Source organism: Amphibalanus amphitrite, unplaced genomic scaffold, assembly GCF_019059575.1.
Source record: "Amphibalanus amphitrite isolate SeventyFive unplaced genomic scaffold, NRLGWU_Aamphi_draft 000969F_arrow, whole genome shotgun sequence".
In the NCBI taxonomy this organism is placed as follows: Eukaryota; Metazoa; Arthropoda; class Thecostraca; order Balanomorpha; family Balanidae; genus Amphibalanus; species Amphibalanus amphitrite.
In genome coordinates this window covers 1-115,609 of record NW_024882463.1, presented here as the reverse complement: position 1 = coordinate 115,609, position 115,609 = coordinate 1, and the positions used below count along the sequence as shown (strand labels likewise).

Below are 115,609 nucleotides of genomic sequence, written 5' to 3'. Positions count from 1 at the left end.
TTACGGCAGAGACGATCGTTTTCAGTTTCCCAATCGGGCACTAGGTGGCAGTAAACACTGGACAGTTCGGAACTCATCGGACAAATCGTACAGTCAAGTAGCATCCTCCAAATAATATTACATACATTGGTTTCACTGCGAAAGGTCTCGGGTAGCTGAAGTGCAGTCCATTAAAAGCTATTTCAAGCTATTTCATTTCATATTCACAATCATCGATCCCGTTCGTCGTCTTGGGTCACTGATGCATCGTAGCAGAGCGTATTCCGAGTGGAAAGAACCCAGCCCCAACAGAGCGGGGATGGGGACCCGGCCGGGAGAAGTGAGAACCAGCGCTGCCCTGACCGGTCGCCGCCCGGTGCCCTGCAGGCCGCCACCTCTCCGAGCGCAGCATCGACCAGCTGGTGGAGCTGACCCGCGGATGGAGCGTCCAGGAGCTCGGACAGCTGAGCGTGCGGGTCTCGCAGATCCGCGCCGAGACCAAACACACGCCGTCCGTGGCCAGCCTGATCAAGGTGCGCCGTCTCCCCGCCCCGGCCCGCTCCTCAACACAAACTGTCAGATCTGCGACAATCATATCCTTAATATACCCAATGCAAACTGTGACTGGGCTATGGTCCCTCTCCCATTCACGGATGTGCCGCTGCCAATGTGAGTGCGCCGTTCGGGGACTTCTCTGCAGTTCACTGTGACATTTCACCCGACAGGAGCTGACCATAGAGCGACAGCTGAACAGCCGGAGAGCCTGAGGCCCGGAAAGTCCCGACTCCACCGAAAAGACAGGCCTATGGACCAGACGAGAGAGATGCGCACCCTTTCGGTGTGCGGAGAATCTACGACAAATGCTATATTTCAGCGTTCAGCAGCATGTCCCTGACCCTGTTCTAATTTTGGAACCATTTTTGTATTGTTTGTCTTCATTTACCAGTCATTTGTTTCCAGAGTCCGTTGTGGCAGCAAATAAACACGTGATGTTGTGTTAGTTTTGCTATATTTGTACAGATTGTAAAACAAAGCTAAAAAAGCACCTGCTGTCCTGCTACATTAAGTTACGATCACACTTAATTAATATACATTACACAGTAGCAAATGCTCCACGAAGTGTTTAACAACTGTTTACACGGAGAAGGCGTGAATGACAATATCAAAAAAGCACCCATCGCCCCATTGACGAATGACGTCGCAGCTTCCTTTGACATTGGGCAGGTTATCGTATTTTGAGTTGACGTCGCCGCTCCTGGCAGCACGTCATATGCCCTCTCTCCCGGGACACTGTGGGCCATTGTGAACGGTGAATATATTAAAATGCATGAGGCGTTTTAGCGACACATGAGTCGGCGCAGACGTCGCTGTTCTTTCGCCTGCCATCGATGAAAAACGCCAACACAAAGCCGACTGAATTCAAATAATAACTACCATAGAACACATCAGGCGACAATTTAATGCCTTTCTCTACACAATAAATCCTAATTTATTGGCGCGTGCACAGTGTTCTCAGACACGTGCCAAAGCCTTTGTTCTATTGTCTTTTTTCCGCGGATTCGGAAAAACCTGGCAAGGGTATTTAACGAGGAGTTAAATCAATTATGTGTGGTCCACTTCACTGATTAAATAAAGCTCCGGGCACAAAATATAAAATGCAGCCATTCATTGCTGTTCAAAGCAAACTGAACGCCGTGACTGCCTTACATTTCAGCTCACAATTCTATCCCTTTTCAACAAATGAAAGTCATTTGAATTAATTATGTTTAATATGATCCATGAATGCCAATCTTTTAGCAAAATAGAAATGAAGAAACGTCAAGCCGCTTCAGTTTACTTGCACGTGCTCCGTAAGGCACCGTTTATTTCTGGGGAACATATTAAATAGAACCCAAACGGCGATCATAGGAAAAGAGTGAGCCTTTACCTACGGTTAAGAATTGTGATATCATTATAGTAAAAAGCCAGCAGGGTATGCCATTAACGTGGAAGGATTGTAAGAGCATTGCTGACGTACTCGGGCCCTTTGGGTCGCGTTCGTATATCAGCAGACACATATACCTAAAAGCACTGATGTCCCCACCGAAGTGTCAAAGTCTGCCTGTGTGATAAGCATCCACTAGTGAATACAAACCTTGGGAAACACGTCCCATCAGGCATGCGGATTTCGGGTCTAACTTCAAAATTTCGCTAGAATCCGCCCATTGCTTTGGGATCATAGCCATTGTTCTGATAACCGATGACAAAATCAAAGCTCCAGCAGGTTAAACACGTCAATGAACATCGGATGGACTACTTTGTTACCGTGTTAAATGATATTACTTTAAATTCAATTATTACGTGCTTATGTTCAATGGCAAGGTACATATTGCAAACATATGACTCGGCGGCTAATCAAGTCGAAAAATAACACCATTTTAAAGCTTTATCTAGTATCTACACTCTGTGGCAAGTAATTAACAAAGACGTCATTTCTCATTTGGTCACCCACCGTTGACATCAGTTGACCCAGCCCACCCATACGTCCTACTTGCACCAACAAATAGAAAAAAATATTACAATCTTAAATCTATTTCAACAACTTAATTTTGACATTAAATCTGCGTTCATAAGATAAGTTTCTTAAGTTTAAGTTAAAAAACAGGATTGATTGCAGATTTCGTAAACCTATTGTTTGAACCAGCTTGATGTAGGTATGCTTTAGTTGGCGCGGCAGTTGCGCAGCCGGCGTTCAGAGAAATCCGGTGCACGGACTGCGAAGCTGCGCCGTCGTCCAGCGGCGGCCTGCAGCGCCACTGGCCGCCATGTCTCGGAGCTGTCAACTGCGTCACGCGCCGCTCGGCCGGTTCACTCTCGGGCTGCGCCTCGGGCCGGGCCGCGGCGCCGCTCCGGGCGCTCAATAGCGGCGTTGTTTTTGTAAAGGGTTCGTCGGCCGGGCGTCGGCCGTCCCGCGCCGTCGGGCCGCCCGAGAAATCGACATTTCCAATAGCCGTCGGGTCGGGCCGGCGCCGGCGCATGCGCACTGCTCAATAATTCACCGTCGGCGCCGCTGTAAAATTGAATTTTTATCCGTGTTTGCAGCGGCCGGCGCGGCCGGACCAATCAATAGGCCGGTTGGGAGGCCGCCGGCCGGCTCCGAGGGTGGGGCGAGCGGCGGCCGCGCGCGCCCGCGAGTGTCGGGCCGCCGACCGGACGACGGGGGCGGGGCTTCAGGCGGCGGCGGCGGCGGCGGCGGCGCTCCACACTGGACGGCAGCGTTTTTTGCCGCCGGCCGGGCCGATTTTGTTCGACTGAGGGAGCGAGTGCGCCATGACGGCAGGCGGCGCCGCCGACCCGAGCTGCTGATCGACAGGGGTGAGTTTGTCACAGGGGCCGCCCCCAAACGGGGCTTCACGGCTGCTCATAAATGTGTAACCGGGGATACTTAACTCTTCTTGACATGAAAACAAGGATGTATGCATTGTACATTGTACACTCTGTTTGAGTTATCAATCAAAGTGAATGTTTAGATGAATTATGCTTATGCAATAAAAACAAATTGTTAACAGTCGTTTTCATGACAATTACCAGGTACACATTTGGTGCATATTTGGTGCAGAATTGGTTAAATTAGGTTCATTGAGCCTCTAAGTAGCTATCAGTTAGGGTTGCACTAATTGCTTATGACTGTTTTTTTCAAATTATCAGACATTATGTTCGATTAAAACACTTAAATAAATATAAACTTAAACGTCCCTGTAGCTCCGTTTAAAGATTGAAACGATGAACAAATAGTACGAGCTAATTGACTATATGCATATGTATTGCATAATAAAGTAATTCCAGCCACTCTTCGTGCCAGTTGAAATGCTCTTTGATAAACATTGCAAAACAATCTGTAAAAAATAATGATTTGACAAATGTTGATAAAGATTTGATAATCAAAATACCCGATGTACCGAAAGATAGACACAAATCATCAGTACCTAAACCATCGGTACGACTAGGTACAGTATATCAAACGAATATTATTGGTAATAGAAAAAGTAAATTTCTCATCTGTTTTCGAAAACAAAAACACAGCCCAGTAAAAAATTTGAGATGTGTGTCTTTGCCGCAACCAGCAAAGAACGTTATCAAAACCACCAATAGCATTTTAGCAAGATTTCCAGAAACCTTGATAGAGGGCTTGTACCCGTATGTAGGTATATCTGTTACGTTCGACCAGTCAAACAGCAAATCACCACGGCAATATGCACTCTATCAAAATAGGAAGAAGGAAGGAGGTGGTGAAGCATTATGATTACCCAGTAAACGACACGGGCAAAAAATGCCCCACCGGGAGCGGAGTGAAAAAAATAGTGTAATTTTCCAGCCGACAATACAGGAGATACGCCTCCTAATCAGTCCGTTACACTATTCCAGTATCCAGTATCCGATACCGACACAATTACTGGTATACGTAGCCGTAATAATGAGCTCACTTGGTTGAAGAGCACATGCTGTCACCACTGGGCACCAGCGAGGCGCGTCTTCCGCCACCATTGAAACTCGAAAGTGTTCAACAGGTCCATTTCAGTTGCCTATTTCCAGTTCCAGAGTGTGCAATTGCACATTCGGTTCACGTTGGAATAGAAGATTAACCCTCGCCCGTATAGGGGGGGGGGGGTTGAACGGACCCCCCCATGGTTTTTCGCGAATAACTCGCGTAAAAAGCGGCCGATCGCGACGAAACTTTCAGTACCCTCGCGTTAATCAATTATACACCTACCCTGAAAATTTCATGACCCTCACCCAAATGACCTTTGACCTATGACCTACTTTTCGAGACCATCGCGATTCGGTCGGAATCGCGATTCGGCGTATGTCGGCTCGCATTAGCCGCGGCCCGCGCGTTTACAGTCTTTTCGTGGCTTCAAGCGTCCAAACATGTGATATGATGTTGCCCCCATGCATTAGGGTGGGTGTCAAAGTCACCTGAAGCCGGTCAGGTCATTGACCTTTGATGACCTCGGTTCACTTTTTCGAGTTTTACATGTTTCTAGGCCAGTTTTTGGAGCTGAATTCGAATTTAGCAACCATATGAACATTTACGAAGCAGTTTTGGTCCCTTCGTAACATATTGATGTTACGAAGCTGTCGGAGGCGGTTGACACCTACTAGGAATACCCGGCAGGACCCGTACTGGTTGACCTGACCTGACCTGACCTGACCTGGACTAAATGCATGAAGACATCATCTGTGATCAAAATTAACATGATATTCGTGATCAGCACCCCGAAAAACCCCATGGCAGCCACGCTGTACGACGTTCTAACAGGTCCCGATTTTCCCGACTTTTGGGTCATTGACCTGACCTGCAAGGTCAACCAATGACCTACGACCTTAAACTTGGATATCATCGGCTTCCTCTCGTCAACACGCTCGTTTTTCCGCGAAGCTCTAGCTCGATCAGGGGCGAAATGGCAAGGCCCCCCCCCCCCTTATACGTTAGCGGCTGGAAAAACACCAATACGGGCGAGGGTTAAAGTAGCACTCATTACATAATATTCTGTTCAATTGTGCATACAATAGCGCAATGCGACGTCAAGCCGAATTGTAGTTTCTTGCCGATGATAACATTTGTTGCACTTAATACCACATGAAAAAGTTTACAACGCATTACGCAGTTAGCAAAAGCTGGCGGCCCAAAATCAACTGCCAAACAAAATCACAGTAAATGCATTCTTTACTTCCAAGTACTACGCCCAATATCAGAGTTCTACTTCAACTACTGTCGGATATTTGATTGAACGGTCAGATATTTGATAAAGTAGCGAAATGAGACACTGAGGGAATTATGTAATATGATGTATAACAATAACCTCACTAAACACAAAGCAGTGGTATTCGCGGCCGGCAGTTTTCGGATATTCTTCTCGAAGCCTCAGAATATCGTTCCCTTCTTCATCTGTTCCGGTGAGGGATTATCAGTGAAGTAAGAAGCCAATCTGATGACTGATGTGCATTAACAAGAACTTCGTTCAGTGCTAAAAATATTGATTTCATTCGTTCGAGGTGGGCTTTGAAATGACAGAAGCAAAGTAGGCCTCCTGGAAGGCCGGCAGACGCCAGCGCGGCGCGGCTGGAACGGCTGCGACGCAGTAGTAGTCCCAATTGCGCCGGCGGCCTGTACCCAGTATTGGCTCCATTTGCTGATGGCTGCCACGGATACGGCCAGCCGGGAAAAACGCGCCGGCCGCTTCAACTTTAATGACATCTGCGAGAGGAGGCGTGCCGTCCGCGGCGGCGGCAGTGGTCAGGTCGGGGTGCGTCCGGACAGACGGCCAGCCGCCGCCGGCCGCCACGGCACAGGTCAGAACACACGCGCCCTCCTCATGAGGTCAGGGCATACACGGACTCAGATAAGTACCTAAATTACATTGAAATTATCCCGATACTTCAATTTTCATTGAAAGTTTACCAAAACTTATTGTGAGGAGGGACTTATTTTCATCCACAAATTAACGAAAAAGAATTTCTTTTCATTAATCTGATTTGCCGAATGCATAGGCGGCGGAACGGGGAGGGCACCGGGGCACCGTGCCCCCCTTTGATTTTGGCATTTTAACATTAGCCCTATGGGCGTTGCATGGAAAGAATGAGACCAAAGGTCGGCAGTGCCCCCCCCCCCTTAGTTGAAGGTGTTCCGCCGCTACTGGCAGAATGCAAAATTAACTGTTACCTCAGATTTGAAACAAAACATTTAACCGAGTAAAAATTAATGAAAAATATGTTTTAACAACAGTCATATGAAGAGCATTGGATGTAACTAGTAAATGCTAACATGAAACATGTTATATAGATATTTGCGAGAAACTGTCACTATATAGTAGCCGAACAAATGTAGTGCGTATATACAGCCAAAGACATCCTTTCATTTCAAATGAACTTATACGAGGGGCGTTCAAAAAGTTCTCGGCCCGACCATGAAGGAGCAGAGATACGACGTCAACTTATTAGACCAAAAATGTTCATTTAGTCAAATAACCAGCGTTAAGACAAAAATATTTCGCGCAGCGCTTCGCGAGAGGCCCCTGGGTCTCCGTAGCCAAGTGGGTTTTGGACGCATCTGGCACGTCCAAGACGGCTGCTTTTGTCTCCTTGCTGTCAGCGAAGCTGCCACTGCTAAGCAATTTCCTTATGTTGGGGAAGAGGTGGCAACCTGAGGTTGCAAGGTACGAAGAAAAAAGTGGCTGTGACAACAACTCAAAGCCACAGCTCACTGCTTCGCTGATCGTCACCCTGCTCATGTGTGCTGGTGCGTGGTCCTGGATCAGGCGCACACTTTTAGTCAGCTTCCCTAGTCTCTCCTTGATATCTGCTGCTCGCTACTGTTATCGAAGGGAGGTGTAGCATTCATCATTAATTGTGCGCCCCTGTTTTAGAAAGTTGACGTGCAGAGCCCCGCCATCATCCAAAAATGCAACCACTGTCACCTTGCCGTCTGACTTTAACACGTCGCACACATTTGGTGGCCTTTACTCAGTGTGCTTCCACTTGTGCAACTCGGTCACGCCCTGAGGGTCAATGTGTGACACCCACAATCCCTCCACGGTAACAAGTAGTTCAATGAACTCTTGGATCTTCGATATAGGGGCCAAAATTTTCGCGTTACGCCTCCTTTCGAGTTTGCCTTTCCTCTGGAGTCAGCAAACGGGGGATGCATCTTGCAGAGATCTTAAACATATGAATACGCTGTCGAAGAATGGCTTTGAGGAACCTGATAGACAACTCCGCTTCTGCTGCGTTGTTTCAGACCAGAATATTTGTCATTTTTTTACAAAGAAGTGCTTATTTTTCATATTTTCTTGAGTCAATGCTGTTGATGGCTGGTCACTGCGGGGGTGACCATTAATGATCTGTTGACCAAAATTGAACAGAGATGCCCACTTTTTGACGCTATTGTAAGAAAGACAAGCCTCAACATGTGTTGGCACTAGCTTTTCGTGAATAACGTTTGGTGCATTTTTCTGCAATACATGAACCAAACAACTGTTTTATTCTGGGCGTCACCCATTCTGACCGGGAATAGCAAACTATGTTACGATTAATTAGTAGCCTGAACCAATCACAGGGCAGATTGGTTAATGGCTATGTAACTGGACATCCCAATAACACATCATTGAACACACCGCGTTGCAGGCCGAAATTCCAACTCCTTCATGGTTGGGCCGAGAACTTTTTGAACGCCCCTCGTAAGGGTGACTACAGCTACAAGAGTGACTTTTGTCATCTGCTTTGGTTTTAAAGCTCACCTGTTTGAACACATTTTCGGGCTACATACGAGGACGTTAATGACAAACGTCACAATAAGCTTCACAACGAAACACCTGACCTTGACCTTGAACATTGCATGACATCTTATGTACAGAACCTTGTCTTGGGGGCCTACGAGCTCGTTCTGCGTGATCATCCTCGACCAAATCCGCCCTCCTCGTGAGCCCAATGACTAAAGGTAGGACCACTTAAAAAAAAAAATCAACCAAATCTTCGCTAACTGGGGTCCAAAGCCAACGATGTACCTAAACACTTGTAAAATTCGCCCTTGACATGACCTGTGATCAACTTAAGCAGCAAAGCTGTGCTCCAAAGTGTGACTTTTGATAAGGTAAAATACAGGTGTCACAGGTGCTATTCCCGACCATTGATCTTAATGCTCCGAAATTATTTTCAGTATAGGTACAGAATATGCGGAGTTGCACTTTCTCCCAAGTACTTCAATGGAATAGAGAGGTCGCAAAAATGACCTGACATGTTTTAACACAAGCTAAGACATGTGACAAAGTGCACCTTGTCATATGTATTCAATGGCGCATGTGCCAAGGCAGCGATGTTTAGGCGAAAATGCGGTAGCATAAAACTCGAGAAAATGTTTAGGCATGATTCTGAGATGGACCATTTGTACTCTTTGGGTACAATTGTTTGAAATTTAAACACCCTCATATGCACAAAATAACTTGCGAGGAGTTGAACCTTAAAAATTATACCTGCAACACTGAAATAGGCCAAAGTTGACATCCGTGTGCTTCGACTAGAATATCCATTAAAGGGACCCTCCCACCTTCAAAAAAGTTAATGAATTGGCACGAAATTGATGTCGCTCGGTTCAGAAAGAGCGAAAACGAATATCTACCAAATTTCATCGAAAAATATTCACCGGTTTTCAAGATATTAGACTTTTACTTTTGTTTACTTTTTGGGATCTCCGCTGTTCCTAGCGACTTCATTTGAAAGTGCGGCATTTGTTGCGCGCAAAGCAGCATATACCACAGCGTGCTACCAAACGTTTTAGTAAAAGATTTAAAAATCGTTAGATCTCCGCTGACGTCACAAATTCTAAGGGGGCATACCAATGCACTAGCCCCTTAGAATCCGAAAACTGCAAGTTTGAAATTCCATATCTCCGAATTAAAGCATTTGTCGATGTTGTGAGTGCCCAAACCGGTATTTGCAGGCCATGGCCACCAATTTGGCTATCTCAACTCAAAACTAATGTTAAGGTGGGAGTGTCCCTTTAAACAGACGGTTCTAAAATGAACCGTTTTCCATCCGTCATACGCATTGAGTTCATTCGAAGGGTATGCACATTGCACATCATGAGCGCACTGGATAGTGGATGTTGCCTGAGGCCCAGGCGATGCACTCTGCTCATAAAACAGTGCGGTGTGCACTGTGCGTACGCGCGAGGGTCCGCGAGCGGGCGCTGCTCGGGCGCGGCCAGCTGCGCGCTGTCACCAGGAGCGCGGCGGCCCGGCGCTGTTTGTCGTGCCATCTGCGCCACCCTCGTCTCCGCGCCACTCTGTTTACCGGCGCCATTCAAGTCGTACATCCCTTAAAGCGGCGCTGCGGCCGCGGTGAGACAAACAGCGACCGTTTATATTTAACTGGCGCGCCGCGCGGGGAGCGGGTAGCCTCCCGCCGGCTCCACGGCAGAAACAGAGTGAATCCGGGTTGGAGGCGGTCCGGCGCCGTCTGCTGAGCGGCGGTCCGCGCACATCCCGTCAGCCTCTGCTGCAGGGTCAGAGATATCCACGTCACCGGAGATCATACGTAGTCAATACTCTGTCCTGAAGGTGATGATGTGACGACAAGGCGGTAAAGTCGTATCTAAAAACGATAGGTGCCCGTAAGTATGTGCCAATATAAAAATATTGACAGCGGGTCTCCTCGAGCCAGATTTTAGGTTATTGTTGCGAACTAATCATAATCTAAGAAATTTCAAAAATTCCGTTAACCCGCGCCCTGGTGGGGTCTGTTTATAACGCGACCTGGTGGGGGGGGGGGCTATTTTTTGCCCCCCCCCCCCCCTCGTATCTCCGCAACTACTGGACGGATCCACAAAATTCAAACGTCGTTCGATAGCCCTGTCAAATTTGTCGAATGAAACCAAATTTTATTAACCTCGGGGTCACTGATGACGTCACAGGTCAGGTCAAAGATAAAATGTTTCACCGTTCACGGGGCTTCTAGGGAAAGCGCTATAACACCGAGTAAAACGCATTTTGTCGAAAATCAGCGATAAGACGTCAGTTGTCTAGTACATATGATGCTATTAGAGGTCACTGGTCATACCAGGTCAGGTCACAGGTCAGGTCACCAAAGGTCACCAAGGGTCACCACATGAACCCAACTTTACTAAGGTTGTGCGATGCATGTTTTATGGCCAGTTTTTCATTTCCAACCCAATGGTGTTGGTTATAAGACCATCAGGTACGGTTTAGGTCACTTTCTGGTGGAGGTCAGGTCAAGGTCAGGTCAAAAAAGGTCAAATTTCAAAGTTGATATTTTTGCATAAAATGGGTATCGATTCGATGCAGCTCGTCAGGGGGAGTCTAATGGTGGTCTTTGTTTTGCACTACGAGGCCTAGAATTGCTAAAAATTGAGTTTGAAAATTTGACGTCATCAATTTTGAACAGTTTTTTCGCTATAACTTCGCCAAAAAAAGAGGTATCAATCTAAAATTTGGTATGTGGATGGAAGGCGGTAAGGACTATCACATATATTCCGGTTTTTGCGAAATTCAAAAAACTTTTTGGATTTTTTGACTATTATATCCCAAAAATCTATTTTTTTATTTTTGGGGGTCAAAATAAAAAAAATCAAAAATCCGAGACAGCAGTTTTGTAGCCCTGTCAATTCTACAGCTTTTATGTCCTAAACATTTTTCTGTATTTGCAAAGCTATAGGCCTGACAGCTCTTCCCCCGAAACCCTTTTTTGGGTCGAAAACGGCAGAACATGACGTCACTCTGACGTCATTTCCGGCCAACTTATCCTAGCTTTTGGAAAAAAATTTGGTCACAATGTGTAAAATTGATGTCCGGGAGGGTACTGAAAGTTTGGTGACGATCGGCGCAGCGGTTCTGGAGATATATCGAAAAGTCTGGAGGGGGGGGGGCAAAAAATAGCCCCCCCCCACCAGGTCGCGGGTTAAAGTTTTTTTAGATATTGAGATTTACGTGACCTCATAATTCCTCACTTTCGACCAAAGAAGTATATTTGAAAAATCATATCAAATCTCAGAAAACACGCCTACAAAAATATGCGGAACAATCCATTAAGCTATCAAACAGCTACCTTCGATTTCTTCTATTCCTTATTATCGCTCTATATTTCCCAAAATTTTAGCCAAATCTTGGCCATTTATTAGAATGCCTTCACCGCCTAAGGTACTAAAAAAGTTTAACCCGCGCCCCAGTGGCGGTCTCAGCCAGCTTCGCCCTAGTGGGGGAGGCATATGTTACCACCCACCTCTAACTAAAAAAACTAAGAGAGCTAGAAAGACGTGGTAAAAAGCAGTCGATAGCTCTCAATGCGTACGTTTAGAATTATTCCAGTCATTTTTCATCTTAGAGCAATATTGGGGTCATCAGAGGTCACCAAAGGTCTAAATTTGCCAATTGTCATTATATTTTTCAGAAAAACATGCCGTTATCTCAGGAACTATGTAAGCTAGAAAAAACGCATGGAAAAGCAATCGATAGCTTTTGAACTCTTCTTTTGATAAGGTCATCAAAATTGACCTCAGGTCAATGGTTTAGCCTCCAGAGGGCAAAAACTCCAAAAATAGCTTTTTTCGGAAAGCGTTTTTCGACAGTAACTTTCGACTAAAAAAAGCCACGACATTTCTATTGCCAGAATCGTGTTCCTCTCGCCGAGACACGTCGAATGAACTATAATTTGACCTTGAAAGGTCAACTTGAAAATTTGACCTCAGGTCAAGGTCATGACCTGACCGGAAAAGGTCATGTTGTATACCTAATGCATATCAGTCGATGCGTCTCAACAAGACAAACACAATGAGGCCATCCTCAGCGTTCTATCTTTTCCAATCGAGAGTTATTGGCAAAAATCTGTTTGTAGCCTCAAATGACCTCGGATGACCTTTCTAGAGGCTATCAGCAAAAACGACACCTTGGTCGTCACGGGTGGTCCAAATAATTGTGATTCAGAATTATTTGGACTGTTCTTATGCGTACAAACGGATCTAGAGGCGTTTTCATTTTCTCCATTGACTTATTATGGAAAGGTCACGCCACTGGCCTGACCTTAGGTCACGAATATAAAAATCCGAGATATACAAATTATAGGCGCCCATAGCATCATGCAATCCACCAAGTTTACAACCTCTCTGACAAACACTGCAGGCTGGACTCACACGCAAAAAAAAACGCGACAGGGTGGTAACATATGCCCCCCCCCCCCACTGGGACGAAGGTTAACATCTTTGCACCTGCTTGGATCGTTAAAAAGATGTAACCATCAGATCTAAAAACCCATTCCGGTGGTCTGACTTAACCTTATAGCCCGGCCCGTGAACTCACACAGCTTTTAACCTGAGCTTTTAGATACTCATCAGGAGCGTGAGGAGCTTTCGTTTGCAGCCTCGCCAATCTACCTTCTGCTATTGGTTCTGAGGTTATCGACTGGGGCGTTTGACACCTTTTAATCCGGCCGGGCCGGGGGGGGGGGATCCCGGCCACCGCAGCCCGGCGGCGTTTTTGCCCCTCCTATATCCTATATCCTATCTCCTACCTAACTCCGTAAATAGGGAGGTACGGGAGCAAAAACGGTAGCAAACGAAAGGTCTTTACGAGTAGATTCTTAAGTACGACATCAGGTTGATTTTCAAGGTGAGAGGTCAAGGTCAAAGGTAAAAACCGGCGCATGTGTAGTGATCTCAAAGTAAACCTTTTAGAGGACGGCAGGATGCATTAACCCTCGCCGGACCTATTGGTTTTCTACATATGCGCCGGCCGAGGGGGGGGGCGGGTGGGTACGACCCCCCTCGCCGTTTCGCCCCTGGTGGAGCTAGCGCGTCGCGGAAAAAACGAGCGTGTGCGCCGTTACGAGACGCAGAGATTGGTACCTGATTTTAAGGTCCTAGGTCAACCGGTGACCTCTGAGGTCAGGTCAAGTGCCCAAAGGTACGGTTCAGTTTTTGGTAAATAACTTCGCAAAAAACGGCCGCAGAGCCGCGATTTTGGCAGCATCGTGTTCGTCTCGCTCAGGCGCGTCGAATGATAAACTTTTTTTTGGGTCAGGTCAACTTAGGGTGTTGACCTCCGGTCACGGTCAAGTCAACGTCCCCAGGCCACTAAGTTGGTCAAAAGAGGTCATGTCGCATATCATTCGATTCGGCAGGTCTTCCTGAGTCCATTGGTGGATTTCCCGACTCGCTAGCTCAATTTGATCGGGAGTTATTGACGAAAAACTAATATGACCTTGATGACGTAATAAATGACGTCACGCAAGGTCAACATGACAAAAGTGACGCATCTAACCTTGCAAGGAGTGCATCAAATCACGATTCTGTGTGCTTGAAATAGTTGGAGATCGTTCCCGGCGCCAGAATAGCAGTTTTTATTTTTCCCCATTGACTTACTAATGGTGCGGTCACGAGAATGACCTGACCTCATAGGGAAAATCCGAGATATACAAGTTGTGAGAATCGTAATGGATACTAGATCCTGCAAGTTTCAATTTCCTGTGAAAGCTCCTCTGGCAGTGAGGGCGTTGCGAAGTTGCGACATCTGAAGACCGTGCAGAGGCTCACTTATGACGTCATAGGTCAGCGGCCTGACTTGACCCGAAAATGCGGTTGGTGTCAAAAGATCTGGCTTGGATCAAAGGTCAGGTATGCAAAGTTTCAGCTCTCTATCGCCAGCGTGTTCGGAGCTATCGCGAAAAAAACTATGGGGGGCGGCACCCGCCCCCCCCCCTCGGCCGGCGAGGGTTAAACCGGCAAAAATGGGTATGGAGCGAAAGAAGAGAACCTGGGGATTCCGATGAAGTGCTCAAAATTCAAGGTCAATATCAAGGTCATGCTCAAAATTGACCTCAAACTTTGCATGTTTTCGTATATCTTGTAGGTATACTAAATTCCAAGATATTTTGTTTTTTTTTTCTTCATTTTTTAAAAACGTTGAGGCTTATCGGGCCCCTATTTGTGGTTAATCTTGCGATACAAGACCGCTCCAATATCAAGGTCACGGAAAAGTATCCTCGCTAGGGGCTATTTCACCGATTCAAGTCAATCATAATAATTAAGACAATTTTGCCATCCTGGGGCTCTAAGTGAATACTTTGAGCAAAATGGAGGTCAGATTCGTGATCAGCGGATACGACTCCATCATATACGACCTTTCATGTGTCAAGGTCAACCAAAGGTCATTCGAAGTCACATAAGGTCAACATAAAACTTGAAGAAAATATGTGTCATTCTACACCGGTCCCGTAGCTCAGTCGGCAGAGCGTTGGACTCCGCGTGGTGAGAGCACGCGTTCCCGGTTTAACAGTCCGGGTTCGAAGCGCGACCGGCGCTTGACGTTTATGGGCCTCCTGACAGGTATGGTTGCGGTAGGTAGCAGGCCGTAGACAGGCGAAGTCAGTGAGGGGACGCTGAGCCGCGCACGGCAGATGGCCGTGCGCGGCTAAGTGCGCACGTTAAACTTCGGACTCCAAATTCTGTAACAGTCCATAGAACCGGAATCGCGCGAACGGAGAGTAGAGGGCAGGGTCAATGCAACAAGCTCCGCTTAGCGGGACTCTGTCCTTGTGAATCCTTCCATTCAAAAGGTTCGGACTAAATTCATTAAAAATTCGACGCGGATTGACAAGACGAATGCGTTGGTACCACTTCCGTAGCTCTAGAACCATTTTTGTTGTAGTTATTTACGAAAACTGAAGCCCCAGCTGAGGGTCGTTGACCTGACCTTTGACCTCAGGTCACCCAAACTGAAGTTGTATTTTTGCTAGATCGAACGCTACACAACCGTGCTCGTAATTTGTCTTTATCTCTAAAACTATTGTTGGCAGCTATTTGGAGTTCACGTTTATTGACGCCGATGTTTGCCGTGCATGGGTCTAGAAAAAAATCGACCCTGTGACGTCAACAAGGGGGCTAGGTCCAATTTTTTTGCAGAAGATGTCAAATTGATGGGGGAACAGGTACTGAAAGTTTCGCTTTCTTATCCCTAAGCGTTCGGGAGCTATCGCCAATATTCGCGAGAGGGGAAGCGCCCCCCCCCCCCCGGGCCCGCGAGGGTTAATTGAGCCCTCCCCCGCAAGTGATGCGTAGCGAAATACCTCAGCAACAGCCGGGTTAGGGTATGGCAGAAGACCAGAAGTAGTACGTGTTTAAAACTATTCAGCTTCCTCCCCCCCCCAAAAAAAGACATATAGTTATTTCAATGTTATACAGTACGGTGGTTGGAATAGCAAAAAGCAGCATTACCCCTCCCTAGGCACCACAAAAACACGGCATGCTCCTGCTGTGTAGAGACGCTGGCGACAAGCGCTCCAGCTGTCAGCTCTGCGGCGTCTGCAGTCGACGCGATAAAATCGGCAGACAACAGCCCCGGTTTGACATGTCTCCCCTTCTAGCACACTTGTTGCGGGGTTGAAAGTCATTCAAGTTTGATGAGCGCCCCATGCACACGTGTTTGAGTTGAAGAAATTCCTTTCACGAGTTATCCACAAGTGTTGAATGGAGCGAGGTTGACGCGAGCCAGCTCCTCACCACAGTTGGCCCGCCTGAAAATCACTTTCCACTTTATTTGAAGTTCTGGTGGCGTCTGAGCCGGTTCTAACTCAAGCTGCAGTTGCTGAAATCTCCCCTCTATGGCTGCAGCTTTCTGAGACGTAAGTAGCTGAAAAGCCGGAGCTGGACTTTATGCCAGGTGAAGCTGAGATGGGACGCTGCCTGACGCTCTTTAGTTTCATACATTTTCACTGAATGTCTTACTTAAACCTTCTCTCGAATATTACCCACAAGTCGTCCAGAGTATCTACACATATCTATCATCTGAGCTTGGTGACACTTATATCAATCTCGATTATTTTGCGCTGTAACCACAGAACATAAGATTCGCGTTCATAGAGTGATAACTGCCAAGTTTATTCGCAACAACGCAGAACGACTAAAATGTAAACTAGCATAATAGCTCGCATATCTAGCCGGCATTTTAGCCAAAAATTCACAAATAAATCGTTTGTATGATTACTGATCTTAAGCATCCAATAACTTAGACATTTACAATGCCTTATCAATTGATCAATATGCCATGAATGACAAGGCTGTGACTGACAGCTGTTCTTATAAGAACAGCGTACTTTGGATCAGCCTTCCAAAAGTGCTGGAATAGAGAAGTGGTAATGCCATTGGTGAAAGGATATCTATCGATTCTGCAAACGTTTCGTTTATAGATGTACTGCCATTTGTAGGCTTTCAAAACGTAAGAGCAGCTGAACGAGGCTGTCATCTTTGATGATTTCCTTAAGACAAGGACTAAACGAGATGATGAACTACAAGTTTTTCCCTCGGTTTGAAAAAGTTGGAGTTCAATTTGGAAAAAAATGCACTTCAATCTGAAAAAGACAAAATTCAATTTGACATTAGTGAATTTCAATATAAAAATTGGAATTCAATTTGAAAGAAATGAAATTCAAACTAAAATGCTTGACGTCGTTTTGAAACTTGTCAGGGAAGGATAATAGTAGATACGATTGCAATTTATTTGTGCCCATAAGCACTGTTGCATCCATGCTCATACTTATTGCTCACTGTTGCTCATTGCTCGTATTCATGAGACATTAGAGGAAAATTAAGACGCATAGAGCAGAAGGAACCGATGACTTTAACCTCGCCGGTCGCATCATCGTTATTTGACATGTAAGTGCATGAGCTTAATGGAAATATGAGATCACCTAACAACAATTTGCTTCAAATTTCAATCAATTTAAAGCATCTTGAAAAAATGAGCGTATTCGCTGAAACGAGACGTCTTACGTGTGGCGTCATAGGCCATTCACCTTACCTGACCTAAAAAAAACGGGCAGTGCAAAAGATCCCACTTTGAATCAAAGGACATATGTTATATGTGGCCAATCTCTATCCAGGGTTATATGGATCTATGTTCTATGCAGGGGCCCGGGAACGATTTTCAAGTTGGGGGGGCGAGCCTAAAATACCTGATATGATGCATATGAAACAGTGGCGTAGCTAGGGGTCTAAGGGGACACGTCCCCCCTCCCCCATCGGGTTCAAAGGGACCTTCGGGTCCGAGGGGCCGTGCGGCGCCATTTGACCGCTGAAGGTCAAACCGCTGACCGCCCCATGGGGCTCGTTAGAGCACCTCATGGGCCCTAAATAGCCACACTAAGATCTCCATAAGGGCCCCACGCCGGCTTCTGAGCGCCTCTTGCGCCTTTTTAGGGCACCTCGGTGGTCTCCAAAGGCCCGTTACTGGCCTCTGAGAGTCCTTACCGGCCTATGAGGGGCCAGTTCTAGGGGCATTTGCCGCCTGTGATGGTCCCACACTTATTTTTCTGAGGGCCCCATAACGGCAACTTTGGGGCCCTCATCGGCGCCTATGAGGGCCCACACCGGTGTCTCTGAGGGTTTCACACCCCGAACTCTGAGTGCCTACACCAGTGCCTATTAAAATTAAGCCCTGTATCGGCGGCTCTGAGGACCCAACCAACACCTGTGCATCTGAAGGCCACACACTGGTGACTTTTGAGGGTCCCACACCGGTGAGTCTGAGGGCCCCACCGGCGTCTGACAGTACCATGCCGATCTCTAAGGACCCCACAGGACTTCTTCTGCCGGCCTAAGGACCCCTTGCCGGTCACTGAGACCCCCTGCCGGCTTGTAGAGAGTTCGCGTCAGCAGATCTAAAACCCCCACACCCGTCTGTAACGGCTCCACACCATGGCGTCTATGAGGGCCCACAGCAACGCCTGTAAGGACCCTCATCGGCACCTCTGAGAGAATCACACTAGCACCTCTGAGCGCCCACACCGGCACCTGCATGACGGCCCCACACCGGTGCCTCTAAAGGCCCCTTACCGGCGGCTCTGAGCGCCCTACGCCGGTGATTCTGAGGGTGCTGCCGATAACCGAAGGCACCACATAAGCCCTTAGTGTCGCTGAGCTTTAATCCCATACCGGCCCTCTAATGTATCCCATGCATCCCATCCCATACCGAGGGCGCCACGTCAGTGCACTCATTGCCCCACACCCCTCCCTCACACCCGGAGCGGGTAAACTGTGTTATTCCTATAGCAACGATTTTACCACCGTTGTACGTTATGCATTTCTCAAAGTTGACTCAAAATTGTCCAGTATAAAACTGGCCTGCCAAGCTTATGGCCAAGGTCAGGCCCAAATCAAAGCGGGATGACAATAGCAGATGTTGTCAAATCGATGCTGTATCAGCAGAAACCATTCAGATGGCAACGAAAATGCCGTGTGTCGTTGTTTAGATGTATAAAGGAAACAAGAAAGAAAGAAGTCCGGAAAAGGGAGGAAAGATCTTTTTCTCGCTGCCTCAATGTTGAGGGGGCGCCGCCCCCTCGGCTCCCAAGTTGGGGGGGCAAGCGCCCCCGCTGCCCCCCCTGTTCCCGGGTCTATGGTTCTATGTATAATTGCGTAAGTTCGAAATTTCAGCTAGGTATCTCTAACAAATTCTGCGCGATCCAAAACAATAAAGGATGGGCGATGGCACCAATATGATTCATTAAGGCCGTGAACATAATGAGACGGTGAAAATATCTAAAGTGCTTTATTTTTCAAATTGAGTTTTATCTTCCTCAAATCGAATCTCTTCTTTTTCAAATTAAAATTCACTTATTTCAAATATAACTATCTTTTTCAAATTGAAGTGAATCTTTTGCATCTTTTTCAAACTGAACTCCAACTTTTTCCAAATTGAAGGAAAAAGGTGTAGTTCATGGTCATTCGACAGCTGATAGCTGGCTCCCGGAAGATGATGAAACGGTCTTCCCTCGACAATGCTATGTACCCTGGCACTCGCTGGTCAGTTGTAAAAACAATGGAGTATCCTCACGGGCCGATGAAGCGATGTTTTCTATTCACCGTCACCTGTCACCGAGGCCCGGGCCGGCGCGGATAACATATGTACAGATATGTTTTGTAGTCCCTGCCGTTCGATCTCGCCGCCTTACCAGCCCGTCCCGGACGGCGGTGTGTTTCAGACCGCAGCTGCGATGGCCTCGCTGGCGCTGCTGGGCGGCCTGGGCTCGGGACGCGCCGAGCTGACGCCGCCGCCGGCCGACGACGAGGAGCGGCTCGGCGAGCGCGAGCCGGCCAGCCCCGGCTACCCGGACAGCTCGGCCAGCCGCTCCGAGGACGGCAGCGGCTCCGAACGGCGACACACCGGCGAGTCCGGCTACGGATCCGCCAAAAAGCGCCGCAAACAGTCGTGTCCCGTGAAGCTGGGCTCAGGTGAGAGCGAGGACGGCGGCGGCGACGAGCCGGCCGCCGGCGGTCCGCTGCCGCTGCGCTGCCCCTACTGCCCGCTCGCCTTCCCCGGCGAGGCGCAGTTCAAATACCACATCGAGGTGGAGCATGTCAGAAGGATGGGGGTCGCCGACGCGGGCGCCGGGGAGAGCGCGATCTTCGGTCGCGAGCTGCCTCTGAACCTCTCCTCGGGTCAGAGACCGGACGGCAGTGCCGAGCAGGAGGGGCGGTATCCGGAGGTGGGCACCCCGAAATCAGAGGCCGGCATGCCGACGGCCATGCCGCTGCCGCCGTCCTTCCAAGACAAGTTCCCCGTGCCCAATTTTCTGCAGTTCGGACCTCCGCCGTTCCTGCTGTCGTTCCTCCAGCAGCAGACGGGCGTCGCGCCGGCCGCGCAGCCGCCGCCCGGCGGGGACGCGCCGCTGAAGATCTTCAACCCGGAGGCCTACTGCGAGCTGTGCAACAAGGAGTTCTGCAACAAGTACTTCCTGAAGACACACAAGGCCAATAAGCATGGCGTTTACAGCGACGCTCCGCCCAGCGCTGGCGGCGTGGGCAATGGAGTCGGTCACGTCGGCGGCGCCGGCGGAGGTCCGCGTCTGTCGCCCAGCGGCGACTCCCGCGACTCCGGCCGGCCCTCCAGTGAGGCGGACGCGCTGCGTCCTCCGGGCAGCGCTCACCCGGACACGTTCTGCGAGCCGTGTCAGAAGGAGTTCAGCGAGCCCTGCTACCTGCAGCGCCACCGGCAGCTGGTGCACGGCGCCGAGGCGGCGGCGCCCGGCGGCTCGCCGGCGCGGCCACCGGCCGACCCGTACGACAGCCGCCAGCTGCTGGAGGCGGCCCCGTCACCGTCCCTGCTGCAGCAGCTGGACGCCGCCCAGGTCGCCGACCACCAGACCGCCGTGCACCTCTTCATGGACAAGCTGGCGATGAACGGAGAAGCACCGCCGAAGAACTTATCCAAAGAGCAGCTACAGCAAATCGGGGTGAGAAACGTCGACGCGTTCTGCAACATCTGCTGGAAGGAGTTCTGCAACAAACATTTCCTGAAAATGCACAGGTACAAGATGCACGCCATGAGCTCACCGCCATCTCTTCCTCCACCCGTCGAGCGGGATCCGCAACCCGAGGGGGAACCAGATCAGGAGAGGGTCAACGGCACCGACCCGCAGCCCTGTCCTCCGCTGGAGCCACCAACGGAGTCCCAGCTCAACAACACAGACGGCATTGAATGTGAGCTCTGCACCAAGACGTTCCAAAGCGCCTATCTGCTGCAGATGCACCGGTATTACTTCCACGGCTCAGGTCAGCAGAACAGCCACACCACTTCGCCGCCGCAGCCGCTAGCGCCAGCGAACAGAGAGAAGCCGCGGTCCCCCGCAACGCCGAACAAGAAAGAACACTTCAGCGAAGATCTGAAGAAGCTTCAGGGTATGATCAAGGGTCTAAATGAAAAGAAGGGCAGTTCTGGTGTGACGTGCCACATATGTGCGAAAAGGATGGACAGCAAAAACGCGTTACATGCACATCTTATCCAGGAGCACGGTATGTTCAATAAAAAGGAAGAGCTGATCATTCCAAAACCACCTACTGCCCTCAATTCATCTAAACATCCGCTGATGAAAGACAACGATCAAGCCCCGGAATCACCGGGTCATAAAGGAGAGACGATTTGCAGTGTTTGCAATAAGGACTTCTATGCGAAGTTTTTCTTGCAACAGCATATGCAAACTGCCCATGGCATTCAAGCCCAAGCGCAGCCGATGAATGAAACCGCGTTCCTAGCAAGAATTCGCCTTGAAGTCGAGGGTCAAAAGAAGCTGGAAAGGCCCAAACCAGCGAGCACCAGCCGAAGCTACTGCGAAATTTGCAACAAAGAGCTCTGCAACAAGTACTTCATGAAAACTCACATGATCAAGATGCACGGCATAAACATGGACAACCATCAGAATCAGGCCGGCGTGAAGTGCGATGTTTGCGAAAAGGAGCTCTGCAGCAAATACTTCCTGAAGGTCCACAAGCAGAACACGCACGGCATCTACGTTCCCGACGACGACAAGTCGTCTCCGGACAACGACCCCGTTATCAAAGAGGAGGAGGGACTCGAGGTGTGCACGGTCTGCAGCGGGAAGTTCAAGACGGCCAAGCTGTTGGAGACACATATGGCCAGTGAGCATGGCGCGCCGAAAGAGAAGAAGAGCAAGAGCAGCTCGTCGCACAAGTCGGCTGCCCCACCCAGTATGGGCGCTCCGTGCAGCCTGTGCGGCCACTGTCTGCCGGACCTGCTCTCGCTGCGGCTGCACGTCATGCAGGTTCACCCGTTCCACGACCAGAAGCGCAGCGACAAGCCGGCGCTGAGCGGCGACGCCGCCGCCCTGGAGCAGTCCCAGCTCGGCGACAAGCTGCTGCGCCACCCGTTCGGCCCGCTGGCCGGCGCCTTCCCCCCGTTCCTGCCAGCCGAGCGGCTGATGGGCCTGCTGCCTCCCCTCGGCGCGCCGGCCGCGGCCCTCCTCGACTCTGCCGCAGACCCTCCGAGCGGGCAGCAGCCGCTGCTGCAGCTGCAGCCACAGCGACCGGCGCCGGGGCCCGCGCGCCGGCCGCCGGCCCACCGGCCGTACCGCTGCAAGCCGTGCGGCCTGCGGTTTCCGCAGCGGCACCACTACCTCAGCCACTGGCACCAGAAGCACGGCCACACGCGGCTGCCGTACGCCGCCAGCCTGCTGCGGGGCTACCTCAACCGAAACTACCGCTGCACGCGCTGCGGATTCAGCTCGCGACTGCGCGCGCTGGTGCGGCGTCACGTCCGGCGCCACCACCGGCGCGGCACCGACGGCCAGGCGGTGCCGCACCTGTACGCGCTGCCGCTGCCGCCGCCGGCCGGCGCCGCCGACGACTACACCATGCAGGCGTTCCTGGTGCAGCAGCCGGCCGCCGAGGCGCAGCAGTCACCGCTGCTGGCGCCCGCCTACGCCGTGCTGCCCGTCTTCAGGCGGCTGTGTGAGAAGACGGAGCTGAGGCTGACGCTGCTGCCCGCCTGAGCCGGCGGCCTCCGCTGGTAGGACAGCCACAGGCCAGAGGCGGCCTCCGCTGGTAGGACAGCCGCCGCCGCACAGGCCAGAGGCGGCCTCCGCTGGTAGGACAGCCGCCGCCGCGCAGGCCAGAGGCGGCCGACAGCCGCAAGTAAGGTGCGAGAGTTGGTGATTTGGCGGGTTTAAAGTCTGTTCAACGATCTCAGGGTGACTTCAGCTATTCCAGTATGCGTGTATTTGCAATGTGCCGGTGTGTTAGGTAGCTTGGGTGCTGTTACGCGGGTACTCGTGTAGTGTAGCTCCAGAGACGCATCCTGCGTCCCTGACACGTACAACCATCTACCTCCAATCTATCAGATACGATATTGAATACTGACCAATCGATATACGTACAGAACTAAGCCTAGACGCGATAGTCAATCAAACACCTACCCTACGTACATATAGTCGACCGTTTTTATAGTGAAGCTTGTTTTATATCTAGGTGCAACTGAAGTCGAAGACGAAATGCCTAAGTTTTGTCTGGAAGAACTCACATACATGAGTTTATAGGAAGTATTCGTAGATCAAGCTAGTTATCACTTGTTCAAATTTAACCATTTGCAGGGACAACCTGTGATGCTTCAAATTGTACCATACTTTACTTCTTACAGTGGCATATTTAGCAATAGCGAAAAAGACATTTATTCTTACACCTGACACCTCATCGGTTCACACTGCAAGTGAATGGACACGAAAGGAAAAGAAGTCCGGGTCGCCGTCTTACACAAACAAAATTGGAACATATCAAACAGCTATAACATGGTTATAACATGGTAGATAAACTTCCTAAAACAATTCACAGCTTTATGAAAGAGGAGGAATCGAAGAAATTCAACTTCGAACCACACAAGTTTAACTTAACAAAACTGTGCTACTGGCATCATCTGTATATTTGGATAGTCAGTTAGGCACCTGCACCATCCCGCTATAGCCGGCGGCCGCGCATCTACTGGAGGTGCGAGTTGAGTCAGCGTGTGTCCCGCGTCATGGACTGATCGATGAGCGGGAGCGGGGGCGGGGGCGGGGGCGGCCGATCCACTCGGTCCGGGCGGCACCAGGCGCCGAGCCGCCCGCTGCCGCTCGCGCCTTTTCAGGCCTCTTGAAGCCAATAACCAAAGCCGGTCGGATCGATGGCCAAAACATGTTGTGCGAACACGGGGCGGTGCGGCGGCCGGTGCGCCGGCGCAGCGCGCGTCCGGCCGCGCCGCCGCCACCCCGCCCGCCGCCCGCCGCCACGATTGCGCTGTGAACTGCCGCCAGCGAGGAAGATGGCGAATTTGAGCGCGTATTGATCGGGTCGAGCGAGCTGCGGCGGCGCCGGCGCGGCGGCCTCGGGGCGGCGGCGCCAGCGGCCGGGCCGCCCGAATTCGGAGCAGCCGTCCAGGCGGCCGGCGGCGCGCCTATTGATCGCCGGCCGGCCCGTCGGGTGGGGTGAGAAGTGGCCGTCGGTTTAACTGGCCGCCCGCCGGGTGGGGCCGGCCGGCCCGACCGCAGCGGCCCACGGGTCACCCGGCAATGCGCAGTGAGCTGGCTCACGGACCGACTGCGGGTTTGGAAACCATGGATTTCGAGCGTCAAGGAAGAGTGATATAAATGGAATGTAGCATAATAATAATTATAAGCAGCATAATGAAAGTATAATTGAAGCGTTTAAGCGCAATAATTTTCAATAGAGATCTTAAAGAAATTGCGGCACAAACATTGCAATGGGCGCATTTTGCCCCAAACCTCTATTTCTATTTTTAAAAAAAAGGACTCAATTGCCGGAGCCGAACAGTACTGTCCATAATCGGAGGAGCAAACACTGCGCAAAAAAGCTGAGCAGCGGACGGTGGACGTATCGGTCAAAAAAGACATCATTATTTTTAGCGCCATGTTACTAAGCGGCGCAAAGCCCGTGTAATGACGTGACGGGCAGGTGGGGTGCCGTCCTCCACAGCGGGCCAGTTCAATCGGCCACGGTCGGCTGCCGTGGGGCGGCGGGGCACCGGGCCGGGCCGGGGGCGGACACGGCAGGCGTCGCACACGGTCGGCTGTGTGAATAATGAGCCTCCGCGCGGCGGCCGTCAGCGCTCGTCCCCAGCGGACGCCGCCAGGTGTTCCAACTCGGCACGTGGCCCCGCCGCCGCCGCCGGGGCGGCACTTTAACCGACCGACCCGCACCCGTCACAGATTCATACTGACTGCCAAAAGTCAGACCACATAGCCAGCATCATATTTTACTAGTGTGATGTTTAATTTTTGTTTATATATACTTATTTATATTTAGGATACTTCGGCATGTTTTTACCCTAAAAAACCTACACGCTGCATAAATATAAAAATCAATAGGTACACCTTTGGCAAATTAGAACGGACACCAAAGACGGCACTTATCCTGTCAATAATGAAGACTGAGACGTTATTCGCCAACCAGCTCATGGCGAAATAGTCCGTAGGAGCTCACACAGCTGACAGTGTGGAAGCAGTACCGCCATCGCTCCTGGCCACATCAGTCGTGCCATTTCTCCCGTCCTCACGCTCGCCGGTATCCCGCACGGTTCGTCGGAAGGTCATCTCAGGCTCAAAAGAAACGATATGTACCATTCGAAAGCTGACGGTGAGCTGAATCCAAAAATGTAACTTTTATCAAAATCGATCGATGGCCTTTTTTGAAAATTGCGTTTTTGTAAAAACTTAATAATTTTTTATTCAACGGGCTGTCCTGGACATTCTTGAAAACATAAACATGTATTTTTGAGTTCCAGTGAAAGCTGAATGCCAAAAGAACAATATTTAGCGAAGCAACATTTCCAAATATTAATATGCGTCTCCCACAGCCAAAAATAAGGCGCAATCACACAGCTCAGTGTCACGATGGACCAAAGTCAGCCACACAGAAGCGTGAAATGACCCTTATCGACTCGCAGACCCGGCGCTCTAGGCCCGCCTGACCGGCCACGGAAAGAACGTTCGGCTCTCGTTCTACTAAACAAATGTCATATTTGTCAGTTTAACTGTCCACATCGCTATTAAAGTTATTCAGGATACCTGTGAAGAAAATTCATTGTTCTGTCATCTTCACATCATGCATTAATTTGCATTTGTTCATGTCTACTTTGATCAATTGAGCTTGGTATCATGCCCATATAAGGAAAATTGGCCGCGCTGAAATGTCAGAGGCTGCACCGGCCTCAGCTCGGGTGGAGTGGGGGTAGCGCCCGGCGGGGCAGGGTAACCTTTGACCGGTCGCACGGCCGAGCAGCTGTCACCAGTACAGCCTCTGACAGTGAAACCCCGCTCACTTCCCCTGCGCGGGCACTGATCGCAGCTGGATGGAACAAAACATGTATAAGAAAAATGTAAATTAAAGCATGTTGTAAATCGAGCAGAACAATGAATTTTCTTCACAGGTATCCTGAATAACTTTAATAGCGATGTGGACAGTTAAAGTGACAAATATGACATTTGTTTAGTAGAACGAGAGCCGAACGTTCTTTCCGTGACCGGTCAGGCGGGCCGAGAGCGCCGGGTCTGCGAGTCGATAAGGGTCATTTCAAGCTTCTGTTTGGTTGACTTTGGTCCATCGTGACACTGAGCTGTGTGATTGTGCCTTATTTTCGGCTGTGGGAGACGCATATTAATGTTTGGAAATATTGCTTCGCTAAATATTGTTCTTTTGGGGTTCAGCTTTCACTGGAACTCAAAAATACATGTTTATGTTTTCAAGAATGTCCGGGACAGCCCGTTGAATAAAAGATTATTAAGTTTTTACAAAAACGCAATTTTCAAAAAAGGCCATCGATCGATTTTGATAAAAAATACATTTTTGGATTCAGCTCACCGTCAGCTTTCGAATGGTATATAGGGGCATTCCACGTCAAATCGAACAAAAATCGGCTGTTTTGCACCTTACCATCAGCGATTTCATTATAAATTTGTGAGCGAGTTCCTGTGTCGCCCCAAACATTACATTGATGTTTTTTGCACATTTTGACCACAGGTCTTCTAAATATAGGGCATCGAATTTTTACAAAATGTTGCATCTTTATATTTTTGAACGACCATAACTTTGGTTGTACTTGGTTGATTTGAATGAAATAAACCTTACTGTTTAGGTAATTTCTTAAGCATTTGTTTAGAATTGTATCTACTTAAATATATGACCTTGAAGTTTGCTTAACTCTGTTCTTAAGCACAAAAATTGAAATAGCAAAAAACACGTCACCTTCGATCTGGCTAATTTTCATATATTTTATTGCCTACCATATTCTTAACAACCTGTGAAAAAATTAGAGTGGGCCATTCATAAGTTTTGAAGAAAATGGCACATATGCAAACGTATGTTAGCACGCGCAGTGGAGGGGGAAGAGTGAATTTCGCCCCACCCCTCCTGTTTTTCGCCAATATCTCATAGTATTAATGCGAAATTAATTATAGCTACCTGTCCAAAATTGAAGTGCACATCTCATCGTGCAAGCAAGAAGAAAATCGGTTCACAACTGTTCTAGTAATAGCGGTGTAAAGTGAAACATCCTGTCGCCGCGGCGACGCGGCGACTCGGCAGCCGGCGCCGACCGCTAGCCGCCGCCTGAATTGTAGACTGTGCCGGGACGGAACGGAACGGTTCCGTCTTTACATCGCGCTCCTTACCGCTGATTACGTTCAATTCGCGTCAAATTTTGTGAGAAGACTAAGAAATGTACAGGCAATCTTATGGTGTAAGAATTTTGAAAATCGGTTGGTAAACAATTGAAATATGAACGTGTAAACACAAAATTGTGATTGCTGCGTTTCCCGCGTCGGCCGATCCCGCCTCAGCCGGCGACATGTTACTCTTAGCAGGTCTCTAACTGGCATATTTATTATTGGATTAACTAGAAATTCCCCATACATACTCAAAAATGTATATTCTTTCGTATAGTGAAGATAAAAAGACGTGAAGATATCGTTGCGTGATAATGTTTTCGTTGAATTTTTGGCTTCATGTTGCAATTCCACACGGCTCAAAATTCACCGCAAAATACCGTTTGCCTAAGACACTTTTACTATGGAACTTGAATGCTTGACTACGATGACTATGTGTTTCCATTCTCGAAGAGTTTGGGATATCACTAATCAGCAATCATTCATTTCAGAAAGTGTACACAAGCAAGCATGTCTTGACTCTGTCTTTCAAGGTCACGCGCGGTTGCGTGATGTTGATGCATGAAAACGGCGTTTGCCGCGAGAGTTATGAATGGCCCACTCCAATTTTTGTCACAGATGGTTAGGAACATTGTGACGGACATAATATGTAAAAATTACCCGAATCGAAGTTGACGTGTTTTTTGCTGTTTAAATTTTTCTGTTTTAATTCAAGGTCAAATGCATTTCAAGGTCACTTCAATTTAATTTTATAATTAAGAATCAAAGCCTTATCAATTGCCTACAAGACCCTGTTAATATCATTTTGATACCAGAAAAGGATCCAGAGTTATAGACATTTAAAAAATTGATGTGTGGCATTTTTGGCTATATTCGATGACCTATATCTCAGCGATACTTTATCAAATTTCGAAAATATTATACGTAACTCAGTTTTGAACCATGCCCAGTCTGCCTACAAATTTTCAGAAAAATCGAAGGGGATGACGGATTTCGGTGTTTGATTTGACGTGGAATGCCCCTATACCGTTTCTTTTGAGCCTGAGATGACCTTCCGACGAACCGTGCCCGCACTCATAAGGCATCACTACTGCGCAGCTGACACCGAATTCAGAGACACAGGTGTTCAACGTTGCGTTAACGGAGTGCTTGGAACTAAATCGACACAAGACATCCCAGCTGAAAGGTACAACCATCTGCCTCCAAATCTATCGGATACCATACTGAAGATTGACCAATTGAAAATAAAATTGAAGCCATCAACAATGTTAGGACCATATCGGTTCGCCAGCATAGTTCAGTCACATTCGTTGCATTAAATTCGTGTCACGTAAAACTGCATTTCAATAGTAGACATTCATCATACCTAACCTAGCTAAAACATGTTAAAAAACCAACGCCCCGCAATAAGAAACAATGTGGTTTGTATTCAAACTGAAATATTGCATTATATGTACGTTAAGACCAATTACAGTCGCAACTGTCGGTTCCAGTTGTTCCCTCGCGCCGGGGACCGTTTTCGCGTACCGTGACGGCCCTGCCAGGCGCCGCCCGAGGCCGGGGGATAAATGTATTTCCGCCGATAATCAGCGACCGGGTTTCCCTGTTTTGCGCTCTCCCTCTCGCTGTCCCTCGATTTCCCCTAGAATATAACTCTCTTTGTCATTTCCGCCCTAGCATTGCGCCGCGACTCGGGGCCATGTGTTTGTGAAGTTTTAGCCGGGCGCAGCTGCGCAAACCGGAGCGAACGCAGCGGCACAATTAGAGTAATTTGCATATGCGCGACAGCTGATTTATTTTGTCGCCACCTTTGTGTTCCCCTTCAAAATTCCACATTTCCCCTAAAAATGCACGAGCGGTTTCGTATGGAAATGAGCGCGGGCGCGCTCGAGACGCGTCTGGCGCGTCTGTCGGCCGGGTGCAGGGCGCGTGTGACCGGGGGCTGTCTGACGAGCGCTGCCGAGCGCGACGGCGACACACAGCCGCCGCACGTGCGGCGCGCGCGCCGCTTTTCAGACCCGCCAAAGCTGTCACACGGTAGCGCCAGGTCCCAGGCGCCAACAGAGTTCCGCTGACATTGTCCGTCTCAGATGAGACTTATATAGCCTTGGATGAGACGTAGGATCCGATTCCTTAACAAAAGACGGATTAAGTCTTACCACTTTGACTTTTGGAAACGGCAATGCTTTTAATACTTACGACATACAAAATGCCTTTTGACTTGTTCGGCTCTTCAGTCGACATACCTTTTAGTTTTTACTGAATATTCCCCCACACCCATCCCAAAGAAGTCAAGACGATCGAGTCTTTTTTAACTCTTTAGTTTTTGAAACATTTCACAAAAGACTGCTGCTGTATCTTGAAACACCGATAGATTCACAAAAGAGAAATTAGCAATTGGTGGGACTAAACGGATGTATAACTCAGAACAACCAATATTGCTCAAAATCATAGGCAGAAATGCTTGAAATGAGCAACACTTTCAATTTGAAATTTGCCTCCTCGCTTATTGTAACAAACTATCCAAAACGGATTGCGAACAAAGCTATTCTAATGCAAATCGCAACTAAGGCAGTAAAAATTTGAAAACTTTAATTCAATTATGACATCTAATCTAACGGTACATATAACAGCGTCGACGTTCATTAACACTTTTTATGGAACATAGGTATGCATTGTCATTCAAATCAAACGCCAACTCCCGAGATTTAAAAAGAAAGAAGGATAATTAACTATTTCACGACTCAATCCCTGGGAATCATTATTATTTGAAAGCTACCACGTTTAGGGCCTTGGCTACCGCGTGTCCGTCATACATCTCCCATCCTTTACAATGCCCCCAGCACCTGCAAATAAGTCCGAAACAGAATTGATCGCTGCTGCCAATCTCCGAGGAGCGGCGGCGGCGGCACGGCTGAGCGCTGTTTTCGGCCCCACCCCGGCCGGGGCCGGCGCGGTCCGTCCGGGCCCCGCTCGGCGCGCCGGCCCGGGTCGTCGGCCTCTCCCCCGCAGCTGATTAGCGCTCCGTCGTTTGCGACACGACTCAGTTTACCCTAAATTTTGAATAATAACCGTTGCCATGGATACGCCGGCCGACTTCAATCAATCCGCTGTGCGTGCGCGGATTCAGGCCAAACTGTCGGCGCGCTGTGCGTGTGCGCTGCCGCGGCCGGCGCGGCCAATCGATGGCGCCGCCAGCGACGATGTGGGTTTGCGGTGAATGCCGACCACTCCCCCGCGAACACCCGCGAGTTTACGGCGGCCGACGCGGCGAAATACGACGGCGGCGCCCGAGGGGTGGGGCGGGCGAGTCCCCACCGACGGGACGGGCCGACGGCCGGGAGTGGGGCGGCGGCGCCGGCTCACTTCGCCTTCACGTCCATTCACTTCGCAGTCTCTGAACACGTCACACGAACTTCACACTATCTACCTCATAGGATGTCTTAGAAAGGGTTAGCCCTAAAATGTTATTGGACTCACAAAGCTTATAAAATATTTGTAAATATATAGACGAGGTAATACCTGTGTAAGTACCCAGTTTCCCAAAGGGGGACAGTGAATATCATGCACCGTTTATACAAATATTAACCGCAGCCTGTGGCATATGCTTGGTTTATGACTGTCCTCCTAACCTGAACGAATGCACCAATGGAGGACGATCGTCTGTGAAAGTGATGTATATAACTAGCACTTTTGCTCTGAAAGGAGCTGTCTAACGAGCGTGCAAACCGTTTAAGTCATTGATTATGTCTGAAAGTAGAGCAAACACGAATTATACCTACACGACCAACGTATACCGAGGTGCTCGCGTTCAGCTATATAGATCGGTGTAAGCTTATAAATAAGTTGTCTTGGGATCAGGGCATTGATCTCACTTGGCCTCATGTTACGATAGCTTCATCGAAGTTTCAGCAGAGCATATCCACAGTAGTTCAATCCACTAAGGCCCTGAGGCTTTCCGCAGTCCAACTTAGACTCGATAGAGTAGGATTAGCAAGTGTTCTGAGGCGTGAGGATTGCGCTTGTTGACACCGCACCGCAGTGTACCTATCTGTATCGACAAAGGTTTATATGTTATTTCCGCGCACGAGACGCACCTTGTTCGAAAGGTGCGCTGTGAGTCCACACGCCCCGCGGATGCAGAGGCGGCTGATCATTGTACATAAAATGTGACATACTGCACGCTAAGATCGGGTGTAAATGACGTTTCTAGTCCACCTAATCACGCCGCGCGTCCTGATTTCCCATGCGCTGTAGGAACTAGAGATGAGTGTGCTGGCGGGTCGCTGGGGTGGGCTGGGTACAGCGGTCAGTCGCAGGTCTGTGAGTGGTCTGTGGGTGTGTTCGCCAGGCTGGCTGCAGCCCGCTCTAATATCCCGGTAGACATAACCTGCTTCCAGTGCTGCGCCCCCGACCCCTCCCCGTGATTCGCTGAAGACGCCGACTGACAGCATGGTGCGCGTTTGTGTTGCATGTCAGTCAGGGTGGCGAGCGGTGTCTGGTCTAGTCTGGTGGTGCGACTACCCTCAATATCTCTATATGTTGCTGCGCAGTGTTAGTCGCGCTAGAGGCCCGCCCGGCGACGGCTGGCACCGCCTGTTCGTCACTATTGTTCGTTGTCGGAGCTACGCCATTTTACCGTGAGTAGTGTGCCGTCTACTAATAAAGTCGCCCAACGCTACACCACCGTGTTTGTTCTCACAAAGAGTGGCGGCAGTGTGGTGTTACGCGACAAAGGACATAATGTCACCTAGAACCCAACATCGCCATTCGCCATTGCAGATTGAGGTGCAACTGGAACTAATCAGTACGGAACAGGGTACACTATCGTGGATTATGAACGGGGTGGCGGCAAATTAGCGATCGTTGGTGTTAGGGTGTTCAGGACAGTAAATACGATCAGATAGTCTCTGTAAAAGAAGGACTCCAGTTAAAGAAAGAATACTGGAGATAAAATTTTCGTTCTATATTTACCATAAGAATGAAAATTAGACAATTTAAATCATTAATGATGGTTCAAGGCTCAAGGCATACAGTGATCAAAAACATTTCAAAACAAGTAGGTAGACATATGCGTACATTAATGAAATATGGAATTCGGAAGTAAACAATTAAGGCCAGTGTTGACCCAAAACCAAATTCCTTTGGTTAGATTGAATAGCTGGCGAATGTGAGACGGATAGCTTTCGAATCATTTGACGTGGAGAAGTGCGACCTTGCACTGTAGCTCCACGTCGCAGCTGGGATTGGGAGTGCGTGGGCCGTGGGAGACGAGTCCCCGAGACGAGTGTGTGGGAGACGAGGCTATAAATGACGCCATCCATAACCAATTTATCATCTAGTGTAATTAAAAAGGGTGCGCCATTAAAAAATCTGAAGTCACCATACAGTCCCAAAGGAACGATGCCACCAATCACCATCAAGGAATTGCGCGCGTCAGGCAGAGTCGATACCAGACATGGGTGGAGAACCTGCCCCGGCCACCCCGGCCGTGGCCGGGGTAACTTTCAGCCTACCCCGGCGCGGCCGGGGTAACTTTTCCACTCTTGTACATCCTAGAAGCTGTCTCCAAACCAGAAAAGAAAACTCGTTCTTCAAATGTTCACTGCCATGGCCGTAATATAGTAAATCAGGTAACTATTTACTAACATACCATAAGCTCCAACCCCAGGAGGCGCGACCCGCGTGTGGTCGCCAATGCCAAGACTGCTCTCAAATCGGGTTCAGTTTCGAAAATTTGGCGCGCCTTCGGCGCACTTTTTTCCGAACCAATGCTTGACCTCACTGCCTTCGACTGGCCTGCCAGTGCCACCAACCGCAACCATACCCGTTAACGTTCATAAGTGTAGCCGTCAGGATGCTCATTAACACCGAGCGTCCATCATGCTTCGAACTCGGATTGTCGTAACCGGGACGCGTGCTCTCGCCACGCGGAGTTCAACGCTCTTATAGCGACTGACGAGACTGGGACCGGTCGATATCCCTGGATCGACCCCCTGTTTGTCTTATAGGAGTTTGAGCTGCCCAACATTGAAGAAAGCTGCGTAACTGGATGTCAGTGACCCATTTTAGTGCTTTGGTTCGAACGTTCCATTTTCTCTGTAAAACTCAACATTATACGATGTCGGGTCGGATCCAATGTCGGATATGATACGCTCATCCTTTAAGAAACACAACATCCAATATTCTATTTCCATGGGTCAGAATAGGGGTTTGCTTATGATGACCGTTAACAACAATGTGAGCATATCGTCTTTCCGACTATTGGTCGCCGGCCGGGGTAACTTTCTAAAACATTCTCCACCCATGATACCAGATAAGATAAGATAAATAAATATCAGGAGTCTGATAACTGTCCAAGAATTACAAACATCGCAGATGTCAACCCAACAACGCAGAACTTCAGCGTGGAGCGGAAGCGCCACTCCCAGTAGGCGCGACAAATGAACGACTGCCCGCCTGCCCGGACCCTCGGCTCGCGGCCTCGCTACTCAGCTGGACTCGGCTTTATTACATGCCAGCTCTTCCGTGGCCGACCTTTACTCACATCGGGAGACGAGCTGAAGGCAGCAAAACCCAACCACAAAGAACAAACGGTTGCCCAAACTCGACAGACATGTCAGCCCATTTACTTCTTACCTCTCTTTAGCTTAGTTTCTGGGCCATGCAGCGATAAGCGACAAGTGCTGTTTAAAAGCTGAACAGAATGATGGTGGACAAAAGTAGTTCAAATTATTTGTGTCAGTTTAAGATGAGTATCCTTCAAGAAGCAGTTCATTTACCTACTCCCCTTGCACATTTAAGCTTCGAGAACACTATGGCATACACGTCCAAGTGGGTAGCCACTACAAGTAAAGTAATCTTGGGTAGCCAGTTCCGACTAGACCGGAGAGGCTCTTCATAGTGTGCCGCCGGGCACCACAGGCCCTCCCAGCAAAGTGCCAATGCCAACAACAGGCGGCGGCGTGGCTCCTGGAACACTCATTGCGTGCACGCACTGCACCAGACGACCAGGCGATCTACGGAGCCACTGAGGCAGGCGAATGTCATTTCTTTCTAGGGCGCTTAAAGGGACCATCCCACCTTCAAAAATGTTAATGAATTGTCATGAAAGTGATATTGCTCGGTTCAGAAAGAGCAAAAACGAATAGCTACCAAATTTCACCGAAAAAAATATTCACCGGTTTTCAAGATATCAGACTTATACTTTTGTTTACATTTTGGGATCTCCGCTGTTCCTAGCGACTTTATTTGGAAGCAATAGCTTGGCAGCTGAAAGTGCGGCACTTGTTGCGCGCAAAGCAGCATATAACACCGCATGCTACCAAACGGTTTAGTAAAAGATTTAAAATCGTTAGATCTGCGCTGACGTCACACATTCAGAGGGGGCATTCAAATGCATTAGCCCCTCTGAATCCAAAGTGCTGAAACATTGAAATTAAATATTTTCGATTTGAGGCATTTATCGATGTTGTGAGTGTTCAAACCGGTAAGTGCAAGTCAGGGACCCCATTTTGGCTATCTCAACTCAAAACTAATGTTAAAGTGGGATGCTCACCTAAACCCTCGCCCGTATTGGCGTTTTTCCAGCCACGAACGTATAAGGGGGGGGGGGGGTCCGTTGGACCCCCCTTGCCGTTTGGCCCCTGATCGAGAAAGGGCTTCGCGGAAAAAACGAGCGTGCTGCCCGTGACGAGAGGAAGCCGATGATACCCAATTTTAACGTCCTAGGTCATTGGTTGACCTTCCAGGTCAGGTCAATGATCTAAAAGTCGGGAAAATTGGGACCTGTTAGAACGTCGTAAAGTGTGGCTGCTATGGGGCTTTTCGAGGTGCTGATCACGAATATCATGCTAGTTTTGATCACAAAAGATGTCTTCATTCATTTAGACCACGTCGGGTCAGGTCAGGTCAGGTCAACCAGTAGGGGTCCTGCCGGGTATTCGTAGTAGGTGTCAACCGCCTCTGACAGCTTCGTAGCATGTTACGAAGGCACCAAAACTATTCCGTAAGCGTTCATATGGTTGCTAAATTCGAATTCATCTCGAAAACTGGCCTAGAAACATGTAAAACTTAAAAAACTGAACCGAGGTCACCAAAGGTCAAGGACCTGACCTGACCTTCAGATGGCCTTGACACCCACCCTAATGCATGGGGGCAACATCATATCACATGATAAAACGCTTGAAACCACGAAAAGACTGCAAAAGCGTTGCTAATGCGAGCCGACATACGCCGAATCGCGATTCCGGCCAAACATGGTCTTGAAAAGTAGGCCACAGGTCGAAGGTCATTTGGGTTAGGGTCATGAAATTTTCAGGGTAGATGTAAAATTGATTAACGCGAGGGAACTGAAAGTTTCGTCGCGATCGGCCGTTTTTTACGCGAGTTATTCGCGAAAAGCCGATAAAGGGGGTCCGTTCGACCCCCATACGAACGATGGTTAATGTTTGTACTATAAGCATAATTAATAATTATCATTCAGCGATAATTATCTCTACCTATATAAGAGACAAAAGCGCCACGATGTTCTAGAGCTAGCACTGAATGTTCATTACAAGCAAGGCCTTCGTCAGCCAGGTATTACCTATCTGTATATCTGCAAGAATCTTGGTATTACCTAGTTTCCAAATAAAAATCCAGGACTGAGTTTAAAGTGAAAGTTAAGGGGACATCAAAACCAGAGGGCTGTATTCAGACGATTCTTCATGAGACAATATAGGTTTCGGTAAGAACAAATGGAACAAATGGGGTTTAGGTAAGAGCAAAATATCGTCGTTTCAAAAAGACCCAGCTTACGGACGTATAGGCATAACGACCAGTAACCACCAATTCTGTGCAGTACTTTAGGCTGAGGCCCCTTGAGCTTTCCCAAAGAAAGAAAGACCTTTGGCATTGTTCGAAAGCAACTATTGTTCTGTTTTGCCAGTGCCTCATCATTTCTACTGAATTACAACTTCATCTTTTGTTACATCATTCGCTAATGAACTCATAAAAGGTTACCTGATTAAAATTAGTCACACATACACTTAATCAATACCAGTTGCTCTCGGAAGCGATGCGACTCTGTGAATGCAATTAATATTTGATACATGATTTGCTATCTATTTGAATGAGATGGCAGGGGGCCCTAATGAAATTAAGCCTGGTCAGCTCCCTAATGGTCTGCAAATCGTCAGGATTAGGAGTACCTAGATATAAAAATTACTTGATCTCGGGTCCAGAACAGGGCGGGATTTAGTTACAACTGCGTTCGTTTGCTCTTATTCGAGCCTCAGAAACAAAATGTGACTTATGTAGGTATGTGCTACAGAACAACGGTAACGTTAACAAAAGAAAAGTACGAATGCGACCATTATCGTACGATCTAGTACGACGCCTTCACAAGAAAAAATGTAAATCATAGTTAACATGATACCAAATACAGAATTGTTTTGAGTCGCAACTAGCTGTAGATGGAATTTGTTCACATGGAACCCACAAAAAAAAAAAACATTCAAACACCAATTTTTGGAGCCGCTGGAGCCTAGTTCTTTTCTTCCAACGAAAAACCTGGCACAATGACCATCGTTTGGTTGTGAGAGCGTCATGTTACGCGGCACTTCTTCCAGTGGCAGAACGATTATGCGGTCATCAGTTCACACCAAAGACCGATTCTTCGGATGGCGTCTGTCACCGAAATCCGAACAAAGCTGGCAAGGATATCCTATTGAAAATGTCCATCAAACTAGCATGTCATGGCGCAGCTAATTCTTTTCATTGCGATACGAAATCGGTGACAATGTCTCGCAATAAAAGCTGTAAATTAGTAAATACTGAACCTGCATCTACTGAACCTGTAAATACTGAACATGTAGCCAGGTATCATTTATGGAAGCATGACCCTTTTAGCTAAAGCCACTGAAAACGCGCCAAGTAAAGGGAGCTCGGTAATGGTATGTTGGCACACACCACTAGGGGCCCGCACCCAGCAGCGTGTCCAATGACAACAGGTGCCGTTATTTCACAGAGCAGCATCCCTTTTGGCAGAATGTAGCGTGCGAGCGCAGTTGACCTCTCTACAAACCTGGCATCATCATCGCCCAAGCTGCGGCACGGCAACCATGACGACGAACGAATACAACACCACTAAAGCCCGAAAATATTGCAAACAATATTGTGTTTGCGACTTATGTCGAAAGACAGAAACTTTCCGCTAACCCCCATCGGAGAGCCCGTTACCCATGCGCTGCTGAGAGCAGTCAGAGAGGTATAAGGACGATGGAGGAAGGCCGCCCACGGACCGAGCGCGACCGATTGAACAGGCGTGACGCCGCGGCCGGCGACGGTGGAGGGCGCCTATCTGACCGACGGGGGACGGGGGGGGGGGGGCGGGCGACAGGGCAGCCCCGTCGGTCGACAGGGCAGCCGCGCCGGCCGACAGCCGTTTTTGCCAACGTGCCCGATAAGACGGACCGCCGGCCGGCCGGGCGGTATGTTTCGTGCTTCTGGCGGCCGATCGATGCGGATATCAGCCAAGAGAACCATGCGTCCATTTGCCCTCCTGTCCTCCCCTCAAACGCGCAACAGCGAGCAATATGAGTATTCTAGTTTTAATAGGCATATTGTGGTCATGAACGGTGAGTATCAATTGGCAGAGACCGACAAACATATAGGCGTTGCTCCTCCTCTCGATGTGGTGCAGTTACCATAGGCAGTCTTCAAAGTTCAACAACATATAGCTTGGATAAGAAATAATGGAAATCAATTATGAATCATTAACATGCATCGATTCCACCCTCTGGGATTCACTATGTATGAGCCTGGAGCTCGAATAAATAGTCAGCAGCTGTCATGTGTCAGCCGCAAGCCCATGTGATCTGATAAAAAGTCTAGATTTAAAACGGTCTCCGTAAATTCAATCGCTGGTCTGTGACGAGGCCGTCATCTACTTGGTAGACGACCATCAGATCATGTTACTGCCGACTACCGATTAGCCATAAAAACGCAACGACCGCCTCCCTCCCCTGGGCCTGTAAAGGCGCCATGGACGCGAACCGGCTGCTGTAATACACGACAATGTATTGCCTTTGTGTCGCCGGGCATTATCGCCGCACCATGGCTGGGTCAACAGCCAGTTACAATCGGCGACCCACAGGCCTCGCATCCCTATGGGTGCCTACAGCCGGCCATCCCCGGCCTCGCTTGGTTGGCTCACAGCGCCACCTACGGCTGGGGTGCCCCAGCGGCGCCGCCCTACATCATCTCCTGCCGCCGCGCCGCTCCGAGCGCTCGGAGGAGATGGTGGGCCGACCGAGCGGTGTCCGGCCTAATGACGGAATCCACAGTCCATTTTCACCGTCCTGCTGCATACATTTGCCTACCAAGGTCAAGCAGAACTCGAATATAAGCTGTCAAATGCGTCTTCATGAGACAGTCTCGGACGGTAAAAGCATCATTTCTCAGTTGAAATGCGGGTCAATATCATATACGACTCGTAAGTCGTTCTAGTCTATGTTAGCAAAATTGGAAGTCATTGAAAGAACAGTATAAGCATAATCGAAATCGATAACAGCACATACAAACATACGAATGTAGAATGATTGCTTCACCTTGCAGTCAACATTGCCCAGATCCACGGCCAGCACAGCTCACTGCATGCACTCTGACTCGCAGTCTTCGGGCACAAAGAAGTTGTTGGCCGTGCCGCCGAATCCCGAGTATTTCATGGGTCGGCAGGTCTGCGTGCGGTTGTCGTAGTGGTAGCGGGTGCGGTACTGGAAGCTGGTGCCCGGGTCGGCCGGCAGCTGGCAGATGTCCGGCCCGTCCTCCGGTCCGCCGCACACCCGCTGACAGTCGCCGTAGCTGAGGAAGTTGTTCCAGTTGCCGTAGCAGCCGGTGTACATGAACCAGCGGCACTGCCTCTCCCGCGTGTCGTAGTACCAGCGCGGCTGGCCGTTGTAGCAGATCTCGAAGCCGCGCACCTTGGGCAGCTGGCAGGTGACGGGCGGCACCTTCTCCAGCACCGTGTCCAGCTGGCGGCAGTAGAACGTGCAATCGTCCAGCGAGACGAACGTGTTGGAGGCCGCGCAGCCGTGCACCTGCAGCGCCGCGCATCGGCTCAGCGCCTCGTCGTAGTAGAAGCGCACGTCGGGCCACAGGCCGGGCCGGCAGCGCTCGTGGTCGACGAACGGCGCGCCGCACCGCCAGTCGGTCATGCTGCGCATCTCGAGCTCGAGGAAGGTGCTGGTGCGGCACACCTGGCGGCACACGGCCAGCGACGGGAAGTTGTTGCCGTTGGCGTCGCACTCGGAGCCGCTCTGGAAGGGCAGGCAGGCGCGCGACTCGGCGCTGAAGTACCAGCGCTGCACCGACAGACAGTCGTTGTTGAGCAGCGGCGGGTAGGAGCAGATCTTGGGCACGCTGAGCGGCACCATGGGCACTTGGTAGCCGGGCGGCGGCCGGCGGCCGTGCACCAGCTCGCCGCTGACGCTGATCCGCTCCAGGGACAGGGCGCGGCCGGCGTCCGACACCACGGCCACCTGCCGGCCGCCGCCGGACCGGCCCGGCGCGGAGAGCGGCACAGAGCCCAGGTCGATCAGCGCCACCGCCGGCGTGGGCGTCACCGTGCTGCTGCCGGCCGCGGTGGTGGATACGCCAGAGTCCGCCTCCGGCCCGCAGCTGCACCGCTCCAGGACAGACGCCAGGATCACCCACAGAAGCATAGCTTTATGGAGCTCCACTCGCATAGTCGCAATAAATTCCGTCACGTGAAACAGACCAGACGAGTACCTACTTCTTATTACTCGCTCAGCAAAGTACTAAGAACTTTTCAGCTTCATCACATATCCCGCTTTACTACGAATCCCGAATATCAGGCGGTCGTCTGCATCTTCCATGTGCTTCATCCACAGCTTATTGAAGACTTAAAATGTAGGTATGCGAAGTACCAGGATCATATAGGGGTACAAGGGTAATATAATGTGATTTATAAAGTGGTTTCGTATAGGTTCCCCGCAAAACTGCGGCTTATAAAATCGTATGTAAATAAACGACAAGTACGTGCCCTAATTTTGTGAATGCAATGGTGATTGCTTACAGGGATACTAAGAAACAGCGACACTTGCACTGGGGGCGCCGACAATGCCCGGACCCCTATATTGCTCGCAAGACCATATAAATTGCTCAGACCGGAGGTTATCGAACGCCGACAAAACGGGACCACTTGAAAACTGAGCTACGTTGCTTGCAAACTCTCGTGAAGAATGCTCGAAACGCCCACTCGCCAGGAGCGTCACAAGACTCTTTATCCTTAACCTCCCGAACTGACAAGGAAACGTCGATCACAAATGCTTACACACTGGTTTGACGCTATGAGTATGGCTCATATAAGCAGGACACAAAATGATAACAATAGGCGTACTACACTACGAAGCTTCTAGCAAAAAGCAGAGAGCTACATAAAAGGTTGCCGGGAGAGATACTTGCTAAGCAGTGAGAAGCGTAGAGGGCATGCCTTTCGAGCGTACTCGTATATTGTGTTGCCAATTACACTCGAAATATACGAAATAAGTGCCATTTAGTACGAAAACTTAAAAAAGGCAAAATTTCAACGCTCATTTTCTCGACGTCTTTCAACCCAACAATATTAATGATTGTAAATAAATAAGAGCTTTATCCTAAAGTAAAAATACCTGATAAGAAAAGTATGTATTCCTTTGACAGTGGTTCAATTACAATGCTACAACAAATTATTAAACACATCCAAATGGCTCGGATGTGTTCAGCCGCACAGCCATCTGCACATATTGTGTCAATACAGAATGTTTACTGCTTGGAAAAACATTAAAAGGAAAGTCACAAAGGCTAAAAGCGACATCTTCCCAGCTGAAGTGGAAAAGGAAACATCTTATTGTCGACTCCCAGAAGGAAGCGCTGACTGAAAGTCTGCAGGAATACTGCGGGCAGCAGCTCCGAGCTAGGCTGGCAGTGAGGCGGCGTCGCGCTGGGACAGGACCTGAGACCGGCGGCACGGTTCGGCGGCGGGCGGCCGGGGCACACAGGCTAGCCGAGCGGCTCCGTCTCGCGCAGCAGCCAGGCGTAGGCGGCCGCCCGGCCCTGCTCCTTCAGCAGCGGGCCCACCGTCTCCCGCACCTCGGCGTGGTAGTCGTTCAGCCAGCTCACCTGGGAACGGCGGCCGTGCAGGCGTTGGTCAGTTGAAAGACCTACTAACAAGCCGTACACCCAGTTACCTCAGCTGCGGCGCTGGTAGCTGTTGTGAGTTATCTGCTCCTTTGGTGTCACTGCATTCACTGGCCACCACAGGTCGACAATCTCAGGACAACCCGGACCAGTCCGACCCACCCCACCGCTCACCTCTTCTTTGGAGAGCAGGCCGGGCACCAGCATCTTGGTCTGCACGGGCACCAGCGTGACGTGCGCGAACGTCAGGTAGCCGCGGCCGCGGAAGTTGTGCTTGGTGTCGGCCGGCACCACCCGTATGATGTTCTCCAGTCGAATACCGAACTGGCCGTCCTCGTAGTAGCCCGGCTCTGCGGATCGAGCATGGGCGGGGAGCGGTTAGAGGGCAGGGCATGGATATAATGTCAAATCAGCTCAGAGGCTGCATCAAACCTCAGATCGCAAAAGCAACGCTGCTGCACTACGGTTGCCCATTGTCGTTTTGTTTGTTTGTTTGTTCGTTTGTTTTTCCTTTTGTTTTATTTCATAATATCATACCAAATCTTTTCACCGCAATAATCGTAAAAAAAATATTTTATCAGAATTCGTCTTTTAAAAAATGTACAGGGATCCCGATCAGCAGCACAACGCTCCCTGGATGCGATCCAGTCAGGTCAGATCCGTTCCACGTTCTAGCCGGCGCCGGCCGCTTACCATCCGACACGAACATGCCCTGCTCGAGGCCGGGCTCGCTGGCCGGCTGTGGCCGACTGTGGATCGTCTGAGGACCCTCGTGCACGTTCAGGAACGAGCCGATCCCGTGTCCCGTGCCGTGGGGGTAGTCCAGTCCGGCCTGCCAGAGCGCCAGCCGGGCCAGAGGGTCCAGCAGGGTGCCCTGCACCAGACAGGCACACAGTCACATCCCGTCACAACGTCAGCACAGTCGGAGGGCTCAGTAGGGTCCCCTGTCCCACACAGATACACAGTATTATACTGAGATAATCTCAGCGCCACAGGATCCAGCAGAGTGCCCTGACCTTAAAGGAAGACAGTCGTACCATCCATCTACCGTAAAACACCGTACGTCAGTACCAGTCGATCTGCTATAAAATACAGCGATATAATATATCTGAAAACGTGGCAACTTTGTACTGGATTGGGTTACGGTTTAAGAGCATCGTCGAGCGAGCCCAGCAGTCTGATCACTCACCCGCGTCTTGTTGGGGAAGACGGCCGTGGCCAGGGCGATCTGTCCCTTCAGCACGCGCGTGAAGCACTCCTTCTGGTGGTCGGTGGGCTGGCCAAAGTGCACCGTGCGCGTGACATCCGTGGTCCCGTCCCTGCCCAGGGGGAACGCAGAGATGTCATGGTGGTGTCGATACGCGATAGCGATGTTTAGTCAATTACGAGTTCAACGCCCCCTAGTCTTTATCGTCCTGATGTTCTGACATCTCGGCGTTGCGTGGCGGCTCAATATGACCAGTGCATGTCCAACAGAGCCGTGCTACTACAGGGTGGGGCAGAAAGATTTACCTGTTTGTTTTCAGTCCATAACTTAAGAAGTTCTGAACGGATTTTGATAAAATTTTGCATTTTACATTTTGTAATACTTGTTGGTGAGCTATGGCGAAGATGACTAAGTGAGCCCAAATTGCGGCGCTGAAGTAGGCTGACCACAGCTCCCGAAGCGTTGCCAAACAGCTCGGTGTTGCCGTAAAAACTGTTTGCAGTGTAATTAAATGACTTAAAAAGACAGTGTTAGTGTCGACGAAATCATACCAGGCAAAACAAGGGATTTCCGCTTCAAAAAGCTGGTTAACATCGTGCACAAGAAGGTGTTTCAAGTCCTTGGTGAAGCATGCGCAAACTGCCAAGGGACCTCGGTGTTTCGCCCAGGACCGCCAGGAGAATCATAAACGATGGCTTAGGCTTCATGTCACACAGGATGCAACGTCAACACCTAATTTCGGCGGCATCCAGGGAAAAGCGGCTACACAGGACCCAAAACACATTGGAGATCAGGAGCGCCGCGGGTAACAAGGCATTCTGCTGGTCCAATGACAACATTTTCATGCCTGAGCCCCAGAGACACTCCCAAAGCGTCAGAATCTTGGCAGATGGTCCATCCAGCATTAATCCTGCTATTCGCACCATTTTTTCTTTTTTTTGTCGCCAGAAGAATGCTGGTGTCATGATTTGGGCTGCCGTCGCATGCGACGGCTCAAAAGGAACCTTGGTCTTCATCAAGGAGGCTTGAAAGTGAATTCACGGGCTCAAGTCCATGTGCTGGAGGAACATGTTTTGCCTTGGGTCACTCAGTCGTTCTGAGACGGATACGTCTTATACGGCAAACGCCCAACATCGCTAAACCGTGGTGGAAGACCCACATGCATGGGTTCTGGGACAGAGACATTCGGCCATCATATGATCATCAAGTCCAGACCTGAAACCGATGAACTCCGCAATCTGGACCATCTTAGAGAGGAGGGTGTGTGTAGCGCCACACAGCAGAATCGCCGCCCTGAAGCTGGCCTTCGGGACGGCACCGTCGAAGCTTGGCGGGGACACCGTGCGGCGCTCGTGCCCCTCCGCAGAGGAAGGTTTCGAGGCAGTGGTGAAGGACAAAGGTGACCATTTTGAGTCATAATGCCGTCGCTGAGATGTGTACATGTTACTGCATATATGCGCCAGAAATCAATTTGATATCTTTGTTCGGGGCCGAAATATTTAAGAAAATAAAGAGGTAAATCTTTCTGCCCCACCCTGTAAGTATACAGCTCAATAGCGACTCGGACTCACCTGTACTGTACTGCCTGCCCGAGTCGACCAGGCAGTAGGAATAGTGACTCGCCGGTCCGCCCGAGTCAACTAACCGTGACTTAACCGTTAACCGGTAACCGTTAGATACCGTGACTCACCTTTATAGCCCGCTAAAGTCAACCAGTGACTCACTTGTACATACAGGGTGTCCCATAAGTTCGTTCTCACATTTTATTTGCATGTGAAACAGAGTACTTTGCGTTTTGATATATTTATGACCCCTCAATGTGCTCCCCATTTAATAGGCAAACACATGAACACATGCTGCGGCATGCCAACCGGCATGTTTGGCTGCATAGCAGGCTTAAAGTTAACCCAGACTGACTTGACATGCGCCGTGAGCTCCTCGAGGCTGGAACAGCGCTACGCTTCGACGAGCCTAAATTTCAGCATACCCAACAATTTTTTTATGAAATTTTGATCCGATGAGGTGCCTGGCATGTGGTCTTGCCACAAACGCCTGTCACAGTCTCCTTGCACCGCTTTTAAGCTATGCTTGACCTGTGCACTGATGCACTGTCTTGCCTGAAGATGGGCCTACGACCTCTCGGATGCCATTTTCTCCTCTATAAATGTGTTCATACTCGCGGTTCGAGTTCAGCTTGAGGGCTGAAACTCCTCCTAGATTTTCTTGGAAAAGCATTATGCTTCCCAAAGCTGTTTCTGGGACACCAATCGCAACCTGGTCAGCGTCTGGACGCCTATAACCCCACAATACCGTGACCTTGGCCTTTCGCATAGGAACATAACGGGACGAAACGGAGGCCTCCTCCTTCGCCCTTATGGGGTTGTTTTCGGGTTTGGACGGGTGTTTCATCTCGAACGTGGACTAGTTAGTCCAGATGACCTGGTTGATGTCCTCAGCCCTTTAGTTTTTTAGCCTCAGGCATAACGAAACTCATGTTTGGCCATTTTAAGACGTTTTTGACTGTTTTGAGCCCTCCGGTAAGCAAAGCTTAAGTCACCTTGAGTTATGTACCCCGTAAGAACAATTTTAGACAGCTGGTAATCCATCCTGAAAAGTCTGCTTACCAACTTTCTAACCCTTTGACCTTTTTGATGGCCACTTTGGCGCCACACAGTTTTGGCCACATGGCTCACTCCTGAGAGCTGACAAAAAAGAGAATAAACTTGCAATGATTGACTCCCGACAAATCATCGGTGTCACTTGCTGACTGTGCGTCCAGTTAGCGATGGACATTGTCTACAGACTGGTAGGCCTCAATCACCCTCAATCGTCGCGAATGGTCACGTGCTGACTAAATACCGAGACGTACCCGTATTGGAGACCTCTATGTTGCGGCGTTAGCCGTCTGTGTAGGAAACGGGCTCTCTAGCAAAAACTATTTTGTCTACAGAAATTAGTTACTGTGGAGCATATTTCTACCAGCCATGGCAACCACGTAAGCTCAGTAACGAACCAATTTCAGCGTGCCTTTAAGCAAGAGAGCCTAAAAACGTAAAATTTAGGTGAGAACGAACTTATGGGACACCCTGTATGTACTGTCCGCCCGAGTCGACCAGACACAGTGACTAACCTGTACTGTAGACCAGTACAGACTCTGACTCACCATTACTGTCCGCCCGAGTCGCCAGGTGCAGACTCTGACTCACCGGTACTGTCCGCCGGAGTCGACCAGGTACAGTGACTAACCTGTACTGTAGACCAGTACAGACTCTGACTCACCGGTACTGTCCGCCGGAGTCGCCAGGTGCAGACTCTGACTCACCTGTACTGCCCACCTGAGTCGACCAGGTAGAGCTCGTCCTTGGTGATGGGTCTGTCGGTGGCCTCGGAGGGATCATAGTGAATTACCGCGCCGTTCGGACCCGATGACGAGATGGTGTTGAAGCTCAGGCTGACAAACAGGTCCTGCTCGGCCCTGGCGGTCAGGACGGAACGGACGGCCGTCAGGTGGCCGGCGGGACAACTGAGCGGCAGTAGTCGGGAACACCAGCTCACTAAATGACTGATATGAAACAGATAAACACCCCTGAGCTCCATTAATTATCAGCACTTTTCCCATCCTATCCAATCATCCCTAAAATCCATCAATTATCTAGCTCAAAGTCACAGCCCCCAACTTTCTGTGCCACGCCTACCCCACCGCAGCGCCGCGTATTACCTGAGCGCGTCCAGTTTGGCCGCCCCGGAGACCTCTGTGACGCTGTGCCCGGCGGCCACCTGCTCCTCCAGCCAGCTCAGGTAGGTGCATAGCGCCGCCGCGTCCCGTACGTGGGCGCTATGCATCCCTGACACACGGAACGGGGCACCGGTCAGCCAGCGCGTCCCCGAAATACCGAACAGCTACACTGTTTAATGGTCCGAACTAAAGTACCAATAATGCACTACTGATGGGGTTCGACTCACCCTGGATTTCGGTCTCGTTTTTGACGGCCTTCATGGTGCAGGGCGGGGTGCGGTCCACTTCTCTCTGACCCCGCTCGAACAGAGCTGACAGCGCGTGACTCGACAGCGGGCACAGCCACGCCTTGCCCTCCAGAGCGGCAGCCTGGAACGTGACCCCGACATATACGACTGAGTGTGAGGCGCATGCGATGCACATTTAAAAATAAGAGACAAAAAATAGAGAAAACAGCGATGCCACTGAGCAGCTAGCCCGAGATCCATCCATTCAAAGTCATGAGCTTCACCAGACCATTAAAAAAAAAAATTAACTACAAAACGAGGAAGAAAAAGAAAGATGTTAGATGTAACATGAATATAAAATTGAGCAAAACAAAAATGGCATTTCACTTCAAAATAATTCTGCTAATTAATTAATTTCGGGTGTCTCGCACCCACCACCCTCCGAGAACGCACCTTGTCCTTTAGGAAGGACCAGACCTCGCCGTAGCCGTGAATCTCCAGATCGGGGGCGCCCTCGTCGGCAAAGTGCTGCGTCACGGCCGGACTCAGCTGAGCCGGGTCGACGAACAGGTGTACCGAGTCGGTCAGCACCACACAGTACGAGAAGAAGACGGGGTTGTAGACGATGTCACTGCCGCGCAGGTTCAGCAGGTCTGCCGGCAGCGGCGGGGCGCTGGTCAGGGGGAGCAATGGAGAGTGGTCGAAAGCAGTGCGGTCAAGAAGCAGTCAGGTGCGCCTACAGCAAGATCAAAACGACGTCAGAAAGACATACGCGACGATAATCCAATGCCGATGCGGTAAAGCTCCGGGACACGGCAGAAAATGATACGACGGACACATCTCCAGACGATGTGGTACGATCTCCGCGACTTACAGGCGATCTCGTCCAGGGCAGCCACCACCAGCAGGGTGCAGTTTTTCTTCTTCATATGAGCGCGCACTTCCTCCAGCTTGCTCTTGACATTCATACCTGCCGAACATCCACACGCGCAGCATCGTGAACAACATGAGACGTCTTGCTAATGTCCACATAAACATCGCGCAAATGAGAGGAGTTGTACTTTTGAACTGTATCTTCACCAAGAAGCTCGGTAATACAGCCATTACACGGTCACCCCATCACCAACGTAACCTGAGCGCAGGGTTGGCAGAGGGTGGCAAAAACTGGTTTTTGCCAGTGGTTTTAACCGGTTTAAACCGGCTGGCAGAAACCATGGTGGCAAAAACTGGCAGAAACTGGCAAAAACTCAAGTGGCCAAAACTGCGTTGTTTGCCTAAAAAGCAATCGGTTGAAATGTACAAAGTCATGTTTGTCATTGGGACCCAGTAAACATTGTCTCGCTAGTTTACCGCTGCTTAAAATGTCTGTCGGTAGTCAATAGATGTCCACCAGGAAGTGCACTTTCATGCATCGCTGTTGGTGTGCTTCTGCACATGAGCATATGCAGGAGTCGTTTCCGACCAGACCTCGAGAATGGCTGGGTCGATTGCGCTCAAATTGGGACACCGTTAGGGACTGATTAGTAGGGTGTCGTGCATAGTCGGTTGGGGTCCATTTTGCATGTGCGCACGTGCGGGGTGACGCTTCCAGATTGGGAGAACGGCTACGTCGACTAAGCACAAATTTGGCACTGACACTGTTAGGAACCGGTTCGTAGGGTCCGGTGCACAAGTCAGTGGCAGATGCCCTTTCCCACTTCTTCAATACTCGCCGCCCGCCGGCGCACTTTCTCATTTGTCTCACCAAAAAGGCGCCTTATTGGTTAATTATAGAGGACTCACGGAACTATTTAACACTAAAATGGTCAAGATACCACTTCTATTTGGACTGAATCCTACTTAACCCGCGCACCGACGGGGGGGCGGATATCCGCCCCCCCCCCTGAGGTTTTTCGCGAATAGCGGGAAAACCGCGGCGCGTAGCGCCGCGAAATTTGGTATGACTATTCCCTTATCAATTTTACACATGGTGTGCAAGTTTGAACCTCCTACCTTTCAAGGTCAGGTCACCAGGTCACTTTGAATGACCCAACCTCAAGTCACTTTTTTGCAACTTTGTCACCGTGCCAGAGCTACAGTAGATGTCGGAGGCCTTTGAAAGTCGCAGGATGTTATTAGGTCATTAGTAGCTACAATTTGTATATCTCGGAATTTTGATATCGGTGACCTAAGGTCAGGTCAATTTCGCGACCTCCCCATTATAAGTCAATGGGGGAAAAATCAACTCCCTGTTTTTACCACTAAAACGGGTCGGAATGGCCCCATATACCATACATGACTTCATATACGATCAACCTTCACTACCTTGAGGTCTGTTTTGCTGTTGGGCAGCTGTGAGGTCATGTGACGTCATCAAAGGTCACCAAAGGTTTTTGGCCAATAACTCCGTACAGGAACAAGATACAGACGCGTGGATGGTCTCATTGTGTTCAGCTCGTCAAGACGCATCGAATGATATACATGATGACCTCGAGGTCACGTGACCTGAGGTCAACCTTTGACCTTGACCTTTCGAGGTCAACATATATATCATTCGATGCGGATTGACGAGAGGATCACGATGATGCCCTTAGTTTGTTCCTATCTTGACTAATTCGAAAGTTATTCGAGAAAAACTCTCTCCATATTTAGCGCCGCCATTTTGACTTTTTCGACCCCTGTGACGTCATCTTTGACCTGACCTGAAAATGACCTTAGTAAAAATTGTAGATCTTGACCGTGCGTATCCGATGCCGTTTACCGCTTGTCGCTATCTTGCTTCGTTCTCGAGATCTCAGGGGGGGGCGGTCATCCGCCCCCCCCCCCCCGTCGGTACTAAGTTGGCGCAGACCCCCGTCGGTGCGCGGGTTAAAACGTGTCCTGCTCAAACGCATGTACAGGCATAGCGTTTTGACTGTTTTAGTTTTTGCCAGTTTTTGCCACTTTATGCCGGTTAAAACCGGTTTAAACCGGCAAATGGCAAAAACTAGTTTTTGCCGGCAAAAATGCCAACCCTGCCTGAGCGGGACCACTGCGCCAGTGTAGGGGGCCCCGTACCTGTGTAGCGCAGCGGGTGCGGCTGGACGGCGGGACCACTGCGCCGGCGTAGGGGACCGTACCTGTGTAGCGCAGCGGGTGCGGCTGGACGGCGTTGGCGGTGCGCGCCGGCCGGTCCGTCCACACCAGGTCCACCAGGTTAGTGTGCACCGGTCGTAGCCGGTGACCGCCGGCAGCCAGCTCCGCCGAGAGCGTGTCCCACAGCCGCGAGGAGAGCAGGCGCGGGTCCACGCCCACCGAGCCGCCCGCCGATGGCAGCACCTCGGACAGCCACTCGCCCTGCGACGGTGTACCCGGCAGACCTGCAAAGGCACACTCAATGAGACGGCAGTCTCACTGCAATCGACGGCACCACAGCATAGCGGCACAAAACGTCATTGGGCACCATAACGAAACGTGCCCAAACAGAGCACCAAGAAACGCATCCCCTGTGGCGGGACGGGCGCCGCCGGCGACTGACCGTCCTTCATCAGCGTCCAGTTGTGGTCCATTTCGCTGGCGGCCTGCAGGTGGTAGCGGCCGTCCGTCCACAGGCAGGCGTGCGTCTGGGTGACCACGGCCGTGCCCGCCGAGCCCGTGAAGCCCGTCAGGAAGGCGCGCCGCTCGTCACAAGCCGCCAGGTACTCACTCTGCGGGCCAGGGGAGCGCACAGGGGGAGCATTACATTCAGAGGAAATGGGGCTGTAGGCACTAGTCTGTCATGTTCATGCAGGACTGTAGGCACTATGTAATCTGTCATGTTCATGTGGGTCTGTAGGCACTAGTCTGTCATGTTCATGCACACCCAAAACACAAAACAATGACAATACTGTGGGAATCTACAGTTCATCTTCAACTCATTATTTGTACTAACAGTTTACATCCACATTTCTTACCCCATGAGCATCTGATGATGGCACAATGTATGCATGAAGCTCCTCACTAACATATTTGGTATTCTTCATGAAAGCCCTCAGCTGCTTGAGCAGGTGAGTGGTATTCTTTGCGCCAGCCATGGCGGACATCACACTGAAAACAGCAGCACACCATTCATCAGCCCAGCAGCTTCCTGGCTGAAATTGTTTAGAAAGCAAATTTCCTGATGAACAGTTTCATGTAGTAGGAGCTTGATGCCTAAGGAAAGCATGTATGTCAAAAGAAAAGCACCTATCTACAAAGTCATCTGCACTGTCCATTGTGAACAACACCTATGTGGTGTAAAGCTAAGTATGAGTCACTGTTCTCAAACCATTAATGATGTAATTTTTCCATCAACATCACCACATATTCTCCTAGGCTTTTGAATTATTATCAATTATGGTAGGGCTTAGGTATTGCTTGGAATGCACCATTCCACATTTAGAAGCCTTCATATCAAAATTCCAAACAGTTACAATCACCACAGTCAAACAGCAAACATACCTACCTATTTCACTTTTTATCTTATAAAGCAATTTTTCAGGCAAAATATGATGCTTCAATGAACATATGTAGAATCATAATATGAGCAGAAGTCAGAACTGTCTGAGGCTGAGTCAGAGTCTCCAATCCGAGATTTGTACCTAACACCTATTCTTTTTTGCTTATCAGCCTTTCGAGCACATAAATATTATTTAAGTTCTTTTATGAAAAATGGATGTGGACTTTTCCCGTAATTCAACTTTCGTTAAAGCACGCCTTGACGGCAGTAACCTGCCTGTCCTGCAACATACTACATAGGCATATAGCTTCCCTGAGATATGGCCTGCGTCAGAAAACTAAGCTCACCACATACATCGTATCGGTGTATGTACAGCATTAATTCTAAAGATTTTAAAGAAAATAAACACATTTACTTACAACACTGCGATGTCTAATAAAAATGGTGTATGAGCTGAAATGTAAAATTGCTCAGGCTCTATTCTAACGCAAGGCCCTATATACCAGGTAGGGTCGTCCGGCGATTCTACCTTTTCGTGACGTCAGCTCGTGACGTCATTTGGAGTCAAGTCTCGAAGCCCCGTTCAATCCCCATGTAAATGAGCGATTTTTGAAGCACTGTTGAATGAAGTCTACACAAGATATATCAAACCTAAGTATCTTATCTGAAAGAGCAGACAATTTTCTGCAAGTTATCTATTACGTGTTTTTCGCTAAATCTTTTGCTTTTTTCACAAAAGCGTAAAATGTCCCCCCATGTCTCCGCAGCCTCCCTGCCGCCGGCCGCCGCGCGGTCGCGGTAGTGTAGTGGTTAGCGTGCCCGCGCAGTATTCCAAAGGTCCCGAGTTCGAATCTATGCGGTGCGAAACTTTAATTGCAATTCCAAGCTGAATATACGCACATCCATAATAAATTATTATTCGTATAGCTAAACTGTCACCAAGCTATCCATATAAATTGACTTCACCCAAAATATCGGCAAGATTCTATTAAAATATGAATTCAAATATGGCGGCTTGCACTGCCGCGTGCGTTAGGCTCCGCCCATAGCTCCGCCCACATGCGTGACGTCATTCGTGTTAGTGGACACGCAGAGAGATAGGGGACGACATGGGCCTGATTCTAACGATTCAATAGTCGCCGGCGGGGTCGCCGGTAAAAATTAAAATGTGTTCAAGAAATCGGCAGTCGTAATCATGAAACAGCGTAAGCAGGACGATCGCGTGTTAAGCCAATTACTTTTCCAGATTTGGTTTGCACGAGCAGGAGTTTGTCAACAGTTGAAAATAGTGAACGTCGTTGATGCGCTGTTTTTGGTATTTTATATATTGATGCCATATGAAGTAATATCTTCACTTTTTCTCACTACTGCTAAATTAGCGTTTGGCGCTTGAGTTGAGAATCACTGAGATTTGAGAATGAGAGCGGTCTTGTCGTACGGCCTATGAGCGATCAACGGGCAACAGGCTTTGCTATGAGCTGTCAGCTGGGTCACTTAGGTAGTTATCTCGAAGCACTTCCAATCCAAGACTTCTTATAAACAGAGTGCACTTGTACTAGGTACTACATTATATACACTGTGGTACTACATAGGTAGTAGGTACTAGGTAGGAGTAGTAAAGGAATCTTGGTAGGTAGTAGGTACCCACTCATTAGTCGCGTAATTCTTTTTTCCACCCAAAGGAAGGCGCTATACGGAGAATATCCCATTGCGTCACCAGGCGCGGATCCAGGGGGGGGGGGGGGCGACGGGGGCGGCCGCCCCCCCCCCCCCCCGACATCCGAAAAAGGCGCCCATAGCCCGCGGCAGAGAGGGCGCCCCGAGCAAAACAGAGGCGACACAGCAAAGGTTGAGCAGAAATAGGGCACCTCCTGCAGAAGTTGGGCTCACCAAGCAGGAGAGCGACGCCCAATTGCCCATTCTCAGCAGATCAGAGTCGCCCCAGAAGCTGATGGGCGCCCCCAGCAGAAGAGGGGCGTCTTATTACAAGAATAAAAACATGCCTTCTGTTCAAGAGGGGCATTCCTGGCAGGAGAGGTGTCCCCCTGAAGAGGAGCGCCGCCCCAGCAAAAGCAGAGAGGCGCCCCCATTCCAAGAAGAATAGGGGCGCCCTAACAGCAGATAGGCGCCCCAACAAAAAAAAGAGAAGCCCCATAATAAAAAATGGGTGCCACTGGCAGAAAAGGGGCGCCCCCGGCAGCGGAGGGGGCCCAGCAGGAGAAAAGAGCCTCCAGCGGGAGACGGGCGCCCCAGCGAAGGGGGCGCCCCAGCAGAAGAGAGGAGCCCCCTGCAGGAGAGGGGCGCCCCAGCAGAAGAGGGGCGCCCCAGCAGAAGAGAGGCGCCACAGCAAAAGTTGATCAGAGATGGGGAGCCTTCAGCAGAGGTTGGGCTCGCGAAGCAGGATAGGAGCGCCCCATTGACAATATCCGGCAGACGAGAGACGCCCCAGCAGCAGATGGGCGCCCCAGCAGACAGCAGCCGTTGGGCGCCCCCGGTAGAAGAGGGGCGCCTCATTACAAGAAGAAAAGGAGTATATTCTGCACAAGAGGGGCGCCCCTGAGGCAGCGGAAGGGCAACCCCAGCAGAGGGGCTGTGCCCCAGTAAAAGGAGAGTGGTGCCCCGCTCCGAGGCAGAAGAGGGGCGCCCAAGCAAAAAGAGGAGCCCCATAAGAAGAAAAGGGGTGCCTCTGGCAGGAGAGAGACGTCCCCCGCAGTGGAAGGGCGCCCCCAGAAGAGGCGTCTCTAGCAAAAGATAAGTGCCCCTCCCCCTGCAGGAGAGGGGCACCCCAGCAAAAGTTGGGCAGAAATGGGGCGCTCCCAACAGAATTTGGGGTCGCCGAACAGGAAAGGGCCGCCCCATTCACAGTAGAAAAAGGTACTCCCCAGCAGCAAAGGCGTGCCCTAACAGAAAAGGTGCACTCCCAGTAGAAGCGGGACGCATCAAGAAGAAGAGGGGCACTTCTAGCAAAAAATGGGCGTCCCAGATAAGTGGGCCGCCTACAGCAAATTGGTCGTTCTTAAAAGAAATGAGGCGACTTCAGCAAAGTGAGCCTCCCCATGACGGATTGGGCGATCCAAGCAGAGGTTGGGCGCCCCCGGGAGAAGTGAGGCATACCAGCATAGGTGAGACGCTTCCAGAAAAGAGGGACATCACCGGGAGAAGAAGCACGCACCAGCAAATGGAGGCCACCTTTTTGCTTATCTCTTTTGCTAACGAAGCGGCGCCAATCTACGACATTTAACCCGCGCCGTGCTAGTGGTCTAAGTTTTCCGTGCCGTGCTGGGGGGGGGGGGGGGTCACGCCCCCTCGTCTAACTCGGCTCTTGGGCCGCGTAGCGACACGCGGTAAGCGGCATTCGAATTTCGAAAGATCGTCCAAAAACAGGACGAAAACAACTCTGTCATTTTTTAGGTCAGGTGAAAGATCAGGTCACCATAGGTCATCAAAAGTAAAATGTTGCCTATTTCAACATTTTTTTTTCGAAACACCGGCACATACCTAACTCGGATACCAATACAGCTATAGTGCAGCGGAAAAGCGCATTCGATAGCCCTTTCAAAGGTGTTTCCGTAACCTGTCCTCAGATATGACGCAAGGTTAACGGTTTAGTCTTCGGAGGGCAAAAACTCTAAAAATAGCCGTTTTACGAATTAACAATGTCTTCCTGTAATAACTTTTGACTCAAGAGAGTCTCGCCGTTACCTTTGCCAGCATCACGTTTCTGTTCGAGACGCGTCGAATGAACAATATGATGACTTTTAAAGGCAATTTTGAGAATTTGACCTCATGTCAAAGTCATGACCTGACCGGGAAAGATCATATTGCATATCAGTCGATCCGTATCGTCGAGCTGAACACAACTGAGTTTTTATCGCTCTAGCATGTATCTATCAAAAGTTATTTACAAAAAAACAGCTGTGAACCTTTCATGACCTGGGATAACCTCTGGAACATAACTAATGAGTGGTCACAGGTGCAATGTTCTTATTAAGTGTGTGAATTTTGTCTGTATCCCAATGCTTGAGATTGTCTAGAATGGCGCTCGTCCAAAAGAGATGCCTTTCAATTTTCTCCCATAGACTTACCTATACATAATAGAGAGGTCGCAAAGCTGACCTGACCTTAGGTCACATATCAAAATTCCGAGATATACCTACATTTCATGAATATTGTTGCTTTCATCAACTGCTGAAAGTTTCAAAGCGATCGTTCAGTCGGTATAGCAATGGTGAGCATTTGAACTTTTTCTAAGGTTAGGTCACGTGGAATAACCTGGTGACCTGACCTTGCATCACCCGGGTCTCACATCTTTACAACATGTGCAGAAAAGATATATGATAACTGATAATGTATACTGAAAACGGCGGCGCTGCGCGCAGCCGTTTTAAACATAAACATATTTATTTACATTTATCAATATATTTATTTACTGAAACATATTTATTTGCGAAAAACCTAGGGGGGACGTGACGTGACAACGCCCCCCCCTCACGGCGTGGGTTTTAAACTCTCGATTTTGACGACGGTTTGGCGCCCTCGGATTGCCAGGTCGCCCCTATTTCAACTTGCCGCCCCCCCTCCCGAAAATTCCTGGATCCGCCACTGTGCGTCACTGAAAAGTGACTTACACCTCTCACCGGCCAGCTGGCTGCATGGTGTAGTGGTGAGCACACTCGCCTCATGATCTAATAACTAGGGTTCGATCCCCGCCGCCGGTCGAACTTTTTGGCGCGTTGTAGGTTAGGTTGTAGGTTTGTAGGTTGTAGGTCTGTAGGTTAGGTTGTAGGTTAGGTTGTAGGTTGTAGGTTTGTAGGTTGTAGGTTAGGTCAGGTGAGGTTAGGTTATGTTTGTTTTTGTTTGGTTTGTTTACCAAGAAGCATCTTCGGGTATAGCGCCTTCCTTTGGTTGGAAAAAAGAAACACGCTCATTAGTCACTGCAGGGCGCAGGCCGTGGTACCGAATGGGAATGTGGGCCGGGTGACGGTGACTCTCTGTTGTGAGTTGTCTCTCACTCTGACTCTGTGCCTGGAATAATCCTTAACCCGCGCCCCGTAGGGGGGGGGGCGAAATGGCCCCCCTGTCCTTTTCGTCGATATCTCCTAAACGGCTAGAGATATCGCCACCAAACTTTCAGGACCCCTCTGAGCATCAATTTTACACATTGTGACCATTTTTTTTTTCCATAGGCTATGATAGATCAGGGTGATAGATTGGCCACAAATGACGTCAGAATGACGTCATGTTCTGCCATTTTCGACCGAAAAAAGACCTTCGCGAGAAGAGCTGTCAGCTGTCAGGCCTACAGCTTTGAAGATACAGAAAAAGGATCAACGGACATAAAAGGTGTAGAATTGACAAGGCTACAAAACTGCTATCTCGGATTTTTGAAACTTTTGAGTTTTGACCCCCAAAAATCAAAAGGGCAATTTTTGGATATATTTGCCAAAAAATCCAAAAAGTTTTTTGGGTTTCGAAAAACCGGAATATATGTGATAGTACCCATAGCACCTACCATCTTCTATCTACATACAAAATTTCAGATCAATATCTTGTTTTTTGGCCAAGTTATAGCGAAAAAACTATTCAAAAATGATGACGTCAAATTTTCAAACTCAATTTTTGGCAATTTTAGACACGTAGAGCAAAACAAAGACCACCATTAGACTCCCCGTGACGAGCTGCATCGAATCAATACCGATTTTATGCAAAAATATCAACTTTGAAATTTGACCTAATTTGACCTGACCTTGACCTGAACTTCACCAAAACGTGACCTAAGCTGGCCCCAAAGGCTGCCTGACCCACATAATCGCATTTGTCATGTAAAATGGACCATAAAAGTTAAAACATGTATCACACGACACTTTCATATTGCGACCCCCAGATGACCCCCAGTGACCTGACCTCTGTGACCTGACCTGGTATCATTGACCTCAGATAGCGAAGTATGTGTTTGACGAACAATGTACCATCGATGGTTTTCAATAACTTACCAATTTACTCGATTTTACAACACATTTCTTGAAATGTCTGTGAACGGTGAAAATCCGACCTTTGACCTGACCTGTGACGTCATCGGTTTGACCTAGGTCAATGAAATTTGGTGACAAGGTAGTTCCCCGGTGGGGCTATCGAACGCCGTTTGAATTTTGAAAATCGGCCGGTAAATTTCCGAGATCTTAGGGGGGGCCGAAACGCCCCCCCCCCCTACGGGTTGTAGGGTCCGCCGATAGCCCTACGGGGCGCGGGTTAAAGGGACCATCCCACCTTAACATTAGTTTTGAGTTGAGATAGCCAAGTTTGCGGCCAGGCTCAGAAACCACCATTTATCCTGGTCGCAACCCCCGCAGCTTTATGGCGTTCAAGAAATTTCTTCCCTTTACTTGCAGGGTGGGACCAGCTTAGTCCCTATCTCTTAACCATTAGCGGTTTTTTGATGACGTCAGCAGTCATTTCAACGCCCGCCATTCCTTGAACCCGAGTTTTGCTGACCTTGAGCTCCCTTTTTTATCAACGTGAAATCCGTCGTCGGCGCTGAGAAAGCCTATTGCTTTTCATTTTAATTTGAATATTAGAAGATACCCACCACTGGAACTTGGACTGATATTATACCAAGGCCGAAGATGATCAAGCTGCCTGCTATATCTGGAGCTTGGTGTTCAACTTCAACATGGAATAAAAAACAAAATATCAAAGCAAACTGGATATGGTACTGCAAGTTAAAGTCCAAAGAAATTTGAAGAGCTGACAATTGACATTCATTCTTTTCCTGCAAGGTTTCCATATGGAGATCACAGTCATACCATGAAGAAATATTTTTGATGTTAACAGTTGAAAGGGGATTTATCTTCCAGTTTTGACGAAAGACGCTGCTGACTGTCTTTGGAAAAGGATGTCGGCAGGAGGTGCAATTGTGCTTGTGAAGTGGTTATAACTGGTCTTTTCACAGTATTAAATTAAATGTGCCATTGCAGCCAAGTGTGTTATCATGTAAGGTAAAATCAAAACTACAATGTTGGTTTTACGAGCATTGAGAACTTGAGAAGGCTGGTAGGTAACACCTGCCTGTGCTCGTAAATCATGCTGCCAGAGTATTCTAAATTAATTTTATCATACACTTTTGTTGTCCAGAATGGTTGCACTATTGTTTGGTATCATATTATTCCATGTAAATATGGTAGTGTAAAGTCTGACCAACATGTTACCAGATTTGAAGCTGTTACGTTACCTAAGTACCTGTTTTTTACTGGCGTGGTGAATGTCACCTGGATTTTGTTTTGAGGTGCAGACCTAGTAACTCTGACTACATGGGTTTGAAGCTATTATCTATTCTGTTTTTACTGGCCTGGTGAATGGCGACTGATGTTGTCCGTGGATGGCACTGAAACAAATTTTGAGTGTTTTGTACAGTGTTTTAATACAATGCTGAGGGCTGAAAGTTGTCTTGTTTAGAGTGGTGAAAGTTCAGGATATGCCAGCCACCATGGTGGGTCAGAGTTAAATGTGTTGCAGTCAGTTCGGCTTCGGCAAGCACACGGATGGGCATACGCATCAAGACCTGCTCTGCCATACTTTCAGCCAATTTTACCTAGGTAAGTCTTTTCTTTTTTCTGCCAAAAGCTATGACATTGTGAATTTCAGCACTGTGGCCTGTGTGTAGCTTTCAGGAAAGCAATTCTAAATAAAGCTCTGATAAAGTGCAAAATCAGCAATGCAGCCCTCTATTACATTTTCTACAACATCTTACTTGTTCCTTGCATGGAGAGAAAAATGCAATGTTATGAATTCGTTTATTCACATAATTTGACAAGCATGCAGTTACCTGCTACTATCACTGCACAAAACAGAGCAGAAAACATCAGTTGATCAAACACAAGACATAACAGAAGTTTACAACATAGGGCTGCCGAACCTGCTTCCTCCACCACAGTTGATGCCATTTCCTAGCCTGGCTTGATGTGAGCACTGAATAGCTGCTTTGTCTAATTACAGCTCACTACCATTCAACTTAAACTACTCTCTTTAAAGTAAGAGTGAGAGCGTTCAGTGTTCATAGCAGCTCGACAGACGACAGACAACAAACATCTTGACAAACCAACCAGTATTTGATTTGGCTAATGATTTATGTGCTTGTTGTATCATGGCCAAACTACTTTAACAGCAATAATCCCTGTTTCATCTTGATCTTGCTTTTATTTCCATTTGAACTCAGATCTTGAAACAATCATCTGAAGTGATATCAGATACTGGCTTCTGTTTCTCTTGAAAGCAAGTTAAAACAACAATGATAAACTAAGGCAGGAGATGTGAGTTGTGGTAGTAGATTTTTGATTCAACATATGTCAACCTTATATTGCTTGAGACCTCTGTGACAGACAAACAAATATTTATAGTATTTTGATAGTTTGGATTCTTGGCTTGATTTAGCAGATCAGCTGTGAACCTTGACTTTGAAATCACATAAATGTCATGGTACCCGAACGAATCCTCGCATGACATTTCTTCGTAGCACAATTTTTCGTCCGCATTTCTTCGTCTACAAATCTTCGTCGGTGCATTTATTTGTCCCTCAATGCTTACTCTTGCATATATTTGCGTTGAAGAAGAAATGCGAACCGATTTTCATATACCCTGGTGCGAGACAAAGTAATGCGATAGGTACGAATAAATGCCCTGACGAAGATTTGCAGACGAAGAATTGCGATACGAAGAAATGCCATAAGAATTGTCCTGGAATCCTTTATTGGCCATCATATATTGACCTTGATAAGATAAACGCATCATTCGCGCAATATTTGTCGCACTTTGATACCAAACTATTGCTTCCAAATGCCGACGTAAAGAAAACCTTTATGTGACGTCATAGAAACAGCGGATTTCCCAAAAAGTAAACAAAAATAAAAGTCTTATATCTCGAAAACGGGTGAATATTTTCCGGTAAAATTTGGTAGATGTTCATTTTCGCTCTTTGTGATTCACGCTACATCACTTTTATGCCAATTCATTAACTTTTTTGAAGGTGGGAGGGTCCCTTTAACCCGCGCCCCGTTGGGTTCTGCCGAGCAACGCGCCCTGTTGGGGAGGGGGCAATTTGCCCCCCCCCCCCCGACCTCGAGAACCACGTAACATAGCGACAAGCAGCAAACGGTGTTGGATAGCCCAAACAAGGCCCCAACTACCTTGTGACCCAATTTCATTGACCTAGGTCAAATCGATGACGTCACAGGTCAGGTCAAATGTCGAATTTTCACCGTTTACAGGCATTTCAAGAAATGCGTTGTAAAATCGAGTAAAAGCATTTCATTGGAAATTGTCGATTGGGAATTGTTCGTCGAACACATCTTTTGCTATTTGAGGTCACTGATACCAGGTCAGGTCACAGAGGTCAGGTCACTGAGGGTCACAATATGAAAATATCATGTGATGCATGTTTTATGGCCCATTTTATATGCCAAATGCGATTATGTGGGTCAGGCAGCCTTTGGGGCCAGTTTAGATTATGTTCTGGTGAAGGTCAGGTCAAGGTCCCCTCCCAAATTAGATCCCCTCGGAAATTTAGTGGTCCCCTCCGTGGCCGAGTCGATTAAAGCGCTGGAATTCGACGCTTAGCCGGTAGTGAGAGCCCGGTTCAAGCCCCGGTGCGGGCGGCCACATTTAGCTCCTACGTGTAATGGCGTGCGTGTCTGTGGCAGGGGCCGCACAGAAGCCAGGTAACGTGAGTGAGCGGAGAAAACCGTGTCCAGTCGTAAGGGCACGTTAAACGTTCGGACAAAATTCTGCCATACAACAGGAATTGCGCGATCGGGTGGTGGGGTCAGGGTCAGCACAACAAGTTATGCTTAGTGCGGGCTCTGATTCCTCAAATCCACCCATTCAACCATTCGGACTAAATTTAGGTATAAAAAATTGGTCAGGTCAAATTTGGTCAAATTTCAACGTTGGTATTTTTGCATAAAATGTCTATTGATTCGATGCAGCTCGTCACGGGGAGTTAAATGGTGGTCTTTGTTTTGCGCTACGTGGTCTAGAATTGCTAAGAATTGAGTTTGAAAATTTACGTCATCAATTTTGAACAGGTTTTTCGCTATAACTTGGCCAAAGAAGGAGGCATCGATCTAAAATTTGGTATGTGGATAGAAGAGCGCAGGCCCTATCACATACATATAATCCGTTTATTCGAAATTCGGAAATTTTTGTTTTTTTTTGCGTTTTTCTTTTAAAAAAATATTCTTATTTTTGGGGGTCAAAATCCCAAAATTTTGAAAATCCGAGACGGCAATTTTGTAGCGCCGTCTTTTTTTCTGCATGACGATGTAAAGAACTTTGAAATTGCTTGGTAACTGTAGGCTGTAGCTTTTGTAAGTGTTTCAAGATTTCATGTTTTTAGCTCATCTTTGCACGAACATGACCGCAGTTTGACCTCAATAACTCCTGACCTAAAGTGACCTGAAACTTGAAATTCTGTGTGAACGTGTAAAATTGATGCCCAGGAAGGTACTGAAACTTGCTATTCAGGAAAAATCACCGGGGGTGGGGGGCAAATTGCCCCTCCCGAACGGGGCCAGGGTTAAGTCTTAACACAAGGCATTATATGGTTTCACCTCTTCCTTGTGGCTTCACCAGAGTCGAGTCATTTCTGAACTCTAAAGAATTCTTTAGGAGTTAGGTATTATTTAACTCCTATCATTCTGAACTCAACGAATACCTACTAATTACTTATCGATTCACTTCGAGAAGAGGATTTAGGTATACCTAAGTATTGTCAGGCTTCGAATCTCGATCCAATCACTCCAATGGGTGCAGGTCACAGCCTCATGCTTTAGCGACCGTTCACTTCATTTACGGCAGAGAAACGGGACGCATGTTGCAGTGTCGTCATTATCCACATTCTACACCCGTTCGTCCTCCGACATTGCTGGCATCGCGTGGCACGAGCCGCATGGGCCAGCTCGCTATTTTTGGCTGCTTCGTGACGCCCGCGCCGGTGGCAGGAAGGACCAACGGCACGCTGGCTGCCGCTCAAATCTCGCCCTTGTCGCCGCGGGCCGGCGGTGCAGGCCGGTCTCTGCGCCTGCGTCGGCCCCGACGCGGCGCGTGGCCGGGCGACGGCTCTCTCGAAAGGACGGGAAGCGATTCGTGTGCTACATACGGTCAGCTCAGAGGGTTATAACTCCACAGAGCGACTATCAGGCTCGGCGCTCGGAGCCAGTGGCGTGCCGGCGGCTTGTGTGTAGCGTGTGAGTTTAGGTCGGCGCGGTGACTATGTCCGATCGGCGGTGCGCTGTGTGTGCCTCGCCGGCTGCCTCCGGGTGCAGCGGCTGCCACGCCGTCTTCTACTGCGGCAAACCGCACCAGAAGGCCCACTGGAAACAGCACAAGCCGGCCTGTGTGCCGTACAAAATCGCCGAGAGCCCGGAGCTGGGCCGCCACCTGCTGGCCACCCGCAACATCCGGCCGGGCGAGCTGGTGCTCCGAAACGCGCCGCTAGTGGTCGGCCCCAAGCAGTTCTCGGACGCGCTGTGCCTGGGCTGTCTGCGGCCGCTGGGGCCCAGCGTGCACCTGTGCCAGTGCGGCTACCCGATGTGCTCGCCGCAGTGCGCCGCCGCCGCCGTGCATCAGCCCGAGTGCGAGGCGACGCGCCGCTCGGGCCGCCGGCTGGAGGTGGACGTCACCGTCAGCCCGAACCCGCACTACCAGGCCGTGACGGTGCTGCGCTGCCTGGCGCTGCGCGGCACCGACGCCTGGCGCCAGCTGCAGCAGCTGCAGGCCCACGAGCAGGAGCGCCAGCTGAGCGGCCGGCACGCCGAGCTCGACGACCACGCGCTCCAGTTCCTGCACTACCTGGGCGTCGACGTCTCGCCGCAGGAGGTGTACCAGATCTGCGGCGTGCTCGACGTGAACGGGTTCGAGGGGCCGCTGCACCGCGCCGTGGGACTCTACCCGCGCGCCGCGCTGCTCGAGCACAACTGCTCGCCCAACACGACGCGCACGTTCGAGGAGGACCTGACGCTGGTGTTGCGCGCCAGCGTGCTCATCCCCAAGGGCAGCCACATCACCACCAGCTACGCGGACCCGCTGTGGGGCACCGACAACCGGCGCTACTTCCTGCGGCAGACCAAGTACTTTGACTGCACGTGCCGGCGGTGCGCCGACCCGACCGAGTGCGGCTCGGAGCTGAGCTCGCTGCGCTGCCCCGACTGCAGCGACGGCCTGGTGCGCTGCACGGCGCCGCTGGAGCCGGCGGTACCCTGGCGCTGCTCCCAGTGTCCGCGCGAGCTCTCGGCCACCGAGGTGGTGCAGATCATGCAGCACATCGGCGAGCAGCTGGTCAACGTGGAGAAGGGCAGCGTGACCGCGGCGGAGACGTTCATCCGCGACTTCACCACCGTCCTGCCGCCGACACACTTCTACATGTGCGACATCAAGGTCCGTCTGGCCGGGTCTGGATAGTACCATTATAGTGTATTAAGTAATAAATAAGTGTAATAAGTTATTTTTTACACCATGATAGTACCTTCCTACGATGTGTGACATAGTTATTGCCCAGTCTCTGTAAGCAGTTATTCACATTTAAAACCAAGTAAAAAAAAAAAAAGATAAATGACAACAGTTTCGAGAGCTGGGTCGGAGGCTCTTCCTTTGTCAATTCAGTTTAAGTGTTTGCGTCCCGCTCCCATACCCGCATACCTACTGCTAATTGTATGCATGTACCCATAACCCACGTAAGTACATAGCCACTCTCCTCCCATCCCTCTAACATAAGCAATAAACAAGAATAAATACGTCTCGAATCACGCGATCTCTCTGCGCTGGATACAAAGGCTACCAGATTTGAGATTGAGGATTGCATGCATCCTATTCCTTACCCAGATCGTGCTATGCGCATGGGACCTTCTATAGAAGCACGCAATGCTAATCCCTGTATCAGATGAACTGTATAAAATGTTCATGTCTGTTGACGTGCCTAACTATGTAACTACACGTTCTTTGTGGTATTATTTTGCTATTATAATTTTGTCATCCACTCTGAGCCTTATTATAAAGTCATCGTCCTCTGTTCAATTGTGTATGTAGGTATGTACTACCACGAAGACCGCAAACCACTGGTTATATGAAATGACGCTTATCATGAATGAACGACAGTTCTATGGAAAAGAGATGGGCACCGACAGCATCATTAGCTTATCCTGTAGGAATGCAGTGTGAATGGATTGGGAAACATGTGATTATAATATGCATTAAACCGCGAGTAGGTAGTCGAGCCGATAGGCGAGACGTTAAAAAAATCTTTCTACGAGCGGTTTAACAATTTTATCCCGTACCGCCGATATTTTTCGGGCGCTTAACCCGGCAGGCGGTGGGCCTCCCGGGCCCCGGCCACCTTCCGCGCGGTGAGGGGCTTTTTGCCCCCCCCCCCCCTCGTATCTCCAAAACTATTAGATTAATCCGTAAAATACGAACGGCATTCGATAGCCCTGTCAAATTTGTGAGAGGAACTCCGACTTCGGGGTCACCGATGACGTCACAGGTCACGTCAAAGATTAAATGTTTTACCGTTCACGGGTCTTCTAGGGAATGCGCTATAGCATTGAGTAAAATGCATTTTATCGAAGAGCAGCGATAGGGCGCAAGCTGCCTAGTACATATGTTGCTATTGGAGGTCACTGATAATACCAGGTCAGGCCACAGGTCAGATCACCAAGGGTCAGCGCATGAACCAACTTCACTAGGGCTGTGCGATGCATTCAAAATTCAAATGCCATTTGAATTTTGAATGTGATTTGACTGAGATCCGTGATCGAAAATTCATCACTTCTGTATTTGACTTTTTGTAGAAAAATATATATCTTACCCAACATACATTTTCAAGGAGAGGTCATTCAGAAAGTATCTCAATGGTGTTGGCTATAAAACCATCTGGTACGGTTTAGGTCACTTTCTGGTGGAGGTCAGGTCAATGTCAGGCCAAAAAAGGTCAAATTTCAAAGATGATAGTTTTGCATAAAATGGGTATTTATTCGATGCAGCTCGTCACGGCGAGTCTAATAGTGCTCTTTGTGTTGCGCTACGCATGGTCTAGAATTGCAAAGAAAATTGAATTTGAAAATTTCTCATCAATTTTAAACAATTCTTTTTTTTTGCTATAACTTGGCTAAGAAGAGGTATCGATCTAAAATTTGGTATGTGAATAGAAGTCGATAAAGGCTATTACATGCATTTCGTTTTTTTCGGAAATTGATTTTTTGGAGTTTTTGGCTATTATATATTTTACGTTTGGGGGTCTAATTCCTTTTTTATCACACTGTGTAAAAGTTATGCTTGGGAGGGTACTGAAAGTTTGGTGACGATCGGCGCAGCTGCTCTGGAAATATACCGAAAAAAAAACTAAAAAGGGGAGTCGGCAAAAATGCCCCCTACACCGCCTGCTAGGATCATTGTAAAAATACATCTTATATAAAAATATGACATATTTCAGCAGAGCCAGAGCAGAGACAAAGAGAAGCAGGGACACCGGACAGATAAAGCCTTGAAAACGGTCCAGAAAATGTATGTAATGTCTGAAATCAACAGGCTCATTGAAGATCAAGTCCCAAAAACAACTAAAATAAAGGGAAGTGATGTTTCATTGCGTTTCACTGCGCATACTGGTGAAAACAACAAGGCGGTCAAATGGCGGAAGTGTCTACTAGACGTTTAACAGTTTGTTATCTCGCACCGTAGACAGTGTTTCCAATTGCTTCACGTGCAAAGAGAGAAAATTATCAGATGTCTAACGCGTGTAGCTGATTTGTTAAACGTCTAGACGGTTAACAACCTGTCAAACGTCTAGTAGACATTTCGTCTACTCTGAAATGTGTCGCATTTTTATATAAAATGCATTCTTTTACCTTTAAGCGCCCGGAAGATATCGGCGGTACGGGATAACATTATCAAACCGTTCGTAGGAACAAAAATCTTTTAAACGTCTCGCCTAGCGGCTCGACGTCTAAAAGATCTGTTCTACCTACTCGCGGTTTAATATATATTAATCGTCACTATATAGACCAAGGCCGTATATTAGGCTATAGACGTTTAACCCTCGCCCTGGCAGGGGGGGGGGGGGTCGATGCGACCCCCCCTAAGGTTTTTCGAAGATAGCCCAAATTTGGCACAGCCTATGGGGCAACCTTTTCACATATGACCTGAAAATTTCAGGTCCGGGTGACCTTGGGTCAGGTCACCAGGTCAGAAAAACCGGTACAAGGTCATGGTCAAATTTCAATTTTCTTTTTGCACCTGTCCAACTCACAGTTTTCGACTGATTTCCTTCAAACTTTCAGGATGTGCTAAGTTCACCGAGTTGTATAACATATAGTCCGGCTTTTTTGAGGTCACTGACCTGAGGTCAGTTAGAGGTCATTACGTCGTAATGTTAAGCCTATGGGAAAATACTAAATTCGGAAAATACTGGAGATATCCGCTTCGTTCTATCACTTTTGTGCTTTGAAACCACGGTACTTAACAGCAGGTCACTTGGTGCTTCTTTGTTTGGTGTACTTATCCATGGGTCAGGTCAAATGAGGTCAACTGAGGTCAAATGACGTTTTTGCTAATAACTTGGCACATAATGACGCTAGAGCTTAAAACATGGTATCATTGTGTTCCTGGTGATCAGCCGAATCGAATGATATGCGATATGATGCAATTTGGTTAACTTGAACTTAATTTATTAATTTAAGTTTACTTAAAATTTAAGAAAAACTTTAAGTACATTTAAGCAAGATGAAAAGTATATCATTCGACGCGCCTTGACGTGCTGAGTTCACTGGTGCTTTTCTTTTTGCTCTATCTTAATTAGATCAAAAGTTATAAGGGAAAAACTTTTGACCTGTTTTTAGCGAAATTTTCGCATTTAAACCCCCTAAAACCCCCCTAAATATTGACCTAGAGCAACCAAATATGCACAGAGGCGAGAACTCCAGGGGGCCCACCTACCTACCAAATTTGGTGTTTCTAGGTGCCATAGGAGCCAATCGCGAGGGGGTCGCATCGACCCCCCCCCCCCCCTGCCAGGCCATGTTATGAAAAATGCCCTGCCAGGGCGAGGGTTAACAAATCAGTTACACGGCGTCTGATAATTTTCTCTCTGTGCATGTGAAGCAGTTGTAAACACTGTCCACGGTGGGGAATAATAGCCGTTTTCACGACGGCCATCTGGTACACATTTGGTGCACATCTGGTACAGATTAGGTGCAGATCTGATTCTGGTCAAATCAGGTTCAGTGTGTCTCTTAGCAGCTATCAGCTAGGGTTGCTTTAATTGCTTATATGCCTCTGCTTTGTCATATTATCAGAGAGCATCATCGATTAAAACACTGAAATAAATTCATAAAATGAAGATATTTGCTGTAAAAGAAATTAGGTGCAGATTTGGTCAAATCAGGTGCATTCGCCGGATAGCCCGTCGTGAAAACGGCTAATATATGTATATTAAACCGCGAGTAGGTAGACCAATCTTTTAAACGTCAAGCTGATAGACGAGACGTTTAAAAGATTTTTCTACCAACGAGCGGTTTAATGATTTTGTCCCGTACCGCCGATATGTTTCGGGCGCTTAATGGTAAAAAAATACATTTTATATAAAGAAATACGACATAATTCAGACTAGACGAAATGTCTACAGACGTTTAACAGTTTGTTAATCGATTAAACGACATCTGATAATTTTCCCTCTTTGGACGTGAAGCAATGGTAAACACTGTTTACGGTGCGGGATAAGTTTACTTATCCCGCACCGAAGACAGTGTTTACAATTGCTTCACGTGCAAAGAGAGAAAATTAATGTCGATTAAATAATTAATAATAAATTAATAAATAATAATATTAATAAATAATAAATTAAATAAAATTATGTTCTAGTAATCTTGGATTAACTGATTTGTTAAACGTTAGTGACGATTAACAATCTGTCTCTGCTTCTCTTTGTCTCTGGCTCTGCTGAAATATGTCGTATTTCTGATAAAAGATGTATTTTTTATGCCTTTAAAGGGACCCTCCCACCTTAACATTAGTTTTGAGTTGAGATAGCCAAGTTTGCGGCCAGACTCAGAAACCACCATTTATCCTGGTCGCAACCCCCGCAGCTTCATGGTGTTCAAGAAATTTCTTCCCTTTACTTGCAGGGTGGGACCAGCGTGGTCCCTATCTCTTAACCATTACGGGAATCTGATGCCGTCATCAGGCTTTCGAACGTCCGTTAAATGTTTGACTAAAACGTTTTGTAGCGCGCGGTGGTATATGCTGCTTTGCGCGCAACAAATGCCGCACTTTCAAATAAAGTCGCTAGGAACAGCGGAGATCCCAAAAAGTAAACAAAAGTAAAAGTCTAATACCTATCTTGAAAACCGGTGAATATTTTTCGATGAAATTTGGTAGATATTCGTTTTTGCTCTTTCTGAACCGAGCGACATCACTTTCATGCCAATTCATTAACTTTTTTGAAGGTGGGAGGGTCCCTTTAAGCGCCCGAAAGATATCGGTGATACGGGATAAAATTATTAAACCGCTCGTAGGTAGAAAAATCATTTAAACGTCTTGCCTTTCTACCTACTCGCGGTTTAATATATATTAACGGATATCTGCACTGGCTACATCGGATGCGTGATGTCTTAACAACTGGTGTACGCACTTTATTTATTCACTTATTTACATATCAATTTATTTGTTTATTCATTCTTTTGTTCAGTCATAAATTCACTCGCTTATTCTTTTATATTTCTTTGCCTACATTTAAACCTATTACTGGTAAGGGGGGGGGGGAGAATCGGCCCCCTCGTTTTTTTTTTTTTTTTTTGCTTTCGACGGAAAACGACTAAACCTTCGCCCCAGTGGGGGGGGGGGCATATGTTACCACCCTGTCGCGTTTTTTGCGTGTGAATAAAAAACCGCGGCGCGTAGCGCCGTGCCGCTTGGAATAGCTTTTTGCGCATCAATTTTGGACAATGTGTGAAATTTTTGACCCCAGGTCATGTCAGGTCAGGTCACCAGGTCAAGTTAACTGACCAAGCCTAAAAAAGTTTGCAATCATGTCCAGCCTGCAGTGTTTGTCAGAGAGGTTTTAAACTTGGTGGATTGCATGATGTTATGGGTGCCTACAATTTGTTTATCTCGAATTTTGTATATGCATGACCTAAGGTCAGGTCAGTAGCGTGACCTTTCCATTATAAGTCAATGGAGAAAAACGAAAATGCCTCTAGATCCGTGTGTACGCATAGGAACAGTCCAAATGTTTCAGAATCACAATGATTTGGACCACCCGTGACGACCAAGGTGTCTTTTTTTTTTGCTGATAACCTCTAGAAAGGTCATCCGAGGTCATTTGAGGCTACAAGCAGCTTTTTGCCAATAACTCTCGATTGGAAAGAGATAGAACACTGGGGTTACCCTAATTGTGTTTGTCTTGCCGAAACGCATCGACTGATATGCAACATGACCTTTTCCGGTCAGGTCATGACCTTGACCTGAGGTCAAATTTTGAAGTTGACCTTTCAAGGTCAAATTATAGTTCATTCGACGCGTCTCGGCGAGAGGAACACGATTCTGGCAATAGAAAAGTCCTAGATTTTTTAATCAAAAGTTATTGTCGAAAAACGCTTTTCGTAAAAACAGCTATTTTTGGAGTTTTTGCCCTCTGGAGGCTAAACCGTTGACCTAAGGTCATTTTTGATAATGACCTTATCAAAAGAAGAGTTCAAAAGCTATGGATTGCTTTTCCCAGTGTTCTTCTAGCTATCATAGTTCCTGAGATAATGGCATGTTTTCTGAAAAATATAATGACAATTCGCAAATTATGACCTTTAATGACCTCTAGTGACCCCAATATTGCTCTAAGAGGAAAAATGACTGAAATACTTTCAAACGCACGCATCAACAGCTATCGACTGCTTTTACCGCGTCTTTCTAGCCCTCTTAGTTTTTGAGTTAGAGGTGGGTCGTAACATGTGCCCCCCCCCCCCCGCCCACTAGGGCGAAGTTGGCTGAGACCGCCACTGGGGCGCGGGTTAAGCTAGGGACTCGGAATTCGGTGACTTTTCCTTGCTATTCATTAGGCACATTGTGTCAATATTTCTAGCTTGCGCTAGGCGCCTCTAGGACGAGTTTCTCAGGGGTAGTTTTGGCCCAGCTTTGACTGTTTCGACATTTGCCGCTAAGCAGCGACTTACTTAGGTTTGTACTGGTGATCAGTGGCACCATCCGTCATATGTATGCACCTTAAGACTATGTGACGTCATTTTACAACGAAAATATTTGAATAGGCAAATCCAGGTACCTGAGAAAGGGGGTAACATCAATGTACTTTCCCCCGTCCTAGCGTGCCTGAATCCGCCTATGCTCGAAAACGTGTATTTTGTGCTCATGTTGCGTATTTTACATGATATATGACACATTATGTCATAAGACACATGATATACCATGACAAAAACTCAAAACATCATCCCAAGTTAGCTTACCTGAATGACGAATCCGCCTATGATTTTTTAAATATCCAAAATACCGGGATATATATGAGGGCCCAGTCCATGAAGAAGGGACCCCTGAAGTTTCAACAAAATCGGTCAAAAAATAAAGAAGTTATAGCATTTTTAGTGATGAGGTGTAAAACGCGATTTTTTTAAAAATGTTTCTTCCAGGACCCCTAATTTTGAACTTTTTTTTACTTTTTATAGTTAATCTAAAAGTTGACGATGAAAGCAATCGAATGGCGTTTGTCTCATTAAGATCGGACATTTAGTTTTCGAGATATCAAGGGGGGGGGGCGAATCGATCCCCCTCCACCAGTTAACGTAGTCCAGAAAGTCCACCAATAATATTAAAGGGTTTCTTGGACAAGAAGTGAGTTTATATTGCAATGCCTTTACGGGCAATGTAAACTGAAAGCAAATATCGCCCGTGGACATTCACATGAACATATGCCATTAAACATATTTTAACGAAGCTGGCGATAATAGCCGTTTTCACGACGGCCATCTGGTCCACATTTGGTGCACATCTGGTACAGATTAGGTGCAGATTTGGTCAAATCAGGTTCAGTGTGTCTCTTAGCAGCTATCAGCTAGGGTTGCACTAATTGCTTATATGCCTGCTTTGTTATATTATCAGAGAGCATCATCGATTAAAACACTGAAATAAATTCATAAAATGAAGATATTTACTGTAAAAGAACTTAGGTGCAGATTTTGTCAAATCAGGTGCATTCGCCGGATAGCCCGTCGTGAAAACGGCTATTATAAATACGAATATGTATTATCTAAAGTCGTTATTTTTCCTCCTTTCGACGTAGAAAGCATTTGGGTCAACACACGACAGAATCGCTATACTAGCCGTTTTCGCGACGGGCATTGACAAATGCAACTAACTTGATCAATCTGCACAAACCTTTTAAACAAATATGTTCAGATCATGAATTTAATTTCAGTGTTTTACTCGATGATAATGTCTAAAGAATAAAAATGAGGAACACAAGCATCTTTGCAACCCAAACTGATAACTTTTAAGAAAACAAAATGAACACAATTTGACCAAATCTGCACCAAATCTGCACCTAATGTATAACACCAAATGTGTACCAGATGGCCGTCATGAAAACGGCTATTGTTTCGTGTCGTAAGTATGTACAGTCTGTCTTAAAAGTACCGCGCAAAGTGGCGGTGGATCCATCAAGCCTGACCGAGAAAGAGCCTGCTTTGATTTGAAAGTCACCGACCAATTGACCTAGGGAATGGACGAGGATGTCAATTGCTTCGGTGACCCAAATTTAGCAGGCCATTCCTCAGTCAGGCTCGATGGATCCACCGTCACTTTGCGCGGTACTTTTAAGACAGACTGTACGTTTGTTTACTTATTTGACCATTATTCGGATGTGCCGCCGTTCCTTTTTTTTCCAGACTGCGTTGTGTATGCTGTACGGGAAGGAGAAGGAGGAGGAGGACGCCGTGCTGACAGAGGCAGAGGCCAAGAGGAAGGAGGAGCTGGCCCGCGAGCTGCTGGACGTGCTACAGAAGGTGTACCCAGGTCAGCTGCAACGCACAGAGGGGCCATCTCTCAGTGACCTCGATCGCTCATCTCAGAGACAGTCCAAACCGGATCGCGATAAGATCTGTTGATGCATCTACCGTCCACACTCGTACGGCACTGATCGAAGGCAAACGTGCATGCTCTTTGATGATAAAGCTCCATTCTGCGATATGCCCGGGTTGCAGAGCAAAAACGGCCGCTGTGTACAGTCTGTCTTAAAAGTACCGCGCAAAGTGACGGTGGATCCATCAAGCCTGACCGAGAAAGGGCATGCTTTAGTTTGAAAGTCACCGACCAATTGACCTAGGGAATGGACGAGGATGTCAATTGCTTCGGTGACCCAAATTTAGCAGGCCCTTCCTCAGTCAGGCTCGATGGATCCACCGTCACTTTGCGCGGTACTTTTAAGACAGACTGTACATATAGCACGGCCGCTCGGGCGGTCCGCCGCGGCTGCCGGCCGGGTTGGAGCCTTGACGTGTATCGGAGTGATCTGAGGCTCCGGCGGGCGGGCTGCCGTTACACTCGGTGGTGCTGTGAGGAGACCGGGGTAGGGATTGGTGCCGAGGTCACTACCGGTTGTCCTGTCTCCAGCGAATGGCAGCGGTCCAGTCAGTACAGCTTACGTATCTGGTTATAGATGTCATATTCGTCCGATCTCCTGCAAATGTCCTACGGGACCCACGCTATTGTGTATTGCAGCCATGGACGGCAGCACATTGACCACAGTAAACCGGGCCCCAGCCAGTTCCGACTTCTGAGTCTGTTTCAAAGAAACAGCACCACTAAATTTGTCAAAATGTCTAGCCATCTCGTTTGCGCTACTTCGAGCGAAAAGCCGCGGCGCTGGCCTCCCGCGATGGATTTGTGCCGCATCCGGCCGCTCCTGCAGGTATTTTGTCGCGTCTCAAGGACAGGCCGTAAACTCTCGGCTTAGCCACGGTCCTTCCATGTCACGATCGCTCTCAGCTGTTAGTAATGCTTATAGAGTGGGCTGGCTTCGCAGAGTTGCAGTGCACTTGTCACTTGCGGAACTTCCATGGTCATTGAATATGAAGTCATTTTGAGACGTTTTATTGTGTGCAGTTTATAAACATAATTGCACTGAACAGATTTTCAAGGCTGGTCAGTGCCATTACCGGCTGCCGCGCTGTATCTACAAGGACTCAGTATAAACCAGCTGGTGACCCGAGGACGTATTTGTTCCCCCAGGCCAGAGTCGCCTGCGCGGCGTGCTGCTCTACGAGCTGCAGACGGCCATCCTCCGCAAGGCGCAGATCGACGTCGAGGGTGGCCGCCTGAAGGCGCCAGAGTGGAGGACGCTGGCTCAGGTGAGCGTCGATACCAACCAGATTACCTACCATCGCAGTGCCACTTGGAAAGCATGTCCTGCACTTAAAACTAGCGTAGGTAATATGCGTCTACTCGTATAAAGATCGAGGTTAGCATAAATAGTCCTACCTTAACCGTCTCATCGTTCGAGCCGCCGAATGAGTATTAAAGAAGCCGAGTCAATATTCGGGAGTGCTGTTGAAAGCATTAGGACGATAGAAAATGTAAAGGGCAGAAGCCGTATGTGTGATTGCGGAATTGCGTAGTTTTGCTGTGTGTCATGTCGTATCTGACATGATCTCGATTGTTCGTCTACTGAATTCCATCCCCCTGGGAGTGCCCTCGGACGCCGCTGCCCGTATCATATTTCACCGGATTATGAGACGTGTCATGTAAGTTGTAACATGAGCGGGTGCAGGGCGCCACGTCGTACATCCGCCAGTACATGGTTTATCTGCTCACTAATCTCAGGCTCCGACCGACCGACAGATTTGTTGCCTCTTCGTTGGAACTTGCAGTAAAGCTGTTTGACATTGTTTCAGTGTTCAGTTTGGCAGTACGTTCCTGATTCGGCGCCGGTAGCCGACAGGTGAAATGTGGTACGGAAGTTTAAAAGTTTAAATTTAGATTCGATACCATGATCCGTTATCACCTGGTCGGTGTATCTAGACGAAGGACATGGCACACGACTGCGGATTGTTGTATATTAGGTTGCATCGGTGGACAGGGCCAGTTGTGAGATGTCGGTTGGTAGATCGGTTGCGGTGGCGCCCGCTCATCTCCAGGACTAGGACCGGCTGGCTGACCTAGAAGCCGCCTCGGCTGCTCAGGACCTGTCGGACCGTTCCGCGGGTGCTCCGTTTGACGGTCACGCAGGTGTGAGGCTCGCTCAGAGGGATCATTTGTCAGGTGACACGGTGATTTGTCATTGAAGCCGTCCACCGTTCGTCACTGTAGACCACGGTCACCGCTCTCACGGCCACACGGTAGAACGTGTGTCCTGTCCTCCGCCATCATGACAGGCCAAAATGAGGGCATTGGTGACAAGACCCTACATTTGGTGATTTCTCTGATCATAGAACATGCCTGAGTAGTGAGTATTTCACTCCAATTCATAATGGACAACATTTACCACTATTGGAAAGTATTTGAATTTCGTTGAGCAGCTTACGAATACCGCGAAATAATAATTTCGTCCAACGGTATTTTGTTCAAACGTTCACTTTTATCTTGACTTTTATTTGGTTTGATTTCAAATAAAGCACATACCTAGGTAGAAGGGATTCGGAGCTACGCAGGTACTTCTTGAGACGACTTTCGCATATTTTTGTCTCCTATGTGTGAAGGCAGGACTAATGCTTTTCTCATGTTTTCGATAAGAAGCTTTCAGCTCTGGGATAAATAGTGTGCAGTGCAACGGCGCTGTATTATGACAAGGCAGCAAAACCACGGATTTAGCTATTTGCTGCCCTTTATATTCTCTCATAGAATGAATCATGCTGTGATGGTAGCACATATTTTCACACCGGTCGCGGTGAATTAAACGGCCATCTTCCCACTGCTCTCCCACCTTGAGTACGTATTACGCACGGTGTACAGTTGACCTCAGAATGATGTTCCACTTCTAAGAAGCCTTCAGTTCACTGGAACGCTAGGTTGTGCCGTTTATCACGCAGTTAAGCGTGTCAATTTCGAGCTTTGGGTCGTAACATTTACCCGTGAGCTCAGCCCGTGCGATGCGGTACAGCCTACCACTCCAGGCAACTGATTGTGAAAAGTGGAACATCGTTCTCTAGTCAACTGCACTACGTAGTACGTACCGACCCCTCCGACCTCCGTTTGACTTCAGATCCATGCACCCGTCATTCTGACCTCTCTATCTATCCCTCTGATCTCAGAACCCGCCCATTTGACCAATGCATGGGTCCCTCAGATTTCAGATTTCTGTACCGGGTCCCTATGACTCCTGACTGACTTCTGTGTCGGCTTCTCCATCTGACCTCTGGCCCCTGCACCGCCCCCTCTGACCTCTGACCCCCGCCCCCAGACGTGTATGGGCTACCTGGAGGAGTGTGTGGCCATCCTGGAGCGCGAGCCGACGGTGACCACGGAGCGCCACCTGGCGGCACAGGCGGCAGGAGAGCTGGAGGCGCTCACCAAGGTGCTGGCCGTGGCCGGCTACAAGGCCGTCATGGCCGGCGACGTCTGAGCGCGTCCGTTCACGGCTCAGTGCCGTCTGATCGCGTCCGTCCGTTCAGCGTACCTACCGGCACTGATCGGGAGTCGGGCGCTGAGCTGGCCAGGGGCCCTGAGATGAGGGCAGCAGAGACGGGATAGGTTTTGCTAAAAATCGGCCAGAGATTATCAGTCGGAGCTTTGTGATTTGTTTTTACATTTTGAAATACGATTTTTGGAAAGTTGTGAACTTTGAATAAATGATGATGTGTTGCATATGAATGTGGATTGTTTGAGTTTTTCGTACTGGTACGTTTGACTACTACATAAGTCCTAAGCGCCGTCTTCTGACTTCCGTCTTCGCTATTTGCTTTAGGTACCCATATTTGAGTTTGTCATGAATACCGACCCCATGGGAGAATGCTGTAACTAAATATGACAACATTCACTTACGTACGAGTATGTATGCACATCGTGCAATTGGGCTGATTCTGATTCTGCTGAATTTTGCATGCTGATTCTGGTGAAATAAGTGCTGATGCTAACTGATCACTGCTAACTGATGAGTCTATTCTATCTACCGACGCCTTCGGCTTAAATAAGCTTATCTCTTTAGTATAGGCAGCGATAGTTGTTAGGGCGGCCTTTACCTAATTTTAATGGAAGCCGTGCTTCTTCACATTTTTCCTGTATGAATGCATAGTACGCCTTCAGCTGTTAATCCTGTTAGCGGCCTTACCACACCTACCTACATATGTATGAACGTACTCTTACGTGCCTCCACTGATATACGCTATACCCACTGAATGTTCCGACTCACCGGCGCGGGGGCCGCTCGGACCGGTACCGATGCGGAGCCGATGGACAAAAAGTCCCAGACAGATGCGGGCAGAATGTCGAGCCACCACGGCATCGGTCGGGTGCCGGGCGGCGCCGCTGCTCTAGCCGGTGGCCACAGGCTTAGAGACCCGAATCGAACCTCGCCTCTTCGCGTTCCGAGACCGTTCAGAGCCCGTGCCATCCTCCTGTCTTATCAGGCGCATTGGGTAGAAATGTGACGCCGCGCGGGGCTCCGTGTATGACGCCGCGCGGGGCTCCGGGTATGACGCCGCGCGGGGCTCCGGGTATGACGCCGCGTGGGGCTCCGGGTATGACGCCGCCCAATGCACAGCGGGCGGGGCGTTTTTACGCGCGTTGCGGAACACTGCGGACGCCGGACACGCGTTGACTCTCAAGGACGCTTGGATGGTCGTCGACTGTGGTTATGATGGATGAGGAGATTCCGTGATGCTCAATGCACTACTGGATGAAATGGCTGTATGCTGCGCCAGAACCGTCCTGCCCAAGTGACGGCCCGAACCGTCCTGCATACTGATCACGGCCTAAGGTGACACTACAAAAGGAGAAAGAATAACGCTGATTACTCTTTGTTAAAATCTGCATTTAGCAGCTAAATTTTAGTCTCAGTAATGAATCTTTGCATGTCGTTTCTTGCATTTCAACGATTAGCTCACGTTTCAGTAGGTACTAGGATTGTGCTGTACGTGCTGATGCACGTTACACAACAGTGCCCTGTGACGTTCATCCATCAGCCAAATGCCAATGTAGCTAATGTGGCGCGTTGATCTGCCTGCACGGGAAGCATAAACCCCGAGTCTCGTCCGTGCAACGCAGCCAAGCAAACTGACAGATGATCAGGCATGTTATTCACCATTTATTACATATTAGTCAGGCTGCTTGCACCTCCGTTCAATGCTTCAACTTCTAACGTTCAAAGTAGTTGGTCTTAAAATTTGACCAGCGTCGTAATAAACAAATGAATTGCCATATAAATGAACGGAAATGTTATGAACTGAGCTGCAATATCTTTGAGCTTTACCGTTTAATGACCATTTGCCGGGTTAACAACCTAAATGTTAGGAAGAACCGGGGTTTCAAAAAAAAAAAAAAATCAGCCACTAGAGGAATTGCTACCGCTGCCCCAGAAGAGCGAATACGAACTACAATGCGAAATGGCTGAGTTGACCCAGGTAACTGGATTAACAAAGCCATGCTCTCCAACAAACGTCGATCTCAAAAGCACCTGCTAATGCAGCACACGCGCACACACGCACGACCACACCACTCCAATGTGAGCAACCACACACACACACAGCTCCAGTTTGGCACCTTTCACTCGCCCCGCGCCCCGTCCCGCCTCAGCGGATCACCACACACGGGTGGCACTTCTCCAGGTCCACCAGGAAGGTGGGCATGCAGGGGGCGCAGGCCCCCTCCGGCGGGTGCCTCAGGCTCAGCTGGAAGCCCTTCTGGTCGGGTTTCAGTCGGACGGCGGGCCCGTTCGGGGTGGCCAGAGCGGCGATCGCCAGCAGCACGGACGGGCTGCCGACGGTGCGCCGCGACCCCTGCGCGGTGCGGCGCGGCTCCAGCGAGGCGATCCGCATCAGCAGCGAGGTCAGCGGGTCAGCCGCCTCCGGAACGGACTCGCTCTTCGGCGCCGAGGGGGTCCTCCGCCTCGGCGTGGTGCGCGGCGAGACGGTGGTGGGCCGGACGGTGAAGCGGAACGGGCGCCGGGTCGTCCGGGTGTTCTGCGCGCCCCTGGCAGAGAACAGCGCCCGACGCTTCGTCGTCGGCGTGGGCCGTTTAGTGGTTACCGCTGGCCGTTTGGTGGTCACCGCTGGCCGTTGGGTAGTCGTCCGCCTTTTGGTAGGTCGTCTGGTGGTTACTATTGGCCGTTTGGTAGTTACCGTTGGCCGTTGGGTTGTCGTTCGTCTCTTGGCAGGACGTTTGGTCGTGGTCCGTGTTGTTCTCGGTCGCTGCGTGGTTGTCAGCGTTGCTGGCCGTGTCGTTGTCAGGCGCCTTATGGCTGGTCGTTTGGTGAACAGTCTCCGTGTTGTTGGCCGTTTTGTCGTCGTTCGTCGGGTTGTGGTTGGTCTCGATGTGGTTGTGGTCGGCGTGGACGTGGTTGTTGGACGTTTCGTAGTTGAAGTTCGCTGTGGCCACTTTGGCAGTGGCCGTTTTGTGGTGGTTGACTGCCTGCTGATTGGAGAAGCTCGGCTCCACTTGAAGACCGTCCTTTTAGTTGGCTCGGTCTTTGGCTTCGCGGAAGTGGAGGGAGGCTTCCACTTTGGAAAGGTTCGCCTCGTAGTTGGGACGGTCGTAGTCGTCGTCGGACGTTCCGTTGTGGATGTTCGTCGTTTCCAGAACGGCACCGGTCGCTCCGTTGTCGTGGTTTGTTGTTTGCCAAACGGCGATGGCCGTGCTGTTGTTGAAGTCGTCCGTTTCCAAAACGGAAGTGGTCGTTTTGTTGTGGTTGTTGTAGTTTGCTGTTTCGCGAACGGCGACGGCCGTGGCGTTGTCGAGGTTCGCTGTTTCCAGAACGGAGGTGGCCGTTTTGTTGTCGTAGTGGTTGTCTTTGCCGAGGCGACCTCTCGCTTCTTGGCATCATTCGTTGCACTGACGGCAGTCCCGAAGGAAAAGCCGAATCTCTTGGGCGCTTTTTCAGCACTTCTTCGTGCACGGATGCCCTTGTGTTCTATAAGATGTCGACCCAGATGTTCGTACACATTTAGTGCCGCGTTTTCGATCTCGTTTGCAATGACCCTAGCATCTTCAAGCACCGTGGTCTTTACGCCATCTGCAAGAAATGTTGTGAAAGCAAATGTTACAAACCATCTTAATATGTTTTAGATATTTGCTTGCCCTTACATATACATAATATATTTGAAAATCGATTTTCTTATTAAAGCCATTATACTTTATATCCTATAAAAAGAATTGAGAGAAAGAGGAGAGAGAGAGAGAGAGAGAGAGAGAGAGAGAGAGAGAGAGAGAGAGAGAGAGAGAGAGAGAGAGAGAGAGAGAGAGAGAGAGAAAGAGAGAGAGAGAGAGAGAGAGAGAGAGAGAGAGAGAGAGAGAGAGAGAGAGAGAGAGAGAGAGAGAGAGAGAGAGAGAGAGAGAGAGAGAGAGAGAGAGAGAGAGAGAGAGAGAGAGAGAGAGAGAGAGAGAGAGAGAGAGAGAGAGAGAGAGAGAGAGAGAGAGACAGTCAGACAGACAGACAGACAGACAGACAGACAGACAGACAGACAGACAGACAGACAGACAGACAGACAGACAGACAGACAGACAGACAGACAGACAGACAGACAGACAGACAGACAGACAGACAGAGACAGAGACAGAGACAAAGACAGACAAACAGAAACAGACAGACAGACAGAAAGAATAGTGATAAAGGATGACGCACGACCCGGTAAACCACAAGCTGGTTATCCCCGCGGCACATGTTCGAATCGCACGTACCTTGCGAAGGGGACAGACGACTCCTCGCTGTCAGAATGCCCTCGGCTCTCTGCGAAAACGTTGTGTATTTTCATCAATGAGTACCTAAAATTATTATCAAACTCAGTGAACGTAACCTTGAGCTGTCATACCACTGATAATTGAGAGATGTTTTGTGACATTCAATAACGAATGACCACCGTAGGTAACACGACATTCACAAACATCTGCGCTAGGAAAAATGTTATTTAATCAGCATGCCACACCAGGTAGCACTATTAGGCAGCTGCCCTTTTCTTTATGGTTCGGTTAACTGGTGAATATTGCATGCAGTTATATCAGGGTCGGCGAAGCAGCCACTGATATTATATCAACGGTGCAATAAAAATATCTAACTCAATATAATAAATAATACAATTTACACTACTATTAAATGGTGGTAAATAAATGGTCATGAAAACGTGTTTCTATAAAGGGTGAAGCCTGTCTAGCTACATTCGATTTAAAGCTGGCTGCATGTCGAACGGTTAAGACCTACAAAATTGCTGTAATTGCTGTAAATTGCTTCTTATTAGTCCCTATGTTTCACCACGATAAGCATAAAACGCACCGAATGTGCTTACGTTATGTGCGTATATGATATCTGGGTATCTCACTGATCAACGCTTTGCTGACATACACCTAGATAATGTTATGAAACAGTGGAGTGCAGGGATCATAAAGACTCTTATCCTGGTGTAAGCTAAAGAGGAAGATCTGCCAAGCATTTGACAGGACGGCGATGGCAACATATGCCTAGTCTGGGTGGGAGGGTGGCGTCAGAAACCAGCTTTGGGGCCAGGGAAAATGGAGGGAGAACGGAGAGTGGTCACATTTAGGGCCTTGGTGGTCACTACACCTGATTGGGGAGCTGTTGAATAATGTGGCGTCCCATAGTGAGGTGCAGTGAATCAGTGACGCAGTGATGCATCTCCTCTCACGATTAGGACCCGTCACTAGTCACTACTGGTGTGAGCCCTAGACTCGGGACAGGTCCTGGCCGGGCAGCCCGCCGCTGATACAGACGGTGGTCCGGGCAGGGAGACCGGACCGCCGCAGCGGACCGGCCTCGAGCAACCGAGTGTGAACTGTGAAATAGGATCTGTCGCTCGCGGCGACCGGTTCGGAATCCAGTTACCAGCGCAAGTCAACGACTGGGGAGCTGGCCAGGCCAGTCGGCAAGCGACGCGGTGCCTATCCGTAGCTAATGGTATAGGTTCGGCAAATTAGGTACGCGCTATAGTGTTCCTATACTCACGACCGGAACCATTGTTCCATCGAATTATAGGAATTTGTATCCAATGCATATTCTGACCATAGAGATCTTATATACATAGAGATGACACGCCTATGTTAAAGCACTGGATTTCGTGGCGATTCAGTGGGTCTTTTTAAGCAAGGTTTTCTGGGGTGCCATGGCCCGTGACTTGCATTTTGTAAGGATTCGGTCAAGGAGATTGTGTTCACACCCGCTTATTTTTAAGTGCAGCTTTTCTTTTTTGTCTAGCTGTGACGCTTTCGAGCGTTATTATTGAAATAAAATTAGGCATGTTTTAACCTTATGCTCGTATCAGGTACTACATGTATCATTAACCCTCGCCGGCCGACGGGGGGGGGGCGGGTGCCGCCCCCCCCCCCTAGGGGTTTTCACGATAGCTCCGAACACGCCGGCGATAGAGAGCTGAAACTTGGCATACCTGACCTTTAATCCAAGCCGCATCTTCTGACACCAACCGCATTTTCAGGTCAGGTCAGGTCACTGATCTGTGACGTCATAAGTGAACCTCTGCACAGTCCTCAGATGTCGCAACTTCGCAACGCCGTCAGTGCCAGAGGAACTTTCACAGGGAGATGAAACTTACAGGATGTAGTATCCTCCAGAGGTCTCACAACTTGTATATCTCGGATTTTCCCTAAAAATCACATGAGGTCAGGTCGGCCATGTGACCTCACCATTAGGTATAAGTCAATGGGGAAAAATGAAAACTGCTATTTTAGCGCCGAGAACTATCTCAAACTGTCTCAAGCACATGGAATCGTGATTTATTGCACGCCTTGCAAGAAATCACTTTGCAAGTTTGCTTCACTTTTGCATTGTTGACATTGTGTGACGTCATTTATGGTCACTTGGGTCATTAGAGTTTTTCATCAATAACTCCCCATCCAATTGAGTTAGCGAGTCGGGAAAGCCACCAATAAACTCAGGAAGACCTGCCGATTCGAGTAATATGTAACATGACCTCTTTTAACCAGCTTCGTGATCTGGGGGCGCTGACCTGCCCTTGACCCGAGGTCAACACCTCAAGTTGACCTCACCCGAACAAAAAGTATACCATTCGACGCGCCTGAGCGAGGCGAACACTATGATGCCAAAATCGCGGCTCTCCGACCGTTTTTTGCGAAGTTATGAAAACTGAACCCTTGCTCTTGGTCACTTGCCCTGACCTCAGAAGGCACCGGTTGACCTGAAACCTTAAAATCGGGTACCAGTCGCTGCGTCTCGTAACGGCGCACACGCTTGCTTTTTCCGCGACGCTCTAGCTTCATCAGGGGCGAAACGGCGAGGGAAATCGTACCCCCCCCCCCTCGGCCGGCGCGTACGTAGAAAACCAATAGGTCCGGCGAGGGTTAATGTATCATTGAATGGGAACATGCAACATATGTATACTTGAGCTTGCACCGTGCTCAGAAAGGTTCAGAACAGCTGTTTTCACGAAGGTTGACCGAAAGCGCCAAACTTGACCAAATCTCAAGAAACCTACCCTGAAAATTCCATGAACCTCGCCCAAATGACATTAGACCTGTGACCTTTTTGGGGGGGACCATGTCAGGGGGCCATAAAACATACATCGCACAACCCTAGTAAAGTTGGTTCATGTGCTGACCCTTGGTGACCTGACCTGTGACCTGACATGGATCAGTGACCTCTAATAGCAACATATATACTAGGCAACGTAAGCCCTATTGCTGATTTTCGACAAAATGCGTTTTACTCTTTGTTATAGCGCATTCCCTAGAAGACCTGTGAACGGCGAAACATTTTATCTTTGACCTGACCTGTGACGTCATCGGTGACCCCGAGGTCAATGAAATTGGAGTTCCGTCAATGAATTTGACAGGGCTATCGAACATCGTTTGAATGTTACGGATCCGTCCAGTAGTTTCGGAGATACGGGAGGGGGGGGCAAAAAATGCCCCCCTCCCCCACCGCGCGGAAGGTGGCCGGGAGGTCCACCGCCTGCCGGGTTGATGAGAGCCTGAATGAGAGAGAATGTTTTTAGGCGAGCTTTTAAGGAATTCAATAAAAACACAAAATGAAATCATGCTACAAATTTCATTGCTTACCTCAGGAATGAAATCAGCCAGGAAAGAACAGCAATATTTTTAACCATTAAAAAGCCTTTTGGGGCGACCAACGGAGCGAGCGAGAGGGTGGGCCTTGGACAAGCGAAATTGCAAGGGACACCTCCAACTAACTTGTGCACTGCACCCTACTAACCGGTCCCTAGCGATGTGCCAAATTTGAGCGCAATCGGCCTAGCCGTTCTCGAGATCTGGAAGCGGCACCCTGCGCGTGCGCACGTGCAAAATGGGTCCCAACTGACTTTTGCACGGCACCCTACTAACTGGTCCCTAACCATGTACCAAATTTCAGCACAATCGGTTCAGCCGTTCTCGAGATCTGGAATCGACCCCTGCACGTGCGCACGTGCAGCAGCACCCCAACTGTGGCACATGGATATGCATTGCCTAGTGGGTGCCTACCTACATACCAAGTTTCAGCGCAATCGGCCAAGTAGTTACCAAGATATTGCAACAATTACAAAACTGACACCTTTTCGTTTTGCACGTGGCACGTGCATAAGCGGTCACCCACATGCATCGAGAATGGTCCAATACTTGGTAGAAGGAATGAAGCTACCCTACAAAAATTATCGCATGTAAATCGGTCAAGTGGTTGTTGAGATATAAGCCTCGCAAAAGCGTAACCACGGCCGGCCGGCCGCTTATACTCAGACATTTCCGTTAATCTACGAAAGACTACGCTCGCTTCGCTCGCTCCGTATTGATTTCTTCAGACTAACAATGCCTCAGCCATATTGGCACGCTACTGGCTGAAAATAAGTTGCTTAAAAAGACCCACTGAATCGCCACGATTTTAAGAGCATGTCATCTCTATGTATATAAGATCTCTATGATTCTGACATGCAGTAGGTAAAAGGCTTTCCTACATGCCGGGGTATGTCTTAAGCACAGCACGAGCCGGGCAGTAAAACTATGACCAAGAAACTGTCCGTGTCAAAATGCCATGTTATTTGATAGGCCGGGCAGGAAACAAAAGTTTACTGCCCGGGTTTACTGCCCAGGGCAATGACCTCTAAACTACAGTTTATCGCATTAGCCCAGAGGTATAATTGACAGGGAATGTATAATTGACATCATTATTGCATGTTGCCGCGTAAAAATAGATAACTAACATTTTTTGGTAAAAAATATCTGCTCTGCTTATCAAGGGTTTTGAAATATTTTGTATTGGTTACAAAGCCGAAATTATGGTAAAATATGCGCCTATTTATCGAAATCTGTTATCGCTTGTTGTCTTATCTTCGTTTGATATGTCCACTGATACCTACCTTGGGCCTAATTTATTGCGTTATCATTTGACAGTTGTAGTCCTTTCCTCGAAACAAACATGTAAAATATGAAAAATATAGGTCATGTATTTCACGAAAGTTTAGCCATAGGGCATCAACAAAGTACGATTACATAAATAAAGATCTTGCAAGAGCACTGGAAAATTGACGTTTATTCACTAGGAATATTATACCTTCTTCTTGTTCTTATGTCGTGGCAAATTATTCATGCATTACCTATGTTTCTTGGATATCCAGTTGTGCCATTCTGAGTTGATATTTTCAGACGCGATTCTTTTTGAAGTAAGATGCTTTGATGCATTTTCTTCTATAAATTTCCTTTAAAGCTTTATCCACAGCAGTAGCGCAATCACTGTTAGGAAATTATGGACAAAACAATTGTATAAAAGTGTCACCAAAACCTGTCGAAACTACTTAGCAGGTATGCGGCATGTAGGAAAAATCTTACTGACCTCAGCCGTACGAAATTATTTGGAAACTCGGTTTGCAAAATTGACTCCGGCCCTCGTGCTTCGCACTCGGGCCTACGTCAATTTTGCAAACCTCGTTTCCAAATAATTTCGTCGGCCCGGTCAGTAATATATAATCCTCGCTGGATGATGAATGGTTGGGCGCCATCCACAGATAACCTTCTCCTTTGGAGAGCGCTAATACTGTTGTCACTGAATTTCTAACCAGGGCCCAATCTTACCAATGCCGTGGATGCAGATGCCGTGGATGCCTACCACGGCGGCTGATCCACGGCACTCCATTTACCCAATCTCACCAATGCCGTGCCACGGCATTTCTATTCACAGCATTTTGCCCACGGTACAATTCAGCGCCAGCAGAAAACACGCAACGTGATTGGTCAATTCTTGTCACCTTCGCTATCGGAAATTGTGCGTATTGCTTGTGAACAAGTATAGCTCTCTATTTAAAGTTTTGTCGGGCGTTTTTTTTTGTTTTAGAGCCATACATATGTGTGAAGGATAAGTTATTTGTGGAAAACGTGATAGCAAACTATGAAAAACTAAAGCCTGCCTAAAGGATTCTTCTGAAAAGCGGATTACTGGCCTAGTAAACTTCCGCGAGGACATTCTCGCGCTGAGAAAATCGAGTGGATTAGATTTCAACTTCGTTTCGCTGCTCATCATTTCTATTTAATTGCTGTTAAGATATTGCAACAATTTTGAGATAACATTATTGAAGTAACGACCTAGTGATAGCTCCGCTGTTGTTTCTAAGACATTGGAATAATGCAATTGAAATGCAGCTCGTAAAGTTTAAACTTTGGGTACGGTACATGCACCCGGCAAGCTCAAGCTATAGCCTTATTTGCTGCTTTTTACGAGCACGATAACAAAAGGAATTACTCAAAATATTGAAGAAACCCGTCTACATCTCAAAACCATAACATATCAAGAAAAAGGCATTCAGTTCAGAAGTCAGATTGAGTGAGACGCATGAAGACAGCATGCTCCGTAGCTGTCTGTGCCAGACAGAAAGTGGTAAAATATGCATTGTGAGTGCTGATACTTGTTTGACAAGTTTACGGTATTTGATTGTTTTAAATATTTACTTAGAAATCATGAAGGATGTTTGTGAGACGTCCGGACGGGGTGAACACTGAAACACCCATATTATAGCATGTATAGATAGGTTTGGCATTGGTATGATTGGGCCCAGATGCTAAAATCGCCTCCACGATCTCGTATGGATTTGAAAAATAAGACCATATAATGAATAAACATGTTTATTTTTATGGATTTGAGGGTGATTTTATCCCTGGAAAATACATGTTGATTAAATATCTTCAAACAAAGGAGCACACAGTTTAATTGTCATACATGGGACACATGGGCCCAATCTTATAAAGGTTGTGCTACCAAATGGCGTACTATCATTCCACCCCACTCTATTTACGGCACCCTATTCACGCAATCTTATAAAGAGAAATGTAACGGAAGTTGGCACAGATTCAGCACAGATTCAGCACAGCACAGATTCGGTAGGGGGAAAAAAGGCCCCGGTAGAGGGAAACCTTTATGACCCGTTTTCCCCTAGAAATGACGTCACAAAGAGGTAAAAATGGGTATCAATCGAAAGCTCTCGTTTACCCAGACACAGTCCTGCAGGAAAATTCCACTTTTTCCCCATAGGAAAGTTTTTACGGGAAAATCAAAATTTCGGGTCAATGGGGGGTCCCCCCCGATTTCGTTCAAAATCGGCACACAGGTGCCCCACCACCAGCCGAGAAACTTTCCCCAAAACGGTCCCCGTTGCATTGACGTTTAAGGCCCTTAAAGCCCCGTAAACTCGTAAAAAATCCGTAAATTCGCCCTTGTACGGCCAAAAACGGGGCGCTAGGGTAAAAATGGGTATCAATCGAAAGCTCTCGTTTACCCAGACACAGTCCTGCAGGAAAATTCCACTTTTTCCCCATAGGAAAGTTTTTACGGAAAAATCAAAATTTTGGGTCAATGGGGGGTCCCCCCCGATTTCGTTCAAAATCGGCACACAGGTGCCCCACCACCAGCCGAGAAACTTTCCCCAAAACGGTCCCCGTTGCATTGACGTTTAAGGCCCGTAAAGCCCCCTAGACTCGTAAAATATCCGTAAAATCGCCTTTGTACGGACAAAAAAGTGGTGCTATGGTAAAAATGGGTATCAATCGAAAGCTCTCGTTTACCCAGATACAGTCCTGCAGGAAAATTTCACTTTTTCCTCATAGGAAAGTTTTTACGGGAAAATCAAAATTTTGGTTCAATGGGGGGTCCCCCCCGATTTCGTTCAAAATCGGCACACAGGTGCCCCACCACCAGCCGAGAAACTTTCCCCAAAACGGTCCCCGTTGCATTGACGTTTAAGGCCCTTAAAGCCCCGTAAACTCGTAAAAAATCCGTAAATTCGCCCTTGTACGGCCAAAAACGGGGCGCTAGGGTAAAAATGGGTATTAATCGAAAGCTCTCGTTTACCCAGACACAGTCCTGCAGGAAAAGTCCACTTTTTCCCCATAGGAAAGTTTTTACGGTAAAATCAAAATTTCGGGTCAATGGGGGGTCCCCCCCGATTTCGTTCAAAATCGGCACACAGGTGCCCCACCACCAGCCGAGAAACTTTCCCCAAAACGGTCCCCGTTGCATTGACGTTTAAGGCCCTTAAAGCCCCGTAAACTCGTAAAAAATCCGTAAATTCGCCCTTGTACGGCCAAAAACGGGGCGCTAGGGTAAAAATGGGTATCAATCGAAAGCTCTCGTTTACCCAGACACAGTCCTGCAGGAAAATTCCACTTTTTCCCCATAGGAAAGTTTTTACGGGAAAATCAAAATTTCGGGTCAATGGGGGGTCCCCCCGATTTTGAACGAAATCGGGGGGGACCCCCATTGACCCAAAATTTTGATTTTCCCGTAAAAACTTTCCTATGGGGAAAAAGTGGAATTTTCCTGCAGGACTGTATCTGGGTAAACGAGAGCTTTCGATTGATACCCATTTTTACCATAGCACCACTTTTTTGTCCGTACAAAGGCGATTTTACGGATATTTTACGAGTCTAGGGGGCTTTACGGGCCTTAAACGTCAATGCAACGGGGACCGTTTTGGGGAAAGTTTCTCGGCTGGTGGTGGGGCACCTGTGTGCCGATTTTGAACGAAATCGGGGGGGACCCCCCCATTGACCCGAAATTTTGATTTTCCCGCAAAAACTTTCCTATGGGGAAAAAGTAGAATTTTCCTGCAGGACTGTGTCCGGGTAAACGAGAGCTTTCGATTGATACCCATTTTTACCCTAGCGCCCCGTTTTTGGCCGTACAAGGGCGAATTTACGGATTTTTTACGAGTTTACGGGGCTTTAAGGGCCTTAAACGTCAATGCAACGGGGACCGTTTTGGGGAAAGTTTCTCGGCTGGTGGTGGGGCACCTGTGTGCCGATTTTGAACGAAATCGGGGGGGACCCCCCATTGACCCGAAATTTTGATTTTCCCGTAAAAACTTTCCTATGGGGAAAAAGTAGAATTTTCCTGCAGGACTGTATCTGGGTAAACGAGAGCTTTCGATTGATACCCATTTTTACCATAGCACCACTTTTTTGTCCGTACAAAGGCGATTTTACGGATATTTTACGAGTCTAGGGGGCTTTACGGGCCTTAAACGTCAATGCAACGGGGACCGTTTTGGGGAAAGTTTCTCGGCTGGTGGTGGGGCACCTGTGTGCCGATTTTGAACGAAATCGGGGGGGACCCCCCATTGACCCGAAATTTTGATTTTCCCGTAAAAACTTTCCTATGGGGAAAAAGTGGAATTTTCCTGCAGGACTGTGTCCGGGTAAACGAGAGCTTTCGATTGATACCCATTTTTACCCTAGCGCCCCGTTTTTGGCCGTACAAGGGCGAATTTACGGATTTTTTACGAGTTTACGGGGCTTTAAGGGCCTTAAACGTCAATGCAACGGGGACCGTTTTGGGGAAAGTTTCTCGGCTGGTGGTGGGGCACCTGTGTGCCGATTTTGAACGAAATCGGGGGGGACCCCCCATTGACCCAAAATTTTGATTTTTCCGTAAAAACTTTCCTATGGGGAAAAAGTGGAATTTTCCTGCAGGACTGTGTCTGGGTAAACGAGAGCTTTCGATTGATACCCATTTTTACCATAGCACCACTTTTTTGGCCGTACAAGGGCGAATTTACGGATTTTTTACGAGTTTACGGGGCTTTAAGGGCCTTAAACGTCAATGCAACGGGGACCGTTTTGGGGAAAGTTTCTCGGCTGGTGGTGGGGCACCTGTGTGCCGATTTTGAACGAAATCGGGGGGGACCCCCCCCATTGACCCAAAATTTTGATTTTCCCGTAAAAACTTTCCTATGGGGAAAAAGTGGAATTTTCCTGCAGGACTGTATCTGGGTAAACGAGAGCTTTCGATTGATACCCATTTTTACCATAGCACCACTTTTTTGTCCATACAAAGGCGATTTTACGGATATTTTACGAGTTTAGGGGGCTTTACGGGCCTTAAACATCAATGCAACGGGGACCGTTTTGGGGAAAGTTTCTCGGCTGGTGGTGGGGCACCTGTGTGCCGATTTTGAACGAAATCGGGGGGACCCCCCATTGACCCGAAATTTTGATTTTCCCGTAAAAACTTTCCTATGGGGAAAAAGTGAACTTTTCCTGCAGGACTGTGTCTGGGTAAACGAGAGCTTTCGATTGATACCCATTTTTACCCTAGCGCCCCGTTTTTGGCCGTACAAGGGCGAATTTACGGATTTTTTACGAGTTTACGGGGCTTTAAGGGCCTTAAACGTCAATGCAACGGGGACCGTTTTGGGGAAAGTTTCTCGGCTGGTGGTGGGGCACCTGTGTGCCGATTTTGAACGAAATCGGGGGGGACCCCCCATTGACCCAAAGTTTTGATTTTCCCGTAAAAACTTTCCTATGGGGAAAAAGTGGAATTTTCCTGCAGGACTGTATCTGGGTAAACGAGAGCTTTCGATTGATACCCATTTTTACCATAGCACCACTTTTTTGTCCGTACAAAGGCGATTTTACGGATATTTTACGAGTCTAGGGGGCTTTACGGGCCTTAAACGTCAATGCAACGGGGACCGTTTTGGGGAAAGTTTCTCGGCTGGTGGTGGGGCACCTGTGTGCCGATTTTGAACGAAATCGGGGGGGACCCCCCATTGACCCAAAATTTTGATTTTTCCGTGAAAACTTTCCTATGGGGAAAAAGTAGAATTTTCCTGCAGGACTGTGTCTGGGTAAACGAGAGCTTTCGATTGATACCCATTTTTACCATAGCACCACTTTTTTTGGCCGTACAAGGGCGAATTTACGGATTTTTTACGAGTTTACGGGGCTTTATGGGCCTTAAACGTCAATGCAACGGGGACCGTTTTGGGGAAAGTTTCTCGGCTGGTGGTGGGGCACCTGTGTGCCGATTTTGAACGAAATCGGGGGGGACCCCCCATTGACCCGAAATTTTGATTTTCCCGTAAAAACTTTCCTATGGGGAAAAAGTGGAATTTTCCTGCAGGACTGTATCTGGGTAAACGAGAGCTTTCGATTGATACCCATTTTTACCATAGCACCACTTTTTTGTCCGTACAAAGGCGATTTTACGGATATTTTACGAGTCTAGGGGGCTTTACGGGCCTTAAACGTCAATGCAACGGGGACCGTTTTGGGGAAAGTTTCTCGGCTGGTGGTGGGGCACCTGTGTGCCGATTTTGAACGAAATCGGGGGGACCCCCCCATTGACCCGAAATTTTGATTTTCCCGTAAAAACTTTCCTATGGGGAAAAAGTGGAATTTTCCTGCAGGACTGTGTCCGGGTAAACGAGAGCTTTCGATTGATACCCATTTTTACCCTAGCGCCCCGTTTTTGGCCGTACAAGGGCGAATTTACGGATTTTTTTACGAGTTTACGGGGCTTTAAGGGCCTTAAACGTCAATGCAACGGGGACCGTTTTGGGGAAAGTTTCTCGGCTGGTGGTGGGGCACCTGTGTGCCGATTTTGAACGAAATCGGGGGGGACCCCCCATTGACCCGAAATTTTGATTTTCCCGTAAAAACTTTCCTATGGGGAAAAAGTGGAATTTTCCTGCAGGACTGTATCTGGGTAAACGAGAGCTTTCGATTGATACCCATTTTTACCATAGCACCACTTTTTTGTCCGTACAAAGGCGATTTTACGGATATTTTACGAGTCTAGGGGGCTTTACGGGCCTTAAACGTCAATGCAACGGGGACCGTTTTGGGGAAAGTTTCTCGGCTGGTGGTGGGGCACCTGTGTGCCGATTTTGAACGAAATCGGGGGGACCCCCCATTGACCCGAAATTTTGATTTTCCCGTAAAAACTTTCCTATGGGGAAAAAGTGGAATTTTCCTGCAGGACTGTGTCCGGGTAAACGAGAGCTTTCGATTGATACCCATTTTTACCCTAGCGCCCCGTTTTTGGCCGTACAAGGGCGAATTTACGGATTTTTTACGAGTTTACGGGGCTTTAAGGGCCTTAAACGTCAATGCAACGGGGACCGTTTTGGGGAAAGTTTCTCGGCTGGTGGTGGGGCACCTGTGTGCCGATTTTGAACGAAATCGGGGGGGACCCCCCATTGACCCGAAATTTTGATTTTCCCGTAAAAACTTTCCTATGGGGAAAAAGTGGAATTTTCCTGCAGGACTGTGTCTGGGTAAACGAGAGCTTTCGATTGATACCCATTTTTACCTCTTTGTGATGTCATTTCTAGGGGAAAACGGGTTATAAAGGTTTCCCTCTACCGGGGCCTTTTTTCCCCCTACCGAATCTGTGCTGTGCTGAATCTGTGCTGAATCTGTGCCAACTTCCGTTACATTAAAGAGAATAGTATGGTAATTCTATTCACGCCATTTTGCCCACAGTACAAATCAACGTCAGCAGGAAACACGCAACGTGATTGGTCAATGTCTTGTCGCCGTCGCTATTGGAAATTATGCGTACTGTTTGCGAACAGCAAAAGTTATGTGTTTTAATTTTTATGGGGCATTTATTTCTTTCAGAGACACACATATGTGTAATGAATAAGTTATTTATGGAAAACGTGATAGCAAACTATGGAAAACACAAACATGCTTGAAGAATTCTCCTGAAAAGTGGATTGCCGACCAAATAAATTTCAGCGAGGGCATTCTCGCGCTCAGAAATTCGAGTGAATAAAGTGTTTCTTCTACTTATCATTTGCATTTATTTGCTGTTAATGCATTGCAATAAATTTGTTAAAGAATTGTTTAAATAGTCATTTAATTATAGCTCGGCTACTGTTTCAGTAATTTAAGTAATGCCGTTGACAATGAAGCTCCTACAATTTAAGAGCATCAGGATACGTACATTAACTGGATCAATTCAAGATACCTATAGCTTATTTTCCTTCTTGTCATAAGCTCTTGAAATTTTCCTTCTTGAAGATAAAGCTAATAAAATTCGAAGATTACGTACATGAACTAAATTAGGTCAAGTTACAGCTTATTTTCCTTCTTATTCAAGCATAGGTACCTATTACCTAGCCTAAAGCTAAAAAGCAATTCCTCAAAAGATTGAAGTACCCAGTCTACATATCAAAGCTATATCAAGAAAAACACTTGGTTCAGAAGTCAGATCGAGATGCAGGAAGAGAAACAACAGATTGATCACTGATCAGTAACTGTGCCAAACAGAAAGTGAGGAAATACGAATAGTGAGTAGGCATTTACAATTTTTAAACAAACTAAGGTATATCTTCATCAATTTAAATATCTAATCAGAAGCCATGAAGTGCCCGTTATTTGTGTCATACGTGAGACGTGAGAATAGGCTAAAGACCCGTACCGATTATATAATACAGTGGCTGCCGAAAATCTAAGACGGTTACTGGTGCTAAAATCCTCTTAAAAATCCCCTTTTAATTTGAAAAATAAAGTCATATAACGATGAACACTCGTTTTTATGTCTTTTATTAAGTGTGCATTTAGTTCCTGGAAATACATATTTTGAAATTGATCGCTGTCTGTATAATAAGCATCATTATAATAAATCATGAGTTAATATGTAGAGGATGTTTTAATCTTAAAATTATCATAATGTAAATTATTGCATACTTATATCATAAAAACATGGAATTTATCTTAAATCAATTAGTCTGTCTGAGAAGCTCGCCAAAGTACGCCACAAATTCTGGCGTGAAATGGACGCCGCTGAAACCGCAAACAGCTGATGATTGTCGGTGTTTTGAGATGTGCACAGCTGCTCACGGCTGAAATCATTCTACGGCACATCCAAAACTGGCGGTTACCAAAACCGTAAAGAGCGTGCCGTGTTTTCGATTTCACAGAGCTTTATAAGATTGCGTACTATATATCCAGCCTTAGAGTGCTGCCATATCCATTTCACGGCGTTTATAAGATTGGGCCATGGTTATTTATATCTCCGCGTATGGATTGCTTCACACTGCGCCGAATATTGTGTTAGTCGATTATGTGTTCATATATGAATATGTGTGAAATTGTATTCATGTGTGCGTCTGTTTGTGCTATGCCACCGTAATGCCCACTGTTCTGTGGTTGGTGGATGTTTGACATAATAATAATAATAATAATAATAATAATGTTTTTGAAATAATCACTATGCGTGTAATCGTCGCTCTAAGATGTCAAGGGCATTATATGAAGAATTCTTTACTTTAAAAAAAATAATAGTGTCAAGTATTGCATAGCAGTGGCGTATCCAAGGGGGGACCCTGGGGGTCCTAGGATCCCCCCTGGAGCCTAGAAAAAAAAGTTTTTTTTTATAACACGGAAAAAATTGAAATGACTTCAAGGGCCCTTTTGACCACTTCCCATTTTATTCGCTAAAAGAAAAAGTATTGTAGAACTCTTTTGAGGATTATTAGAGGACACATTTAGGCCAATGAGGGACCTTGTGAAGGATACAGAGGGCCCTCTCAGGCACACAGAGAGCCCTCTCGGGCACACAGAGGGCCCTCTCAGGTACACAGAGGGCCCTCTCGGCTCTCAGGTACACATAGGGACCTCTCAGGTACACAGAGGGCCCTCTCAGGCTCACAGAGGGTCCTCTCAGGCACACAGAGGGCCCTCTCAGGCAAACAGAGGGCCCTTTCAGGCACACAGAGGGCCCTCTCAGGCACACAGAGGGCCCTCTCAGGCTCACAGAGGGCCCTCTCAGGCACACATAGGGCCCTCTCAGGCACACAGAGGGCCCTCTCAGGCACACAGAGGGTCCTCTCAGGCACACAGAGGGCCCTCCCAGGCTCACAGAGGGTCCTCTCAGGCACACAGAGGGCCCTCTCAGGCAAACAGAGGGCCCTTTCAGGCACACAGAGGGCCCTCTCAGGCACACAGAGGGCCCTCTCAGGCTCACAGAGGGCCCTCTCAGGCACACATAGGGCCCTCTCAGGCACACAGAGGGCCCTCTCAGGCACACAGAGGGCCCTCTCAGGTACATAGAGGTCCCTCTCAGGCACACAAAGGGCCCTCTAAGACCAGCAGAGGGCCCTTAAGACGAACAGAAGGTCCTCTGAGGGTCAATGTCAGGCCACAAGGTACCCTATGGCCTATGAGGCCACCAGACGGCCCTCTTAGATCAAAGATGGTCCCTGGAGGCCACCAAAGGGCCCTCTGAGGTGCACAAAGGGCCCTCTGAGATCGAAGAGATCAAAGAGATCAAAGAGGGCCCTCTAAGGCGAATGGAGGGCCTTCAAAGGTCACAAAGTGCCCTCTGAGGCCACTGGAGGGCCTTTTGAGGTGATATGAGGCTATGTCAGACCATCATGAGCCCTATGAGGTTTAGGCCCTCTGAGATCAAAGAGGGTCCTTGGAAGTCATCGGAGTACCCCTTAAGGCTCATTGAGGCGAACAAAGGCCAGAGGGCCCCCTTAGACACCACAAAGAAGTAACAAAGATCCCTCTGAGGTCAAAGACAGCTCTCTGAGATGTAATAGGGCCATTTGAGGCCTCCGAGGGCCCTCTGATGCCACAGAGAGGCGCCCTCTGATGCCAAAATAGGGTCCTCTGAAGTCTGAAGCCACCAGAGGGCCCTCTGAGGCGAACAGAGGGCCCTCACATCCACCTCAAAGAGGGCCCTCTGAAAATCAACTGGCCCTCGGAGTCAGTGTCCCAAAATTGTATTTTGGCTTGGGTGTCAGAGGGGGAAAAGGTCACCCAAAAGAGGGATAAGAGTGGACAATTGTCAGTCACAGGGCAGTCGGAGCCCTCTGAGAAGGCCACTTGAGCCTTGCAACAGAGGGCCCTCTGGGCTGATATGAAGGCTATGTCAGGCCACTATGGGCTCTATGAGGTCATCAGGCACTCTGAGGAAAAAGCTGGCCCTCTGAGGCGAACAGAGGACCCTTGGACAATCAGAGGACTTTTTAGGTCAACTAGGGGCCTTATGAGGCCAGCAAAGGACCCTTTGGGACACAAACAGGGCCTCTCAGGCACCCGGAGGCACCTCTTTTCTAAGGCAAACAGGGGGTCACCTTAGATGATATGAGGGCTATTTTAGGTCACTAGGGGCCTTATGTATTAGACCAACATACGGTCATTTGAAGTAAAAGAGAACCTTTTGAGGTAAAAAGGGCCCCTGGAGAGAAAACAGAGGGACCTTTCAGGTACCCAGAAGGTCCATGGAGGCCACTAGAGGACCCTTTGAGGCCAGTGATGGTCTTCAGAGGCCATCAGAGGGTCCCTCTGAGGGTAACAGAGGGTCCTTAAGACGACCAGAGGCCCTCCGTGAAAATGCGGGCGTCACAAGGCCCGGTTTGCATCAAAGGTCAGGAAGCTATGCCCAGTTTTGGCTCTCTGTTGCCTGCCGACGTGTTCCGAGCTGTCGCAAAAAAACGATGTGGTGGCACCCACGCCCCCCCCCCCGCCCGGCCAGGGTCCTTCTAACCAGGGATGCGGAGGCGTGGAAATTTCAGACGGCTCCGGCTCCGGCTCCGGAGAAAAAAAAATCGGCTCCGGCTCCGGCTCCGGCTTCGACTCCAGTACTCAGTTTATCCTTTATACAAATAAATACGGGTGGAAAAGAAAAGATGAAGGATTGGTTCACGTTGTTTCTGTATTTGCATAACAAGGCTATTTTGAATACCACATATTTTACTGCCTTGCAGGCACTGTGAAACCGAACTAGGTCAATAATGTTTTCCTCTTAAAAAAAAAGCCGGAGTCGCCGCCTTTTTTACCGCTCCGGCTCCGGCTCCGGGCTATATTGTTTCACGGCTCCGGCTCCGGCTCCGGCTCCAGGCAAAATATGCCGGCACCGGCGGCTCCTCCGGCTCCAGCTCCGGCTCCGCACCCCTGCATCTATAACTCGGCTTCTGAGCCACGTACCAACACGCCTAAGGCAGTGTTCGAAGGGACGCAAGCAAACAATAATGACGAAATTACGTCTGTCACTTTTTAGATCAGTTCAAAATTCAGTTCACATAGGTCATCCAAGGTTAAATTTCGCCAATTTTCAGGTCCAATTTCGACAATTTTCAACAAACCACCGCATGATTCGTAAATGAATAGAGCTACAGTACCGGGGAAAAGCGTAGTTAATAGCTCTTTTAACACCCCTTTCGCCGTTTCCATCCTCAGGACATTCAAATCCTTCTCCTCCATGCCGCAACCCCTGATCCGGGCTGGACCTGGACGGGCAACTTTATTCCATGCGGGCGGCTCCCATTGGAGCGCACTGCAGCTCCCAAGGAAGCACACTCATAACCGGGTGCAGTGAGCACTTGAGAGGCTGGTCGGCCTGTCCTGTTGGACAGGCTCAGCCCCAGTGACTCACCAAGGTGCCCGCCCAGACCAATGTCTCCCTCAATTCCTATCATCCCTCCGGCCCTGAAATGGCCTGTCAGACCGAAAGCCGAAAGGGCCTGGGTCCAACGCAACAAAACAAACAAAGCTCTTTTAACGCACTTTCTGTAAACTGTGCTCAGATTTGACCTAAGCCTGTTAATTGTACACTTTTTATATCGGAACATTTTCATGTTCCTACAGCTCTGTAGGCCTGATAGCTCTTCCTGCGAAACCTTTTTTGGGTCGAAAATGGCAGAACATGACGTCATTCTGACGTATTTGCGGCCAACCTATCATAGCCTCTGGAAAAAGGTCACAATGTGTAAAATGGATGCCCGGAGAGGTCCTGAAAGTTTGGTGGCGATATCTGCAGTCATTTAGGAGATAGCTACGGAAGAGGACAGGGGGCCGTTTCGCCCCCCCCCCCCCTTACGGGGCGCGGGCTAACGCCCTTTCAACTCAGGCTTCAAGGGCCCTTTTGCCACTTAAGGGCCCTTTCAACCCAGTCAGTCAAGGGCCCTTTTGACTGCGGATCCCCCCTGAGAGAAATCCTAGATACGCCACTGTAATGCATAGTAACATCCTCCCAGCGACCTATCCCTTTCACAACACCCGCCATTCACGGCACTAAAAGGTGGCGTGAATGGAACGGCCACCGACAGCGCAAACAGCTGATTATTTGCGTTTGTTCTGCCGCTCTCGCGGCAGCTTGTGCCACTGCCCATGTTAAAGGAAATAGTTCACTTTTAACATGGGATTTTGAACTGGAATAGCAGTTTCGTAGCTTGAGCTGAGACTAGCACAAATCAGGAGCTTTTACGGCTCAACGATCACCCTAGACGAAGATATTCCATTTCTCGTTCCGAAAAGAGTGCCTTGCAGAGGAATGTGTGCCTTGCACAGGAATGCAGCCACGTCATCGTCAGCCAATCAGCATGCTGCTTACAGCTAATGCAGCATGCGTAGGTTTGAACTACGCAATATGATTGGTCAACGCGTAATAAGCTTCCGCGTCAAACATTATTTTACGTAGAATATAGTTCGTGCTATATTAAAATATAGAAAATAATTGTTTTTACAAAAAGGTTTTATTTTATTTTCTGATCATTTTGAGCATAAAAAATCGTAAATTCATAGCAAAATAGGTACTAATTTCAGGAAAGTGAACTGTTTCCTTTAAAGCACTGCCAAAATGCCGTGGATAAACATCGACCGCATGCCGTGAATGAGATGGCGTGAATAGCTATCCACGGCATTGGTAATATGCCGTTGCCGTGAATGGGCTCCATTCACGGCATTTTGCCTATTCACGGCATTGGTAAGATTGGGCCCTGGATACTTAGTCAGATACTCTGGACATTTGGTCAGATGTCTTTGATACCTAGTTGGTCATGCATCCTGGATAATTGGTCAGAGTCAGATCAGTTAACCGACGTGGCGCGATAAATTATGCTTATTTATAAAAGCGTTGGCAAATACCTAAAGAGCGCGTGGGACTATGCTTTGATGGTATAAGGCATCTGACTTGAGTAGCGATGTGTGCAGCATGATGTATACCTGAGCTGGCTGAAGCGACGCGGCCGACGCGGCGCAAAGGGTGAGCGCCAGCACCGACAGAGCGACGGCCGAGACCATGCCGATGGGTAACGCTGATACGCAGAGACGCAGGTGCTTCAGCCGCCGACGGTCGGACCTGTAACAAACGGGAGGGGCAATTATGAAAGGCAGCTATACAGAGAAAATCGTTAACTTCCCTGTTTAAACATACACATTACGCACCCGAGTGCTTATATCTCCGGACCGGTTGCCGTTGGTAGTCGGACGGTTGCCAGCATAATTAAAAGTAAAACATCGATCAGCGCAGCGCAACAACATTTCGCAAAGATCGACGAAGGTTGTTTAAATAACTTATTATTATTATGTATTAGCTTTCTGTCACCCATATCATATTTGTCAGCTCATTCGTGTTTGGAATGAGCCTTTCGTATTTTATATAAGTGTTTTATAACGAAATAATTGGTTACAAGTGGTGGTGTAGAATGAATCAGTTGTTCGAATCGACCCATGCTTATCTAAGCGCCAGCAAATGCTAGCCGCAAAGACGGACTACTAATTCAATCCCTTCTACGAATGTTTGAGTGAAAGGAAAAACAATCGCCGCTTTACTCGAGACTTACTTGCGATGTGCTTATTCATTGTGTGCCCGTTCAGAAGTGCGATAAGAAATGCTTACCTTCTAATTATTTGCTCAAAAACTGCTACAACTTTTGTAAAAGGGAGAGTCCGTGCATTTTATGATTCAAAATTGGCATGCTTACTGCAAAAAAAAAAAAAATGAAGTGCTCATAACGTCCACTTATGGACGTCAGCATCCGCCTATTTCAGTCTTTAAAAGGCGAACTTTGTTCAGCGATGTGCACGTTGAACTTACTTTAAAATATGTCTCCGAATCACCCCATGCGTAGGTACTAATAAAAGAACCTCATTTGATAATTACCAAACATTTTCAAAATGGTCCGCTTGTCTCCAGCAAATCCCTGCTCAGCTGAGCATCATCGTGAGCATTGTGGCAAAGCAACTACCTACAGTACTGAGATGGATTACAATTTACAGGCACCGTTCACTATTGCAATGTCGCTTTGGAAACCGATATTCGTCCACCGATACTGCACAATCGCAAACGATAGTCCGATTTGTGGCGGCTTAGCGCTCGGAGAATGCTTTCAAACCGACGCCAGCAAAGGTCCATCTGAGACATCTGACTAACACACATGCATGTTCTGCATGCGCCTGCAGCTTCGCCACACATTTCCCAACGGGAGCGATGGCCTGCCAGACATTGCACCAGCGTCCGACTACTGCTGGCGACAGGAGAGCGCTCGGCAGACGCCGGGCTTGGCACCCGTCCGGCCACTGGGCTATGTGCCGCAGTGAGCAGTGGGTGCGCCCACTGCACGGGTGGTTGGGCAGGGGGGGGGGGCGGTGGGTTAGGGGGTGGACGGGGAGCCGTGGGGTACATACCGCTCTCCAGGGCTTCGTTCACTGGACGAGGCGGGGAGGAGGGGGAAGGGGCGCGCGTGCACGAAGGATTAGGCAGATGCTAATTGCGGGGGTAGCAGCGGTGCACAAGGGATTGCCCTTCACCTGCAAAGGTGACGGAGAACATAGCAACCTTATTACTTTATTAGCTTCAGTTATTGTGGAATTCAGATGAAACCTGAATATCAAATATTTGAAGAGCGGTGCGTGCGGCCGCCTGCACGCACGGCCGCCGTCCCTGCCACCGCTGGTCGCTGCAGGGGTACAGTGGCGTGCCGCTCCCCTCTCAGTCTGATCCATTACCCGGCCCGCACCTGCATCTGCACTCAGTGACGTCACAGGACGCATACCCGCTGACATCACCGCACACACCCCGCTCAGAGCTCTGCCGCCGAGGGACCGGCACCGCGGGACCACAGGGCGGAGACGAGAGCTGTAGTGTAGATGGAGGGCGGAGATGACCCATAAATTTAGAGGGGCAGTTTTGCAAGGACTGCTCGGGCTGGCTGATCCCCAGTACAAACCAGTTCTGTTCCGTGACCGAGGGGCATAGGCGGGTGGCCCTGGTCTCGCATCTGCATCCCGTGATCAGATGGGTCCCACCGGCCACCGCGTATGGTCTGTATAACCGATGCAGTAGCTGCAGCAATTCAGCATGTAATCGAACCCACGGTCTCGGGTAAAAACGCGTATAAACATTAAATGACATTAAATCATACACGATCGGCTATCACAATCAGGTACACAGCACTGATAAAGGAAATCGATGGTAGGCCAAAAAAGTAGATGTGGGATTCCCACACTCAGTTTTAATTTCATGTGGAGCCCTCAGCTACTCCCACTCCTTCCATTTAGTTATCGCACAAGCCAGTGAAGGTCTGATCGTGTGTGTACGGCATTGAGGTGAGGTGAGGTTTCTGAATCGATAAATTAAAAAATAAACGTTTACAATCCATCCACTGCACCCTCAGATCGCACATTACCCCTTTCCGGCCGAGGGGGGGGGGCGGCGTTTTTTTTTTTCGCGACAGCTCCGAACACGCTGGCGATGGAAAGCTGAAACTTGGCATACCTGATATTTGATTCCAGCCGGATCTTTTGACGCCAACCGCATTTTCGGGTCAGATCAGCTCACTGACCTCACTGACGTCATTAGTGAACCTATGCACGGTCTTCAGATGTCGCAACTTCGGAACGCCCTCAGTGCCAGAGGAGCTTTTACAGGGAGATGAAATTTACATGATCTAGTATCCATTAGAGGTCTCACAACTTGTATATCTCGGATTTTTCCTAAAGGTAACATGAGGTCAGGTCAGTTTCGTGACCTCGCCATTATGCATAAGTCAACGGGGAAAAATAAAAAAGCTATTTTGGCACCGGGAACGATCTTAAACTATATCAACCACACGGAATCGTGCTTTCATGCGCTCCTTGCAAGTATTGATGCTTCATTTTTGCCTTGCGTGACGTCATTTATGACGTCACTATGGTCATAAGAGTTTTTCGTCAATAACTCCTGATCAAATTAAGCTAGCGGGTCGGGACAGCCACCGATGGGCTCGCGAAGACATGCTAAATCGAATGACATGCGACATGACCTTCTCCAACCGAGTTCGTGGATTAGGGGGCTCTGACCTGACCGTGACCTGAGGTCAACACCTAAAGTTGACCTCACCCAAACAAAAACTATAACATTCGACGCGCCTGAGCAAGGCGAACACGATGCTGTTCAAATCACGGTTCTGCCGCCATTTTTGTGAAGTTATTTGTCAAAAACCGAACCCATACTGTTATGTTTTGGTTCGTTTCAAGTGAAAGAGCACACAATCAATGGAAAACGCGATTTATTATACTGCGATACGTTCAGGCCGAAAGAGTGTCCAAAAGAGAAACAAGTATGGCGAGCGCCGCGCCTCGTCGCCCGCGCCAGTCATGCCGCTCGGCGCGCACCGTCAGCTGGCGGCGGCAGAGGCGCTCACAGGCACGGAGCCGGGGCGGCCAGCGGTGGCGGCGGCAGGGGCGCGCGCAGGCGCGGCCAGCAGCCGTGCGGGGGTTGGACCATAATACAACACCTCCCCCCAAGACGATCACATCGTCTTCACTCCAAGGCGCCACAGCGGACCCTCCGGGGTCCGGGCGCACAAGGCCACCGCAGCGCGGTGCAGACGGCGGCGCCTTCGCTCTCTTCCGCGGCGTCTCGGGCGCTTCTTGCAGCGGACGCGCCCGCCGTCGCACGGGGAGGTCCGCGGCAGGCGTCGCTCTGGTGTCGGTAGCGGCCACGGGTCGCGGTCAGCGGCGGCTCTGGTCACCCTTAGACTCGGGGCCACGAGCGGCGGCAGACGCGAGTCGCACTCCGTATCCCGCTCAGCGAGCATAGCTGCGACGGCAGCTGCGTGAAGCGGGTCCTCAGCGTCCTCCCACACCTCGTCATCGACGGTCGGACCGAGCAGGTCATCCACCACCTCGACCGAGTGGAGGGTGGTGTCACCGAGGTTCGTGTCACCGCGCCGGTCGGACTTGTCACCGGCGGACACGCATCTCTGCGGCGTATGGAGGAGCTGCGCGGCGGCGTGAGCCGCTACCATTTGTTCGGGCGGGTCTCCGTCCCCACTCCGTACTGGCAGGCCTCCCGCCGGCGGCGGCGAGGCTCCGTAGGCGTCAGCCAGCTCGGTAGGCTGCGCCGCATGACTACAGCCGGCTTGGCCGGTGCCCGCCGGCGGCGGCGACTCGGCGGTGCTGGCGGCTGGGCCCCCATCCGTGCTTCGAGTTGGCATGCCTCCCGCCGGCGGCGGCGAGGCTCCGTAGACGTCAGTAGTCTTACTCAGCTCGGTGGGCTGTGCCGCACAACAGTCGGCTTGGCTGGTGTCCCCCGGCAGCGGCGACACGGCGTAGCCGGCGGCTGTACCTCCGTCCCTGGTCCGCGTGGGTAGGCCTCCCGCCGGCGGCGGCGAGGCTCCGTAGGCGGCAGCCGGCCTGGTAGACTGCGCTGCGGTGCACCCAATCTGGCCAGTGTCCGCCGTCGGCGGTGACACGGCGGGGCCGGCAGCTGCACCTCGGCCCGTGCTCAGCGTTTGTAGGCCTCCCGCCGGCGGCGGCGAGGCTCCGTAAGCTACAGCCGCTGCATCCGGGCCTGCAGGCTGCACCGCAGTGGCCCCGGGTTGGCCCGTGTCCGCCGGCGGCGGCAACACGGCGTCACCAGCGGCTTCGTTTCCATGGCTGGTCCGCGTGGGAAGGCTTCCCGTCAGCGACGGCGAAGCTCCGTGGGCGTCAGCCGGCTCTGTAGGCTGCGCCGCGGTACATCCAGCTCGGTCCGTGTCCGCCTGCGGCGGTGACACGCCGGGGGCTGCCTCCATGGTCTGTGCTGGCCAGCCTCCCGCCGGCGGCGGGCAGGCTCCGCGCGCGCCAGCCGGCTCGGTGGGCTGCGCCGCGGTACGGCCGGCTCCTCGGCCCGTGTCTGCCGGCGGCACCGACACGGCGGCGCCGGTGGCAACCGATTGGCCTCCCGCCGGCGGCGGCGAGGCTCCGTACACTCCGTCCGTGCTGCACGTTGGAATGCCTCCCGCCGGCGGCGGCGAGGCTCCGTAGGCGCCCGTAGCTCCGTCCGGCTCTGTGGGCTGCTCCGCAGCACATCCGATTCGGCCCGTGTCCGCCGGCGGCGGTGACACGGCGTTGTCCGGGGCTTCATTGCTGTCCGTTGTCTGCGTTGGCCAGCCCCCCGCCGGCGGCGGCGAGGCTCCGTGGACGTCAGCAGCGTCACTCAGCTCCGTGGGCTGCAGCGCAGTGTGCCCGGCTGGGCCCGTGTCCGCCGGCGGCGGTGACACGGCGGTGCCGGCGGCTACCGCTACTAGCGCCACCCCCGGAGAGTCTCGTACTCTCGTCACTGCAGATGTCGCCACTGGACGATCGGCCGTGGTGCTCGCCCTCTGGTGGCATACCACCTCAAAATGTCCTGGTTCGCCACACGCACGACAGATGGCGCCAGCGGCGCGACACATGTCTCCGCCGGCGTGCTGGCGACGACCACAGGTAGGGCAACGCTCAAGAAACTGACGATTGGTGGCGGCGGCGGCATGGGCGACACTCGGCCGACTGCGGTCCCTCTTGTAGGCCGACGGGTGGGCCACGAAATGTCCCTTGGTGCCGCAGAGGTCTTGGCACGTGACATGGGCACTCCACGTTTCCCCCACTGTCACGGCGTGTCTGAGCGTCGGCTCAGAGTCCTCCAGCCTGCTCACCGCTCCTGTCTCACTGTCGCGCACACTGCACTCGACACGGGCTTTGCACGTCGAGGCTGACTTCAGATGCGGGGCCGGAGTCGCCGACGCCGGCAGGCAGACAGTCCGGCGGGCGGCGGCAGCTGGTCCAACGGATCCCTCAGCGCCTCGCTCAGCCCCCGACTCTGACACTCCGGCTGTCGTGCCCGTCCCGGTCCCCGCGGAGGGCTCTCTGTACAGCAGCCTCTCCAAACGCTCCAGGCGCTTGTCGGCCTCGGCGGCTCTCTCCGCCTGCCTCTCCAGCAGCGCCGTCAGTTCTTGAATCAAAATTTTCTTCATCGCGCTGTAAGCTGCTCAGTCACGTAATTACAAAACCGACCGCGCCATGTTATGTTTTGGTTCGTTTCAAGTGAAAGAGCACACAATCAATGGAAAACGCGATTTATTATACTGCGATACGTTCAGGCCGAAAGAGTGTCCAAAAGAGAAACAAGTATGGCGAGCGCCGCGCCTCGTCGCCCGCGCCAGTCATGCCGCTCGGCGCGCACCGTCAGCTGGCGGCGGCAGAGGCGCTCACAGGCACGGAGCCGGGGCGGCCAGCGGTGGCGGCGGCAGGGGCGCGCGCAGGCGCGGCCAGCAGCCGTGCGGGGGTTGGACCATAATACAACACATACCTTGGGCCACTTGACCTGACCTTAGAGGCCACCAGTTAACCGGAGCCCCTTAAAATCGGGTACCAATCGCTGCATGGTCAAGGTCTGGACAGTTTCTTATAGATAAAAACGCGCATCTAATTAGGTACTTATATTTAGGGAAGGCAATGTTCCACCCTATATGCAATGGTCAATAATCAATTCTCTTTGCTGATCTGAGCTCCGAGAGGTAACTCGTCCTGGGACTTGAAGTCTCTTATTTTGACCGGCCACATGTGTGGGCCCTCCTTCGTATGCCTACACAAAATAAAAACAACCTTGTTTCTCATTGTCTTTGAAGGTGGCCGTGAAAACTCTGAATGACAAAAAAGACTCTCTCCCCTTTGCACTGTCCTGTTTGATGCTTTTGTGGTTTTGGGATTCCATGAAGCAGCTCGCGAATTGTGTAGGCTTGTGTCGTACCACAGAGAATCGATAGCACTGGCAGCTGCTGTTTTCGACCGCACCTGTCAACACGAGACAGTGGCGGCTATATATCTGCCAACTGCTGACACGTCGGCTGACGGGCGCCGGATCCAGACGCGGTCTGCCAAGGCCACGGCTATAGTTTGACGAGCTCTGTAGACACTTCATCTTCTGCACCAAGGACAATCAAACTTATAAGGGACTTTAGTGTGGCTGACAAATGTGTGATAACCCACTGATTTTGAAAGCGACAATTAACTTAAATATTAAATAAATATCTTACTATCTATCTAAATAAAAATAATAAGATTAAAAATAAGCACAATTATAAAGTTGTTTGTCCTCTTATTGCTTTACCTACATATAAAAAGAAAAAAACAACTTTTGATGACCAAACATATGAAGGTATTATATAAATATATAGTATTGTTTGTCTTCATTTTTTAAAGTGTGTGAGCATGACATATTCTCGACGCAATGACATAACGATGAAGCGAGCCCTGAGCCCTGAGTGGCGTAGTTACGAGGGACGATGGGCGATGGGCGATAGGTTCATTAAACAGTCACAGTGGCCAGTGCCCAGTTGTATGTGTTAGTTACTCCATTCTTCAGCGCCAATAAAGATGATGGTACCCTTAGGATCCAATTATGAAAGCTTATAAAAAATATTTTTTACTCATATAGCCAAGTAACCACCCTTATCATTTATCATGCTAACTTTAAACGATTTGGTAGCATCGTCCTGACCATAAATGGCACATAATTAGGCATTAAATTGGCTTTTAGCGAGAGAAACGTTGACGATTTCACTTGGCAATAAATGTGCACTCAGACGCATTAGACAGGCCAGCGGATCCCCGGATCGATGTGTGCTATCGGAGGGTTGCGGAACAGACGATGGTCGGCCCGAGTGTGCAGCGGACCGACGCCGTTCGCTATTCGTTCGGCGCAGTTTCTGCGTCGGTGAGTGCCCACGTCGCGGTGCCGGCCCTGGTGCCGGCCGGTCCACCGTGCCGCGCAGCTGTCGTACCGTGCTAGCCGAGTGGCTCGGCTCAGTGACAGACGCCCGGCAGACAGAAAGTGGCCGCACTCCCGGCCCTCGGCCGCGCAGCTGCCACCGTTTCTATGTAAACGCCGTCCACCTCGAGAGTCCTGCGTGATGAATGACTCGCAAAATATATGCAAGGTGCGCTGCTACACACAGCTAGCGCACTGCAGCTTCTCCGAGCTTGCCTCTGGTCGAACTTGGTCGGAGTGCTCCCTCACCACTGCCAACAGAATACTACCTATTCCAAGCTTACTCCTGGTCACACCGTTCTTATGCCTTGCATCCCGTCCCCTGCTCCTCATCTCCGCCCCACTTCAACTATCCTCTCCATATCCCGTGCCCCGTCTCTTTCCGTATCTCGTCCCGTCCCATTCCGTGTGTTCCGTCCCCACCCAGAGTACCCGTCCCCATACCTTCACCGCCCGAGTCCGAGCTGTGGGGACAGCTCCGCGGTCCTCGCTGTCCGTCCTCCCTGCTGTCCTGGGAGCACCTGGCGGCCCTGTCGCCTCTGCCGCCGCCGGCTGGTCACTGGCGACGGACCGGCAGTGTAGCCCGCCCCCTGAGCGGCGCCGCGCGCCCCCATGGGTCGGTCCTCCTTTCACTGTGCTGGAGCCGGCGCCGGGGTCGGCCGGCCGGGCGACCTTGCAGACTCGTCTTGCCGGCGCACCTGGACAGACGTGCGAGCCGGACAGTATCTCAGTATCTCACGAGCCGGACAGTATCTCACGGCCGCCAAGCCGCGCCGGCCGGCAGCATCGGCACGCGGCAGCGCAGCGCGGGCGGCCACCCTCTGAACGCGGCACACACATACCTGGCTGCTATTGCAGCTATGCTATCATCTGCTGAAAATGACGAAAGCACTGCATGTAGAACAGTGTGGGACACCACTGACGTTGCTTTATGTTATCTACATATTTGTCACGCACAAATTTGATCAAATGCAACTAGCGCGTCAGTTTCCCTACGAAATGAGCTCAGGATGAGCTATCAACATAGGCGGCGGAACGGGGAGGGCACCGGGGCACCGTGCCCCCCTTTGATTTTGGCATCTTAACATTAGCCCTATGGGTGTTGCATGGAAAGAATGGGACCAAAAGTCGGCAGTGCCCCCCCCCCCTCCCTTTAATTGAAGGTGTTCCGCCGCTACTGGCTATCAAACCGAATGGTGTGAAACAAGACCACTTTACTTGTACAGCTAAAGATCGGTTGATCTAGGTGTCATTTTGACACTAACAAAATTTTCAGGTCAGGTCACGTCATTGACCTATAACGTTTTAACCCGCGCCCTGGTGGGGTCTGTTTATAACGCGACCTGGTGGGGGGGGGGGGCTATTTTTTGCCCCCCCCCCCGTATCTCCGAAACTACTGGACGGATCCACAAAATTCAAACGGCGTTCGAAAGGCCTGTCAAATTTGTTGAAGGAAACCAAATTTCATTGACCTCGGGGTCACCGATGACGTCACAGGTCAGGTCAAAGATGAAATGTTTCACCGTTCACGGGTCTGCTAGGGAATGCGCTATAACACCGAGGAAAACGCATTTTGTCGATAATCAGCGATAGGGTGTCAGTTGCCTAGTAGATATGTTGCTATTAGAGGTCACTGACAATACCAGGTCAGGTCACAGGTCAGGTCACCAAGGGTCACAACAGGTCAGGTCACATGAGCCCAACTTTACTAAGGTTGTGTGATGCATGTTTTATGGTCAATTTTTCATTTCCAACTCAATGGTGTTGGTTATAAGACTATCAGGTACGGCTTAGGTCACTTTTTGGTGAAGTTCAGGTCAAGGTCAGGTCAAGGTCAGGCCAAAAAAGGTCAAATTTTAAAGTTGATAGTTTTGCATAAAATGGGTATTGATTCGATGCAGCTCGTCACGGGGAGTCTAATGGTGGTCTTTGTTTTGCGCTACGGGGTCTAAAATTGCTAAAAATTGAGTTTGAAAATTTGACGTCATCAATTTTGAACAGTTTTTTTCGCTATAACTTCGCCAAAAAAAGAGGTATCAATCTCAAATTTGGTATGTGGATGGAAGGTGGTAAGGACTATCACATATATTCCGGTTTTTGCGAAGATCAAAAAACTTTTTGGATTTTTCTATTATTATATCCAAAAAAATTATTTTTTTTGATTTTTGGGGGTCCAGCGGTTCTGGAGATATATCGAAAAGTCTGGAAGGGGGGGGGGGGGGCAAAAAATAGCCCCCCCACCAGGTCGCGGGTAAAGGCGGCAGTGCCCCCCCCCCCTTGATTGAAGGTGTTTCGCCGCTACTGCCTCAGAGGTCACCACTTGACCAGAGATATTAAAATTGTACGACATTGTAAGTAAGGCCTTGCAATTATAAGCTATTCCTAGTCATGCATATCACCTGGACGTTACTAATTTAATGGATATTTTGTACGCATAGCTTATATCAAGCGACGTCCGTCAGTCGGCCCGCAGCTGCTGCCGTGCCTTTGGCAGCTGCTGCCGTGCCTTTGGCAGCTGCTGCCGTGCCTTTGGCAGCTGCTGCCGTGCCTTTCGCCGCAGGTGGCGCGGGGAGCGCGGTCCGAGTGCAGGTGACCAGGTCCCTCGGAGTGGTAACCGGACAAAAAATCGTAAAGCAGAGGATCTTATGGCAGAAGATCGTAGGAAGTTGATCGTCGCAAAAGATCGTAATGGATAAAGATCGTACGACATAATGCTCGAGCTCGTATGGACACAAGATCGTATTCGCTAAATATCGTCAAGGAAAATGATCGTATGCCAGAAAGTCGAATGTATAAACATCGTACGACATAATGCTCGTATGGACAAAAGATCGTATTCGCAAAAGATCGTCAAGGAAAATGATCGTATGCCAAAAGATCGTATGGGATAAAGATCGTACAGTAGAATGTTCGTATGGACGAAAGATCGTATTAGCAAAAGATCGTCGAGGTAAATGATCGTACGCCAAATGATCGTATGGGATAAAGATCGTACAGTCAAAATATGGTTTTCACATGGTGCAGCCCAACTCCAGCGCATACAAAGCTTATCAATTTCTGTGTTTGCGTAGTAACTAGTAAGTGGCCGTCGTAAGCTCGACCATACATTGATGTTATTTCAGCGCTTAGATGGGTAATAGTTGGGTAATAGCTGAAGCTTAAATTTCCGCATTGACAGAAAGGACTCAGCTGTCCTGTTCCTTTCTTTGAGGCTCTAGCACATGGATGTGGATGTGTATTGTGTAATGTGTATATCATTTTTGCATCCCTAATAATGCTTCTGCACCCCCAAAGGGGCACCCCAAAGCCCCCAGGTGCACACGCACGCATGTAAATACAGGGGCGGATCCAGGATAACTCCGAGGGGAGGGTAATGAATCGAAGTGGTGCCCCCACCTATACCCAACATAAAAACTTAACGGACCTCGAACTTCGGTTTTGACCACTTCATTTAGGTGTTGCCCTATTTTCAGTTTTTTTTTATTTGCACATGGGTTCTGGCAGGCCTATAGTGTTTCTGACAAGCCTGAACTCTTGAAGTGTCAACGAGAGGATGGTGGTGCCTGACAGGCCTGTGGTGGTGCCCCTGGCAGGCCTGTGGTGTCCCTTTTAGGCCGCTGGTGCCCTTGGGCTCTAACAGGACTGTGGTGCCCCCGACTGGCACGTGGTGCACCTAACAGGCCCAATGTGTCCCTGCGAGGCTGATGGTGCCCTTGCTAGGCCTGTGGTGCCTCTGTTAGACCTGTGGTGTCCCTCGCAATTCCACACGCGGCGCCCGGTAGCGGAGGGGGACGGTGGGAGCTGGAAAGCAAAAGGTTGCGGCACCACCTTTTGCTCCTAAAATGTTGTCGATATTCCAAAACCACGATTGTAAAATGGAAATCTTGAAACAAACTCTACAGGATTGCTATTGATTTATCGATGCCTTCGATGTATTATGAATAACCCACTAAAAATAGTACGATATTTTTGGTAGCATGTGAAATGTGAGGGTCCTCTTTGGCATAGGGGGCACACCCCGCCGTGAGGGGCACACCTATGCCTGTGACGCCCCAATGTCTTTTTCGTGTGTTCAGAATCCACACCCATGCTCTAGCATCGAAGCCCATGGTAGTCACACTCATAATTGTGAATTTCTTGATATACCTAATTGTGGGCATGAACATTTTCGAAGTTAGTGGATAACATGGCGTCATAAATATCCGAAGGTTGGGTATTCGTAGTTTCTATATCTCGGATATTTCTTTTTTATATAAGGTGACCTAAGCATTGGTGAATTTATATATCATTGGGGGTGCTTCAGCACCCCAAATGCTGGATTGAGCACCCCAATAAGACTTGAGCACCACAACAGGGGCATCCCACAGGTCACAGCAGCACACGCACGTGACGGTTTTTCGTAAATATTTTACGACTAACGGGCTTTATGCTTAATCATTTTCCTACAACACTATTCTATACGATTATTTACTTTACGACCTTAACGTTACGATCTTTTGTCGTACGATCTTTTACAACATACGATCTTTATCTTACGATCATTTTCCTACTATCTTTTTCATACGATCCATTGCTTTACGAACTTTTGCTTACGATCTTTTGTCGTACGATCTTTTGCGACATACGATATTTATCTTACGATAATTTTCCTACGATGTTTTTCATAGGATCCTTCGCTTTACGATCATTTGCTTACGATCTTTAGTCGTTCGATCTTTTGCAACATACGATCTTCGTCTTACGATCATTTTCCTGCGACCTTTTTCATACGATCAATTGCTTTACGATCTTTTGCTTACGATTTTTTTGTCATACGATCTTTTACAACATACGATCTTTATCTTACGATCATTTTCCTACGATCTTTTTCCATACGATCTTTTGTCTTACGATCTTGTGTGTCCACTGGCGGTCCCCGCGCGCCACCTGGCGAGCGCGCCCAGCTGATACACGACCGGCCAGCTCAGCCAGGGGGAGCCAACGGGCCCGAACTGACCGCACATCGGGTGCTCATCCATCCAGTTAATACTGAGGCATTGTTCGCTTAGGCTATAAATTATTTAATGATATATACAATAATACAATAATACAATAATTAAAACACAATAAAGTCAAAGTACCCATTTAAGGCAGCAAAATCCATTCATTCATGGTAGGGTAGGTACAGCCCTCCAGGTATTAACCCTATTCCTGGCGGGGGGGGGGGGGCCTCAGTAGCCCCCCTGAGGTTTTTTGGTTATTTCTCCCAAACGCGTTGAGCTAGGAAGCTCAAATTTTCTGACTTTTCCTAAAAGGCTTCTACGCAACATGTCTGAAAATTTTGAGTTGATCTGACCTCAGGTCAGGTCACCAGAGGCGGTTTGGTGACCCTACCTCAGAAAAGTTTGCAATCACGCCAGAGCTAGAGTTTTTGACCGATCAATTTCTTCTCTTCAGGCTTTAGTTAGGGTACCAGTATGTGCAATTTGTATATCTCGGAATTTTGATATCGGTGACCTAAGGTCAGGTCAGTTTCGCGACCTCCCCATTATAAGTCAATGGGGGAAAAATCAACTCCCTGTTTTTACCACTAAAACGGGTCGGAATGGCCCCATATACCATACATGACTTCATATACGATCAACCTTCACTACCTTGAGGTCTGTTTTGCTGTTGGGCAGCTGTGAGGTCATGTGACGTCATCAAAGGTCACCAAAGGTTTTTGGCCAATAACTCCGTACAGGAACAAGATACAGACGCGTGGATGGTCTCATTGTGTTCAGCTCGTCAAGACGCATCAAATGATATACATGATGACCTCGAGGTCACGTGACCTGAGGTCAACCTTTGACCTTGACCTTTCGAGGTCAACATATATATCATTCGATGCGGATTGACGAGAGGATCACGGTGATGCCCTTAGTTTGTTCCTATCTTGACTAATTCGAAAGTTATTCGAGAAAAACTCTCTCCATATCTAGCGCCGCCATTTTGACTTTTTCGACCCCTGTGACGTCATCTTTGACCTGACCTGAAAATGACCTTAGTAAAAATTGTAGACCTTGTCCATGCGTATCCGATGCCGTTTACCGCTTGTCACTATCTTGCTTCGTTCTCGAGATCTCAGGGGGGGGGGGGCGAATCGGCCCCCCCGCCAGTTTCTTGTCCCGGCGGAGCCCGCCAGGAATAGGGTTAAGTGGTTGGTTGCCATCATCACAATAATCGATCTGCATTGATGAATACGTCTAATGGCTGTTGAAAACCATTTCCGAAGTGTGTGCACGAGCCCTCTTCTTATTTCTATTGAGTCATTTTGCAGGAGTGTCTCTGTCATTCAAAGTTATTGCAGCAAAAGCACATAGGCTAACCAACCACTCTTGCTGTAGGGCCATAATTGCGTGGTAGAGAGCGAATAGTTTAGCATTTGCGGCGAGTGGCAGAAACGGAGCACCCATAATTTGTTTGATGTGACGATCTTGTGTATACCTAAATACACTGTACTAAGGTTTTCACATGTATTAGAACTATTGTACTATATGATTAACGAATAGGTACGTGTGTGTGAGTGAGCGATGCATATTTCCCTGTGGGCAATGCCCACTGTCTGGTAGTTCGTGATTTAATGAATATATAATAAAGAAAATAGTAAAATAATAATAATTACAACAATAATAATAATAACTCACGCCGGGCCGGGGGTGATTTAGTTTTTGGTTTTTGGCACACCTGTTCGTGCATATTTTCCGCACATGCTGTGAAAATTTCAGACCCAGGTCGCCTCAGGTCAGGTCACCAGGTCACGCCAAGTGACCTCACCTCAGAAAAAATAAGAATGCTCGTCATAGCTACACCGACTGATCGATTGCCTTGAAACTTTCAGCGATTCATGAGAGCAACATTATCTTTAAAATGTATATCTCGGAATTTTGATATCGGTGACCTAACGTCAGGTCAATTTTGCGGCCTCTCCATTATAGGTAAGTCAATGGGAGAAAATTGAAAAGCGTCTGTTTTGCACGAACGCTATTCTAGACACTCTCAAACATCGAGATGTACCTAGGTAGAATTGACACACTGAACCGGAAAATGGCAACTGTGACCCCTCGTTATGTCCCCGAGGTCATCTCAGGTCACGAACAGAATCTAACTGTTTTTCGCTAATAACTTCTGATAGAGGCGTGCTAGAGCATTGAAAACGCCTTAGGTGTGTTCGGCTCGACGTTGCAAATCGAATGATATGCAACATGACCTTTTCCGGTCAGGTCATGACCTTGACCTGAGGTCAACTTTTCAAGTTGACCTTTCAAGGTCAAATTATAGTTCATTCGACGCGTCTCGACGAGAGGAACACGATGATAGCAAAAGTAATGTTATGGCTCTTTTGAGTCAAAAGTTATTGCCGAAAAAAACGCTTTTCGTAAAAACGGCTATTTTGGGAGTTTTTGCCCTCTGGAGGCTAAACCGTTGACCTGAGGTCAAATCTGGGAACGTTACTCAGAAAGTTCTGTAAAAGGGCTATCGAATGCGCTTTTTCGCGGCGCTGTAGCTCTATCGGTTCCCGAGATAGCCGTCAGCAGTTTCCAAAATGTTGAAATAGTAAACATTTTACCTTTGGTGACCTCTGGTGACCTGACCCTTGACCTGACCCAAAAAAATGACTGAAGTGTTTTCGTCCTTATTTTGGACGTTCTTTCGATTGCCGCTTACCGCGTGTCGCTACCTGGCTCAGGAGCCGAGTTAGGGGGGGGGGGGTGTTCAGACCCACCCACCCCCGGCCCAGCGCGGGATAATAATAATAATAATAATAATAATAATAATAATAATAATAATAATAATAATAATAATAATAATAATAATAATAATGATAAAAATAATAATAATAATAATAATAATAAAAATAATAATAATAATGATGATAATAATAATAACCCTCGCCCACACATGCCATTTCCCATCCTAGAACGCACATGGGGTTGCCACCCCCCGCGCCATTTCGTTCCTGCTGGAGATAGAGCTTCGCGGTAAAGACAAAAAAAAACAATCTTTGAGAAGAGACACATCCAATGATACCCAGTTTTACCTTCTCAGGTCAGTCATTGACCTTCCAGGTCAGGTCAAACTAAAAAAGTTGGTTTTGGGTCACCGTTGAATATCAAGTGCGCTGCCCATCATATACCGATGACGATGCCGTTTTGTGGTGCCACTGCCAAGCCAGCTAGAACCTCGTTGTCACGCTATCCGACCAGATTTTTGCTGCTGAGGTTATTTCAGGTCAATGATATGTGTTTGTATCTCTGTGCGTGTCTGTGTGTATACTGATGTGTGCACCGGTTGTTTATGTGTCCGTATTACATGAGATCATGAAATGAGAAGGTTTTACCAAAAATACTGACGCCATACTGACGTGTGGCATCACGGTAGCAAGATTTTTAAGAAACATGTGATCGCCTACCTGCGTGGGCGACAAGTAGGGTGACAGGTGAGTGAGGCGAAGTGTGTGTGATTTTGTTTTTGTTTTGTTTTTACTTTGTATGTCTATATGTTTGGTGCTCGTGCGTTAGTTTGCTAATTTTACCTAATTTTACTTAACTGACTTCGTCTGTAATTGGGCCGCGGTTGCCCGTTGATGATATGCTGAATAAAATAAAATAAAATAAAATAAAATAAAAAAAATAAAAAAAAATACAATCAAAGAAACTTCACGAAAAGTAAATTCAGCTTGCCTAAAACACAATGATTTTAAATGACCTAGCTTGACCTTGACCCTGACCTTGACATCTGACATCTGACAGCTCACAAGACCCAGCCAACGCAAGATATTAGGTATTTGTCATTTGGGTTATATGACCTGAAGAACAAGACCATATCTCCGAAACAAAAATCGTAGAAACTTGAAATTTTCAGTGGACACTGGACATCAAGAAAGGATAGATGAGCAGCTATACAAAACTTAGGCTTTTGCTAAAAAAATGTTAGTGCGAGCAGAAAAGCTACCTGGGGTGGCAGCCAAGTGAGCCACCCTCCCCCCCCCCCCCCCATGTGCGGGCGAGGAATGATGATAATAATATTGATAATAATAATAATCAAACTTTTAGGCACACCTCAGAAGAACGATGCCTCTGAGGTGGCCATACGAGTCATCAGGTCTATATCTGATGAACGGCGC

The 115,609-nt window shown here is 48.8% G+C and overlaps 4 protein-coding genes across 7 annotated transcripts in view; 3 read left to right on the top strand and 1 right to left on the bottom strand.

The window, feature by feature from the left end:
- Positions 1-979, top strand: part of LOC122368698 (ATPase family AAA domain-containing protein 2-like) — a 7,522-nt gene extending 6,543 nt beyond the window's left edge. Inside the window, exons 11-12 of the mRNA XM_043342894.1 lie at positions 367-512; positions 705-979. Coding sequence (XP_043198829.1) covers positions 367-512; positions 705-746 — 188 coding nt within the window. The 3' untranslated portion in view covers positions 747-979. The remainder of the gene's footprint in view (positions 1-366; positions 513-704) is intronic.
- An 18,533-nt stretch (positions 980-19,512) lies between these two features.
- LOC122368699 (zinc finger protein 574-like) lies at positions 19,513-25,366 on the top strand. The gene has a single exon (XM_043342895.1). The coding sequence runs from the start codon at positions 19,513-19,515 to the stop codon at positions 22,801-22,803; it is 3,291 nt and encodes a 1,096-aa protein (XP_043198830.1). The 3' UTR covers positions 22,804-25,366.
- Positions 25,367-41,136: 15,770 nt separating this feature from the next.
- LOC122368703 (xaa-Pro aminopeptidase 1-like) lies at positions 41,137-107,076 on the bottom strand. Of its 4 annotated transcripts, XM_043342901.1 has the most exons (14): positions 98,634-98,666; positions 50,725-50,857; positions 50,310-50,478; positions 49,912-50,151; positions 47,688-47,783; positions 47,267-47,466; positions 46,814-46,955; positions 46,569-46,695; positions 46,196-46,325; positions 46,057-46,079; positions 42,833-42,962; positions 42,337-42,517; positions 41,818-41,993; positions 41,137-41,625 (listed from the first exon to the last, which is right to left on the bottom strand). In XM_043342901.1, exons 2-14 carry the CDS (start codon positions 50,851-50,853, stop codon positions 41,506-41,508), a joined length of 1,863 nt encoding a protein of 620 aa, XP_043198836.1. In that variant the 5' UTR covers positions 50,854-50,857; positions 98,634-98,666; the 3' UTR covers positions 41,137-41,505. The 4 variants fall into 4 exon arrangements, with proteins under 4 accessions (XP_043198836.1, XP_043198834.1, XP_043198835.1 ...); XM_043342899.1 differs by lacking the exon at positions 46,057-46,079 and having other exon boundaries at positions 46,173-46,325; positions 98,634-98,664; XM_043342900.1 differs by lacking the exons at positions 46,057-46,079; positions 98,634-98,666 and adding an exon at positions 51,668-51,725 and having other exon boundaries at positions 46,173-46,325.
- On the top strand, positions 62,259-76,083 carry LOC122368705 (SET domain-containing protein SmydA-8-like). Its single transcript, XM_043342903.1, has 4 exons — positions 62,259-63,674; positions 72,173-72,299; positions 73,515-73,633; positions 75,682-76,083. Exons 1-4 carry the CDS (start codon positions 62,511-62,513, stop codon positions 75,841-75,843), a joined length of 1,572 nt encoding a protein of 523 aa, XP_043198838.1. The 5' UTR covers positions 62,259-62,510; the 3' UTR covers positions 75,844-76,083.
- Positions 107,077-115,609: the final 8,533 nt, after the last annotated feature.

What these genes read in the sequence shown, in the direction of transcription:
- LOC122368703 (XM_043342901.1), bottom strand. Translation starts at nt 50,853, where the DNA reads ATGTCCGCCATGGCTGGCGCAAAGAATACCACTCACCTGCTCAAGCAG. An exon ending in CTGGACGCTGATGAAGGACG is followed by an intron (nt 50,152 to 50,309) that starts GTCAGTCGCCGG and finishes GTGCCTTTGCAG; the next exon opens with GTCTGCCGGGTACACCGTCG. An exon ending in TCTTCCCCAACAAGACGCGG is followed by an intron (nt 42,518 to 42,832) that starts GTGAGTGATCAG and finishes TGTCTGGTGCAG; the next exon opens with GGCACCCTGCTGGACCCTCT.
- LOC122368699 (XM_043342895.1), top strand. Translation starts at nt 19,513, where the DNA reads ATGGCCTCGCTGGCGCTGCTGGGCGGCCTGGGCTCGGGACGCGCCGAG.
- LOC122368705 (XM_043342903.1), top strand. Translation starts at nt 62,511, where the DNA reads ATGTCCGATCGGCGGTGCGCTGTGTGTGCCTCGCCGGCTGCCTCCGGG. An exon ending in TCTACATGTGCGACATCAAG is followed by an intron (nt 63,675 to 72,172) that starts GTCCGTCTGGCC and finishes TTTTTTTTCCAG; the next exon opens with ACTGCGTTGTGTATGCTGTA. An exon ending in AGTGGAGGACGCTGGCTCAG is followed by an intron (nt 73,634 to 75,681) that starts GTGAGCGTCGAT and finishes CCCCGCCCCCAG; the next exon opens with ACGTGTATGGGCTACCTGGA.